The 144,179-nt window shown below is 42.5% G+C and overlaps 2 protein-coding genes, 1 long non-coding RNA gene and 1 pseudogene across 7 annotated transcripts; 1 reads left to right on the forward strand and 3 right to left on the reverse strand.

Annotated features, from left to right (window-relative positions):
• Positions 1-54,572: 54,572 nt before the first annotated feature.
• On the reverse strand, positions 54,573-73,176 carry LOC131895257 (uncharacterized). Its single transcript, XR_009375134.1, has 2 exons — positions 70,642-73,176; positions 54,573-54,762 (listed from the first exon to the last, which is right to left on the reverse strand). It is a non-coding gene; the product is annotated as an uncharacterized LOC131895257 (long non-coding RNA).
• Positions 70,798-90,088, forward strand: LOC131895254 (disks large homolog 5-like). 5 transcript variants are annotated; one of them, XM_059245686.1, is made up of 8 exons: positions 70,798-70,900; positions 72,981-73,057; positions 74,096-74,169; positions 81,207-81,366; positions 82,486-82,617; positions 83,264-83,447; positions 87,885-88,000; positions 89,196-90,088. In XM_059245686.1, exons 4-8 carry the CDS (start codon positions 81,260-81,262, stop codon positions 89,203-89,205), a joined length of 549 nt encoding a protein of 182 aa, XP_059101669.1. In that variant the 5' UTR covers positions 70,798-70,900; positions 72,981-73,057; positions 74,096-74,169; positions 81,207-81,259; the 3' UTR covers positions 89,206-90,088. The 5 variants fall into 5 exon arrangements, with proteins under 5 accessions (XP_059101669.1, XP_059101670.1, XP_059101667.1 ...); XM_059245687.1 differs by lacking the exon at positions 70,798-70,900 and having other exon boundaries at positions 72,849-73,057; XM_059245684.1 differs by lacking the exons at positions 70,798-70,900; positions 72,981-73,057; positions 74,096-74,169 and adding an exon at positions 79,019-79,236.
• Positions 90,089-92,937: 2,849 nt separating this feature from the next.
• On the reverse strand, positions 92,938-93,931 carry LOC131895149 (SIN3-HDAC complex-associated factor-like; annotated as a pseudogene).
• Positions 93,932-98,802: 4,871 nt separating this feature from the next.
• LOC131895023 (serine/threonine-protein kinase PLK1-like) lies at positions 98,803-108,853 on the reverse strand. Its single transcript, XM_059245405.1, has 11 exons — positions 108,449-108,853; positions 107,950-108,118; positions 106,933-107,071; positions 106,120-106,213; positions 104,506-104,725; positions 100,705-100,860; positions 99,866-99,943; positions 99,504-99,658; positions 99,356-99,406; positions 99,152-99,283; positions 98,803-99,014 (listed from the first exon to the last, which is right to left on the reverse strand). Exons 1-11 carry the CDS (start codon positions 108,851-108,853, stop codon positions 98,808-98,810), a joined length of 1,806 nt encoding a protein of 601 aa, XP_059101388.1. The 3' UTR covers positions 98,803-98,807.
• Positions 108,854-144,179: the final 35,326 nt, after the last annotated feature.

The raw sequence follows: 144,179 nt of genomic DNA on the forward strand, positions 1-144,179 counted from the left end.
GGACTTTGCCATCATAGCCAGCCAGTGATAAATTAGCTGGACCAAAGCCTCTAAGTCATTCTGAAAAATAGCCTTCTGTGTATATAGAAATGCATTCTATAAGTTGTTACCCCACAGAATCTTGACCAATACACCAGACATGTATAGAACTTTTAGAGTAGTTTGGGCCTCACAACAGCCTTATCTCAGTTATAAATTGCACAGAATCACTCTGCATCAGAGACATGTGGCCCCTGAATAAGCCTCCATCCACTCCACCTAGTCATAATCTCCTCCCAACATTGCTTATATGGACCATCAAGAGGGATTCCTCTTCCTACCTCCACCCCCAGGAGGGTCTTCTCAATTCTGCATTTCATCAGACAGGCTTAATAAGTGTTGTCAACCTAGAATAGATCTAGGAAATCTGTTCCATTCTGACAGTCAGTGAGACTGGGGCAGGATCCTGAACCTATGAGAGAGCCATGACTGGATGTGAGGCAGCCTAAGACAATTAGCATGCCTGTCCCTACAGTTTTCAAGAAACTTCAGTCTTTGGTGGGGAGTGATCCAATTCACCTAATACAGCACACAGGGATGGGAGGACAAGGTTCAATTGCAGGGACTGGAGAGATGTCTCATCCATTAAGAGCATTTATTGCTATCTCAGAAGACCCACAGGACAGCTAACAAACCTCTTTAAATTAAATTCTTGGTGGAATCTGCCCTCACCTGGCCTCTGTGGGAATTGCATGTACGCGGTGGCAAAACACCCATAGGTATAAAGAAAAGCATCACAAAAAAAAAGTCCCAACATGTTATGCAGGAAATGATCTCTGCTGTTCAGTTGCCACTCATGTTATATTTCAAGAAAACCAGAGGCAGAATGATTTTCATTTCCTGATTTTGTTTATACAATTTTAATGAATGTTCTCATTTCCAGAAAAGCCTGGAGCAAAATATTTTTGTTTCCCTTAATTTGGTCTACATGATGATTTCTTGAACATGTGTGTACAGTGTACCACAGTTTACTGGTAGCTAAATATACGACCTCAAATATACAATATATCTAGTTTTTCTATTATGTAGTGGGTGTCCATGGAGTAGGCTATGTCATCCACATCCAAGGGGCAATCCCCCTGTGTAGCCCTGAGACCCATGAATGGAAAATCCTTTTGCAGCCCGAGCTTCCTGGAACTTACTGAGATAAGTACAAGCCTGTGAGTTCTGGGTTTACAGGACTGTGAAACCTCATCTGACTAAAGAAGAGTCTTAGAGTGAAAAGTTTGAAATTGAATTTTATTCATAAAAATACATTCATTTTATTCAAAGTGGGCTTTCAAAACAGCATCAATATATACAGTGTATAGCCTTAGCAAACTATTAAAACAATGACAAGAATAAAAGAAATAACAAAAATTAACACAACCTTAAACAAAATGAAGAAAACACAAAACCAAAGCATAAATATCCCAAGAAATAAAACAAAAAAAAAAAAACAAATTTTAGTTTCCTTTGGAATTTCACTATGGAAGAGCAAATGAGGTGAGGAACTGGCTTATTCTCTGTAGTAAATTATCTTCAGCAACACTTGCCCATCACATATGGACTCAGGGTTCTTAGTAATTTGTGTTGTGTTCTCTGGATATTATACTTATTTCTGACACAAACTTTTCTCCAAGGATAGTGAGCCAACAGACGTGGATCATATTATGGCCGGATCACCTGATGGTAGACTGATATTTGCCTCACTATTGAGTTCAAAGCTGAAAAGAGGTGGCATTTTCTGAGGAGGCCTTGAACCTGGAGTGTAGAATGTCATGCCTTCAAGGTGTTTCTGGCTTCCTCCAGCCTTCTCAGTACTCTTAACAGGTGCTGTAGGGAAAATCAGTAAAAAAAAAAAAAATATGATTCAGAAACAGTTTTGCTGTGCCACTGGCAAGAAAATCAGGGCCTATTAATCTCTAGTAAACAAAAGTTAAGGAAGGAAACACACCCCATGAATACCCTGCTGTTGGGGATGGAGCTCAATGGTGGCTGACTTGCCTGGGACATAGTGTTTCTGCTTCAGCAGCTCCAACTGCTGGAGTCTCTCATCCTGGACTGTGGTCTGCTCCAGTTTCTGCCGGAGGTTTTCCAACCTAGGGAAGGAAGGCAGCTGAGAGACAAGCCTGGTCACGGTGGGGGGAACCTCCATGTCAGCTTTTAGCCTCCATCTGCTCTACTCATCTAGACAATCAGCATTACCTTCCAGCTGAGTTCATTCCCTGCTTCACCAATGGAAAAGGGTCAGAGAACACCTGGGCAGGATTTTTTTCCTCAACTTTTAAAAACTGCTAGAAGTTGAACTGGAAAATACACAATGTGCTGGATTAGAAAAGACAGCATGTTTCTTCAACAGTCTAAAGACATCATTTTGGAGAAATATCAGTGTGACAAGGTCTGAGGCACAGGTCAGGAAAGATGTAGCTGGCCTTGGTTAGATACCAGATGAATGTGAACCTCCTAGAAAACTCTATGCCTGCCCTCTAGTGGAGCCTACACAGCAATGCAGAGAAGGCTCTGATGATTCCTACAGCCCAGATCCCTGCATGGGATTAGCTTGTCAACTCCTACTCTGTTTATGACCAGAGTAAATCTTCTCATGAGAAACTGATAAACAGTGAAGAGAGCCTGCAATCAGCAGTAGGCTGCTGTATGCAAATCTGCCAAAGTGTAAACACTTATCTCTAAACTTGATGTTCCTGATGGAAAATAAATTTGCAGGAGGACACACTTTCCTTCATGATTGATGACCCTCTCTAGGTTTCTGGATACCATGTGAATATTTGTGAGGAGTTCTAATCTAAGAGATGAGATACTCAGAGGATACTATAGGTCTCAAAAGGGAAGAAGGGGACACAATCCCCATAAGACCAAGGAGAAACCATATTGCTTACTGGACATAAGTTCCTGTTGACTGAGCCAGTAACAACAAGGTGTTCTTTCCTTGGCTGTGGCTGTGAGCATTGCCAATCAAACAGAAACTCAAAGAGGACAGAGATCCAGGTACAGTGGACCCACTTGGATCTACCTGCTTCTGGAAGCCTAGGCTCCTACCTCATCTGGTACACAGTGAAGTGATGCTGCAGTTTTACTGCCAAGTCCATTTGCCGGGTGAGCAGCTCCTTCTGCTTCATCAGGGACTGAAGATTTTCCTCAAGTCTTTGATGTTCCTGTTCATTAGAAGATTGTGTTTTTAGGAGAGGGTTTCCTGTACCCCTGAACATACACACACATGCACATACACAAACAAACACCACACACGCACAATTGAGCACACACATGTATGTGGATGCATACATATAGGCATACTACATTACATCTATGTTTAGTTTCCCAGATAACACTAAGGTAAGAAGAGACAACCTGGTACACTATGGAGAAGTTAACTTTCCTTAACCCACACTCCCTCTACCCATATTCCAGCCGAGAGTCAGGAAAACAGAGGATGCTCTGAGCACAGGGATGTGGAGAAGATTGTGTACTTTTACTCTGTTTTGATAATTTTTCATTTCATTTTTACTTTAAATGTGGAGGTGTTCTACCTGCCTGTGTGTCTGTATAACACATGCATGCCTGGTGATCTGGAAGAACTCAGTGTGCAGATCAGTCAATGTAGTGCTTGCCTTATAAACCTGTACACAGACAGGTGAACCCCAGGGTTCCTTGACCAGTAATTCAAGCTCTCCTAGCAAGTTCCCCGTCTGTGCATTGAAGGCTTAGTTCCTCAGCACAGGACCACTGGATGGCGGTGGACCAGCCCCTTGCTCTCTCTCAGTGCTACCCAGTGCCTCCAAGGAGGGCAGCTTTCTCCTATGAAAGTTCTCTATACCACAGGTTACCTCAATTTAGGCCCAAAGCAACATGCTCAGAAAACTAGAAAACCTCTAAAATCAGGAGTCTATGTTAACATTTCTTCCAAGTAAGATGATTGTGTCAGGGATTTCTTTATGTAACAGAAGGTTGACTAACTCAGCCAAATGATTGCATGTATTATTCCATGCTTAACTATATTCCATGGACCACATTGCATGTTTTCACTCATCAACGATGGGCATCGGAATAGTTTCTAGTTGGGAGTGCCGTGATGAGTCCTTCTGTAACCCTATTGTCCGCTATTCTCTGTGGACACCTACTTTCCATTCTGGAATCAATGGACCACTGGAGTCTGCATTCAACATTCTGAATAATTATATATAGCTTCTCACAGGGCTGCACCATCTTACACTACTAGCAATGTCTGAGAGTTCTCATTTCTCTCAACCCTCCATCAGGCCGATTTTAACTCAGTATGAAGAAGATTGGAATAAAAGCAGTTTCTGAGTGCTGCAGACACAACATGGAGTGGGTGCTTTAGAGTATGAGGAGCCTAAGGGGTGCACTGAGACAGCCTCTCCTCACACCTCAGCATAGCTGTGGGACATCTGCTGGGCTGAGATGCAGCCACAAGCACCTCTGCAGTGCAGAATTTCTCAGAGAGTAAAGTCCAGGCCAAGCTCCATGGTCAAGATTAGCTGAACCAAGGTTAGGCAATGGTGAAAGGAAAATGGTGGCAGGTGATGAGGAGAAGAACAAAACAGGATGCAGGGAAGTCATCAGTGGTCAGCCACCATTCACCCAGAGCAGAGAAGGACACAAACCCTCAGGCAGCCTTTCCTGCCTCTCAGTAGCCTCTTTCTCACCTTCATGTAGCCCATTACTTTGTTTTTCTCCAGAGGATTTCTTTGCAGATAAATAATTCTGCCTCTACAAAGACCTGAAAAACTTTTACCTTGCATCAATTTTCTGTCTTTTGTTGTTGTTAGCTTTATGGGTATGCCAAATGATGAGCTGCTCCGTCAGTTCTTTGACTGAGGCAAAGTAGTACTAAACAAGTTAGGCACAGTGCTGTCACATTGATGTCTGTCTCCATCATTCTTAAAGATGTTCCATTGTTCCATGAGTGAGTGAACATACACATAGAGGCTCAAACACATATTCCCATACCCACATAGATACACATAAAGACAACACACAGACACACACACACACACACACACACACACACACACACACACACACCCCTTTCTTGAACCCAGAAGAGCAAGGCAGAAGACTAGAATGTTACAGCACCTTTTCTACTCTAGGGGGTGGTAGTGGGTCCTCCCTGCTATCTACAAGACTCAGACCCATCCAGGCTCTTCTGCCCTGGCCTGAACTTATTTCCCCTCCTAGGGAAGTTTTTATCACCAGACTCACTGATTGTACAGAAAAGTAACAACCTCTGCACAACTGAGTTTGACCACACAAAACCAAATGCCCATGGATGATGGCTGCACAGGAAGCCTTCGGACAGATCCAAGTTGACCCATCATAGACTCCTCACTAAACCTACCCAGACTCCTCCACAGAAGACAGTGATAGACCAGAGAATGGAAGTCACCCATTATCATTACCCAATAACTTTTAACCAGATTACAGTGCATATTATATGAAAACAGTCCCAAGGAAGTCACTAGGAGGCTACTTAGGTCACCTACAGCACTTTTCTGAAATGCGCACTCTATACAACTATGAGGAGGAGTTTCTCCTAAGACACAGTCATATACATGATAGAGTGAGCATCAAAATATCAGGTTCCATATTGTGTAGCCAGTAAGACAAACTAGAAATGACCTGGGATGTTACCTCTATGCTGTGAAAGAAAAATCTCTGTTGATTTTTCAAATAGCTCCATTGTTTGATTTTTGCTATTTATTACAAAATGCATTAATTTCAAAGTAATAAAAATGTATAAAAATGAAGAGAAACCAACAAGTCAGTTCTTTTTCTGACCAAATGAATCATTTAGCAATGAGATGAGACAGAAAAAGACATGAAGCTTCAGTGTGAGGAGACAGGAGACTCAAAGATCTGTGGCTATCCAGCTTAGGCAGAAGAGAAAATTTCAGGTTCAGTGAGAGACCCAGGCTAAAGGGAATAAGAGAGAAAGCAACAGAGGTCACTTGATGTGGCCTTCCAACAAACTCACTAATGTGTGCACCCTCAAGCATGCATACAACACACACACACACACACACACACACACACACACACACACACACCTCAAATCATAAGTGAACAGAACACAATGAGGAGGACATCCACTGAATGAGGATGACATTACCAGTTGAATAGGACTCCTCACACTAGCTGTTTCAAGTGAGACCCACAGTTCTGCATTCCATCATTTTGAGACTAAACATGCCTGGGGAAGCATGCTGTGCTTCTGCATGCTATGTTGGTGCAGTTGGAAAAATAATTTTCTTAAAATCTCAAATCTGCCACCTTGACGCCCATCCGTCATAAGCCCTTGCCACATCCCTGGTCATCCAGTGAGCTTCTGAGTGTAAGATCCAGGATGGGAGAATTGGCCAATGCTAGTCACAGGAAACAGTATTGAGAAACTGTTACTTAAGTTTCTGTCAGTGTGAACCAAGAGGTTGACCAGGTAAAGAAAATACCATGGCAGTCTGGGAACCAGAGGGTAAAATGCCATATGACACCCAAAAAGATGTCATTTGGATGTTGTAGGGGACGTTCCTCCTTCCATACTGTTTCTGCCTCTGATCTCATATGACCTGTGCAAAGCAAGTGAGAACAAGACCCTTGACCTCACTCACTCAGATCTCTGTGCTACTCCCTGAGTGGCTCCCATCATAGCACCGCTCCTTCCATACTAACATATTGGTGAGTGACATGTGATTTACCCATCTCCCTTGATGGACTGCAGCTTCTAGCAGAGCAGTGGGGTTTTCTTGCCAGTGATGCAGTGCCTTCCAAGAGGCTAACTCCCCAGAAAGACTTGTGAATGATCACAGAAATGAACAATTAGATGGGATGGGTCATCTGGATAAGTGAGTAGATGGTTGCATGGGTGTGTGTGTATGTGTGTGTATGGTTAGACAAGTGGGGGCTTGGCCCTGCTGCTTCAACCTACCTGCTGCTGCTTTGTCCAGAGATCATAGATCTTCCCATGGGCCTCCTCACAGAGCCTCCTCGCCTCCTTGCAGGACTCTTGTAGTAAAATCTGTTCCCCCTGCAGCTTTCTGTTTTCCTCTTTCAACATGCTCACTTTTTCCTCAAGCTGAGTCCATTCCCTCAGGAGCTGACTGTAGAGGGTGCTGACATATCACCACAAATGATGAGCTCTACCTCCATCTGCCACTCCTGCCTCCTAATACCATCCTTCCTGCAAGGTCCCATGTCCCCATCCCCATGAACCCTGGGTAGGAACCCACATTAGCCATGCCAGCATCACTCAGGTGCAGGCCAAAGCCAGAGAATAGCCAAATTACAGAAAGATTCAAACTACTTCTGAATACCCTGACAGCAAATGGATTCATGTAACTCTGAAAACTGGATCCCCTACCTCTCCACTGCACACCCTGGTGCTTACCTGTTCACAGTATTGGGGAAACATGAGCAGGTAGAGGGAAACCATGCTCTGAGGGGGACAGAAGACCCAATGGGAATACATTTCATGTTTCCCATAGAAACCAGCTCTGTAAGCTCCTGCCAGAGCCACAGAAAACATTCATGGTGCAAACCATGTTTTCTCTCTAGAAGCTCCAGAAGCTGACAGGAAAATGTTGGGAGGGGCTCTCAGACTCTTCACTCTTAGGAGAACTCAGTTTCAGAGGCACAAGTCCAAGAGCTATCAGACAGGCTGCTTGCTAAGAGGTAAACAGGCTAAAACTACAGCCCAACTTTGTTCAAAGGTGAAGAAGGGGAGAAGCTGCTGTGGAATGTCTTTCTGTATGCTGTGAATATGTATTGCTCCCATTGGTTAATATATAAGCTGCTTTGGCCTATGGCAAAGCAGGATGGAGCCAGGCAGAAAAATCCAGGAGAGTCAGAGAAGAAAGTCAGATGTGGAGGGGATGCCAGCTGCCACCCAGGAAAGGCTGAGTGTCAAAAGGGAAGGAGACAGGGCTACATGAGCTCCCTCAGTACACCTAGAGGGGCAGACTAGCTGGCTAAGAGGATCTGAGGAGTCTGTGCCACAGATTGGGGTCTATCTGAAATCTGCAATGACATTCCCACTGTCTTGAGAACAGAGATTCTTTCTACTTACAAGATACCCAGAACTCATAATCAGTATTTCTATGGAGGAGGCACTACATGAGGATGGCTTTATAAACACCCAAGGGGATTCCAATGAGGGACCAGGATGAGCACAAAGGCTGAGAGCAGTGATGCTCAATGTGGGACTCCCTGGCCTCAGCACCTACATCACCTGAAATCTTGAGACATGTGAATATTCAGGCCTACTATCAAGCTCTGTCTCTCAGGATCAGGAAGGACACACACACACACACACACACACACACACACACACACACTGTAAGTGAGCCTCTCAGAGACAGTACAGAACACACTCAGACACACAATCCTCAGCACAAGGAGATTTATTAACCCAGCAGGGCAAGCATAGTTTGGGAGCCTGTCTCTTGATCAGGCGAAGGAAACAGCAAGCAGCAGGCTTTTTTAACAGTGGGGTTTTAAGTAGAAAAGGTTAAGTCTGTGCTGGGTAAATTGTTGAGCTCTGAAGGGACAGGTCAGCCAGTGTAACCAGGTAATGAATTTCAATTGTTGGACTTTGGTGTTTAGCTTCAAGAATGAGTCAGAGTCCACAAAAGGAAATGGACTTTGGGTACTAAATTTGGAATGTAATCTAATGGTTTATCAAGGGAGAGGGAAGTGAAAAGGGTAAAACCTGCCACTGCCATGTTTGCAACGTTTGGGCCCCTTAGAGAGCAGTTCACAAACATAATTCCACACACAGTTAGGATGTCAGAGAAATGCAGGTAGGGGGCATTGTCTCATAGTAAAAGGAACAAGACTAGAAAGGAGCAGGGATGAAATCCAGGCCTTCCAGACACATCGATGGACCGAGTAGGACCACAAGGCCTTTCAGGCTGTTCCCAGAGCAAAAAGCAATAAAGTAAAAAATAAAAAATAAAAATAAAAATAAAAAAATAAATACTCAAATATAAACACTCAACCCAGAGTACCAAGCATCTCCTAAAAGCCAATGTCTGTCAAGGCCTCTTGAAATGCATGTTGTGATCTTACACCCTACTGCCCCTCTGTAGATTGTGATTCAGGCCACAAGCTCTGGTTTTCATTTGGAGGAATCAGAACTTTGTCCTATCTCACTCCTAGAGGCTTCAGTTCTGCCTCTCAGATGCACTCAGGACACAGTAGGGCCAATACAGTCACCAGAGAACAGGGTGAGATGAATACCTGTTGTTCAACTCATTGTTGTTATAAAGAGCCAGGAATTCAAGCAGTTCAATCCTCTCATTGGTCATCATCTGTAGCTGAAGGGTCAGTTTATCCTCCTGGTTCAGCTGTTGCTGATTGGTGAACTCTATACGCAGTTAATGAATGCCTCAAGGGCAGTTGGCATGGCCACAACACTGGTGATTTCACAAAAGATGCCAAGGACTCTCCAGGATACAACAGAATTTCCAGAGAAGGGACTGTTAGGGTCACTGCCAACAGCCTTCACCTATCTTATAACAAGCTCTTCCCCAATTCACCAAAAGCCAAGCTGCCCTTTCCAGGAGCCTTCCCTGAGACACAGGGGAAGGCCTTCAGCACCTCCTCCTTCCAATCCAGAGATCTCTCTGATTCATTAGAATCTAGTATATTCTAATTCAATAGTTCATCATGTATGGAGGGCAAGACTCATTTTCCAAACTGTGCCAGGAATGGCTGTTCTCATCATGATGATCTCTAACTAACAAGATGAGAAAAAAGGATGCTAAGAACTTAACTCAGTATAATATGGAAGCACAACGGATGTGCTTGCTATCAGTTCCATGAGGTGAATAAGCACATCAGAGAAGATCCACAGGGTAGTTACAATATGAGGATAGTGGAGGATTATGTGGTTCCTGTCAGAATAATGATAAGTAAAATAGGTAAAGATGAAACTTTTACCAAAAGCTTAAGAAGAATACATTCCATCCATCATGATGTTAGCAAAGTTGTTATCAACCATTGAAAGTGTGACTGAAAATACCTATGAACTGGGCATCCACAGGTGAGCCCTCTGACACCAAGAACAAATACTTACAGGAAGAGTGATGTCCCAGTCCTGCACTCAAGGTAGAGGGAAGATGACTGGCGAGTGAGAGGCAGAAACTCAGAAACCTTAGGGATCACTGACATGCAGCAATACTTGGTGGCTCCTGCCCTGCTAGTGGGTTGTTATTTAAGTGTGAGAACCTCTAGCTCTGGCCAGGGGACTTTACTCTCCTTGTTATTAATGACACACACCAAAAGACATCCAGTGTGGGTGAAGTGCATGGCTGGTACTGAAACCTCTTTAGTCCCTCTGTGCTTCCTTCCCACTCAGAGGGAAAGCAGAGGGCCCTCAACAGAACAGCTGCAGCCTTGACCATCCCTGGCTCTCTGCCAAACTAACCTTGAAAAATCCTCAACTTTGTTCTGTTCTTGAAGAACTCAGAGGACTAGGATAGGCCCATGGCTTCTCAGAAACTCTCACCCCCTTAGCCCCACTCCTAGAAGGATCAGCTGAAGCCTTCCTCCTTCAGGAAGCTCCCCATCCCTTTCCCAGGACTCACTGCGCTTTCCCCAGAAACATTTATTTCTTGATGTGTGACATGGAGACTGAAGGGCATCTTCCTTCTGCCTCCCTTTGGTCTCCATGTGCTCGCCATCCTGTCTCCCAAGAATCCTGTTCAGTCTAGTCAGCATGTATGTAGATGGAACACGAGACACTGCACAAATGCCCCAATGACAGTTGGTGTTGCCACAACACTGGTGACATCACATGGAATACCAGGGGACAGCTCCAGTCTGGAGAGCGACGGGATAAATTTCTTTACAATCAAATCTCTGCCTCACTGTCAGTCTCAGGAGTCAGATCTATCCCAGAGGAGCTTCACAAGAGTAAATCAGTCATTTGGAGGAACTTTCTCAATATAATCTGAGATCTGCTGTGATAAAAGAGAAGCGTCAGCCACCTCTCACCTTTTTAGTTTTGCACAGAATCACTCTGTACCAGAGACATGTGGCCTCTGATGCAGTCTCTATCCACTCCACCTAGTCATGAGGTTCCTCCCATCATTGCTTATCAGGACCGTCATGAGGGATTCCTCATCCTACCTACACCACCAGGAGGGTCTTCTCTATTCTGCATTTTATTAGACGGGCTTAATAGGTTTTGTCAACCTAGAAGAGATCTAGCAAATCTGTTCCAATCTGACAGTCAGTGAGACTGCGGCAGGATCCTGAACCTATGAGAGCCCTAAATGGATGTGTGGCAGCCTAAGACAATTAGCATACCTGTCCCTACAGGTTCCAAGAAACTTCAGTCTTTGGTTGGGAGTGAACCAATCAAACTAAAACAGCACACATGGCTGGGAGGACCAAGGTCAATTGCAGGGACTGTGGAGATGGCTCATCCATTAAGAGCATTTATTGCTATCTCAGAAGAGCCACAGGACACCTAACAAACCTTTTTAACTTAAATTCCAGGTGGACTCTGCCCTCACCTGGCCCCTGTGGGAATTGCATGTACATGGTGGCAAAACACCAGAAGTATAAAGAAAAGCACCACAAAATATCCCAACATGCATTAAAGGAATTATCTCTGCTGTTCGGATATCACTCATGTTATAGTTCAAGAAAACCAGAGGCAGAATGATTTTCATTTATTTATTTCTTTTATACAATTTTAATGAATATTCTTATTTCCAGAAATGCCTGGATCAATATACTTGTGTTTCCCTTTAATTTGGTGTACATTATGATTTCATGAACATGTGTGTATAGTGTACCACATTTTACTGGTAGCTAAATATATGACCTCAAGCATTCAATACATCTAGTTTTTCTCTATTATGTAGTGGGTATACATGGAGTAGGCTATGCCATCCACATCCAGGTGCAATCCTTCTGTGTATCCCTGAGGCTCATGAATGGAAAATCCTTCTGCAGCCTGAGCTTCCTGGAACTTACTGAGATAAGTACAAGCCTGTGAGTTCTGGGTTTACAGGAGTGTGAAACCTCATCTGACTAAAGAAGAGTCTTAGAGTGAACAGTTTGAAATTTATTTTATTCATAAAATACATTCATTTTACTCAATGGGGGCTTTCAAAACAGAATCATTATATACAGTGTATAGCCTTAGCAAACTATTAAAACAATGACAAGATAAAAGCAATAACAAAAATTAACACAACCTTAAATGAAAATGAAGAAAACCAAAAACCAAAGCATAAATATCCCAAGATATAAAACAAAACAAATTGAGGAAATTGGAACTCTCTTTGGAATTTCATTATGGAAGAGCAAAAGCGGTGAGGAACTGGCTTATTCTCTGTAGAGAATTATCTTCAGCAACACTTGCCCATGACATGGTGTCAGCTTCAGCACTGCATTAGAGAGGATCTTATGCTTTTGGTGTGGTCTGTCTGGATGGCAATGTGACATTAACACAGTCTTTCTTGTCAGATTTCCCATCACATATGGACTCAGGGTTTTTAGTAATTTATTTTGTGTTCTCTGTATCTTAGACTTATTTCTGACACAAACTTTTCTCTGGGGATAGTGAGCCAACAGATGTGGATCAGATTATGGCTGGATCCCCTGATGGTAGGTTGATATTTGCATCACTAGTGAGTTCAAAGCTGAAAAGAGGTGGCATTTTCTGAGGAGGCCTTGAACCTGGAGTGTAGAATGTCATGCCTTCAAGGTGTCCTGGCTGCTTCTTGCCTTCTCATTCTTCTTAACAGGTGCTGTTATGGAAAATCATTAGAAAAATATGATTCAGAAACAGTTTTGCTGTGCCATTGGCATGAAAAATCATGGCCTATTCATCCCTAGTAAACAAAAGTTAAGGAAGTAAACACACCCCATGAACACCCTGCTGTTGGAGATGGGGCTCAATGGTGAATTACTTGCCTGGGACATAGTGTTTCTGCTTCAGCAGCTCCATGTGCAGGAGGCTATTATCCTGGACTGTAGTCTGCTCCGTTCCTGCTGGAGGTTTTCAAACCTAAGGGAAGAAGGCAGCAAGAGCAGAAGTCCATGGGGGCGGTGGGGAACTGCCATGTCAGCTTTTGAGCCCCAACTAGATCTACTAAGCTAGACAATCAAGCAGTACCTTTCAGCTGAGTTAATTCCCTGGTTCCCCAAGGGAAAAGGGTCAGAGAGGTCCTGGGCAAGATTTTTTTCTCAAATTTTAAAAACTGCTAGAAGTTGAACTGGAAAATACACACCGTGCTGGATTAGAAAAAACAGCATATTTCTCCAACAGTCAAAGACATCATTTTGGAGAAATATAAGTATGAGAAGGTCTGAGGCACAGGTCAGGAGAGATGCAGCTGGCCTTGATTTGATACCAGGTGAATGTGAACTTCCTGGAAAACTCTATGCCTGCCTTCTAGTGGAGCCTATACAGCAATGCAGAATAGCCTTTGATTATTCCTAAAGCTCAGACCCCTGCATGGGATTAAATTGTCAACTCCTACTCTGTTTATGACCAGTGTAAATCTTGTCATGAGAAACTGATAAACAGTGCAGAGAGCCTGCAATCAGCAGTAGGCTGCTGTGTGCTATCTACCAAAGGGTAGAAACATCTCTGAAGTGATGTTCCTGATGAAAAATAAAGTTGCAAGAGAATGCACTTCCCTTCATGATTGATGATCCCCTCTAGGTTTCTGACTACCATGGAAATATTTGTGAAGAGATCTAAATTAAGAGATGAGATACTCAGAGCATACTAGAGGTCTCAAAATGGAAGAAGGGGACACAATCCACATAAGACAAAGGAGAAAGCATATTGTTTCCAGGACATAAGTTCCTGTTGACTGAGCCAGTAACGACACTCTGAGGTGTTCTTTCCCTGACTGTGGCTGGAAGCTTTGCCAATGGAACAGAAACTCAAAGAGGACAGAGATCCAGGTACAGTGAACCCACTTGGATCCACCTGCTTCTGGAAGCCTAGGCTCCTACCTCATCTGGTACACAGTGAAGTGATGCTGCAGCTTTACTGCCAAGTCCCTTTGCCAGGTGAGCAGCTCCTTCTGCTTCAGCAGGGACTGAAGATTTTCCTCAAGTCTTTGATGTTCCTGCTCATTAGAAGATTGTGTTTTTAGGAGAGGGTTTCCTGCACCCATGAACATACAGAAGCATGAAGACACACACACACACACACACACACACACACACACACACACGAGAACACATATATGTACATAGATGCATACATACAAGCACACTACATTGCAACCTTTTTTAGTTTCCTAGATAACACTAATGTAATAGGACATCACCTGGGATACTATGGAGAAGAAAGTGACCTTTCATTGACCCACAGACTCTCTACTCATATTCCAGCCCATAGGCAGGAAAACACAGGAAACTCTGAGCACAGGGATGTGGAGAAGATGGTGTTCTTTTACTCTGTTTTGATAATTTTCATTTTATTTTTAATTTATATGTGTAGGTGTTTTGCCTGCCTGTGTGTCAGATTAGCACATGGGAGAAAAACTCAGTGGACTGATAAGTCAATGTAGTGCTTGCCTTATAAACCTGTACACCGACAGGTGAACCCCAGGGTTCCTTGACCAGTAATCTAAGCTCTCCTAGCAAGTTCCCAAGTCTGTACATTGAAGGCTTAGTTCCCCAGCAAAGGACCACTGGATGGCAGTGGACCAGCCCCTTGCTCTCACTCAATGCTTCTCAGTGTATCCAAGGGCGGCAGCTTCCTCCTAAAAAAGCTCTCTAAACCACGGGTTGCCTCAATTTAGGCCCAAAGGAATGAGCTCAGAAAACAAAACAAAACAAAAATGTCTAAAGTCAGAAGTCTATATTAACCTTTTCTCCAAGTAATATGATTATGTCAGGAATTTCTTTGAGTAACAGAAGGTTGATTAACTCACATCCAAAGGATTGCATGTATTATTCCATGCTTCACAATATTCCATGGACCACATTGTATGTTTTTCCTAATGAAGGATGGGCATCTGAATAGTTTCTAGCTGGAGGTGTTCTGATGAGTCCTGCTGTAACCCTGTTGACCCTATTCTCTGAGGACACCTATTTTCCATTCTGGAATCAATGGACCACTGGAGTCTGCATTCAACATTCTGAATAATTATATATAGCTTCACACAGGGCTGCACCATCTTACACTACTAGCAATGTCTGAGAGTTCTCATTTCTCTCAACCCTCCATCAGGCCGATTTTAACTCAGTATGAAAAAGTTTGGAATAAAAGCAGGTTGTGAGTGCTGCACACAACATGGAGTGGGTGCTTTAGAGTATGGTGAGCCTAAGAGGTGCACTGAGACAGCCTCTCCTCACATCTCAGCATAGCTGTGGGACATCTGCTGGGCTGAGATGCAGCCACAAGCACCTCTGCAGTGCAGCATTTCTCAGGGAATAAAGTCCAGGCCAAGCTCCATGGTCAAGATTAGCTGAACCAAGGTTAGGCAATGGTGAAAGGAAAATGGCAGCAGGCGATGAGGAGAAGAACAAAACAGGATGCAGGGAAGTCATCAGTGGTCAGCCACCATTCACCCAGAGCAGAGAAGGACACAAACCCTCAGGCACCTTTCCTGCCTCTCAGTAACCTCTTTCTCACCTTCATGTACCCTATTACTTTGTTTTCTCCAGAGGATTTCTTTGCAGATAAATAATTCTGCCTCTACAAAGACCTGAAAAAATTTTTAGCTTGCATCAATTTTGTGGCCTTTTATTGTTGTTAACTGTGTGGACATGCAGAATGATGGGCAGCTCCATCTGTTCTTTGACTGATGAAAAGTGGTACTAACCAGGTTAGGCACAGTACTTTCTCATTAAGTCTCTCTCCATCATTCTTAAAGATGTTCCATTGTTCCATGAGTGAGTGAACATACACATAGAGGCTCAAACACATATTCTCATACCCCATAGAAACACATAAGACAACACATAGGCACACACACACACACACACACACACACACACACACACACACCTTTCTTGAACCCAGAAAGGCAAGGGAGAATACACGAATCTTGGAACACCTTTTGTACTACAGGGAGAGGGAGTGTGTCCTCCCTGTTGTCTACAAGCCTCTTAGACACAGCCAGGCTTTTCTGCCCTGGCCTGAGCTTGTTTCCCCTCCTAGGGAAGTTTTTATCGCCAGACTCACTGATTGTACAAATAAATAACAAGCTCTGCACAACTGAGTTTGACCACACAAGACCAAGTGCCCATGGAAGATGGCTGGACAGGAAGCCTCCCGATAGATCCAAGTTGACCCATCATAGACTCCTCCCAAAACCTACCCAGACTCCTCCACAGAAGGCAGTGATAGACCAGAGAATGGAAGTCACCCATTGTCATTACCCAACAACTTTTGACCAGATTATAGTGCATGTTATATTAAAACAGCCCAGGTCAGACAGTAGGAGGCTACCTATGTCACCCACAGCACTTTCCTGAACTACAGCACTCTATAAAACTATGAGAAGGAATCTTTCCTAAGAACACAGCCATATACATGTTAGAGTGAGCATCAAAATGTCAGGTTCCATGTGTGAAGCTAGTAAGACAGCCCAGACATTTCCTGGGAAGTTACTTCTATGCCGTGAAAGAAGAGAAGTCTACTTATTAATTTTAAAATAGATCCATTGTTTGGCTTTTGTAGGGGACGTTCCTCCTTCCATACTAATTCTGCCTCTGATCTCATATGACCTGTGCAAAGCAAGTGAGACCCAGACCCTTGACCTCACTCACTCAGATCTCTGTGCTACTCCCTATGTGGCTCACATCATAGCACTGCTCTTTCCATACTAGCATATCAGTGAGTGAAATGTGATTTACCCGTCTCCCTCGATGGACTGCAGCTTCTAGCAGAGCAGTAGGGTTTCCTTGGCAGTCATGCAATGCCTTCCAAGAGGCTAACTCCCCAGAAAGACTTGTGAATGATCACAGAAACGAACTGTTGGATGGGATGGGTCAGGTGGATAAGTGAGTAGATGGTTACATGGGTGTGTGTATATGTATGTGTATGGTTAGACAGGTGGGCAACTTGGCCCTCCTGCTTCAACCTACCTGCTTCTGCTTTGTCCAGAGGTCATAGGTCTTCCCATAGGCCTCCACATTGAGCATCCTCGCCTCGTCACAGGATTCTTGTAGTAAAATATGCTCCCCCTGCAGCTTTCTGTTGTTCTTTTTCAACATGCTCACTTTTTCCTTTAGCTGAGTCCATTCCCTCAGGAGCTGACTGTAAATATCACCAAAGATGATGAGTTCCACCTGCTTCTGCACTCCTGGCTCTAATACCATTATTCCTGCAAGGCCCCACATCCCCATCCCCATGACCCTGGGCAGGAACCCACATTAGCCATGCCAGCATCACTCAGGTGCAGGCCAAAGCCAGAGAATAGCCAAATTCCAGATAGATTCAAACTGCTTCTGAATACCCTGACAGCAAAAGGGATCCATGTACCTATGAAAACTGGATCCTCCACCTCCCCCCCCACACTCTGGTGTTTAACTGTTCACAGTATTGGGGAAACATGAGCAGGTAGAGTCAAACCATGCTCTAAGGCGGACAGAGGACCCAATGGGAATACATTCCATCCGCGCTTCCCATAGAAACCAACTCTGTAAGCTCCTGCCAGAGCCACAGAAAACATTCATGGTGAAAACCATGTTTTCTCTCTAGAAGCTCCAGACTTTGACAGGAAAATGTTGGGAGGGGCTCTAAGACTCTTCACTCTTAGGAGAACTCAGTTTAGGAGGCACAAGTCCATGAGCTATGAGGCAGGCTGCTTGCTAAGAGGTCAGACTAGAACCACAGCCCACCTTTGTTCAAAGGTGTAGAAGGGGAGAAGCTGCTGTGGGATGTCTTCTGTATGCTGTGAATATTTGTTTCTCGCATTGGTTAATAAATAAGCTGCTTTGGCCTATGGCAAGGCAGGATGGAACCAGGCAGAAAAATCCAGGAGAGACAGAAAAGGAAGTCAGAGGTGGAGGAGATACCAGCTGCCACCCAAGGAGCAACATGCCAGCAGCCTGGCCATGCAGCAGCCATGTGGCAAACATAGATTAACAGAAATGGGTTAATTTAAGATGATAGAGCTAACTAGCAAGAAACTTAAGCCATTGGTCATACAGTTTGTAAGTAATATAAACCTCTGTTTGTTTATTTGGGACTATTTGACTTCAGGAGGTGAGTAGGACAGATTCCTCCTGACAGCTGGGTCAGGCAGAACTGGAGAAACTTCAGACTAACAGAAGCAGTCCCTACCAATTTTTGGAGTCCCATCTAAGTTAGACACTCACCGGTAGGAGTTGGTCTGCTCACTCAGCTCCTTGCACTTGTACGAGGCCTCACAGATCTCCTTGGGGAATTTCTTCACATCTGACATCTCCTTCTCATGCTGTGTTTTCAGCATCTCAAGCTCAGATATCAGCCTGTGGTAGGGCATGGCCCCAGGAGCAAAGAACCCCATGAACACGGGTGTCAGGGACCACATGAATTAAGGTTCTGTTTGTATTACCCTAGCCCACTGGATTTCACACCCTGAATTCTATGTACTGGACCTCCTGATGTGCATTAGACTTGCCTCACTGTCCCAGGGCCAGGAAAGGCTGGGTGTCAATAGGAAAGGAGACAGGACTACATGAGCTCCCTCAGTAGGCCTGGAGGGGTAGACTAGCCAGCTAAGAGGGTCTGAGGAGTCTATGGCACAGATCGGGGTCTATTTGAAATCTGCAATGACATTTCCACTGTCTTGAGAACAGAGATTCTTTCTCCTTACAAGGATATCCAGAACTCAAAATTAATAGTGCCATGAAGGAGGCACTACATGAGGATGGTTTATAAACTCCCAAGGGGATTCCAATGAGGGACCAGGGTGAGCACAAAGCTGAGAGCAGTGATGCTCAATGTGGGGCTCCCTGGCCTCAGCACTTACATCACCAGAAATCTTGAGACATGTGAATATTCAGGCCTACTATCAAGCTCTGACTCACAGGATCTGGAAGGACACACACACACACACACACACACACACACACACACACACTGTAAGTAAGCCTCTCAAAGACAGTACCGAACATGCTCAGACACACAATCCTCAGCACAAAGAGATTTATTACCCCACAGGACAAGCATGGCATTGGGAGCATGTCTCTTGATCAGGCAATGGCAGACAGCAAGCAGCAGGCTTTTTTCAGCAGTGGGTTTTTAAGAAGAAAAGGTTAATCTGTGCTAGGGTGAGTTGTTGAGATCTGATTGGATCAGTTAGCCAGTGTAGCCAAGTAATGAATTTTGATTATTAGACTTTGGTGTTTAGTTTCAAGAATGAGTCAGTGTCCACTAAAGGGAATGGACTTTGGGGACTAAATTTAGGAATGTAATCTAATGGTTTATCAAGGGAGAGGGAAGTGAAAAGAGAAAAACCTGCCCCTGCCATGTTAGGGCCCCTTAGAGAGCACTTCACACACATAAACCCACACACAGTTAGGATGTCAGAGAAACGCAGGTAAGTGGCATTGTCTCATAGTATAAGGAACAAGCTGAGAGGAGAGGAGATGAATTCCAGGCCTTCTGGTGATACACAGATGGACTGAGTAGGCCTACCAGGCCATTCAAGCTGCTGCCATAGCAAAAAGCAAAATAAATATCAATTCAGAGCACTGAGAATCTCCTAAAAGCCAATGCCTGTCAGGGCCTCTTGAAATGCGTGTTGTGATCTTACACCCTACTGCCCCTCTCTGTAGATTGTGATTCAGGCCACAAGCTCTGGTTTTCATTGGGAGGATTCAGAACAGACTATGTCCTATCTCAATCATACAGGCTTCAGTTCTGCCTCTCAGATGCACTCAGGACACAGTAGGTTCAAGACAGTCACCAGAGAAAAGGGCATGTTGAGTACCTGTTGTTCAACTCATTGTTGTTATAAAGGGCCAGGAGTTCCAGCAGTTCATTCCTCTCATTGGTCATCATCTGTAGCTGAAGGGTCAGTTTATCCACCTGGTTCAGCTGTTGCTCCTGCTCAGTGAGGAAGAAGGGTGTTGATGATGCCTTCCTAGTAGTCCCTGTAGGTACATAAACACAAGTGAATTAGTCCAGATGAATGGCATAGGGCCAAGAGAGATCATGTGGAGTCCCAAGAGGAGTCCTGAGGAAGAGGAAATGCATGGCACCCAGTGAAGCCCTCAAAAATCGGAGCAGATATTCTTAAACTGGGGACCATAAGCCATGTGTCTATCTCCAATCTCTAGGGATAGATATATGCCTCAGACCCTACTTCAGCCCCACTGTCCCTGAAAGGCATAAGCAAGGCCAGCCATGTTGGTTTGGAATTCGCACCAGATACCTAATGTGATGCAAGAAAGTTCTGGACTGCCTGGTGCTTCTCATCTCTCAGCCCTGATAATCTGTGTGCAGGACTAAAAGCAACTGAATGTCTCAGACCTGGGTACATGGATGGAAAGTTTCCCTTCCTGGTATTTATATCAGATATCCATGAAATCTACAGAAATCCACTGAGAATAAAGTGTAGCAACATGCTACCCTGATACCTCATTAGTGTTTCTGGGCCTCCTTTAGCATTATTTGCCAATCATAATGAACTGGAAAAGGTCCCAGCATAGCAGCTGCATCCCTGACATTTCCTGGCCCTCTGCCCTCAGAAATCCTCCACTTTGGATCTGCTCTTTAGCAACCCAGGTAAGCTGCATAGGGCCATTGCTTCAAATGTTCACAGCTACTGCACCCCATTAAGTACCAATTGTGGCATCAACTCCTGCTTAGAAAACTAGTGCTTTCTATGTGAATCAGTGTGCTCAGTTTTGCCAACATGTCAATTGGTGAACCCTGTGAGCTCTTAATAAATGCCTCAAGGGCAGTTGGCATTGCCACAACACTGGTGATTTCACAGAAGATGCCAATGACTCTCCAGGATACAATAGAATTTCCAGAGAAGGGACTGTTAGGGTCACTGCTAATGTCATCACCTATCTGAGAACAAACTCTTCCCCAATTCACCAAAAGCCAAGCTCCTCTTTCCAGCAGCCTTCCCTGAGACAGAGCAGGGCCTTCAGCACCTCGTCATTTCAATCCAGAGATCTCACTGATTCGTTAGAATCTAGTTCATTCTAATTCAATAGTTCATCATGTAAGGAGGGCAAGACTCAATTTCCTAACACTGCCCAGGAATGGCTCTTCTCATCCTGAAGAATGCTAACTAATAAGATGAGAAATAGAGGATACTAAGAAATTAGCTCAGGATAATGAGGAAGGAAGATCAGTTCCACAATGTGAACAAGCACATTAGAGAAGATCCACGGGGCTGTTACAATGTATGCGGGTGGTGAAGGATTATGTGGGTTCTGTCAGAACAATGATAATCATATAGGTAATGATGAAACTTTTGCCAAAAGCTTAAGGAGAATACATTCCATCCATCATGATGTTAGCAAAGGAGTTATCAATTATTGAAAGGTATGACTGAAAATACCTAAGGACTGGGCATCCACAGGTGAGCCCTCTGACACCAAGAACAAAAACTTACAGGAAGAGTGATGTCCCAGTTTGCACTCAAGGTAGAGGGAAGACGACTGGCGAGTGAGAGGAAAGGAACTCAGAAACCTTAGTGATCACTGACATGCAGCAATACTTGGTGGCTCTTGCCCTGATAGTGGGTTGTTATTTAAATGTGAGAACCTCTAGCTCTGGCCAGGGGACTTTACTCTCCTTGTTATTAGTGACACACACCAAAAGGCATCCAGTGTGGGTGAAGTGCAGGGCTGGTACTGAAACCTCTTTAGTCCCTCTGTGCATCCTTCCCACTCAAAGGGAAAGCAGAGGGCCCTCAACAGAGGAACTGCAGCCTTGACCATCCCTGGCTCTCTGCCAAACTAACCTTGAACATACTCAACTTTGTTCTGCTCTTGAAGAACTCAGAGGACTGAAATAGGCCCATTGCTTCTCAGAAATTCTCACCCCCTTAGCCCCACTCATAGAAGGATCAGCTGAAGCCTTCCTCCTTCAGGAAGCTCTCCATCCCTTTCCCAGGACTCACTGCGCTTTCCCCAGAACCATTTATTTCTTGATCTGTGACATGGAGACTGATGGCTGTCTTCCTTCTGCCTCCCTTTGGTCTCCCTGTGCTCATCATCCTGTCTCCCAAGAATCCTGTTCAGTCTAGTCAGCATGTCTGTAGGTGGAACACAGGACACTGCACAAATGCCCCAATGACAGTTGGTGTTGCCACAACACTGGTGACATCACATGGAATGCCAGGGCTCTCCAGGATACAGTAGAATGTCCATGTACTGATGTCGCATGGTATAGCTGTTACATCCCTGTCTCATACCTCACCCAAAAGTGACTTGAAACCAAGGTGCCATTTTCAGGAGCCTCTGGGGTCACAATGGAAGCCATTAGTTATAATCCTCCTTTCAAAGCCAGAAATCTAGGCCTCTGCTTCATTAGAAACTTTATCTAAATGAAATTGAAAGCTCACTTTGCATGTACTGTCCAGGGTTGGATTTTCCCTCCTTAAGATTCATAATCAATAATTTGAGAAAGAAAGGATGCTTAGAAATTAGGTCAGGACAATGAGGAGTAGTAGGGATGAGACCTCTGAAGTGAACAATCACCCAGGGAAGATCCTCAGACTTGTAGAGATTGGTGGGCTCAAAGAAAAGTCACATTGTTAGTTATGAAGATTTCACCAGAGTGTCAGTAGAGCTAACTCAAGCTAGGAGTTTATGAGTGAAGATGTGACTAGCTCTGGACAGGTCTGGTTGGAGCCATTAAAACCAGGTGAGCTCTCAGATACTGAAAGCAAGCAATTCATGGAAAGAGTAGGATGACGCAATCCTTGAAATCATTGACTGAGGAAAATGTAGTGGCAAGTCAGAGTTCAGTGTTGGCTATGGAGAGGCATCATGAGTGAGACAACACACACACACACACACACACACACACACACACACACACACACACACAAACCAGGCATACAATCATACAATCATGGAGTAGAACATGATGTAGATCATTGCTGTGGTGCTTCAACCTGTAAACAAAGTCAAACGCCTAGTTTTGACGCCACCTGTTCCAATCCACATGCTCTTGAAGAGGTGGCACTGCTAGCTTTGGGTACAAGATCCATTAGGAGGACATGAGAAGGTCAGGCAAGGGGAGAGAATCAAGAGTTGTTGCATCATACAGCTTTGTTATACCCAAACCTCACATTTCTTATCATGACATCGCTATAAAGAGAAGCCAGGTCATGGTCAGCATGGAGTGCATGTTCTCCAACCAAATCTCTGGATTTTGTCCACCAAAGCGTTATCCTTGCAGCCTAGGACTTATGAAACTTTTGGGTGATCTGTGTCATTTCAGATTTTGAAGCTTTAAGCAAATAAATGTGATTGTCAACTTTATTTCTAAATAAAGTCTTGTGAAGACCAAAAAGTTGAGTACATCCTGGAATTTGGGAGCAAAGCATGTCCTCTAAACTGATATAAAAACTATTTTAAGAACATAGATGACAGTATTGGGGGTAAAGAAATCTGAGTAGAGAGGTGGTATAGAGAGAGGGGTGAGATACTCAGAGAGTGTGATTGCTCACATGAATCCAGAGATGAGGCAATAGATCTAGATGGAAAAGTATAAAAGATTGCCTGCAAATCCCAGTAATTAGAAAGAAGCCTGGAGTCAGCTGTATAGTTGAGACCTCAGACAGCTTGGTCTTTCTAACAATCAATTGTGAAACATCACACTTCCATGAACAGATACCCTGCCCAGGATATATAGTTATTTACCCAGCAAAGACAGAAATCCCTTCTGCATGGTCCTGCTTCTTATCTCACTGATGTCCCATCCAGAGGAGGGTTCATGTTCTTCCAAATGCCCTGAGATCAAGCTGACAGGGGACGGCACCTGCCTTTTACAATGTTCATCTCAGTCCACTCTTGGTAGTTGGATCATGTTCAGGAAATGAACTGGGAGATAAGACTTTGCCTAGCCGCTTCTCAAAGTTCAGGCTTGAGACTCCCCCTCTGTGAATGTCAACTTTCCTGTCTTCTACAGGGAGAGGAGTGTCTCAGGTGTCTGCTGGTTTCTTCTCCTTTTCACATGCTTCAGGTGACCCAAGAGACAGCCTCCTCAACCTTACTCAGAGCTGCACAAGACAAAGCCTGGCTTCAGACTCCCCAAATCTGGCCTCAGCAGCCATAAGAATGGTGGCACAGTTCACATGACTTTTTTGAGACACAGGCTCCCCTGGAACTTGCACTGCAGTCAGTCTTCCATTCTCCTCCTCATTCCCCAATTGGTTGAGATCATGGCATGCATCACTATGCCCAGTTTCTTTTTTTCTATTTCTAAATGTTCGAATGTCCAGAAACAACCAGTGAGGTCAAGATCATGATGGGGAAACCCACAGAGATAGCCTACCCAAGCTGGAAACTCTTGGACTCTGGCGGGAACAAGCACAGGACCAAACTAGGTCCTCTGACTGTGGGTGACAGTCTGGGTGATCACCTGCAGCTTCAAGTGACCATGTTCAGGACTGACTGTGAACATACCTATCTGTCCTGAACCAGACAGCTGGAAGAGGCAGCCTGCTGGTGGAAGACACAGCCTACTAAGCCTTTGTCTCAGTACAGAAAATAAAAAGGAAGCCAGAAGTTGGCTTTTTGTATTACTTATCAGTTCCTCTTTATCTGTCTGCCTCTCAGGGAAGACTGTGTAATTCTTTTTCCCTCAAATTAATGAGTTTATTGAGGTTATTACAGGAGCATAGGTGTGGTATTACTTATAGGAATATGAATAACTCTAATGTGTGGCATCACAAAGGCTCACATTAGAATGGGTGACTCATGAAGACTAGAACTCTGAATGTGTCCGCATGACTTGTTTGCAGCTGAATGAGACAGAGGGTCTCATTTCCTCAGTTCTCCTTAGTTACACCTATTTAACCTTGGGAGCGTAAGAGCCTTGTTAATCCTGAAAGTTTCAGCTTTCCCAGCCATGGTTTAATTGCTGAGTATTATGAACCTCCTCTGTCTTTCCACAGAACTTTCTGAGACTTAAGGAAATAGTCCTACTCAGGGAAGAGCACACCAGTTGGATACTCAATATTAAATGATCAGTCCTGAAAACATATATGCTAGTTATACAGAATGATTGGTTTACATTTAGGAATATATAACTATATGGATACACACACACACACACACACACACACACACACACACATATATCTTCTTCATGCACATATATATGTATATGAACATAGCAACAATTAATGAATATAGAGGTCATAAGTTAGAAACAGAGCAAGGAGAAGTGTAGTGAGGGTTTGGAAGGATGAAAAAGAAGAGAAAATAATGTAATTATTATCTCAAAAATAATAGAAAAGTATTTTATTTTATACAATGGAAAATTGTTACACAACATTTCACCCATTCCTTAAAATGTTAGTTGTTTGTATAAGTTCACATTCTCCCATGGAGCTCTGCAAAGACAATAAAGGCAAACACAAGTCCTGAAGTCTCTGATGAATCAACCATTTTATGTTTGACCTCTTCTGTAAGCACAGCCCAGTGCTCTATCATGCCCAGTGAATTGGCCGCAAGCACTGCTTCTCTCATATATATTTTATCAGGAAAACCCCATCCTTCCTTCATCATCTTCCAGTGTGTGGGAGACCTCTGCTTGTGATAACCAAGCATCCCCAATGCTTCCTGTGAGCCAGTCCATCAGGAAATAATTTCTCTCGGATTTCATTAGATTACATAGCCTGTATTTCAAGGAGGTTTTTGTAAGTGCCTCACCTACTTTCCCACTTCTATAGCACTCAGATTGATTTCATCTGTTCACATAGCCTACAATCCCATGAGCCAAGCTTTGACAGGAGGTTTCATTGATCTTTTGAAAGTCTTTTGTATCAAGTAGTTGAGAGACAGAATACTCCCTGACTAAGACAGGCTCTTTTGGCGGGCCATTTTAAGGCTATCAAATGCAAGTTCTAGCATGGATTTTCCTTTTCTCTGTATAAAAGGTTGTAACTATTGTAACTAAGTGGCATCTTCTATGACTTTTTTTTTAATTTTTATTTTGCAATACAATTCAGTTCTACATATCAGCCACAGATTCCTTTGTTCTCCCCCCTCCCGCCCCCCTCACCTTCCCCCCAGCCCGCCCCCCATTCCAATCTCCTCCAGGGCAAAGCCTTCCCCAGACTGAGATCAACCTGGTGGACTCAGTCCAGGTAGGTCCAGTCCCCTCCTCCCAGGCCGAGCCAAGCGACCCTGCATAGGCCCCAGGTTTCAAACAGCCGACTCATGCAATGAGCACAGGACCCGGTGCCACTGCCTGGATGCCTCCCAAACAGATCAGGCCAATCAACTGTCTCACCCACTCAGAGGGCCTGATCCAGTTGGTGACCCCTCAGCCATTGGTTCATATTTCATGTGTTTCCATTCGTTTGGCTATTTGTCTCTGTGATTTATCCAACCTTGGTCTCAACAATTCTCGCTCATATAAACCCTCCTCATTCTCGCTAAGTGGACTCCCAGAGATCCACCCGGGGCCTAGTCATGGATCTCTGCATCCAGATCCCTCAGTAGTTGGATGAGGTTTCTAGCATGACAATTAGGGTGTTTGGCCATCCCATCACCAGAGTAGGTCAGTTCGGACTGTCTCTCGACCATTGCCAGCAGTCTGTTGTGGGGGTATCTTTGTGGATTTCTGTGGGCCTCTCTAGCACTTTGCTTCTTCCTATTCTCATGTGGTCTTCATTTACCATGGTCTCCTATTCCTTGTTCTCCCTCTCTGTTGTTGATCCAGCTGGGATCTCCCGCTCCCCCAAGCTCTCTTTCCCTCGACCCTCGCCCTTCACTACCCCCACTCATGTCCAGGCTGTTCATGTAGATCTCATTCCATTTCTCTGTCATTGGGCGATCCCTGTGTCTTTCTTGGGGTCCTGCTTTCCAGGTAGCCTCCCTGGTGATGGGAAAAGATCTTCACCAACCCCACATCTGACAGAGGACTGATATCCAGAATATATAAGGAACTCAAGAAATTAGACATCAAAATGCCCAACAGTCCAATTAAGAAATGGGCTATAGAGCTAAACAGAGAATTCTCAACAGAGGAAACTCAAATGGCTGAAAGACATTTAACGAATTGCTCAACATCCCTAATCATCAGGGAAATGCAAATCAAAACAACTCTGAGATACCACCTTACGCCTGTCAGAATGGCTAAGATCAAAAACACTGAAGACACCCTATGCTGGAGAGGATGTGGAGCTAGGGGAACTCTCCTCCACTGCTGGTGGGAATGCAAGCTTGTACAACCACTTTGCAAATCAATATGGCACTTTCTTAGAAAATTGGGAATCAATCTCCCCCAAGATCCAGCTATACCACTCTTGGGCATATACCCAAGGAATGCTCAACCACACCACAAGAGTACTTGTTCAGCTATGTTCATATCAGCATTGTTTGTAATAGCCAGAACATGGAAACAACCTAGATGCCCTTCAACTGAAGAATGGATAAACAAAATGTGGTACATATACACAATGGAATACTACTCAGCAGAGAAAAACAATGACATCATGAGGTTTGCAGACAAATGGATGGATCTAGAAAAAATCATCCTGAGTGAGGTATCCCAGACTTAGAAAGACAAACATGGTATGTACTCACTCATAGCAGGATTCTTTTCTTTTTGTTGCATTTCATTTTGTTACTTTTCTTTCTCCTTTGGCCTTGGCTGGTCCATGTAATGGACTGGCCCAGGGATACCTCTGTTTTTCCTCTGGGTCAGAGCTTATTCAGCTTCAGGTTTTGGTGCAGGCCTCTTTTAGGTCAGGGTTTGGCAATTTTATTCTTAGGGTTGGTCCCTGGCCTTTCTGGATGAAGGAAAGCCATTGCTAAGTTAGGCTTTATTCCTGGTCTTCATCAGGTTCATCCTCAGGCCTTGGAATACTTTTGTCTTGACATCTTGGTTTGATGGTTAATCCTGGTCTACTTTCACTTTAGGTACTTAGTTTTTCAGGGCTTTCTCAGGGACCATGTTGGCCTGGGCTAATTTCAGGGTATAGTGGTATCCAGGCAGTTTTTGTGTTAGAGTTAAGCCTGCTTACATTGATATTCTGGGACTGTCTGGTACCTGTTTCTCTTTAGCATTGAAGCAGTGGACACATTTGAGTCCAGGATTGTCTGAATTTTCTTTGTAATTTGTAATTAGCCTTGAATTATACTCAGCCTTTCTGAAAAAATAACATGTGGATATTGATAGAGGACCGTGTTTACAGCCCTTCTCCTACATCTCAAGTATATTCTGAGGAACATTGGCTCTTTCCAAATGAAGTTGGCACAGACACCAGCACACACAGCAGAGACTCCAGATGAAATGATCTACATATTACACAAACAGAAAGGTGAAGTAGGGAGGAGACAGTGGTGCTTGGGAGAGTCCTGGGAGTTGCATTGGTGACTATGGCCATGGTAAAGAGGCACCATGGGCTCATGTGAAAAATTGTTGCTTCTCAGTAAAGATACCAAAATAGAGTCCCGACAAGGTCTCTGCTACCTTTCCTTCCTTCTGTGGTCTGCTCCCATGTAGGCATATCACAGGCAGTTAATATAACAGCAGAGGCTGGTCCTCCAGTGATCTAAGGCTGCCTTGTTAGGCAAATGACGGTTGTGCAGACCTTCTTGTTGCCTCTTGTGCAGTGTGGGCATGATGTCCGCTCCTGTATGTCATTCATGGTATGAACTATGAGGGTGCTTCTTTGGTCCTTGCTATGGAAACACTTCTCAATATGTCATTTGACTTCTGCCTTGAAAACCCTTGGAACAATGAACCATGCCTTAGTGATCCCTTTCAAGAAAGCTCCTTGTCATGTCCATTCACTGACGTGCGATCAGGTCATCCCACAAAGAATGTCTGCATTGACTTAACAGAAATTGATTCCTGCTCACATTATTACTGTTGTGAATCACAGGCCACTTTAATAGAGTGAGCTGCCAACCTGTCAAGGGCACACATGTAACCATGAAAGTGATTCCTTATGGAAAGTCACAGAGGCCAGGCCTGACTGTGCTCAGGGGAGCACCAAGGTGGTCAAGCTATGCAGATGTTTTTGGACTGGTAATTAGGGAAGGTGCCCGAAGGCCACAGTTATCATCATTGCTTGGGGACAACTTCCCATCCAATCATCCTCTTCTACTACAGAAGTTCACTGCTGAGAAGAGGAAGGTCATTGGGGATGGGGCAGACTCAGGCCATATGTTCACAGTTCAAATACTGGTCTATCATTTCTGACACTCAGTTTATCATCAAGATTCGCTTATCATGAGGCTTGTATTGTGCCATCTGCAGTAACTGGGGCTTGGGGAACAGAGCTGTTTGAAATTTGCCCTCCAGCCTGTCCCTTCACCATCATTAAACACAACTTGAAGTGGGATTGACCAGAAAGCATAGAGCCATGAGGCTTTCCCTACCTCCTCTCATCATGGTAATTGATGACTTCTGAGGCTGTCACTCACTGGATAGCAGTGTATCAGTAGTTCATCCTGTCCCATTTTGGAAAGTGGAGTCCTGGGACAGGTGCTGACTCTGCCTCAGCTGTTGTCACCTTTTCTAACAAATGCTAGTGGAGATTAGTAGTACAAAATAATGGACATATCTCACTTTGAGCAAACCCCTTCCCAATCTCCCATTGTCCTTTGCCTTCATGCCTCTCTCCTTCCCTGAAAGTTTATCTCTCACAGCTAGTCTCAGATTTCCTGCAATACTTCTAGCTCAGACTCCTTAGTGTTGGGTTTCCTTTTTATTTATTTATTTATTTATTTATTTATTTATTTATTTATTTATTGCCATGGATGCTTTTTTCTTGCCCTAATATGACATTTAAGGATAGTGGGAAGGAGGCATCTTAGAGATCTGAGGAGTTAGTCAAGGTATCACAGTGTTCCATTCCTCTATCTTATGAGGATGGAAACATACACTTAAGAATTGTAGCATGCAAAAAGAAAGAAAATAAAACTGAATTAACATGTTTTTCTACTGGTCCTCAACCAATAAAATCTCAGTTATAGCCGGGCAGTGGTGGTTTACGCCTTTAATCCCAGCACTTGGGAGGTAGAGGCGGGCGGATCTTTGTGAGTTCGAGGCTAGCCTGGTCTAAAAAGTGAGTTCCAGGAAAGGCGCAAAACTACACAGAGAAACCCTGTCTCAAAAAACCAAAAAAAAAAAAAAATCTCGGTTATAAAAGAAAAACTCTTGGGAATTTCTTCCTGTTATCTCTAGATGCAGCGTATGCATTGTGCTATCCTCAAAGCCAAACAGGGTTTAGGGAGGGTGGCCCAAATAAAACCAGGTATCTAATCACAGACTTGAAATGATTTTCCTGTCTGCAGCAGCAGAATCTGGAAGAAGAGAAGTTATACAGTTGCCCAGCAGAGATGCCTCTTTGCTGTCTCAGCCTGGAGGCCTGTGGTAACAGTTACAGTAGGAACATCCCACCTAAAGTCTTCCAGTGGACATCATTGTATCCTGGGAACTCACAATTTCCTGGTCTTCACCAAGTTCTGGATAGCCAGTAAGTGTTTTTAGTTTTACTTGATGGTGATGATTTACTATAATCTGAAAGTGCATTAGAAGAGGAAGGAGAAACTGGAAACTTACATGTGCTTGGTGTCAAATGTTGTCTGAAGGGCTTAATATGTGACATGGATTGTAGATATCCATCTAAGAAAGATCCTGAAACATCTACACATTGTTAGCAACATCTTAGACGACATCAGTATTCTAGAAGCATGGAAATTCCATGCACAAAATGCAGCATAATAAAGCATGCCCCACCCAAAAGTAATCGTGCCACTAGCCCATCATAAAGGATGAGGGCACCATCATTGTTGTGCCACAATACACACATGCTTTTTCACACACTATACTCACATATATGTGCCCACATTCATACATTTAGAAACATGTATTTGTCTACACATTTGCATGCACACACACACACATACACATACACACACACACACACACACACACACACACACGCAGACACATAGAAATATACATAAAATTAATTAGATGTACAATAATTTGGCATAACAAAATATAAAAAGAAACAAACAACCTTTGTGGTATTGGTAAGCATGTGTATGGTATGCATGTTGTACGCAGAGCTATGGGTATATTTATGTGCATGTTTTTATAAGTACCTATATGGTATACATAATATGTACAACCATATCTAACTGCATATACATGTGCATATAAATATTAAGATAAACTGAAATCCCAACTCCCAGACACCCGCCAAGGAGGCAGCAGAACTTTCCGAGTGGCCACCTTGCTGTGTTAACTCTTTTCTACCTTCAACTCTGAGTACCTGTTATGTTTGTTTGAAAGGCATAACTTTTTAATTCACAACAGAGACACTGTTTTGCCTTATTAGAAAATATGTAAAATGTAACTTTCAAAAAATAGAAACATGAGAAATAATCTTTGCTTTCAGTATCTAGAAATGAATATCAAAACTTCCTTCAACACTTTTTTCTATAACTGTATATCATTTCAATACTTTAATATTAATCTCATTGTTTTAATTTTTTCTCCCCTGAATAATGCAGTCTTCAATATATATAAGTCATGAGGTATCATTGTCCGTGATGGTAGTGGCCACTACTGTCTCTATCTAAAACATCCTCTAGTTGCCTAGAAGTCGAGTTGTTAATTCCTGCATGGACTAGTTTATATTTCTGTGTAGACTTAGGAAACATTTATTACACTAGGCTTTGAAGATACAGAGGTAACTAGGGTGAGTAGCATGGGAAGGGGATGGCTTGGGTGGGCTGACTGCATGTGTTGGGAAAGTTCTAGTTAAATGGGTGAAAAGTCATGTCTGAATTAATAGGAGGCAAAAAGGCAGAACACAGGAGAAAGATATTTCTGACTCTGCATGCTGCTACTCAGTGTAGAACAACAGATCAGCTCTTACCCACTGCATGACACATGGCTGCCCCAGATTTCTACTTAGCATGGTGAAATGATTGTCCTTGGCTTGCTCTACAGTGGTGTCTATAACGATGATACAGGTCTAAAATCATTTGTAACAAATACACCTAAATGTACAACCCCTTACAAGGTATTCTGCATCAGAGCTGGTTTATACCAAAGTCCATGCTCAAAGGGTCGTCCAGAAGTAGAATTCTTTCTTGAGTCCAGTGTTCTCTGTGATTATGTTGGATACCTACTGTCTTAGTGTTTCATTGCTGTAAAGGGACACAATGACTACAGCAACAATTATAAAGGAAAACATTTAATCAGGTGGCTTATGGTTTGAGAGGTTTAGTTCATTATGATCATGGCAGGACATGGAGGCATGCAGACAGACATGGTGCTGGAGAAGGAGAAAAATGTGGAGATGAAGCTACATCTTGATCCACAGGCAGCAAAAAGTGCTCTGAGACACTAGGCATGGCATGAGCATAAGAGATCTCAATCCTCCCCCACTGTAACATAATCCTCCAATAAGGCCGCACTCTCTCCAACAAAGCCACACCCCCTAATAGTGCCAATCCCTATGAGATTATTGGGGCTTATTGCATTCAAATTAACAAACCTCCAAGATATCCTTAGAAGGCATAATAAAACAGATTATGGTGGGGCTAATAGAAGATGTTTTTGAGAGGAGAGTACTTTTTTTTTAAAAGAGGAGAGTCTTATCATTTATTTCTACCCATCTTAGGTTCCTTTTTGGGGACTCCACAACAAAACAGAGATTACCAAAAGAAAAGCATATTCACTTACCTAGTGCAAACTTTCATAGCACAAGTCTTCATAAGGTAGAAAAAAACCCACCAAAATTGCTTAGACATGGGATGATTTTTTCAAGATTGTTTTCATCCAGAATTGTCATTCCATAGAATATCCTGTGCTTAAGAAGTTACCATTAAATGTGCATATTTTCACATAATATTAAGTAAATATTCTCATTTACAATTGAAAGAGTCAGGTACTTTAAATGTACATTAATAGCAACATTTTGACTTCACTTAATCAGTATCAAATTAATTAAATATAAAAGCATATAGTATTGATGCTCAGCCATTGAGTGAACAAGGGAGTTGGGAGAAGACAAACACAGCATCATCAGCTGCCATCCATCCCCACCTCACTGTCATTTGCCCTGGGGTGCCTCTAACCCTGAATCCTGGATCCCCGTGCACCCAGCCAGGCACCATACTCATTTGGAGAAGTCCCTCTTAGACCCAACTTAATGAGCTTCCAGCTATCAGGAAAAGGATGGAAAGAGTTATCTCTCACTGAAACTGTTTGATACGTGTGAAAGTATAAGAGCAACTGCTACCACTGTACATGCCTGCACTGTTTTGAACAGGTCTCATTCCCTGGTCTATGCCACCCCTAGTCAGGCTACCAAGCATGAAAGACAAGAGCAAAGCCTTTGACACCAACATCTCACTTGTGCCTGAAGTCTCAACAGGAAGAGCAAGCAAACAGAATTAATCCATCCCCAGAAGTCCCCATGCCTCATCCAAATGGCAGCCACCACAAGCTTCACAGACTCCTGCCAAAAACTGTCCCAAGTGACAGTCAGCAGCCCCAGAACACTCCTTAGTTTAGAAGTGGGATAACATCCCAAGCCCAGGTCAGAGTGACCCATGGAGCACATGGAGATGGTGAAAGGGCATCAATCCTGCTGTGGAGATCATCTCAAGAGGAATTACTGACCCTGCAGGCAGCTAGAAACCAGAACAAGGCTACCAAAGAAAGGGAGTCTTCCAAACACTCATCTGGTCTCATATCAGGCCTGGGTCCCCACATTCTACAACATGTAGGGACAGAGGTGCACATGGCCCCAAAATTATGGGCCCTTACTCTAGATTTCATTATGGTCCTGATCCTTGGAGTGGGCTACAGCATCATGTTCACCAGAGTTCCTTCCCTACCACAAAATAATGCCCTTAAGTATCTTCCATGTTTCCTAATACCCTTACCCTTCTCACCTCGGGGACGTTTCCTGATCCTCAACTCCTGGTGGGCCCAGTCATTTCACCCATGCGGCATGACATTGAGCCGTGGACATGCACCATGGCTCAGGGCCAGCACTGTGCCTTTTAGAGCATGTAGTAGACCTGAGAGTTTATTCTAGAGTTGATGGAAAGTGGAATGTTATGAAACGTGTGTCAAAATGAAAGCAATAGGAGTCAAGCAGATGAATGGCAAATAGTGAGGGCTTTTGGATCATGTCCTCTCTGTGTGCCTTCATCAGTCTTCAGATATGAGGCTGCACGTTTCCTCCATGGAGAGACATGTGGTGCTTCTGACCTGCTTCAGGAAATTGTCAGGAAATCCTTTCTAGGTTTTATGAGCAGTTTCAGGGGAAGATCTGAGTCCTTCCTCACATTCATTCATCCACTCAAATACCTACCTATGTCAAGCCCCATGTTTTGATATAGCATATTCTGAATGCCAACAAATATGCAATAAAGCAAAAGTCTGGGTATAATTAATGACTGTGTTTATATTTGATCCTGAAGTGTAACTTTTATATAAATTTAAAGATGAATCTCAGTATATCATGTTCTGTGCATGTCATTTTGCATCAACTTTTCAGGGATTCTTGTTTTAAAAGTATCTAGAGATTGAAATGTACAAGGTACTTCATCTAAGTGGAATGTTTTCACTGAGTCTTTGAGACATTAGTATTCTAAAACATGTAGTAACCACAAAGGCTATTTAAGTTCTGGAGTACCTTGGAAATTTTGATCCTTGTAAGAATGTTATATTGGGATAAGTATGTGATGATTGCTGTAACTGGTTAAATACTGAAACCTGAACTGTCCACAGGGGTCTCAGAGCACTAATGACTAATAGCCTTAGACCTGACAAGTGCATGGGGCACATAGGACAGACTCTCAAAGGCACAATGCCAAGAAGGAACATGGCATTTCAATGACTCACCCTGGAACCTTCCTTGGTGCTTTTTCACTGGTTATTTCCAGTGAACTCACTGACCTGTATGGCAGAGTAACTTCACTTTTGCTTTTTCCCATGAATTACTCTGGACAAGCAGTTTCTTCAAGCTAGACACACAGCAACCCTCATCCCATCAAGAATTCTTACCCCGAGGGTGAGCTTTTATTGAGAGTATCAATCATTTGAAACAAAATTCTGCACAAATTTTCCAAAGCACTTTAATATTAAAATATTCTCTTAAGTTTCAGAAACACAAGAATATCCTCTAAGGCAGAGAGCCATGAGTTGATCATGAAAAGTACCAGGGAAGGGCCAATGAGATGCCTAGTTGGGTGGGAGGAAAAAGCTTACTCCTCCGAGTTTGTTCATTCACCTCCATCTAAACAGAATGTCAAATTGGCATGGTGTGTATTGTATGTTCATTCTCTCTCTATCATATGTATGTATGTATGTATGTATGTATGTATGTATGTATGTATGTATTTCCCCCTCTCAAAATAAGTAAATGGATATACGTTATTATTTTAAATTCCAATCAGTAGATTTCCATACCCTATTCATATGAAATAATTAATTTTTAAAATAATGAAAGAAATCGATGCAGCTCACAACTGTTTGTAACTCCAGTTCCAGAGGATTTGACACCCTCACACAGGCATACATGACGGCAAAACACCAATGCATGTAAATTAGTGAATAAACAATTAAATTTTTGTAGGTAATAGTGGGGTCACGGGCCCCACAAGCATGCCACAGAACTAAATAAACTAGGCTTATAGTGACTCAGAGCCTGAACCACCAACCAGGGAACATGCATGGGACTGACCTAGGCCCTCTGCATATATTTTTCAGTTGTATAACTTGGTCTTCTTGTGAGACTCCTAACAGTGGGAGCAGGGGGCTTGTCTCTATTGCCTGCTTTTGGGACCCATTCCTCCTACTGAGTTGCTATATCTAGCCTTAATAGAATAAGTCATGCCTAGTCCCACCACAACTTGATATGACATGGCAGGCAGATATCCATAGGAGGCCTGCACATTTCTGAAGAGAAGAAAGAGGAGGAGGAATGGATGTGGATCAGGAAGAGTGGAGGTGGGCGGAGGGTTGAGAGGAGAGGATGGAGGTGAAATTTTGGTTAGGATGTAAAAACAAAAATAAACAAATAAATAAAATCATTCATTCTAAAAGAAGGGAAAATAATGATGTTTATCATATTTAAATTTGAGATTTAATAAATGTTTAGTAAATGTCCCTCAAGGGACATTACCACTTATTCTAACTTTTTATTGTGTTTGTAGTTGTACAGGGATAGTTAAATCATGTGAGGCATAATTTTGAGCTGGTCTAATACATAATGTGTTTGCTTTGTACTTGGAATAATTATATCATGTTTAGGCATTATTATGACCTGGTTATTGTTTTACATTTAGAAATTAATCATGATATAAAAAGATATAATTGTGTGTCAAGTTGACATGGGTTGAAGTTGTGATAGAGATTTTTAGTTCTCAATTTTATTACATCTGGAATTAACTAAGACCCAAAAATGGAGGGGCACACCTGTGAGATATTTTTGCTTAACTTGAAGAGAGAAAATCCACATAGAATCCAGTTCTTTGTGGTTGGAAGACATTATCTGGATGTTAATGAGGAAAGAAACACCTTTAACTCAGACGTTTTGAGCCCCAAAACCTCATCTGTAATCTGAGCCAGGCCTTGTGCTGGAAGCCCATATACAGAAATGGAGAAAGGGAGCTTTTGCTCTTTAGCTGCTTGCTCTCACCTTGCTAGCAAGTCCATTCCTTCACTGGCATTGGAGCCATCTTCTTTGGGATTCCAGACTATACTACTGATGGGCTGAGACATGAAGCATTGTGGACTGAACAACTACTGGATTCTTGGACTTTGCCATTATAGCCAGCCAATGTTCAATTAGCTGGACCACAGCCTCTAAGTCATTCTAAAAAATAGGCTTTTGCATGTATAGAAATGCATTCTATAAGTTGTTACCCCATAGAACCCTGACCAACACCAGACAGGGATAAAACTTTTAGAGTAGTTTGGGCCTCACAACAGCATTATCTCAGTTATGAATTGCACAGAATCACTGGGCAAGAAAGTAAAATAACACAAGTCTGAAATTTCTCAAAAGGAACACACAGTAATCAAATTAAATGAGTAATTATATGAGATGGACAGATTCTAGCTTAAGTGAGGAAAGAAAAACCAGATGTCTTAGATTCTGTGGGCCAAGACCTGGCAACACACACACACACACACACACACACACACACACACACACACACACTAAGATCAGAAGACAGTAGGAACTTTTTGCTCTTGATAGTGATAGTTCTAGCCTGGAGGCACACGGAATTATTTCCTTTACAGATTAAGTCTCTGCCTCACTCTCAGTCTCAGAACTCAGATCTATCCCAGAGGAGCTTCACCAGAGTAAATCAGTCATCTTGAAGAACTTTCTCGATATAATCGAGATCTGTTGTGGTAGCAGAGCAGCTTCACCCACTTCTCTCCTTTTTTAGTTTTGCCCAGAATCACTCTACACCAGAGACATGTGGCCCTGACGAAAGCTCTATCCACTCCCTCTAGTCATAATTTCCTCCCAACATTGCTTATCTGGACCATCAAGAGGGATTCCTCATCCTACCTCCACCCCCAGCAGGGTCTTCTCAATTTTGCATTTCATCAGACAGACTTAATAGGTGTTGTCAACCTAGAAGAGATCTAGCAAATCTGTTCCATTCTGACAGTCAGTGAGACTGGGGCAGGATCCTGAACCTATGAGAGCCCTGAATGGATGTGTGGCAGCCTAAGACAATTAGCATGCCTGTCCCTACAGTTTTCAAGAAACTTCAGTCTTTGGTTGGGAGTGATCCACCTAATACAGCACACGTCGCTGGGAGGACAAAGGTCAATTGCAGGGACCGGGGAGATGGCTCATCCATTAAGAGCATTTATTTCTGTCTCAGAAGACCCACAGGATAGCTAACAAACCTCTTTAACTTAAAATGCAGGTGGACTATGCCCTCACCTGGCCTCTGTGGGCATTGCATGTATGTGGTGGTAAAACACCCCTAAGTATAAAGAAAACACCACAAAATATCCCAGCGTGTCTTGCAGGAAATTATCTCTACTGATCTGTTATCACTCATGATATATTTCAAGAAAACCAGAGGCATATTGCTTTACATATCCTGATTTCTTTTATACAATTTTAATGAACATTCTTATTTCCTGAGAAGCCTGGAGCAATATATTTTTGTTTCCCTTAATTTGGTCTACATGTTAATTTTGTGAACATGTGTATACAGTGTACCACATTTTACTGGTAGCTAAATATATGACCTCAAAGATACACTATGTCTAGTTTTTCTCTTATGTAGTTGTTATCCATGGAGTAGGCTATGCCATCCACATCCAAGGTGCCATCCCCCTGTGTAGTCCTGAGACTCATGAATGGGAAATCCTTGTGCAGCCCGAGCTTCCTAGAACTTGCTGAGATACATCCAAGCATGTGATTTCTGGGTTTACAGGAGTGTGAAACCTCACCTGACTAAAGAAGAGTCTCAGAGTGAAAAGTTTGAAATTGTATTTTATTCATAAAATACATTCATTTTATTCAATGTGGGCTTTCAAAATAGCATCATTATATACAGTGTATAGCCTTAGCAAACTATTAAAACAATGACAAGAATAAAAGTAATAACAAAAATTAATACAATCTTAAACCAAAATGAAGAAAACCAAAAACCAAAGAATAAATATCCCAAGATATAAACAAAAAAAATATTAAGGAAATTACAGTTTCCTTTGGAATTTCATTGCAAAAGAGGTGAGGAACTGGCTTATTCTCTGTAGTAAATTATCTTCAGCAACACTTGCCCATGACATGGCGTCAGCTTCTGCACTGCATTAGAGAGAATCTTATGCTTTTGGTGTGGTCTGTCTGGATGGCAGTGTGACATTAACACCGTCTTCCTTGCCAGATTTCCCATCACATATGGAGTCAGGGTTCTTAGTAATTTGTGTTGTGTTCTCTGAATCTCAGACTATTTTTCATATAATCTTTTGTTGGGAATAATGAGCCAGCAAATGTGGATCAGATATTGGCTGGATCGCCTGATGGTAGGTTGATATTTGCATCACTAGTGAGTTCAAAGCTGAAAAGAGGTGGCATTTTCTGAGGAGGTCTTGAACCTGGAGTATAGAATGTCATGCCATCAAGGTGTCTCTGGCTTCTTCCAGCCTTCTCAGTCTTCTTAACAGGTGCTGTTATGGAAAATAATTTAAAAAATATGATGCAGAAACCGTTTTGCTCTGCCACAGGCAAGAAAATCAAGGCCTATTCATCCCTAGTAAACAAAAGTTAATGAAGGAAACACACTCCATGAACACCCTGCTGTTGGGGATGGGGCTCAATGGTGGATTATTTGCCTGGGACACTGTTTCTGCTTCAGTAGCTCCATCTGCAGGAGGCTCTCATCCTGGGATGTGGTCTGCTCCATTTCCCGCCAGAGGTTTTCAGACCTAGGGGAAGAAGGCAGCTGGAGCAGAAGCCTGGTGGGGACCTGCCATGTCAGCTTTTGAGCCGCCACCAGATCTACTAAGCTAGACAATCAAGCAGTACCTTTCAGCTGAGTTCATTCCCTGCTTCCCCAGGGGAAAAGGGTCAGAGAGCACCTGGGCAGGATTTTTTTCTCAAATTTTAAAAACTGCTAGAAGTTGAACTGGAAAATACACACTCTGCTGGATTAGAAAAAACAGTATATTTCTCCAGCAGTCCAAAGACATCATTTTGGAGAAATATCAGTATGACAAGGTCTGAGGCACAGGTCAGGAGAGATGCAGCTGGCCTTGATTAGATACCAGGTGAATGTGAACTTCCTGGAAAACTCTATGCCTGCCCTCTAGTGGAGCCTATACAGCAATGCAGAATAGGCTTTGATTATTCCTACAGCCCAGACCCCTGCATGGGATTAACTTGTCAACTCCTACTCTGTTTATGACCAGTGTAAATCTTGTCATGAGAAACTGATAAACACTGCAGAGAGCCAGCAATCAGCAGTAGGCTGCTGTGTGCTATCTGCCAAAGGGTAGAAACTTATCTCTGAAGTGATGTTCCTGATGAAAAATAAAGTTGCAAGAGGATGCACTTCCCTTCATGATTGATGGTTCCCTCTAGATTTCTGGCTACCATGGAAATATTTGTGGGGAGATCTAACTTAAGAGATGAGATACTCAGAGCATACTAGAGGTCTCAAAATGGAAGAAGGGGACACAATCCTCATTAGACAAAGGAGAAAGCATGTTGTTTCCTGGACATAAGTTCCTGTTGACTGAGTAAGCAATGACACTCTGAGGTGTTCTTTCCCTGGCTGTGGCTGGGAGCTTTGCCAATTGAACAGAAACTCAAAATGGACAGAGATCCAGGTACAGTGGACCCACTTGGATTCACCTGCTTCTGGAAGCCTAGGCTCCTACCTCATCTGGGACACATTTAAGTGATGCTGCAGCTTTACTGCCAAGTCCCTTTGCCTGCTTCAGCAGGGACTGAAGATTTTCCTCAAGTCTTTGATGTTCCTGCTCATTAGAAGCTTGCGTTTTTAGGGGAGGGTGATCTGCACCCCTGTACATACATATGCTTGCAAGCACACACACACACACATACACACACACACACACACATACACATACACACACATATGTACATGTATGCACACATGCAAGCACACTACATTGCATCCGTTTTTAGTTTCCTAGATAACACTGATGTAATAGGAGATCACCTGGGATACTGTGGAGAAGAAAGTGACCTTTCATTAACTCACAGCCTCTCTACTCATATTCCAGCCCAGTGGCAGAAAACACAGGAAACTCTGAGCACAGGGATGTGGAGAAAATTGTGTACTTTTACTCTGTTTTGATAATTTTTATTTTATTTTTAATTTATATGTGCAGGTGTTTTGCCTGCCTATGTGTCAGATTAACACATGGGAGAAGAACTCAGTGGACAGATAAGTCAATGTAGTGCTTGCCTTATAAACCTGTACACAGATAGGTGAACCCCAGGGTTCCTTGACCAGTAATCTAAGCTCGCCTAGCAAGTTCCCAAGTGTGTACATTGAAGGCTTAGTTCCCCAGCAAAGGACCACTGGATGGCAGTGGACCAGCACCTTGCTTTCACTCAATGCTTCTCAGTGTCTCCAAGGGCGGCAGCTTCTTCCTAAAGAAGCTCTCTAAACCACAGGTTGCCTCAATTTAGGCCCAAAGAAATGAGCTCAGAAAACAAAACAAGACAAAATCTCTAAAGTCAGTCTATATTAACCTTTCCTCCAAGTAAGATGATTGTGTCAGGAATTTCTTTGAGTAACAGAAGGTTGAGTAACTCCCATCCAAATGATTGCATGTATTATTCCATGCTTCACAATATTCCATGGACCACATTGTATGTTTTCCCTAATCAAGGATGGGCATCTGAATAGTTTCTAGCTGGAGGTGTTCTGATGAGTCCTGCTGTAACCCTGTTGACCCTATTCTCTGAGGACACCTACTTTACATTCTGGAACCAATGGACCACTGGAGTCTGCATTCAACATTCTGAATAATTATATATAGCTTCTCACAGGGCTGCACCATCTTACACTACTAGCAATGTCTGAGAGTTTTCATTTCTGCCAACCCTCCATCAGGCAGATTTTAACTCAGTATGAAGAAGTTTGGAATAAAAGCAGGTTCTGAGTGCTTCAGACACAACATGGAGTGGGTGCTTTAGAGTATGAGGAGCCTAAGGGGTGCACTGAGACAGCTTCTCCTCACACCTCAGCATAGCTGTGGGACTTCTGCTGGGCTGAGATGCAGCCACAAGCACCTCTGCAGTGCAGAATTTCTCAAAGAATAAAGTCCATGCCAAGCTTCAAGGACAAGGTTAACTGAACCAAGGTTAGGCAAAGGTGAAAGGAAAATGGCGGCAGGCGATGAGGAGAAAAACAAAACAGGATGCAAGGAAGTCATCAGTGGTCAGCCACAATTCACCCAGAGCAGAGAAGGACACACACCCTCAGGCAGCCTTTCATACCTCTCAGTAGCCTCTTTCTCACCTTCATGGACCCCATTACTTTGTTTTCTCCAGAGGATTTATTTGCAGATAAATAATTCTGCCTCTAAAAAGACCTGAAAAACCTTTAGCCTGTATCAATTTTCTGTCATTTGTTGTAGTTAGCTGTGTGGACATGCAGAGTGATGGGCAGCTCCATCTGTTCTTTGACTGATGCAAAGTGGTACTAACTAGATTAGGCATAGTACTTTCTCACTGAAGTCTCTCTCCATCATTGTTAAAGATGTTCCATTGTTCAATGAGTGAGTGAACATACACATAGAGGCTCAAACTCATATTCTCATACCCCATAGAAACACAAGACAACACATAGACACACACACACACACACAACACACACACACACACACACACACACACACACACACACACCTTTCTTGAACCCAGAAAGGTAAGGGAGAATACGCGAATCTTGCAACACCTTTTGTCCTACAGGGAGAGGTAGTGTGTCCTCCCTGTTGTCTATAAGCCAGTTAGACTCAGCCAGGCTTTTCTGCCCTGTCCTGAACTTTTTTCCCCTCCTAGGGAAGTTTTTATCGCCAGACTCATTGATTGTACAGATAAGTAACAACCTCTGCACAACTGAGTTTGACCACATAAGACCAGGTGCTCATGGGAGATGGCTGGACAGGAAGCCTCCTGATAGGTCCAAGTTGACCCATCATAGTCTCCTCCCTAAACCTAACCAGACTCCTCCACAGAAGGCAGTGCTAGACCAGAGAATGGAAGTTACCCATTGTCATTACTCAACAACTTTTGACCAGATTATAGTGTATGTTATATTAAAACAGCCCAGGTCAGACAGTAGGATGCTACTTAGGTCACCCACAGCACTTTCTTGAAAGGCAGCACTGTATAAAACTATGAGGAGGAATCTTTCCTAAGAACACAGCCATATACATGTTAGAGTGAGCATCAAAATGTCAGGTTCCATGTGTGAAGCCAGTAAGACAAACCAGACATTTCCTGGGAAGTTACTTCTATGCCGAGAAAGAAAAGAAGTCTACTTATTAATTTTAAAATGGATCCATTGTTTGATTCTTGTAGAGGACGTTCCTCCTTCCATGCTGTTTCGGCTTCTGATCTCATATGACCCCTGCCAAGTAAATGAGACCCAGAGCCTTGACCCCACTCACTCAGACCTCTCTGCTACTCCCTAAGTGGCTCCCATCATAGCACCGCTCCTTCCATACTAACATATCGGTGAGTGACATTGATTTACTCGTCTCCATCAATGGACTGCAGCTTCTAGCAGAGCAGTAGGGTTTGCTTGCCCGTCATGCAGTGCCTTTCAAGAGGACAAATCCCCAGAAAGACTTGTGAATGATCACAGAAATGAACTGTTGGATGGGATGGGTCAGTTGGATAAATGAGTAGATGGTTACATGGGTGTGTGTATATGTGTGTGTATGGTTAGACAAGTGGGCAGTTTGGCCCTGCTGCTTAAACCTACCTTCTGTTGCCTTGTCCAGAGGTCGTAGATCTTCTCATGGGCCTCCTCACAGAGCCTCCTCGCCTCCTCGCAGGACTCTTGTAGTAAAATCTGCTCCCCATGCAGCTTTCTGTTGTTCTTTTTCAACATGCTCACTTTTTCCTTTAGCTGAGTCCATTCACTCAGGAGCTGACTGTAGAGGGTGCTGAAATATCACTAAAAATGATGAGCTCTACATCCATCTGCCACTCCTGCCTCCTAATACCATCCTTCCTGCAAGGTCCCATGTCCCCATCCCCATGAACCCTGGGTAGGAACCCACATTAGCCATGCCAGCATCACTCAGGTGGAGGCCAAAGCCAGAGAATAGCCAAATTACAGAAAGATTCAAACTACTTCTGAATACCCTGACAGCAAAAGGGATTCATGTACCTATGAAAACTGGATCCCCCACCTACCCCACACACACCCTGGTGTTTAACTGTTCACAGTATTGGGGAAACATGAGCAGGTAGAGTCAAACCATGCTCTAAGGGGGACAGAACACCCAATGGGAATACATTTCATGTTTCCCATAGAAACCAGCTCTGTAAGCTCCTGCCAGAGCCACAGAAAACATTCATGGTACAAACCATGTTTTCTCGCTAGAAGCTCCAGAAGTTGACAGGAAAATGTTGGGAGGGGCTCTCAGACTCTTCACTCTTAGGAGAACTCAGTTTCAGAGGCACAAGTCCAAGAGCTATCAGACAGGCTGCTTGCTAAGAGGTAAACAGGCTAAAACTACAGCCCAACTTTGTTCAAAGGTGAAGAAGGGGAGAAGCTGCTGTGGGATGTCTTTCTGTATGCTGTGAATATGTATTGTTCTTATTGGTTAATAAGTAAGCTGCTTTGGCCTATGGCAAGGCAGGATGGAACCAGGCAGAAAAATCCAGAAGAGACAGAGAAGGAAGTCAGAGGTGGAGGAGATAACAGCTGCCACCCAAGGAGCAACATGCCAGCAGCCTGGCCATGCAACAGCCATGTGGCAAACACAAATTAATAGAAATGGGTTAATTTAAGGTGATAGATCTAACTAGCAAGAAACTTAAGCCATTGGCCATACAGTTTGTAAGTAATATAAGCCTTTGTGTGTTTATTTGGGACCATTTGGCTTCAGGAGGTGAGTGGGACAGATTCCTCCTGACAGCTGGGTCAGGCAGGACTGGAAAAACTTCAGACTGCCAGAAGCAGTCCCTACCAATTTTTGGAGTCCCATCTAAATTAGGCACTCACCAGTAGGAGTTGGTCTGCTCACTCAGCTTCTTGCACTTGTACGAGGCCTCACAAATCTCCTTGGGGAATTTCTTTACATCCGACATCTCCTTCTTATGCTGTGTTTTCAGCATCTCAAGTTCAGAATTCAGCCTGTGGTAGGGCATGGCCCCAGGAGCAAAGAACCACATGAACACAGGCCTCAGGGACCACATGAATTAAGGTTCTGTTTTGTACTACCCTAGCCCCCTGGATGTCACACTCTGAATTCTATACTGGACCTCCTGATGTGCATTAGACTTGCCTCACTGTCCCAGGGCCAGGAAAGGCTGGGTGTCAATAGGGAAGGAGACAGGACTACATGATCTCCCTCAGTAGACCTATAGGGGCAGACTAGCCAGCTAAGAGGGTCTGAGGAGTCTGTGCCACAGATCGGGGTCTATTTGAAATCTGTGATGACATTCCCACTGTCTTGAGAACAGAGATTCTTTCTCCTTACAAGGATACCCAGAACTCATAATCAGTATTTCCATGGAGGAGGCACTACATGAGGATGGCTTTATAAACTCCCAAGAGGATTCCAATGAGGCACCAGGGTGAGCACAAAGCTGAGAGCAGTGATGCTCAATGTGGGGCTCCATGACCTCAGCACTTACATCACCTGAAATCTTTGAGACATGTGAATATTCAGGCCTGCTATCAATCTCTGACTCGGAGAATCAGGAAAGACACACACACACACACACACACACACACACACACACACACACACTGTAAGGGAGCTTCTCAGAGACAGTACATAACACACGCAGACACACAATCCTCAGCACAAAGAGATGTATTACCCCAGCAGGGCAAGCATAGTTTGGGAAACTGCCTCTGGATCAGGCAAAGGCAGACAGCAAGAAGCAAGCATTTTTTAGCAGTGGGTTTTTAAGTAGAAAAGGTTAATCTGTGCTAGGGTGAGTTGTTGAGATCTGATTGGATTGGTTAGCCAGTGTAGCCAAGTAATAAATTTTGATTATTAGACTTTGGTGTTGAGTCTCAAGAATGAGTCAGTGTCCACTAAAGGGAATGACTTTGGGGACTAAATTTAGGAATGTAATTTAATGGTTTATCAAGGGAGAGGGAAGTGAAAAGGGTAAAACTTGCCACTGCCATGTTTGCAACGTTTGGACCCCTTAGAGAGCACTTCACACACATAATTCCACACACAGTTAGGATGTCAGAGAAATGCAGGTAAGTGGCATTGTCTCATAGTATAAGGAACAAGCTGAGAGGAGCGGAGATGAATTCAGGCCTTCCGGTCACACACGGATGGACTGAGTAGGCCCACCAGGCCATTCAAGCTGCTGCCATAGCAAAAAGCAAAAATAAATATCAATTCAGAGCACTGAGCATCTCCTAAAAGCCAATGCGTGTCAGGGCCTCTTGAAATGCATGTTGTGATCTTACACACTACTGCCCCTCTCTGTAGATTGTGATTCAGGCCACAAGCTCTGGTTTTCATTTGGAGGAATCAGAACAGCCTGTGTCATATCTCACTCATACATCTCACTCCTCCAAGCTTCAGTTCTGCCTCTCAGATGCACTCAGGACACAGTAGGTTCAAGACAGTCACCAGAGAAAAGGGCATGATGAGTACCTGTTGTTCAACTCATTGTTGTTATAAAGGGCCAGGAGTTCCAGCAGTTCATTCCTCTCATTGGTCATCATCTGTAGCTGAAGGGTCAGTTTATCCACCTGGTTCAGCTGCTGATCCTGCTCAGTGAGGAAGAAGGGTGTGGATGATGCCTTCCTAGTAGTTCCTGTAGGTACATAAACACAAATGAATTTGTCCAGATGAATGGCATAGGGCCAAGAGAGATCACGTGGAGTCCCAAGAGGAGTCCTGAGGAAGAGGAAATGCATGACACCCAGTGAAGCCCTCAAAATTCCGAGCAGATATCCTTAAACTGGGGACCATAAGCCATGTGTCTATCTCCAATCTCTAGGGATAGATATATGCCTCAGGCGCTACTTCAGCCCCACTGTCCCTGAAAGGCATAAGTAAGGCCAGCCATGTTGGTTTGGAATTCTCAACAAATACCTGATGTGATACGAGAAAGTCCTGGACTGCCTGGTGCTTCGCACCTCTCAGCCCTGATATCCTGTGTGCAGGACTAAAACAACTGAATGTCTCAGACCTGGGTACATGGATGGAAAGTTTCCCTTCCTGGTATTTATATCAGATATCCATGAAATCTACAGAAATCCACTGAGAATAAAGTGCAGCAACATCCTACCCTGATACCTCATTAGTGGTTCTGGGCCTCCTTTAGCATTCTTTGCCAATCATAATGAACTGAAAAAGGTCCCAGCACAGCAGCTGCCTCCCTGACATTTCCTGGCCCTCTGCCCTCAGAAAATCCTCCACTTTGGATCTGCTCTTTAGCAACCCAGGTAAGCTGCATAGGCCCATTGCTTCAGATGTTCACAGCTACTGCACCCCATTAAGAGAAGGACCAATTGTGGCATCAACTCCTGCTTAGAAAACCATTGCTTTCTATGCCAATCAGTGTGCTTAGTTTTGCCAACATGTTGATTGGTGAACCCTGTGAGCTCTTAATAAATGCCTCAAGGGCAGTTGGCATTGCCACAACACTGGTGATTTCACAGAAGATGCCAAGGGCTCTCCAGGATACAATAGAATTTCCAGAGTAGGGACTGTTAGGGTCACTGCTAATGTTGTCACCTATCTGATAACAAACTCTTCCCCAATTCACCAAAAGCCAAGCTCCTCTTTCCAGCAGCCTTCCCTGAGACAGAGCAGGGCCTTCAGCACCTCGTCATTTCAATCCAGAGATCTCAATGATTCATTAGAATCTAGTTCATTCTAATTCAATATTTCATCATGTATGGAGGGCAAGACTCAATTTCCTAACACTGCCCAGGAATGGCTCTTCTCATCCTGAAGAATGCTAACTTAATAAGATGAGAAATAAAGGATACTAAGAAAATAGCTCAGGATAATGAGGAAGGAAGATCAGTTCCACAAGGTGAACAAGCACATTAGAGAAGATCCACGGGGCTGTTACAATGTATGGGGGTGGGGAAGGATTATGTGGGTCCTGTCAGAACAATGATAATCATATAGGTAATGATGAAACTTTTGCCAAAAGCTTCAGCAGAATACATTCTAACCATCATGATGTTAGCAAAGGAGTTATCAATTATTGAAAGGTATGACTGAAAATACCTAAGGACTGGGCATCCACAGGTGAGCCCTCTGACACCAAGAACAAAAACTTACAGGAAGAGTGATGTCCCAGTTTGCACTCAAGGTAGAGGGAAGAAGACTGGCGAGTGAGAGGAAAGGAACTCAGAAACCTTAGGGGTCACTGACATGCAGCAATACTTGGTGGCTCTTGCCCTGATAGTGGGTTGTTATTTAAAGAGTGAGAACCTCTAGCTCTGGCCAGAGGACTTTACTCTCCTTGTTATTAGTGATACACACCAAAAGACATCCAGTGTGGGTGAAGTGCAGGGCTGGTACTGAAACCTCTTTAGTCCCTCTGTGCTTCCTTCCCACTCAGAGGGAAAGCAGAGGGCCCTCAACAGAGCAGCTGCAGCCTTGACCATCCCTGGCTCTCTGCCAAACTAACCTTGAAAAATCCTCAACTTTGTTCTGCTCTTGAAGAACTCAGAGGACTAGGATAGGCCCATGGCTTCTCAGAAACTCTCACCCCCTTAGCCCCACTCCTAGAAGGATCAGCTGAGGCCTTCCTCCTTCAGTAAGCTCTCCATCCCTTTCCCAGGACTCACTGCACTTTCCCCAGAACCATTTATTTCTTGATGTGTGACATGAAGGCTGTCTTCCTTCTGCCTCCCTTTGGTCTCCCTGTGCTCATCATCCTGTCTCCCAAGAATCCTGTTCAGTCTAGTCAGCATGTCTGTAGGTGGAACACAAGACACTGCACAAATGCCCCAATGACAGTTGGTGTTGCCACAACACTGGTGACATCACATGGAACGCCAGGGCTCTCCAGGGTACAGTAGAATGTCCATGTACTGATGTCACATGGTATAGCTGTTACATCCCTGTCTCATACCTCACCCAAAAGTGACTTGAAACCAAGGTGCCATTTGCAGGAGCCTCTGGGGTCACAATGAAAGCCATTAGTTATAATCCTCCTTTCAAAGCCAGAAATCTAGGCCTCTGCTTCATTAGAAACTTTATCTAAGTGAAGTTGAAAGCTCACTTTGCATGTCCTGTCCAGGGTTGGATTTTTCCTCCTTAAGATTCATAATCAATAATTTGAGAAAGAAAGGATGCTTAGAAGTTAGGTCAAGACAATGAGGAGTAGTAGGGATGAGACCTCTGAAGTGAACAATCACCCAGGGAAGATCCTCAGACTTGTAGAGATTGGTGGGCTCAAAGAAAAGTCACATTGTTAGTTATGAAGATTTCACCAGAGTGTCAGTAGAGATAACTCAAGCCATGAGTTTATGAGTGAAGATGTGACTAGCTCTGGACAGGTCTGGTTGGAGCCACTAAGACCAGGTGAGCTCTCAGATATTGAAAGCAAGCCAATTCATGGAAAGAGTAGGATGACCCAATCCTTGAAATCATTGACTGAGGAAAATGTAGTGGCAAGTCAGAGTTCAGTGTTGGCTATGGAGAGGCAATATGAGTGAGACCACACACACACACACACACACACACACACACACACACACACACAAACCAGGCATACAATCATGGAGTAGAACATGATGTAGATCACTGCTGTGGTGCTTCAACCAGTAAACAAAGCCAAACGCCTAGTTTTGGCGCCACCTGTTCCAATCCACATGCTCTTGAAGAGGTGGCACTGCAGGCTTGGGTTCAAGATCCATTAGGAGGATATGAGAAGGGCAGGCAAGGGGAGAGAATCAAGAGTTGTTGCATCATACAGCTTTGTTATACCCAAACCTCACATTTCTTATCATGACATCGCTATAAAGAGAAGCCAGGTCATGGTCAGCATGGAGTGCATGTTCTCCAAACAAATCTCTGGATTTTGTCCACCAAAGCGTTATCCTTGCAGCCTAGGACTTATGAAACTTTTGGGTGATCTGTGTCATTTCAGATTTTGAAGCTTTAAGCAAATAAATGTGATTGTCAACTTTATTTCTAAATAGTCTTGTGAAGACCAAAAAGTGGAGTACATTCTGGAATTTGGGAGCAAGGCATGTCCTCTAAACTGATATAAAAACTATTTTAAGAACATAGATGACAGTATTGGGGGTAAAGAAATCTGAGTAGAGAGGTGGTATAGAGAGAGGGGTGAGATACTCAGAGAGTGTGATTGCTCACATGAATCCAGAGATGAGGCAGTAGATCTAGATGGAAAAGTATAAAGGATTGCCTGCAAATCCCAGTAATTAGAAAGAGGCCTGGAGTCAGCTGTATAGTTGAGACCTCAGACAGCTTGGTCTTTCTAAAAATCAATTGTGAAACATCACACTTCCATGAACAGATACCCTGCCCAGGATATATAGTCATTTACCCAGCAAAGACAGAAATCCCTTCTGCATGGTCCTGCTTCTTATCTCACTGATGTCCCATCCAGAGGAGGGTTCATGTTCTGCCAAATGCCCTGAGATCAAGCTGACAGAGGATGGCACCTGCCTTTTACAATGTTCATCTCAGCCCACTCTTGGTAGTTGGATCATGTTCAGGAAATGAACTGGGAGATAAGACTTTGCCTAGCCGCTTCTCAAAGTTCAGGCTTGAGACTCCCCCTCTGTGAATGTCAACTTTCCTGTCTTCTACAGGGAGAGGAGTGTCTCAGGTGTCTGCTGGTTTCTTCTCCTTTTCACATGCTTCAGGTTACCCAAGGGACAGCCTCCTCAACCTTACTCAGAGCTGCACAAGACAAAGCCTGGCTTCAGACTCCCCAAATCTGGCCTCAGCAGCCATAAGAATGGTGGCACAGTTCACATGACTTTTTTGAGACACAGGATCTCCTGGAACTTGCACTACAGTCAGTCTTCCGTTCTCCTCCTCATTTCCCAATTGGTTGAGATCATGGCATGCATCACTATGCCCAGTTTCTTTTTTTCTATTTCTAAATGTTCGAACATCCAGAAACAACCAGTGAGGTCAAGATCATGATGGGGAAAACAACAGAGATAGCCTACCCAAGCTGGAAACTCTTGGACTCTGGTGGGAACAATCACAGGACCAAACTAGGTCCTCTGACTGTGGGTGACAGTCTAGGTGATCACCTGCAGCTTCAAGTGACCATGTTCAGGACTGACTGTGAACATACCTATCTGTCCTGAACCAGACAGCTGGAAGAGGCAGCCTGCTGGTGGAAGACACAGCCTACTAAGCCTTTGTCTCAGTATAGAAAATAAAAAGGAAGCCAGAAGTTGGCTTTTTGTATTACTTATCAGTTCCTCTTTATCTGTCTGCCTCTCAGGGAAGACTGTGTAATTCTTTTTCCCTCAAATTAATGAGTTTATTGAGGTTATTACAGGAGTATAGGTGTGGTATTACTTATAGGAATATGAATAACTCTAATGTGTGGCATCACAAAGGCTCACATTAGAATGGGTGACTCATGAAGACTAGAACTCTGAATGTGTCTGCATGACTTGTTTGCAGCTGAATGAGACAGAGGGTCTCATTTCCTCAGTTCTCCTTAGTTACACCTATTTAACCTTGGGAGCGTAAGGGCCTTGTTAATCCTGTAAATTTCAGCTTTCCCAACCATGGTTTAATTGCTGAGTATTATGAACCTCCTCTCTCTTTCCACAGAACTTTCTGAGACTTAAGGAAATAGTCCTACTCAGGGACTAGCACACCAGTTGGATACTCAATATTAAATGATCAGTCCTGAAAACATATATGCTAGCTATACAGAATGATTGGTTTACATTTAGGAATATATAACTATATGGATACACACACACACACACACACACACAGAAACACACACACACACATATCTTCATGCACATATATATATGTATATGAACATAGCAACAATTAATGAATATAGAGGTCATAAATTAGAAACAGAGCAAGGAGAAGTGTAGTGAGGGTTTGGAAGGATGAAAAAGAAGAGAAAATAATGTAATTATTACCTCAAAAATAATAGAAAAGTATTTCATGTTATTCAAAGGAAAATTGTTACACAACCTTTCACCCATTCCTTAAAATGTTAGTTGTTTGTATAAGTTCACATTCTCCCATGGAGCTCTGCAAAGGCACTAAAGGCAAACACAAGTCCTGAAGTCCCTGGTGAATCAACCATTTTATGTTTGACCTCTTCTGTAAGCACAGCCCAGTGCTCTATCATGCCCAGTGAATTGGCCGCAAAGCACTGCTTCTCTCATATATATTTTATCAGGAAAACCCCATCCTTCCTTCATCATCTTCCAGTGTGTGGGAGACCTCTGCTTGTGGTAACCAAGCATCCCCAATGCTTCCTGTGAGCCTATCCATCAGGAAATAATTTCTCTCAGATTTCATTAGATTTCATAGCCTGTATTTCAAGGAGGTTTTTGTAAGTGGCTCACCTACTTTCCCACTTCTATTGCACTCAGATTGATCTCATCTGTTCACATAGCCTACAATCCCATGAGCCAAGCTTTGACAGGAGGTTTCACTGATCTTTTGAAAGTCTTTTGTATCAAGTAGTTGAGAGACAGAATACTCCCTGACTAAGTCAGGCTCTTTTTGCAGGCCATTTATGGCTATCAAATGCAAGTTCTAGCATGGATTTTCCTTTTCTCTGTATAAAAGGTTGAAACTAAGTGGCATCTTCTATCACTTTTATTTTAAACAGAGAATTACACTCTAATTGTATACAAGTGTAATGAATTTTGTCCTAAGGAATTTTAATAAATACAGCAGTTTCATATATGATCTTGATTTTTTTCTCTTCCATAAAATTTCTGACTTATGACTTTTCTGGGTTTGAGTACAACTTTCCATTTCCATTTAGAAAACTCTACAGATTTTACCTCTTGACAAGAATTTATTTAGTCATAAAATATTTTTGTAAACTTCATGGTAGAGAACTAATAAACACTGAATATTTCAACTCAATGAATTCATTGTATGTAAATTACATTTGTCATATAAAGAAACAAACTAAGATAATGTGTTTGCAAGTTATTAAAGTATCAAATTGTTGGATGTAGGTTTTGGGCTCGTTTTAAGCACAACTTGCATTTTTTAACAAGCACTCCTTTACACAATATTTTTAGTGTCACAGTGTCAGAGATCTAAAGAACCTCATATTTTAGCAAGTACCAGGAAAGATAGGGATTATAAAGATTTTGGGTGGAAAAATATGGAGAATAAAACCTACAGAGAAAAGTTTTTTTTAAATTTTTTATGATGTAATTAGCATTTTCTAAAGCCCTGTAAAAATTCAGGGAGGCAAATTGGTTATAATACCCGGGATGAATAAGGGAAGATCAAGAAGAAGGAGAAATAAAAGAGGAAGAGTAGTTGTAGGAGAAGATGGATGGATGGATGGATGGATGGATAGAGATAGGTGATGAAATAGATAGATAGATAGATAGATAGATAGATAGATAGATAGATAGATAGATAGATAGAGATAGGTGATGAAATAGATAAATAGATAGATAGATAGATAGATAGATAGATAGATAGATAGATAGATAGATAGGCAGAGAGACAGACAGAGAGAAACACAGAGAGACAGTTAGGAGTATATACAGTTTTCAGGCTATACACTATAGTGTTTATTGGGTTCACCAAAGGCAGGATGGACTCAGAACATTTGTCCTTCTTCCCCATATTGGTCAGAGAACTAGGTATGGTTGAAGAACTCAGAATTTTTCTTTTAGTATCTGTAGCCCTTTAATTCTGGACAATCCTAGGATTTGTGGTTCCCAAAAATAGCCCTCAAATTTAGTTCCATTCCAGTTGTCTCTCAGTGGTCCCACTTTTTCTCTGTGTTGATATGTGAGGTGAGGTGGGACAAATACTAGTTATCCAGGGGGCCCTGGCATTCTAGGCCCCCAAGAATCTTTTTAAATGAATGCTCCAGGGTTTGTATAGAACTCTAGAAAAGGAATAAGGAATCCTTGTTGCAGCAGATGATACAGAGAGGTTGAGACAAAACAGATTGGGTTCTAGCATGGATTATTACAATGGAGAGGCAAGAGTTTCTGGTCCAGAAATATTAACAGGCTAGATACTCTGAAGATTACATTTAGATCACTTTTTTCTCAGAGCTGAGGACCAAGCCCAAGGCCTTGTGCTTGCTAGGCAAGCACTCTACCACTGAGCTAAATCCCCATTGCCAAATTTTTAAGGACATATTTTAGAGAAAAGTCAGAAGGAAATGGAGGATTTAAGACTACCAATTTCTGATGCCATCTCACAGATTTTCCAGAATGTGATGGGCTGATCGTGTTTGCCTTTGGGGATGTTATTTTTATAAAGACAGCAAACTTAGTAGGGGGTTTCTAGCATTAAGCTCAGCAGCACAAGGACACCCCATTAAATAACTAGTCTGGAATCCTTTAAGTAAAGAGGAGATGCAGCAAATTGATGAAATGAAATGTAGAAGTGCCTGCAGTTGAAAGGTCGGGATGAGATGGGTCACTCCAGAATGTTAATCAAGAAAAGTCAGAATAAGGAATATTAAATATAGGAGGAAGTCTGACAGTGTGTGGGAAAAGTCTTTATTTGCTAATGCTTTGGTGATTGGTATTACACATCATCCTCGGAGTATAAAAATAATACAATGGGGATCCTTCTTTGAGAAAACATGTCCACATTTGATATGATATTGTATATTAAGTTCAAGTCTCTGAAATCTTGTAAGAAAAAATGGAACATCATGGACCATGTTTCTGGAAAAAGAAATAGAGAAGAATTACTGAAGCAGATTTTGGTTGGAAATATGTTAAACATATATATGTACCCATAAATGTATATACATACAAAATCACGAGAAACAAAATCAGTAAAACAATCCAGACAGGAGTCCAATGGGGTCTGAATATTGATAAACACAATTATCTTGATGCCTACACTATCCACTTAATTCAAAATTCAGGCTGTCGACAAGGACAATGCTGTTCTGATGAGGATGACATCAGGGCTCCCTTTCTAGCCTTATTCATTGGGCTGTAGATGGCAGCATTCAGCACTGGAGTGAACACACTGTTTACATCACCAAACCTACTGTAATTCTCCATGTTAATGTGTAAGAGAAGAACTGAGGTAAACTGACAGTCATGTCCTAAATATCAGGCAGACCAGCTTTCAAGCACCAAATGCAAATCATGGTTATCTGAAATATCAAGAGTATGAATATAGCCTCAGTGCAGTTTCCAGTGGTCTTTTGTCACCTTCAGCTTCTGACTCTGCATTTTAGAAGTTATGTAGACAGAAGAAATTACCTCAATAATTTTCACATATAAAAAGCAACAGTCAGATTCATGATACAGTACTGCCTTGATTCATTTAATTATAACTCACATGGGAATGTTATCAGTCAAATAAGAACACTAACATTTTCTTCAGAATTCCTCCTAACACATAATCATATTTTATATAAAACTTGATATCTCTGAAATGTTTGTAGCATATTACAACACTTGAAATAAAATAGAATCTTCTGGGCAGGACAGGACTACTGCACTCATGAACTCCAAGGTCAAGCCATGGACATTCTAGTATGGAAGAGAAAGGGGTTCACTGGCCCAAACCCCTAACTGAGAAGCTGGTGGCACTGGGTGGCTTTTGGAGGAGGAAGAGTCAGTTTACTTTAGGGTGCTGATGCCAGGTAGTTTGAGCAAACTCAGTGATGGCTCTAACACATGAGCACATGGGCATGCAGTGTTGCCATAGGTAGATGGTTTAAAACAAAACAAAAGGCATGGATTTAGTAATGTTGGGATTAGCAGAGTGGATCAGGGCCCATTTGTGAGGAATGAGTGGTAATATGATCAAAATACACTGTATGCATAGATGAAATTCTCAAAGAATTTTAAAACTGAATTATTTAAAAGTTTGCAGTTCAATAGCATTAAAATCTGATACAAATTTTATCTTTTTATGTTATAATTTAATTTAATTTTACATATCAGCTACGGATTCCCCTGTCCTCCCTCCCCCCCACCCTCCCTCCAATTCACCCCCCATTCCCATCTCCTCCAGGGCAAGGACTCCCCTGGGGCTTCAGCTCAGCCTGGTAGATTCAGTCAAGAAAGGTCCAGTTCTCTCCTCCCTTCACCCAGGCTAAGCAAAGTGTCCCATCATAGACCCCAGGCTCCAGAAAGCCAGCTCATGCACTAAGGACAGGTCCAGGTCCCACTGCCTGGATGCCTCCCAAACAGATCAAGCTAATCGACTGTCTCACTTATCCAAAGGGCCTGATCCAGTTGGGGTCTCCTCAGCTATTGGTTCATAGTGCACGTGTTTCCCCTAGTTTAGCTATTTGTCCCTGTGCTTTTTCCAACCATGGTCTCAACATCCCTCGCTCATACAATTCCTCCTCTTTCTTGCTAATTAGACTCCCAGAGCTCCACCTGGGGTTTGGCCGTGGATCTCTGCATCTGGTTCCATCAGTCATTGGATGAGAGATCTACCATGACAGTTAGGATGTTTGGCCATCCGATCACCAGAGTAGGTCAGTTCAGGCTTTCTCTTGACCATTGCCAGTAGTCTATTGTGGAGGTATCTTTGTGGATTTCTGGGGACCAATCTAGCACTTTGCTTCTTCCTATTCCCATGGGGTCTTCATTTGTCATGCTCTCTCTTTCCTTGTTCTGCCTCTCTGTTCTTGATCCAGCTGGTATCTCCCACTCCTCTACTCTCTTTCCCCGATCCTTGCCCTTCATTACCACCCCACGTCCACTTTGCTCATGTATATCATCCATTTCTCTGTCATTGAGCGATCGCTGTGTCTTTCTTATGGTCCTCCTTACTAGGTAGCCTCCCTGAAGTTGTGAGTAGCAGTCTAGTCATCCTTTGTTTTACATCTAGTATCTGCCTATAAGTTAGTGCATACCATGTTTGTCTTTCTAAGCCTGGATTACCTCACTCAGGATGATTTTTTTCTAGATCCATCCATTTGCCTGCAAACCACACAATGTGATTGTTTTTCTCTGCTGAGTAGTACTCCATTGTGTATATATACCACATTTTATTTATCCATTCTTCAGTTGAAGGTCATCTAGGTTGTTTCCAGGTTCTGACTACCACAAATAATGCTGCCGTGAACATAGCTGAGCATTTGCCCATGTGGTATGATTGAACATTCCTTGGGAATATGCCCAAGAGTAGTATAGTTGGGTCTTGGGGGAGATTGATTCCCAATTTTATAAGAAAGCTCCATATTGATTTCCAAAGTGGCTGTACAAGCTTGCACTCCAACCAACAGTGGAGGAGAGTTCCCCTTGCTCCACATCCTCTCCAACATAAGCTGTCTTTAGTGTTTTTGATCTTAGCCGTTCTGACACGTGTAAGGTGGTATCTCAGAGTTGTTTTGATTTGCATTTCCCTGATGATTAGGGATGTTGAGCAATTCCTTAAATGTCTTTCACCATTTGAGCTTCTTCTGTTGAGAATTCTCTGTTTCGCTCTATAGCCCATTTCTTAATTGAACTGTTGGCCATTTTGATGTCTAATTTCTTGAGTTCTTTATATACTCTAGATATCAGCCCTCTGTCAGATGTGGTGTTGGTAAAGACCTTTATCGATTCTGTAAGCTGTCACTTGTCTTGTTGACCATGTCCTTTGCTCTACAAAAACTTCTAAGTTTCAAGAGGTCCCATTGATTAATTGTTTCTCTCAGTGTCTGTGCTACTGGTGTTATATTTAGGAAGTGATCTCCTGTGCCAATGCATTCAAAACTACTTCCTACTTTCTCTTCTATCAGATTCAGAGTAACTGGATTTATGTTGAGGTGTTAATCCACTAGGACTTAAGTTTTGTGCACGGTGACAGATATGGATCTATTTGTAGCCTTCTACATGATGACATCCAGTTATGCCAGCACCAATTGGTGAAGATGCTTTCTTTTTTCCATGGTACAGTTTTCGTTTCTTTGTCAAAAATTATATGTTCATAGGTGTGCAGATTAATGTCAGGGTCTTCAATTCAATTTCATTGGTCCACATGTCAGTTTTTATGCCAGTACCAAGCTGTTTTTATTACTGTGGCTCTATAGTAGAGCTTTAATTCAGGGATCGTGATGCCCCCAGAGGTTGTTTTATTGTACAAGATTCTTTTGGCTATCATGGGTTTTTGTTTTTCCATATGAAGTTGAGTATTGTTCTTTCTAGGTCTGTGAAGAATTGTGTTGGTATTTTGATGGGTATTGCATTGAATCTGTATATTGCTTTTGGTAGATTGCCATTTTGCTATGTTAATCCTGCCTATCCATGAGCATGGGAGATCTTTCCATTTTCTGACATCTTCTTCAATTTCTTTTTTCAGGGACTTAAAGTTCTTGTCATACAGGTCCTTCACTTGGTCAGTTAGAGTTACCCCAAGGTATTTTATGTCATTTGTGGATATTGTAAAGGGTGATGTATCCAGTTTCTGACATCTTCTTAAATTTCTTTTTTCAGGGACTTAAAGTTTTTGTCATACAGGTTAGAGTTGCTCCAAGGTATTTTATATCATTTTTGGCTATTGTAAAGGGTGATGTATCTCTGATTTCCTTCCCAGCCTGTTTGTCACTTGCTCAGTTAGAGTTACTCCAAGGTATTTTATATCATTTTTGGCTATTGTAAAGGGTGATGTATCTCTGATTTCCTTCCCAGCCTGTTTGTCAATTTTATATAGGAGGGCTAATGATTTTTTTTAGTTAATCTTGTATCCTGCTATGTTGCTGAAGGTGTTTATAAGCTGTATGATTTCCTTGGTCAAATTTTTGGGGTCACTCATGTATACTATCATGTCATCTGCAAATAGGGAAATTTTGACTTCTTCCTTTCAAATTTGTATCCCCTTTGATCTCCTTATGTTGTCTTATTGCTCTGGCTAGAACTTCAAGTACTGTATTGAATAAGTATGGGGAGAGCGGACAGCCTTGCCTTGTTCCTGATTTTAGTGGAATCACTTTGAGTTTCTCTCCATTTACTTTGATGTTGGTTGTTGGCTTGCTGTAAATTGCCTTTATTATGTTTAGGTGTGTTCCCTGTATTCCAAGACCTTTATCATGAAGGGGTGTTGGATGTTGTCAAATGCCTTTTCTGCATCTAGTGAAATGATCATGTGTTTTTTTTCTTTGAGTTTGTTTACATTGACAGACTTTCATATGTTGAACCACCCTTGCATCCCTGGGATGAAGCCTACTTGATCATGGTGGAAAATTGTTTTGATGTGTTCTTGGAGACTGTTTGCCAGTATTTTATTGAGTATTTTTGCATCAATGTTCATGAGGGAGATTGGTCTATAGTTCTCTTTCTTTGTTGCATCTTTGTTTGGCTTGGGAATCAGGGTAATTGTAGCCTCATAGAAGGAGTTTGGTAATGTTCCTTCTGTTTCTATTATGGGAAACAATTTAAAGAGTATTGGTATTAACTCTATTTTGAAGATCTGGTAGAATTCTGCACCAAAACCATCTGATCCTGGGCTTTTTTTCGTTGGGAGACTTTTAATGACTGATTCTATTTCCTTAGGAGTTATTGGTCTTTTTAAATAGTTTATCTGGTCTTGATTTGACTTAGGTATGTGGCACCTATCCAGAAAATTATCCATTTCTTTTAGATTTTTCCAGTTTTGTGGAGTAGAGGTTTTTGAATTATGACCTGATGATTCTCTGGATTTCCTCAGTGTTAGTTGTTATGTCTCCCTTTTCATTTCTGACTTTGTTAATTTGGATGCTCTCTCTCTCTGCCTTTTTGTTAGTTTGGATAAGGGCTTGTCTATCTTCTTGATTTTCTCAAAGAACCAACTCTTTGTTTCATTAATTTTTTGTATTGTTGTCTTTGTTTCTATTTTATTGATTTCAGCTGTCAATTTGATTATTTCCTGGCGTCTGTTTTTCTTGGGTGACTTTGCTTCTTCTTGTTCTAGAGCTTTCAGGTGTGCTGTTAAGTCACTAGTGTGAGATTTCTCCAACTTCTTTATGTGGACATTTATTGCTATGAATTTCCCTCTTAGCACTGCTTTCATAGTGTCCCATAAGTTTGGGTATGTGGTATATTCATTTTCATTGATCTCTAGGAAGTCTTCAATTTCTTTCTTTATTTCTTTCTTAACCAATTGGTGATTCAATTGAGCATTATTTAGTTTCCATGAGATTATAGGCTTTCTGTAGTTTTTGTTGTTGTTGAAATCTAACTTTAAACTGTGGTGGTCTGATAGAACACAAGAGGTTATTCCAATTGTTTTGTATTTGTTGAAATTTGCTTTGTGGCCAAGTATGTGGTTGATTTTAGAGAAGGTTCCATGAGGTGCTGAGAAGAAGGTATATTCTTTTTTGTTAGGATGGAATATCTGTAGATATCGATTAAGTCCATTTGAATCATAACATCAATTAAGACCTTTATTTCTCTGTTAAGTTTAGATTTGGCAGGTCTGTACAGTGGTGTGAGTGAGGTGTTGAAGTCTCCCACTATTAATGTGTGGGGTTTTATATATGATTTAAGCTTTAGTAATGTTTCTTTTACATATGTGGGTATCCTTGTGTTTGGGGCATAAATGTTCAGTATTGAAACTTCATCTTGGTGGATCTTTCCTGTGATGAGTATATAATGCCCTTCTTGATCTCTTTTGATTGATTTTAGTTTGAAGTCTATTTTGCTGGATATTAGGATGGCTACACCTGCTTGCTCCTTAAGACCATTTGATTGGAAAGACTTTTCCCAACCTTTTATTCTTAGATAGTGTCTATCTGCTGTGGGATGGTCTGTATGTCAAATGTGTTGTTGATTGGTCAATAAATAAATCACTGATTGGCCAGTGGCCAGGCAGGAAGTATAGGCGGGACTAACAGAGACGAGAATTGAGAGAACAGGAAGCTGGGTGAGGGAGACACTGCCAGCTGCCACCATGACAAGCCGCATGTGAAGATGCCGGTAAGCCAAAAGCCATGTGGCAAGGTATAGATTAATAGAAATGGAATAATTTAAGCTGTAAGAATAGTTAGCAAGAAGCCTGCCACGGCCATACAGTTTGTAACCAATATAAGTCTCTGTGTTTACTTGGTTGGGTCTGAGTGACTGATGGACTGGCGGGTGAGAGAGATTTGCCCTGACCGTGGACCAGGCAGGAAAACTCCAGCTATATCTATCTTTGAATTTGAGGTGTGTTTCTTGTATGCAGCAGAAAGATGGGTCCTGCTTTCATATCCATTCTGTTAGCCTTTGTCTGTTTATAGGTGAATTAAGTCCATTGATGTTAAGGGATATTAATGACCAGTGATTGTTCATTCCTGTTATTTTTTGGTGGTAGTGTGTATGTACTTCTCTTCTTTGGGGTTTACTGCTGTGGTGTTTTTCTATTGCCTGTGTTTTTGTGGGTGTATCTGACTTCCTTAGGTTGGAATTTTCCTTCTAGTGCTTTCTGTAGGGCTGGGTTTATGGATAAGTATTGTTTAAATCTGGCTTTGTCTTGGAATGTCTTGTTCACTCCGTCTATGATGATTGAAAATTTTGCTGGGTATATTAGTCTAAGCTGGCATCCATGGTCTCTTAGTGTCTGCATTGTATCTGTCCAGGTCCTTCTGGTTTTCAAAGTCTCCATTGAGAAATTGGGTGTTATTCTGATGGGTTTGCCTTTATAAGTCACTTGGCCTTTTTCCTTTGTTGCTCTTAATATTTTTTTCTTTATTCTCTACGTTTAGTCATTGAATTATTATGTGGCGAGGGGACTTTTTTGAGCGGGTCTAGTCTGTTTGGTGTTCTATAGGCTTCTTGTATCTTCATAGGCATTTCCTTCTTTAAGTTGGGAAAATTTTCTTCTATGATCTTGTTGAATATATTTTCTGTGCCTTTGAGTTGGTATTCTTTTCCTTCCTCTATCCCTATTATTCATAGGTTTGGTCTTTTCATGGTGTCCCAGAGTTCTTGGACATTTTGTGTTATGATTTTTTTGGCATCGGTATTTTCTTTGACTGATGAATCCATTTCCTCTATTGTATCCTCTACACCAGAGATCCTCTCTTCCATCTCTTGTATTCTGTTGGTTATGCTTGCATCTGTGTTTCCTGTTCATTTACTCAGATTTTCTATTTCCAGCATTCCCTCTGTTTATGTCTTCTTCATTGTTTCTATTTCCCTTTTCAGATTTTGGATTGTTTCCCTCACCTGTTTCATTGCTTTCTCATGGCTTTCTTTAAAGGATTTATAGTTTTCTTCTGCTTTATTTGTCCTTTCCTCTAGTTTTTTATAGAGTTCTTCCCATTTTTTGTTTGACTTTTCATTTTCTTTATTGATTTCCTCCACTTTTTTGTTTATCTCTTTCTCAATATCATTTTTGATTTTTTCTTTAAAGGCCTCTAGCATCTTAATGATGCTATTCTTAAGGTTACTTTCTTCTCCTTCTTCTACTTTGTGATGTTCAGGTATTGCTGTTGGAGGAGGGCTAGATTCTGGTGTTGCTGTATTGCTCTTTATGTTGTTGTATGTACTTCTGCCTTGACATCTGCCCATCTCCTCGTGGATTCATTCTTGGTCTTATCAGGGCTCTTGGTCCAGTCAGAGCTGACAGATTTGGCATTTCAGGAAGCCTCTCTTGTGTAGATGTAACCATCTTTTTGAATAAGAAACACAGAGTGGATTCAGACATGAAAGCCAAGAGGTCAGAGCAATAGCTAAGAGCTGAGATTAAAAACCTTACCCTTCACTGCCGCTGCTGTCCTACCTCTCCTCAAGAGAGCTACTTCCTGTGTGTTTGTGCTTTTTATTGACTTTCTATTCTGCCTTCTCATTGGTTGTAAATCCAACCACATGACCTCCTCATCACTGCCCATCTGTACAGACCTCCAGGTCTTCTATGGTTGGTATTGAGATTACAGGCATGTGTCTCCATACTGACTGTATCCTTGAACGCGCAGACATCGGCCTAGCTTTGCCTCCCAAGAGCTAGGATTAAAGTCGTGCACCACCACTGCCCAGCTTCTGCCATGGCTTGCTATTAGCTCTGACCCCCAGGCAACTTTATTTATTAACATACAAATAAAATCACATTTCAGTACAATTAAAATATCACCATTGTGGGAGCCCGTTCTCGGGTTCCTCGTGGCTTTACCCAGCAGGTCCACATAGAGGATGATTAGACCACGGGCCTGAGTGCAGGTGTCTGAGATGGTCTGCACTTGCCTGTGCTGGGGGAGGAGGTCTTTTGCTCCACCCCTTGGTGTCTCTATAAAAACCCTGGGGCAGAGACAGTCGGGGCCCGTTGGAATAGGTTCCAGGCCCTCTCGAGGCTATCCTTTATTTTCTATCTGTTTATCTCCGCGATATTCTCCGCAATAAATCCTTCTATCTAATATTTCCTGCTGCTCGCACTCAAGAAAACTCTGGGGAACTGTGGGGGTGGTTGGGTAAACGCCCCACAGAATGGCGCCATGAACAGGGACTAAAGAAAAAAGAAAAAAAAAGGGACTAAAGAAAAAAGGGGGGACTAAAAAAGGGACTAAAGACAAATGAACAGGGACTAAAGACAAAGTAATAGGGACTAAAGATAAAGGAAAATAATAGTTTCATTACAGAGTTTTTGGCGAAAGTGCTGAGTTCAGCCCTGCCAGTGGATGAGGCATGCCAGTGTTATGGAAAATATATATTTTTTATATATATTGAGAGGCAGGGGTTTTATCCTCGAGAGAAAAGGAAAGCGGACTGGAAGGATGTCCGATGCTGCAGCGAAATTCTCTTCTGTCAAAATTTTCTATCTTCTATCCCTTTCTCAATTTCTATCTGTGAAAAATAAGTATAAGGCATAGGGTAGTAAAATAGTGTAGGAAAAACTTAGAAGTGTAAGATTGTGTAGGAAAAAATAAGGCAACTAGACAGAAAAACTCTTCAATTTTCTAACTTGGGGGCTCTGAATGCAAACTGGGGGAAAAAATCTTTCTTTGGGCTATTTGGGTAGTAAAAAAGCTCTTCTTCGAGCTTATGGGGAAGAATAAGTTTCCTATGGAAGCTTTTGACCTGGGGCAGCTGAAATGCTAAGTCCAAGCGGCAGGAGAAAGTGATTTCTCCCTGAGGCAAAAATGGGGATGTAAAAAGCCAAAAAGTTTAAAGTTGGGAAGTTTTGGGAAAAGTTGGTCTTTCTCTTGGGGGAAAAAAAACTCTTAAACTAAAAGCTTTTCTTGGAAAATTTTGGGGAAAAAAATCTCTAAAAAGCCTTAATCTTTCTCAAAAGCTCTTAAACTTAAAAACTAAAGCCTTTAACTTTCTCAAAAGGGCAAAAATTAGAATCACCTGAAGATTTTAGTATGGGGACCACCTGTGATTAGCTCAAAGGGAAAAACAACAAACCTGTTAAGATAGCAAAACCTCTCTAAGTTCTTTCAAGCTTTAAAAATCCTCCCTGCAATGCAGGAGGCAGGGACAAGTTCCTAAAAAACCTCTAAGCTCTGTCTCTTCAAGCCAGTAAAAGACAGTGGGTCAGAGTACCCTGAGGGAAACGCTTGGGAGAGTGTGGGTAAAGAGCTACAGAGAGCCCAAAAGGGCCAGAAACTTTACCTGAGAAAAGCAAAAAAAGCCAAGCTTTTCAGTTACAACCGAGCTGAGGCATCAAGGGTTTTGTTTCTGAGTTGAGCATTTCAGAATGAAAAGGTCTCCTAATCGTCCTAATGCAAAGATCCCCTGAAGCATGCAAACTGTTAGCATTGTATCCTTGCTTCTGACCAAAAACCCAGAGGCGACTGGCCAGCATCTCTGAGTTGGGGTGAATTTTGGGGATACTAGGGTTCCTGCAGTGATAAACTTCCTGGAGCACAGAGCTGAGGCAGGAAGGTGCAGGACCCAGGGGAAGATTGCTAATGAACAACCAAAACTAAAACCAGTGGGAACAGCACAGTTGTCCACTTTCCTACAAGTCCCGGGTTGGTAGGTCCATAGCTGCAAAAAGAAATCTGAGAAAAGCTTTCCTATCAGAATAAGGACCTTTCTGGGAAAACAGTAAAGCTGAACTGTGTCTGAAGCAGTTGTGCTGCTGAGTCAGAACGCTGTCTGGGGAAAGAGCCCAGCCAAGGCAGAACAGAACTATCCAGGAGTAAAGCTTTCTTTTCTGTCAGAAAGCACCTCTTAGAGAAAAGCTTTGTTTCGACTGACTCCCATGAGATGAGGGAGTGTAGCCCTGAGGGGTGATTGCCTCTGGAATAAGCTCTGTCCTTGAGCACCCAGACAAGCAAATGCAACCCACTGGGGGACTGGGCCAGGTGAAGGTCTGATGAAACAAAACGCCTGTCCTAATGGGAGTTTAGAAATGGCAAAAACCTCCCTTGTTAGATTTTCAGTCTGTACGCAAACCACACAGACCCTGAAAGAAACGGACAAAAAAAACCCTACCTTCAGTAGCAGGGAAAGCCGCCACTGTAGTGTCGGAAACTGTTTCTGGGGTAGAGGGGATAAACTGAGACCAAACTGGGAACTGTCTGGGAGAAAGACTCTGAAGAAACAGAAGGGACCGATTCCTCCCCAGAAAAAATAAGACCTGAAAAAGCTGCTAGAATTTGAGGCAGATTCGGGGGGGAGAAAAAAAAGCCCCTACTTCCAAGGGCAGCTAGCAGAGGAACAGAGCCGCAGATACTTGAAGCTCTGCATCTGGGGAAGGAAGGAACAAGCAAAATGAGATAGATCAGTGGGAGAAAATCTCTCTGAAAGAGCTATGAAAAAACTCTGTTGTGAATGTTTTTCACTGACTGGCTAAGACAAACACAAGCCCCGAGGAAAGTTGCTATCAGAAATTGCCCACCTCAATGCGCGCTAACGAGGCAGGTGCAGTTCTGATTTGGGGGCCAGTGTCAATTAAAGGAGAGACACCTGTTAAAGCCAGCTGAGGAGAGACCAGAAACCTCCCAATGTCCCATAATTGAAAATGTAAAATGCCTGTTCAAATCTCCCGTTGCAAAAGCAAAAAACTTTGTTCAAACCTCCCGGGCAAGAATTTGTAAGCAAGTCTGGTAAAAAAGAACTTAAAAGTTGACTCTCAGACCCAAAAAGAACTATGGGAAATGACTGATATAAGGGAAATGATATAAAGGACTGATTTAAGGGACTGATACTATTATGGACTGATATAAGGGAAATGCATTCTGGGAAAGGTAGTTTTTCTGCTAAAGATGGCGACATTGCCCTGAAACACTTTTGTCAGCTCGAAAATACGTTCATGGTAAACTTTAAAATACAGCTTTTAAAAGAATAAGGAGGAAAATCATCTAAGAGTTTGTGTCAGTTCCAATGAAACATTGAAAGGATATGGAACTAGGCACTTCGCGGTTTGGGGGTTGGTAAAATGACTTATTTACCCTAATAGCTGTGCAGTTTTAACGGTAGTTGGATGACAGAAAGCTACCTATAAGATCAAACAAGCCACTTTAAAATCCTTAAAGCAAGAGAGCAGTTTATACACTGAACGTTGTCTTAGATATGAAGGAAACTTATGCTATCTACAAAAGAAAGCTGCCATGCTTTGTGGGCCATATTAGAGCTCACGCCAATCTTCCTGGTCCTTTAGCTGAGGGTAATGAGAAATAGAAAGATCCCTGCTCGGGATTGTGGAAGGGTACTAGTCCTGTGTTAATATGGGGTCTAGGACATGTTTGTGTTTTTTCACAAGAGGAGAATGAAGCTCGGTGTTTACCGGAGCGTCTGGTAAGAAGCGTGGAACTAAGGAAAAGTCAGCTCCAATGACGTTCCTATAAAGGAACCAGAATGAAAGTGGCTCGATTAGTGTTTCTGAGGTTTTGTCACTGGTTGATGCAAACAGTGAGGAAATAGAGTTCGGAGCTGTGCCACTTTTGGCTTTACTAGCTCCTTTGGAAAAATACTTTATATCACCTAATAGCTGTGCGGTATTTGGCAAAGACCTTACAGCAGCTAAATATGGTAATTTCACCCTCAGTATGAAATGAAGTTTTTTCAGTAAAACAAACCAAGAGTACTGCTATAATAGAAATGTTTGTCTGAATTGAAGTACTTAGGGGAACTATTATGAGTTTGGGTGAAGGGACAGCCTCTAGTTAAAAACCGTCTACCGCTGACAGTGCATCTCTGCCGGTCCGGAACGGCTGAGAGAACTGGCAACTTTGGAGTGTGGCGTCATCCTGGGAAGGTTACAGTCCCCTAGCAACAACTATCACAATTCTATAACAACAACACTCACTAAATCCCAGTGCTTTATAACAAAGCTGACTATAAACTCTAAACTTTAGAAATGATGTACATACTTCCTGTCTAGTTAAGAGAATCTGTCTAATAGAGATAGTACTAATAATTAAGAGTAAGAAATAGAAAAAGATGAAGATATGTGAGTTTGTAAAAATTATCTTGTTAGATCTGTGTTAAAAAATCTTTAGGTGTTTGCTAAGTTAAATATATGCTAATGGTAGCCCTATATAAGTTTGTAAAATAGATCTATAGATCCTTTAAGAATATAAGCTTGCAAGAAGTATCTAAGGTAGTCTTAAGACATGTAGTGATAAGCTTGTAAGAAGTAAAGATGTTAGCTGTAAATGTAAGTTTAAATAAGAATAAGATGGAATGAATATAAGAAATATATAAGTAATAAGAAATATATTTGCTAAAGTAGTTCTATAGTTTCCTTAAGGAGTATAAATAAGTAGATGTTAATACGTTATGTGAGTTTGTAAAATGTAGATGTTGAATGTGAGTCTAAATGCTTTGCAAGGCAAAAGGTTATATGTGAGTTTGTGAAAAAGTGTAAATGCTAAGTGAGTCTATGCTTAATGTATATGATGAAAAAACCTGAGATACAGAGTTAGTGTCCTAGGAGACTGCAAAGCAGGCAGTCTGAGTGGTTTTTCAAAAGCTCCAGAAGCCACTAAGAAGCTAAGAACGGCGGACGCCAGAACTAGCACAAGGCATCCGCAGTTGAGATTCATGGAAAATCAACGCAACACAGAAAAACCTGAGCTAACATAAAAAACGGTGCAGTTTAGACTACTACTGTACCTAAAAAGGTCGGTCTGTGAGAACCAAAGTTGCAGAGACGCTTGTTTGAACTAAAATTGTTAACTGCAAAAAGTTTTGGTTGTAAAAAGTCTCTTCATATTTGGAAGTGAAAGCCTGATACTAGAATTTATTTCTTGTTTGAACTTTTTGAACTTAAAATGAGATAAAACTACAAAAAGATTTTGGTTATGGATTTCTTCATATTTGGAAGACTCGTACCAGAATTTATCATTTGAATTTTGGGACTTAAGAAATGAAATGAACAGTAGAGATTTCATTGCAATGGGACAATTTTGAGTTTACTTACAGTAATGACCTAGGAACTGTTTTCTGGAATTGGGTTAAAAATGGAACTGTTTAAATGAAGAAATTTATTTCTACCTAGAATCAAGATGCAGTTTTGTGTATGCATATATGCTTTATTAACTGGTGATTCATGAATTGTTTGGAACTGTTTATGTAAAATGGAATTACTTATGGAACTGGTTTGTGTTACAAACGGAACTGTTTAAACAGAAGTTTGGGTTTTCTAACTAGGCTTGAGATTTTGCTTAAATTATAAAGAAAAGGGGGAGAGTTAATATTCCTTAGTCTAATTTCAAAAGTTGTTTGAGTGGATTAATGTCATGTTTTTGTTAGTAAGAAATGCAAATGGGGTATATTAAGAGACTGCTTTTAAAGTGTAAAGAGTTTTATTAAGAAACTGCTTTTGGATGTTTTGCTAAGTTTTCAAAGTGTTAATGGTTAGATTGAGAAGATTGCTTTTCAATATGGGTTTGTAGGAATTGTATGAGTTTCTTCTAACTAGGTTTGAGGTTTTCTTTAAAAAATTATAAAGAAAAGGAGGAGCTATGAGATTGAATTATGTTTACAGAACCCTATTGATATTAATGCACCCTGGTTTTGTGGAGTTAAGGAAATATTTAAGTTTGATGTGAATACATCGAAGTTTTTCCTATGTTCTGTTAGCAAGAAAATTCAAATGATTGAGTTAAAGTTGTAAGGCGGAGAAAATTGTTAACTATATTTAGCACCATATATGCTAATTCAAATGGTTCTGTTAAGAGTTTGCTTTGTGTTATAAGATTGAGAGAATTGTGACTATGTATAGCAATATTTATGTTAACCTGTTAATGGTAATGATGAAGCTAAGGGATTCTTTAAGTTTGTAGTCGCCTTAAGAGTTTTTGGCTTAGAAAGGGTTTGAGGCAGCTAAGACTGCTGTAGTCACCTTGGACCTAATTCAAAAGAGAAATGCCATCTATATCATCCTCTACTCCCATACTGGGAGGTGTAACAGCTATGGAGATTGCTGTAAGCCATTATAGTTACTTTTTTTATATATTAAGAAAAGGGGACCTGTGGGAGCCCGTTCTCGGGTTCCTCGTGGCTTTACCCAGCAGGTCCACATAGAGGATGATTAGACCACGGGCCTGAGTGCAGGTGTCTGAGATGGTCTGCACTTGCCTGTGCTGGGGGAGGAGGTCTTTTGCTCCACCCCTTGGTGTCTCTATAAAAACCCTGGGGCAGAGACAGTCGGGGCCCGTTGGAATAGGTTCCAGGCCCTCTCGAGGCTATCCTTTATTTTCTATCTGTTTATCTCCGCGATATTCTCCGCAATAAATCCTTCTATCTAATATTTCCTGCTGCTCGCACTCAAGAAAACTCTGGGGAACTGTGGGGGTGGTTGGGTAAACGCCCCACAGACCATATTTCCCCTTTTCTATTTTAATAGTGCTGTGGGATGTTCTGTATGGCAAATATGTTAATAAATGAAACACTGATTGGCCAGTGGCCAGACAGGAAGTATAGGCGACACTAACAGAAAAGAGAATTAAGGGAACAGGAAAGGAAGGAGGACACTGCCAGCTGCCGCCAGCACAAGCAGCATGTGAAGATGCCGGTAAGCCACAAGCCACGTGGCAAGGTATAGATTTATAGAAATGGGTTAATTTAAGATATAAGAACAGTTAGCAAGAAGCCTGCCATGGCCATACAGTTTGTAAATAATGTAAGTGTCTGTGTGTTTATTTTATAAGTGGGCTGTCAGACTGCCAGGGCTTGGCAGAACCCAGAGAGAAAACTCCAGCTACAGTCTTGGTCCAATGAGAGGTGGTGGATTCTACTTCTCAGAAAGCCACTCTTGGTCTAATCAGGGCTGGCAGATTCCCTGTCTCCTGATGTTACTCTTAGTCCAATGACAACTCTTTGTCCAATGAGAGCTCTCTCTTCCTCTGGGCCAGATTGGAGCTCCCTGGGCTAGATGGGAGCTCTCTGGGCCCGATGAGAACTCTCTGGGCCAAATGGGAGCTCTCTGGGTCAGATGGGAGCTTTTTTGCCCAGACGGGAGCTCTCTGGGACAAATGGGAGCTCTGGGCCAGATGGGACCTGGGGGCTGGTCTCTAAGTCTCAGGAAGTGGTTAGGGTCTCTGGTAGATGGGTGTGGGGGCAGGGCATGTAGATTGCATGGTCCATTGGGGAGTCTTAGAGAAGGAGAACCTTCCCAGGGGAGCCCTGCCTGCTGGCCATCAACTAGGGCCCAGTTGGGCAGGTCTTCCCCCAGGAATGGCTGGGCCCAGGAATGGGACCTAGGGGCAGGCCTCCCTGGGTATGATCCCAGAGTCTCACCTCTGGTCCAGATGGGAGCTCTGGGCAGGATCCCTTTATATTTTCAAAGAAAAGTGTGAGACAGTCACTGTCACCACAATTCAGATTTTTGACTTTGGACTAGAAGATGTTTTTCTGCAGGCACGGATGGTCAGCCTGGCTCAGTTCATTCACTTATGCTTTTAACTATCTTCCTTTTACCTTCCTTAGGAAGAATTTCATAATGCCTGTGATTATTATTGAGCATTTCCACAAATGTTTACATCATATTCAGGAAAAGGTAATCTTAAGTGGCATTTCATTATCTTTCTTTGGTGAATAAATATTTGACTGTGAAGTACCCTGGAACCTAACTGAAACATGAACAATTAGGAAGTTGTGTGACTTCATTACTTAAGTTTTGTTTTGTTTTGTTTTGTTTTAAGACAAGATTTATTTGTATAACTTTGGAGTCTATCCTGGAACTCACTCTGTAGACCAGGCTGGCATTGAATCATTTAATTAATTTTAAGAAGAATCAATTACTGTTTATTTATTCCCTGTGGGCTCTGTAATTATTTTGGATACCTTCTGTCTTAATTAGGGTTTGTATTATTGTGATGAGACACCATAACCACAGCAACTTTTATAAAGGAAAACCTTTAATCAGCTGTGGCTTCCAGTTTCAGAGGTTTAGTCCATTGTCATCATGGCAGGACATGGAGGCATGCAGGACATGGCAGGACATGGAGAAGGAGCTGGGAGTGGAGAAGGAGCTACATCTGTACCCCACAGGCAACAAAAGTGCTCTGAAACACCAGGAGTGCCTTTAGCATAAGAGGCCTCAAAGCCCTCCCCCACAGTGACATACAACCTCCAACAAGGCCACACTTACTCCAACAAAGCCCCACCTCCTAATAATGCCACTCCATATGAGCTGATGAGGGCCTGTTCCATTCAAATTCCCATTCCTCCAAGGTATCCTTAGAAGGGAGAATAAAACAGTTTTATTTGTTGGCTCTAATAGAAGACGTTTTTTGAAGAAGAGAGAACTTTTTTTAAAAAATGAGAGTGTTATCATTTGGTTGACAAATAAGAGTTTTGGAAGAAAAATAGTGAATGCAGGAGGAAAAATACTTTTTCCTTCTACCCACATTTAGTCCCTTGTTGGGGACTCCATAACAAAGCAGAGACAGAGAGGAGAAAAGCATGGAGACTTACCTAGTACAAACTTTCACAACACCAGATCCTTCCCAAGGAAGGAAAGCCCTCAACAAGTGCTGAGACCTGAGATTTTATACTGGAGTTGATGGCAAGTGGAATGTTATAGAGTGTGTGACAAAATAAAACCATTATGAGCCAAGCAGGTGAATGGCAAATAGTGAGGGCTTTTGGCTCCTGTCCCCTGTGTGTGCCTTCATCAGTCTGTAGCTATGAGGCTGCTCCTTTCTTTCCTCCATGGAGGGACATGTGGTGCTTCTGACCTGTTTCAGGAAATGTCAGGAAGCCCTTTCTAGGTTTTATGAGCAGCTTCAGGGTAAAAGCAGAGTCCTTCCTCACATTCATTCTTCTGCTCAAACGCTTCCTATGACTAGTCACCATGTTTTGAGATAGCATATTCTGAGCACCATCAAATATGAAATGAAGCCAAACGTCTGGGTATAATTTCTGAGTGAGTAGTTGCATTCATATAGGTCCTGAAATACAACATTTAGAGCGATTATGAATTTAAACATTAACATTAGTATATCCTGTTCTGTGCACATTATTTTGCATCATCTTTTTAGTAATTGTTGTTTAAAAAGGATTGAGAGACTAAAATGTATACGTTAATACATCTAATTGGAATGTTTTTCATTAAGTCTTTGAGACTTTAGGATTTAGAAGGTTAACTTCTGAAGTACCTTAGAAATTTTATTTTGACACTTGTAATATTATATTTAGATGTGTGTGAACACTACTATAACTGATTAAATGCTAGAACCTGGACTGTCCACAGGGCCATACATAGCACTAGTAACCCATAGTTTTACAACAGAAAAATGCACGAGAGACACAAGATAGATTCTCAGAGGCACAATGCCAAGAAGGAACATGCCATTTCATTAACTCACCCTGGAATCTTGCTTGGTGATTTTTAGTATTCAGTGGTGGTTTTCATTATGAACTCACTCACCTGCATGGCAGAGTAACTTCACTTTTGCCTTTTCCTGTCTATTACTCTGGGCAAGCAGTTTCTTCCAGCTAGACAGATAACAGTCCTTCCATCAAGAATCTTACCCCCAGGGTTAGCTTTAATTAAGAGCATCCATCATTTGAAACAAATGTCTGCACAAATCATTCACAGTGCACTTTGATATACATTGTTCTCTAAATTTCAGAACCATAAAAATCCCTCTAAGACAAATCCTCAAGTTGATCATGAAAAGTACCAGGGAAGGGACACTGAGATGACAAGGTAGGTGAAAAGAGAGAATTTCCTCCTCCCAGTTTGTTCCTTTGTCTCCACATGATCAGAATGACAGAATAGTATGGCATGTATTGTTTGTCACCTGTCTGTCTATCTATCTATCTATCTATCTATCTATCTATCTATCTATCTATCTATCTATCTATCATCTTCCCCTTCTCTCTAAATAAATACATTGTTTTTAAAGTACCCATCAGTAGATTTCCATGTATTCATCATATGAATGTTTATTTTTAAAATGACTGAATAAACAAATACTGTTTAAAATCATGGGAAAATCACCTTTGCTAGGAGATAATAGTTTTTAACCATAGCCAAAACAGAATCTGCCCCTTAACTTTGTGGATATGAAACTCTCAATCCTTCCCTCATAAAAGGTGTGAATTTCTACTTTGTTTTAAAGGATCTATCATTTAATTTTCCCAGGTCCATCTGTTAGTTTGGTAGAACCATTGGCTTTGTGCCAGTGGTGGTTTGGATCCGCTGTGCCTGTGAGAAGAAGATGGCACTGTGGTGTGAGGCTAGTGTTTGTACTCATGTCATAAAGATGTTGACAATCTAACTTAGATGGAAAATCACTCCAGGCTCAAAATTGTTGTAAATAGAGAGGGAGGAGGGAACTAATGTGAGAAAAGTGGCAAATTTTCATATCCCTTTCTCCTAGTTTGTTTGTCTTCTGTTTCTGGAGAAATAAAAGAGGTGTTGTCTTATTGGGTAGGACGGTTTCCCAATGCTTACACCAATGCTATCAATCTTGGTAGGCACACCTGCAAACCCAGAGCTAAGAAGCAAGGGAAGAAGTATCTTGAGTTGATGGAACCCTTACCTGTCCCTCATTACTCCATTTTCTCAGCACAAGAGATGATTATATACACACGCTCATTGGTCAATGCCAAGACATGCTAAGCATGTGTCAGTTAATGGCATCAGCTAAAAGAAATGTTTTCATCACAGTGATTTAACTACTTAGTAAAGAAGTAGCATTCCCTCTTCATTATGCAATTTGTGTTTCCTATATCCTCACAGGTCTAAATTTGAAGTTTCCTATCTTGGATCATCCACATGATGAGTACTGCAATGATGAGTCTCTTTATTGGAAGGTAATGTACAGGATTCTAAAAAGTGGAGTAAATCATTGTTCTATGAACGTTCAGATGGCCAAGGACCCATTTTCTATAACAGACCAAAACCATAGGTAGACAAGGAGAAACTCTTCAAATGCTGTTCTTTGGCAACTTCTGCTGTTTTCCCTGTTGGGGAGCATCGGTAGGGACAGTGACTAGGCAAGGACAATGACAAGTGGTTTCTTCTAGTGTTATATTTCTCCTGAGGCCCAATGGATCAGGAATTTTATGGGATTTATCACACACGTGCCCATACCCAGTGTTACTGATTTCATCCTGGGTTATAAGACTCTTGTTCTAGGAGACATGATCATGCATTTGAACTCTTATGATACCCAGAGTTTTAGGTCCCCTTCTCTGGCTGCTCATAGACTTCTTTTTCTTTAGTCTTACCCCTGTTTTCTGTTCATTTCTTTCCATTTCTGATGGCTGTCACCTTCTTTTTGCCCTTGCTGTTCTTGAAAGATTCAAGGGTTTTTGCAGCTGAGATCCTCTCTCAACCCTATTACTGCCATTGGGAGTAATACCCAGAATGCTCTCCTCAGTCATTTTATTTCTGGTATCAGCTTGGGACATTCAGTACACCAGGAACAAAGTAGGCCTCTTGGAAGTATTTCACATGTGGGGAACCAAGTGCTTGTTTTCCAAACACTGCCCAGGAATGTCTCATTGCTTCATTAAAAGCCCCTTTTTATCATATTGAGAAATAAAATACTACTGGGAAATGACATAGTTTGAATGGGAAGGAGGAAGGATCACCTGGCTTAAATACAGGAGCATGGAAACACACCTGGGAAGATCCTGCAGGGCTGGTTACAATGTTGGAATTGGGTTGGGGGTACACTCAGAGAAGCCACATGCCTAGCTGTTGAAAACTTCCTCAGAGGTGCCTCAGCAGATAGACAATATACCTGTGAGGATGCTGTAATGAACTGCTGGCAGAGGTAACTTGAACAGTGCAACCCCCAGGAGAAAAATCCCTCAGGTTGAGTGTGGTTCCCCACATTCTGCACTTAAGAGACCAAAACGAGATAGATTGCATGCCTCTGTGAGATACACATTGAGATTAACTGTTGAAAAAAGAAAAAGCAGTCAGGCAGTGGTGGTGCATGCCATTAATCCCAGCATGTGGGAAGCAGAGGCAGGTGGATTTCTGTAAGTTCGAGGTTAGCTTGGTCTACAAAGCAAGTTCCAGAACAGCCATAGCTGTTACACAGAGAAACTCTGTCTCAAAAAAAATCAAAAAAAGAAAAAGAAAAAGAAAAGGCAAAGGGGGAAAAGACAATAGCTGTGGACATGACTCAGTTGGCAGAATGATTCCTACCATGTAGGAAGCTCGGGGTTCAATCACCACCCACACTCGGCAAGTTCCCACTTCTTTAGTCCACACAGGAGGGACTGGAGAGTCCAGAGTTTGTTCAGCCAGGATATTTCTTCTAATCATAGAGCAGTTTCTATGCCTAGAGAGGTGAGTAGGTTTGGGTGCATCCTCTGGTACACTGTGATTTTCATTAATTACTTGATGTCTCACAAAGCAAGTTTACATTTTTGTTGAGTTCCTGTCTCTGTCTATGAACAAGGAAGGATGTGGGGCTTTTCATTTCACCAGCATCCTGACAGTCTAGAGTTCAAGCCCAAGCTTTTGCTCCTCATTTGTTTTTGAATTCAATTCCTAAGTGTTTAAGGCTCTGTCATTTCAGTATTAGAGGAAGTTGAGGTTCCCAGCAGCAGCCATGCTCACAGAGTCCACACAGAAGTGTCTCTGTGAGAAACATGACCTCCTCCTGAACATCACTACTTCTTGAGTATACTGAACAAACTGCCTGATAGTGCTGAACACAATCAAATCAGAATAATATAAAATATACTTCTATTCCACCTGGTAAGATAGAAAACCAAGTCTGAACTTAGGTTAATGTACAGGAATCTCTGGGATACTTGTGGAAATGAGGGATTACTTCCCTGTCGCTGTGAGAGTCTGAATTGGGAACTGGAATCTACATAACAGTTCATATGAAAATAGAAGGTTTAACTACATTAAGTCCATAGTACTGAAATTCTTTCCTATGAATGTATTCTTTCTCCTCCATATATTAAAAACACATCAAAAATCATGCCATACATGCTAATTTGTGCCTTAAATTCCAGGACTCAGAAAGCATAGACAGGTAGACCTCTGTGAGTTCAAAGTCATCCTAGTCTACAGAGTGAAATTTAGGATAGTCTTGGCTGTAGAGTGAGATCCTGTCTCAAAAGACAAAACAAAAACAATAAAAAGAAGTTACCCAAAAAAGGTGGGGCATAGTGATGTACACTTGTAATCCCAACACAATGGATGCAGAGGCATTTGGATGTCTGTAGGCCAGCACAGGCTACATGATGAGTTTCAGGACTACATACAGAGACCCTGTCTCAAACATCATCAACAATAAGAATGTTACCAGAAACTGCATAACACATGAACCTACACATGAGAATAGTTTGTGAATGTTTCAGTAAGGATCTAAGATCCAGGACACTAAAAATCTCCCTTCATTTTCATTTTATGTGTATGGGTGTTTTGCCTGAATGTATGTCTCTGCAGCACATCATTGCAGTGCCCAAAGAGGTTGGAAGAGGGCAAAATGTCTTCTGGAACTGGAGTTAGAGAGGGCTGTGAACTACCTTTAGTGAGTGGACTGCAACCTGGGTACTCTACAAGAGCAATCATACAGTGAAATTTGTATTAATGCATCTGAGTGGTAGGTCCCCGTAATTCATACTTTGAATTACAACTTGCAGAATATTCCAAGGTCAGTATTTGTTGCTTTGTACATCAGCAGAGGTTACCATTTCTTTTTATTTATTTTTATTTTTTTTTGGTCTTTCGAGACAGGGTTTCTCTGTGTAGCTTTGTGCCTTTCCTGGATGAGGTTACCATTTCTAATGGGAGCAGTGCATTCAGTAACTACTTAATAAATTAACATGTACATTTTGTGCGCATGCACTTTCCAGGTATTTCTGGTTCCTACCTATGTGGAAAGATGCTGATGTCTATGTACCATCATTAATACAAGGCTAACATTTTTATTTTAAATATAGTGTTAATTTAGTTTTATATTCATATTTTTATTTTAAGTTCTTTGAGACAATTCTATTCCTGAAAGTGTGTCCTAAGTTCAGCCCAAGGCAAGGGCTGCAAGCATCAAGCATGAAGAATTTGCACAGACTTAATGGTAAATAGTCATAGATCCCTTAAGGACCCATCTGTTAGAATATCTGTAAGTAAGATCTCTGAAATATTTTTAGAATATAAATGTGAAGGTAACATAAAGGGCTGTAGTTGTTAGGGCACCTCACTCAATAATGTTAAAGCAAAGGGATGATGGCTGCATTAGCCCATTCTCTGATGATTTAGCCAAATTCCCGATGGTGTGTACTATACAAAGAAGGGAAATGTTAAGCAATAGAAGACACAAGTTGCATTTTACTAAAGAGTACACACTTAGAAAAAAACTCTGTTAGAGCCAGAGACATCAGAAGTCATCAGTTTTCTTTTCTAGGAAAATGTCTAAGCAGAGATAATACATTTACATACCTCACAATATTAAGGGCTTTAAGAGGCAGTGAACAAAAACAGAACCTGTGTCTTTCCTGCAAGCTTTGAGTGTCCTGGGATGATATTAGAGAAGATGGCTTGCTTAGTATGGTGGCTATGTGCTGTCCCTGCATCTCACTTCCAGCATCAGCAAGGTTCTAGAGTGATCAGGCAGATGACCTGGTCATCTCCATCCACATGAGTGTTTGTGAACTGTGCCAATTTTCTCTTGGCTTCTGAGGTCAGACTTGAGGGTTGTGAAACTAAGCTGTATCCTGTGCCACTCTAAATGAGCTTGAGGAGGCTGTCCCCTGGTTACCTGAAGGATGTAAAAGGAAGGAAAAAAGCTAGCTGACCAATGAGACTCTCTTTTCTGTAGAGTGATGGGTTAGGGTTGTCATCCAGGGACTGATAGTCTCAAGACTACATTTTGAGAATCTGCTAGGCAAAGTCTTATCTCCCTAAAAGCAAGGCAGGAATAGTATGTTCAAGACTTTCCTGGGTAAGCTCAGAAGAAGCAGCATTCCTGGGAGAAGGCATAAATGATTCATAAGGAATTTTCCATCAACCCAATATCCTCAAATTGTACAAATATTAAAAGTGCCCCAAGTATGTAACAGGTGGAGATGTAAACCAAAGGTGGCATGGCAGCCATGATGTGGCTCAGTTTTGCTGGATCTTTGTCAAGCAGCTGTGCTGGCTTTATAACTTCTGCCATTCCATTCAGATATTGTTGTGCCAGCTAATCACATCTTCACTCACAGCCTCATAGCTTGAGTGAGCTCTGTTTACTCTCAAGGGGAAATGTTTATTACTACCTATGTGACTTCTCTTTGTTTTGAACTCATGAATCTCTAAAAGTCTGAGGATCTTCCCCCATGCTGTTTACTTCAGAGGACTCATCGCTCCTACTCCCCATCATCCTGACCCAATTTCTTAGCATCATTTATTTCTCATCATACTGAGTATGGATCTGAAGCAGGGGAAGAGCCATTCCTGTACAGTGTTTTGAAAGTGAGCCTTCAACTCCCCATAGATAGTTTCTGATGAAGCAGAGAGCTAGATCTCTGACTTTGGAAGGAGGGTGTGCCACAGAAGTTTCTGTGTGACCTCCCAGGGAGGTTTCTGATCTGGCACCTTGGTTTCAGATTAGTTTGGAGTGCAGTAGTTATCAGGGAAATAAAGGCTGTACTATGGACATCAGCCGACTCCTCCCTGGACATTCTACTGTATCCTGGAGAGCCCTGGCATTCTATGTGATGTCACCAGTGTTGTGGTAACACCAACTGCCATTGGGGCATCTGTTCATTGCCTAAAGGTTTCACTTGCAGCCATGTTGGCAAGACTGAGCAGGCTCCTTGGGAGACGGAAGGGAGAACATAATGAGACTAGAGAGAGGCAGAAGGAAGCTGGCCTTCATTCTCAGTGCCATACATCAAGGAATAAATGGTTCCGGGGAAAGCACAGTGAGTCCTGAACCAAGGGATGGGGAGCTTCCTGAAGGAGGAAGGCTTCAACTGGGTTTTTCAGATGGGACTCAAGATCTTGGAGCATTTTGGAAGTAATGGACCTATTACGCTTCTCTGAGTTCCTAAAAAGCAGACCTGGAGTTGAGGATTTCTGGTGGATAGTTTGGCAGAGAGCCAGGAATGGTCAAGCCTGCAGCTGCTCTGCTCAGGGCCCTCTGCTTTCACTTTGAGTGGGAAGGAAGCATAGAAGGGAGAATGAGGCTTCAGTTACAGCACTGAACTTCACCCTCAGTGGACATTGTTTGGTTGAGTAATACTTATAACAGGCAGAGTAAAGTCCCTTGGCCAAAGTTGGAGGTTCTCACATTTTACCTCATAGCCACTTGCACCAAGCATTGTTGCATTTCAGTGACCCCTAAGGTTCCTGAGTTCCTGCCCACGCACTAGCCAGTCATCTTTTCTCTAACTTGGGTGCAGGATGGGCCATCACTCTTCCTGCAAGTGTTTGTTCTTGGTGTCTGAGTGCTCACCTGAGGATGTGCAGTCCTTAGGTATCTCCAGCCTGTCCTGTCACTAGGTGGTCACACCTTTGCTAACATCATGATGGATGGACTGTATTCTGCTGAAGTTTTGGAGAAATTTTCATCATTACCTATGTGACTTATTTTTGGTCTGACAAGACACTCATAATCTCCCACCACTCACCCACAGTGTAACATCCCTGTTCATCTTTCCTGATATATTCATTCACTTCATGGAACTTATCTTCCTCCCCCATCATCCTGGGCTGATTTCTTAGTATCCATTACTTCTCATCTTATGAATTAGAGATCTTAAGGAAGGGAAGAGCCCATTCCTGGAGAGTGTTTGGAAAGAGAGTCTTCACCTCCACAGGTTGAACTAGAGAAAAGTTTCTAATGAATCAGAGATCTTTTGATGCTGAAGGTGCTGAAGGCCTTCCCCTATGTCTCAAGGAAGGTTATTGGAAAGGGAAGCTTGGCTTTTTAGTGAATTGAGGAAGAGATAGTTATCAAACAAGTGATGACAGTTGGCAGTGACTCTAACAGTCCCTCCTCTGAACATTCTATTGTCTCCTGGAGAGCCCTTGACAAGATCTGTGAATTCACCATGGTTGTGATAACACCAACTGTCCTAGGGGCATACATTAAGTGCTTATAGGGTTCACCAGAAGACATGTTGGCAAGATTGAGCACACTGATTGACAGAGATGCCTTGCTTTCTAAGGAGGAGGTGAGTCTTGGGGTGGACCTTCCAAAAATAGGGTTCAGTAGCTGGGTTCTTAAAAAGAGATAAGTCTATGCTGCTTCTCTGGATTCCTGAAAGGGTAGACTCAGAGTCAAGGATTCCTGATGGTTAGTTGGCAGAGAGCCAGGAGTTGTCAAGGCTGCAGCTGCTGTTCTGGGAGTTCCTTAATTTCATTTTGAGTGGCAAAGAAGGCCAGCAGGAGTCACAGACTAAGGAGGTGTCAGGGTAGGGTGTTCCTACAGTTCATTGTCAGTGGATTCCTTTAGGTTCCATGGATATTTGATGTTACTACCAAGGAGGGAAACTCCCTATCCATGCACCAAGGTCTTAGACATTCAGTTACTTTTAGTCCTGGACACAGGTGAAAAGGGATTGGTGGTGCTAAGCACTAGGGACTTCAGGACTTTCCTGTCTCACATCAGATATGAGCTGATATTTCCAGAGCTGCATGGCTGGGTAACATATGCCTTCCAGGGACAGTGGAGCTGCAGTAGGGGCTGGTGCACATATCTAGCCATAGTCACTGGAGACAGAGACATGGCTTATGAGCCCCAACTTGAGGACAGCTGTCCTGCTCTTTGGGTCTTCACTGGGTTCCATGCATTCCCTCTTTCTCAGGCCTCTTCTTGGGACTCAACATGATCTCTCCTGGCCCTGTGCCATACAGCCGTACAAATTCACTTATGTTTATCTTTATACAGGGACTACTGGAAAGGCATCAACTCCAACCTTCCTCACTGAGCAAGAACAGCAGATGAACAAGGTGGATAAACTGACCCTTCAGCTACAGATGATGACCAATGAAAGGAATGAACTCTCTATAATGCTGGCCAATTTCACCAACAATGATTTGAACAACAGGTAGTCATTATGTCGAGTTCTATGGTGACTATCTTGATCCTACTGAGTCAACCCCAGCAATCCTCAGGTCATTGGAGGCTGTGCCTTCAGGGTATCCTCATGCCCAAGCTAATTTTTCTGAGTGCATCTGAGAGGCAGAACAGAAGCCTAGTTGGGAGTGAGATGGGGATACAGGCTGCACTGCTTCTTCCAAATGAAAAGCAGAGCTTGTGGCCTGAATCACAGTCTGGGGATAAGGGCAGTAGTGTGTGAGCTCTCACATGCATTTCAAGAGTCTTTGACAGGTGTTGGCTTATGGGAGACGCTATGTGCTGTGAGTTTATGGTGACTCTTTGTTCTGACCAGCAGGTGCTTGGGTGCTGGTGGCTTTTGGAAGCAGCAGGAGGGGCCAGGTGCTACTTGGTCCATCTCAGTGTGTGCTTGAAGGCTGAACTTCATCACTGCTCCTCTCTGGTCTTGATCCTTATACTCTGAGACAATGCTACCACCCTATATTTATTTGGCACCCTCAGTGTGTGTGTGTGTGTGTGTGTGTATGTGTGTGCGTGTGTACCCAGTCCTGGCAGTTGGAGGTCTCTGGCAAGGCATGTGGTTCTTCCTGTGTCAGGAAGTTTCCAGGCAATGTCAGTAACTCACTGTGAGCAACACTGTTCTTGGCCTGTGTGCTCATGTTGGCAGCCCATTGGAATCCACTGGAGACTTATAAATTTATCCTTAAGTTGGGTCTATTCCCTGAAAATACTGATTATGTGATCTGGGCATCCATGTAGCAATAGGAACCTGGGATCAAAAATCCCCATTCTGAAGACACGAACAACAATATCATAGATTTCTGGTGGGCCCAGACTTGTGACATAGACTCCTGAGGACTTCTTAGAGGAGCTAACCAATTCCTGCAGTCCCAGTGGTGGCACTCATGCAGCCCTGGCTCACTCTCTTAGCACCACCTGACTGCTGGTCTGAGGCCAGGACAGTGAGTTTAATAAACACCACATTGTATTACTTTATAGGTACCATAATGTGACATCAACTGTGCTGGGGTAGTTGAGGGCACTGCCTGAATTCATATGGGTCCTGTGTTCATGGGGTTCTTTGTTCCTGGGCCATGCCCTACCACAGGCTGAATTTTGAGCTGGAGATGCTGAATATGGAGCATAAAAAAGTGATGGTGGACCTGGAGAAATTCCCTAAAGAGATTAGTGAGGCCTTGAACAAGTGCAAGGAGTTGACCGAGGAAACTCTCTCCTGCAGGTGAGTAACTGACTTCACTGCAACCCCATTACTTGGGAGTGACTGCTTTTTACCATGTTTTTGTCTTTGAACCAAAGTCAGGCCTTTTGTTCTAGCCTGTGTGCCCCATAGCAACCAGTCTGCCTTGTACTCTTGACTTGGGCCTCTTGGACCAGTTTTGCTAAGAGTGAAGTGTCTGTGAGCCACTCCCATCATTGTCCTGCCAGCCTCAGAGGCCTCTAGATAGAAAAACTATTAGCACCATGATGGGGTATCAGGCATTTGTGTGTCTCTGGGGCTCTGGCAGGGGCTTACAGAGCTGGTTCCCATGGACCCATAGATGGAATATATTCCCATTGGATCTTCTGTCCACCATCAAGAATGTTTACCCTCTACCTGCTGTTGTTTTCCCAATACCATGAACAGTTAAGCGCATGTTGGGGGAGGCAAACCCTGCTCTCAGAAGTACATGGATCCCTTTCAGTTTCAGGGTTTTCAGAAACAGTCTGAGTCTTTCTGGAATTTGGCTCTTCTCTGGCTTTTCCCAGCTACTAGGTTATGCATGGCTACAGTGGACTCTAGTGTGGGCATGGGACCTTGCATGGGTGATGTGGGAGTGGCATATGGAGGCTGGATGGGGCTCACCTTGTTCTTTGTGGTGGTTCAGCATCCTTCACAGCCAGCTCCTGAGTGAGTGGACTCATCTGAAGGAAAAAGTGAGCATCTTGAGAGAGGAGAACCGAAAGCTGAGGGGGGAGCAGATTTCACTACAAGAGTCGTGTGAGGAGCTGAGGAGGCTCTGTGGGGAGGCCCATGAGAAGATCTATGACCTCTGGGCCAAGGAAAAGCAGGTAGGCTGAGGTATTGTGTGCAGGCTGCCCACCATCTTTAATCATACAGATGTGCATTCACACACACACACACACACACACACACACACACACACACACACACACACTCACTCATGGGACCATCCACCCATTTATGCATCAGATCACCAACATCTCATCCAATTGTTGGTTTCTGTGATCATTCCTAAGTCTTTCTGGAGAGTTAGCCTCTTGTGAGATCACAGGTTGGAAACAGCTTGAAGGAGCAGTGCCCTGTGAAAATGCCAAAGGAGTGGTTCTCATTGTCACCCTTTTTGTCTTCTCTCATATGTTACATCTCAACATCAGTTCCCCCTCCACCTCTCCTCCCACTCCTTCACCCCCAGATCCCTCCTACCCCAGGTCCACTCCTCCTTAATTTCCCTTCAAAAAGTAGCAGGCCTCCCATGCTTTTATTTAATTATTAAAATAATATTGAACCCCTGGCTTTGCAAATGCTTGTTACATATTCTAACAGTGAGCTATATCCCCAGTCTTTTAAAATCTTAATTAATGGTCACACCGAGTTGCACAGATTAACTTTGAACTCACAGCATAGTTCAGACTAGCCTTTAATATTCAGTTCTTCTGTCTCAGCCTCTGAGTAGCTAGGATGACAGGTGTGCATCACAAGCTCAAACCTAGTCTAAATACTTCAATTAAAACTAATACTTAAACCAAATGTCAAAGGTCAATGGATTACAAATATGTATTTTTAAGACATAGGTGCTAAATTATGAGTGATCTCAAAAACATCAGTGAAAATATAATTTAGATGTGTCATCATTAATAGACAGGTATCTTTAAAAAGAATAACATAATGGTTGCTTTTCAAGAATATTTCTTGGCAGTCACATAAATGCCAGGAAGTAAGATTTACCTGGAACAAACAGATAAGATGTCTGTCCTGAAGGAACTGAGGAAGTTATTACCTTTTATCCGTCTCGTGCATTACAGCTGCTTTTTGCTCTGGGCAACCAACCCTCCAGCTCTTCTTGTGTCTGAGACCTCCAATAGAAGAGGATTTTCCTGCAGGAGGCAGCATCCAAACCCTCCTATTGATTTGTCCCCGAAATTCAGTCTCCACAGGAAAGGCAATCTTACCTCCTGCCCATTATTCACAGCCTGCAACTCACTGCTATATATGAAAATGATTATATGCCATCAAATCATAGGAATTTCAGCACCTTGTTAATATTTTAGTGGAAGGAAATTTTAAGCTTTCCCTTGGGTAGATACTACATAGTTAATAACTATTTTAGAGTTTTATAACTATTAAACAATTTATTTTTATTTTTATTGAGTGAATATTTTATTTCTTTTTTACTGAAAATAGATCATTCTCTCATACAATAGTTCCCAACCATAGTTCCCCCTCCCTCCACTCCTCCCAGTGCCCACAAAACCTCCCCTCTTCCTCAGATCTGCTCCCCCTTGGCTTCTTTTCAGAAAAGAACAGGCCTCCAAGAGATAACAGCCAAACATGACAAAACAAGATAAGACAAAACAAAAATAAGACAAGACAAAAGCCATCATACAGACTGGACAAAGCAATCCAATAGGAGGAAAAATGTCAGAGAGGAGGCAAAAGTGTCAGAGACAAACCCACTCCTACTTTTAGGAGTCCCATCAAAACTCCAACATATACGCAGAGAAGCTGGTGCAGACACATGCACGCTCCATGTTTGCTGCATCAGTCTGTGTGAGTTCATGTGAGCTCTGCTTAGATGATTCACTGGGCCATGTGACCTGATAGAGAGTTTCAATTTAGACTCCCACTTCCACACAATGACTGGCTGTGGGTCTCTGCACTCATCTGCTGCTAGAAGAAGCCTCTCTAGCAGATGACAACTGGCAAGACACCAATCTATGAGTATAGCAGAATATCATTAAGAATATTAGCAATCACTTTATTGATTTTTTTCTAGTTACATTTGGTTCTACCCTAGGTCTGTGGGCTATTTGGTCTCCAGTTCCTGACCATGCTGGCAGTGTAGGGCATGGACTGCTTTTCCTTCCATGGGCCTCAAGTTAAACCAGGCATTGTATGGCCACTCTCTCAAGTTCTGTGCCAACACAGCCCCAGAACATCTTGCAGGGAGGACAGACTATATGTTGAGGTTTTTGTGGCTTGGTTGGTGTCCATGTTTCTCTTTCTGTAGCCTGCAGAGTACCTTTCCAGGCCAAACAGAATAGAAGACAGGGGTGAGAGCTCCATGAAGGCAACAGCTTGATCTCTCTATGTTCAATGAACTGTGTAGATGTTGCCCACAACAATGGTACCCCACTGTCAGTTTTCAGAGAGGAGCACTTTGTCCTAGCACCAATATGGGTTGTTTAGGGATCTCCACAAAATCCCCTTCCCAACAGTTCAACTGACTGCAATCCAGTCTCACCTGTAGCCTTGACTGGCTACAGAAGATGGTCAGTTCAGACTCTGTATGCTCCATTACTAGGAATACTCACTAGGATCACCCATGTAGGTTGCAGGAAGTTTTCTCTGCACTAGCTTTCCACAACACGCTCTAAAGGCCCCCAACTCCAGCTGTCTCTCCCCATACTCCCTCAATCTATCCCTTCCCCCTAATACATGATCCCTTCTAATCCTGCCCCCACTAACCCCAAGTCCCCCTGAAAAATATATTCAATTTTTTTTCCCCAGGGAGAACCATGTGTTTTCTCTAGAGACATCTCTTCATCTAACTACTTTGTATCTGTGGAATGTAGCTTGATTATCCTTTACCTAACAACTAATAATAGAATTACAAGTGAATACAAATTATACTTGTCTTTCTGGGTCTAGGTTATCTCCCATAGGATGTTTATTTCTAGTTCCACCCATTTGCTTGCAATGCCAGTTGGATGTCATTTTTTAAACACCTGGGTAATACTCCCTTGTGTAAATGTACTACATGTTCTTTATTCATTCGTCCATTGAGGGACATCTAGGTCGTTTCCAGTTTGAAGTTATTATGAATAAAGCCACAATGAACATATTTGAGCAAGTGTCCTTGTGGTAGGATAGAGCATCCTTTGGTTACATGTCCAAGAATGGTATACCTGGGTCTTGAGGTTGATCAAATCCCAATTTTCTGAGGAGCCACCATATTGATTCCACCGAGGCTGTACAAGTTTGTAGTCCCACCAGAAATGGAGGAGTGTTCCCCACTGAGAAAGCTTTATTCTCAGTCTCATTGCCTGCTACCATTTTCTTTCCACCTTGGCCTCACCATTGCTGAGTTGACCTTGGCCTTGAAGCTTGGCCTGAATTTTATTCCCTGAGAGATTCAGAATTGCAGGGGTGCTTGTGGTTGCATCTCAGCAGAGCAGAAGTCCCATAGCCATGCTGAGGTTTGAAAATAGGGCTGTCTCAGTGCACCCCACTTACGTTCATTATAGTCTAAAGCACTCACCTTCTGCTGTGTCTGCAGCATTCAATAACTGATTTTATTCCAAAGTTGTTAAGTCTGAGTTAAAATGGGCCTTATGGAGGTTTAGGAGAAATAAAGAGTCTCAGACATTGCTGGTGTTGTAAAATGGTGTAGCCCCGTGAGAAGCTATGTACAATTTTTCAGAAAGTTGAACTGCAGTCCCCAAGTAACCCAGTGATTCTGGAATGGGAAATAAGTTGTTCACAGAGAAACTAGCTGACACCAGGGTTGTAGCAGTCATCTTCAGAGCAGCCCTGAAGTCAAAACTATTCAGATACCCATCATCTGTGAGTGTAAAAGTACAATGTGGTCCGGGATTTCCATGGAATCTTGTTTAGTAAGAAATAATACATGCGATCATTTGTCTGTGACTTAGTCAACCTTCTCTTACTCAAACAAATCCCTGACACAATCACCTTACATGGAGGAAAGGATTATATTGGCACCTGGTTGAGGATTTTCTAGTTTCCTGGGCTCATTGCTTTGTGTCTGAAGTGAGGCAGCCTGTGGTTTAGAGAGCTCCTTTTGGAGGAAGCTGTTTACCTTGGAGACACTGGGAAGCACTGAGTGAAGCTATTGGCTGCTTCACCACCATCCTGTTGTCCTGTGCTGGGGATCCAAGCCTTTAGTGCACGGACTGGGGAACTTCATGAACAGGCATGGCTTATAGGCCAAGCACCCCACGAGCCCATTTGTTCGTGCACTGGGTTTACAAGGTTTGTGTACTTCATTGACTGATATGTCCATCTGTTCTGCCCACGGTGTTCTTCCATCTAAGGAATGTTCAGTTTCTTCTTAAATGTCCTGGGTGATCTTTTCTTATATTAGCATTATCTGGGAAACTAAACATGTGAATGCAATGAAGTATGCTTGTATGCATACACACTTGTATGTGTGTGTTCAAGAGTGTGTGTGTTCAGGAGAGTGTGTGTCTGTGTGCATATGAGTGTTCAACCCTGCACTAAGAACATAATCTTCTACTAAACAGAAACAGGAAAGATTGGACGAGAGACTGCAATACCTGCTGAAGCAGAGAGATCTGGTCACCAAGCACAAGGTCTTGGCAGAAAAGCTGCAGCATTACTTCACTGTCTCCCAGATGAGGTAGGACCCCAGGCCAGGAGGGAGTGGCACTCAATGGTTCCCCCCTACCTGAATCTCTGTCCTATTTGGATTTCTGCCCATCTACATGGCCTTTCAGTCACAGCCAGGGAAAGAACATCTGAGTGTATGAGCTGGTTCAGTCAACAGAAATGTCTGTCCAGGAAAAATATGTATTATCCTTAATCTTGCTAGAAATTGTGTCCCCTTCTTCATTTCTGAGCTCTCATATGTCCTGAGTTCATTGATCTTTATGTCTCCCCACACATGTTCCCATGGCAGCCCCAAACCTAACAGGGAGAGTGTTAGACAGTGTGTCCTCCTGCCTCTTCATTTTCCTTCAGGATGGCACCTTTAGAGGTAAGGTCCTACCCTTGTGCAGATTTGCATGGAGCCCCTTCTTACTGATTACAGGTTTTCTGCAGTGAGCATCTGTTTGCTGTGAGAAAGTTTCTCTGGAAATAAGCAGGTTTAGAGTTTGACAGGTTGAAGCCAAGGAAGTTTCTGTGCTGAAGGCATAAACAGAGCCTGCACACTGCAGTATTGTGTAGACACCACTAGAGGGCCTCATACAGTTCGGTTCCAAGGTTGCTGAGTTGCCTGCATCTGTTCAAGGCCATGCATATCTCTCCTGAACTGTGACTCTGACATTGCTATGCTGCTATTTTTTTTCTCAAAATAATGTATCTGAACTTTTGGAGAAATGTGCTGGGGTTTTTTTTTCTTTGTTTTTTGTTTTTGTTTTTAGTTTAGATTAGATTCAGTTTAGTTTAGATTCAGTTCACTCTAGCAATTTTTAAAGGCTGAGAAAAAAATCCAGGGCCAGCTGCTCTCTGGCCCTTCTCTCTTGAGGAAGAAAGAAATAAGCTCAGATGAAAGGTAATGTTGATAGTCAAATGCTGGCATGGCAGGTCCCCACCAGGCCTGTATTTCAGCTGCCTTCCTCTCATAGATCTAAAACACTCCAGCATGATCTAGAACAGGCCACAGCCCAGGGTCAGAGCCTGCTGCAGACAAACCTGCTTCAGCAGGGACACTAAGTGCACCAGGCAAAAGAGCCACCATTGACTCCTATCCCCTGAAACCATGGCATTCGTTGGGTGGTCTTTCTTCCTTCACATTGGTGTCCCGTGGTTTTGTCTAGGCCATTGCAGAGTTAGGATGCTTATAGGAATAATTGCCATTCTTTGTCTGACAGCACCACTTAAGAGAACTCCACTCTAGCATCAACACCTCCTCAACAAAAGACATCTTGTAGCTCTGAACTAACCAGTGAGGAAAATCCCAACCTACCAGCAACCTACCAAATAATGTTGGCGCATTATTCCAGGAGAAAATAAATCATCAGAAAGAAGCTTGAGCTACAGAGGACCTGCCAACATTATTCAGAACCCAGACATCTATTAACAAGTGTTCCTCAAACGGGGCACAGCAGCATGGGGAGGGTATGTTGGTGAGCCAGAGTTACTCTGTCCGTTTACTCTCCATGTCTTTAGTAAGCTGTCTGAGTCCTCCACATGTGGTGAGAAATCTGACAAGAAAGCCTGCATGGCTGTCATGCTGTTATCTATACATACAACATGGAGAAGAATAGGATTCCCTCCCCAGGGCAATGCTGAAGCCAACTCCATGTCACGTGAAAGTGTTGCTGAAGATGACGCACTGCAGATACTACAGCACTCCCTCACACCTATGTTAGTCAGTCATCGGATCTTCCATCAAGAAAATGACTAGGGATTCTCCAGTGTCACAGCCTGGACTGGCATGACTGGTTCTGAGAAAGAACTTATAGAGGAGGTCTGAGTCATCCTTGGTGCTTTGGAAAGCCAAATGTACTCCATTGATTCGTTGAGTCTAGAGTAGAAGAATATTTGTAGCTTAAGTTTTTGGAGGGGTCTTTTCTTTGCTGGGGTTTTGTTTTTTTGGTGTTTTTAGTTTACTTTAGTTAGAAATTTTGTTATGTTTTGTTAATTCTTTTATTCTTGTCAGTGTTTTAACAGTTGGCTAAATATATACACTGCCTTTAATGACTGCCTTTTAAATGTCCCCACTGAAGACTTTTTATGAATAAAAAAGCAATTTCCAACTCTTCATTTTTACAACTCTTCTTTATTTAGGCATTGTGTTACATTCCTGTAACTTCAGAACTCAGAGGCAGAGATGAATCTCTGCAAGTTCAAGGAGCCTTGCCTACAAAGTGAATTCCCATCTAACCAGGGCTATATAGGGGGTTGACACCTTGAGTGTGGATGGCATGGTCTACTCCAGTCTTCATGACCTAGCCTTTATGTTAACAGCCAGATTTAGAGAATGTAACAATGATGAGCTTGTGGAAAGAAAGGAATCTCCCTTCTGCACTACATTAGTCCTTTCCCCATGCTCTTTCACAATTGCCCTTTGTGGTTCTGGGATAGCAAAACAGTGAAAGTGGCCTTGAAATGCATGAACAAAGTTTACCACTACCCACAGCAGAGGGGAACTGCTGAGCTGCAAGTGTGAATACTGGAGATGCCTTCTGACCTCTCACTCCTTTAGCATGGCTGTTACATTGGGGAGATGTAGAGTAATGACCTGCTCTGGCACTGTCATCTGCTTCCATTAGGAATATTGTGAACAAAGCCTGAAGGATTCATTCCAATCTCTGAAATGGTGTTTCCCATTGGTTTATGACACAAAACATTTGATAAAATTCCATAAGGCTGTCTCAGATAGGTTACTCAGAACATCAATTCCGTCGGCTAAATTTAAGAAGTATGAGTTTGGGGCTTGGGGAGATGGTTCAGTAGTTAAGAGCACTTGGGTTTGGTTCCCAGCACACATAAGGGGGCTCATATCCATCTGAAATTCTAAGTCCAGAGGACCCAATGACTTCTGACCTCTGTACCAAGCATGCCTCTGGTACTCAGATATACATGCAAGCAAAACATTCACACACAAGTATACATAAAAGTAAAATAGGTGAGTATTACCAACTAACTTAATGCTACTTGGCAGATGAAAAGCTTCATCTACATTTTTTTTTCAAGACAAGGTATCTCAGAGTAGCTTTGAGCCTTTCCTGGAACTCACTTGGTAGCCCAGGCTGGCCTTGAACTCACAGAGATCTGCCTGGCTCTGCCTCCCGAAGTGCTGGGATTAAAGGCACGTGCCACCACCACCCGGCTACTTCATCTGCTTTTACTTTTAAATATTATCTCTAGATTTTTCTCAGGCTACATCAGAATTCAGTATCCTACTTTGGCATCAAATATCAAGTTTGTTTATTTTATTTTTTTCTAATAAAACTAAATTTATTCAATACCCTACAGTAATGGTTTTGATAATAACTATCCAAGAGTATAAAAAGTTTAAGACATGTAGATTCAGTATATTAATACAAAGTGCATGCCTAAATACAGTATGTTTACAGGCAGAGAGTTGAGTGGGAGAAGACTGCAGTTGAGGTCTAATAATAAATATATAAATGCAGAAATAGAGATGCTCAATCATTGGGCACTCTGTGCATATGGTGGCTTGTACTAGGTAGGTTTTTCTCAAAAGAAAGAAGCACACAAGGTAAAACTATAAAACTACAGGTTGTCATAAACTGTGGCTCTCCTTGTTGTGAAACACTAACAGACTTTAAAAATCCAGTTTTCAAAAATAATCACGAGTGACAGAATACTAAGGCAGCATGTACCCTTCCCTCTAAGAGATGTCTGACACGGCAGTATTGTATTTTCCTGAATTTTGAGAAGAAGCCATTGGACAGGTTCAGGAGCGTTCTATGGAGAAACCCTCTCTGAGATCTTAATGTGAGGCATTCCATTCAGCTACCTGGATGTTCAGAAGCCCAAATCCAAGAAACCAACTCAACTAACCAACTTAATCTCAATACACAACTCTTCTCTTTAGCCTACTTTAAATAGTGGGAGAAAAGCAACAAAAGCCCAAATCCTAATAAGGTCAAGACAAGGCAAAGGGCTACTCTATAGATAAAACCTCCACAAAGGTCAACTGAGGAAATCCAGAGCTAGAACTGAATCATATGGATTTCAGTGAGTCCCATACAGTCATGTAGCAGCAATGTCAGTTATTTATACACTGCAAGTTCTCTAAAAAATGTGCCTCAAGCAGCATCAGCTATGCCCAATGCATCCCCAGGACTTACACATTCTAATAAGTGTTTTCTAACCATGTGTTCTCTACTGTATGGTGATGTTTTGATACTATTCGTATAGGACCTTGCCCATCCTACAGGCTTACCTTCCCATGAGGGAGCTCTGGTTCTGTTTTAGAAGATTCACATAAAGTCTTCTTATCAAATATTAAGATGAAGGGAGGTGACACGATGCTACCTGTGTGTTCAGAAATTGCTTCCTCCTCCAAGCTATTTGGAGAAATGTCAGTCTCCCCTGCTTAATAGTCAGTACTAATGGTCTGAATCATCAGATGTTTGGTAATGCTGAAGCACTCCAAAATTTTTAACTGTCTCTAGAGGCAGGTCATGCTTCTGAATTATGACAAATTATCATGAGGAAAAATAAGTGTAGCCAGACATTGTAAAATGCCTCAACTACAACCTTTCCACAGAAAGACTAAACTACATGTGGTTTATCATAGAACAATCGCACCTCTGTGCCCTGAAATCCCCTAATTGTATTCATTTGGGGGTATTAAACAAGCAAAAAAAACTTAAAGAGTACTTTACAACAGCATTCCACTTTCCAATGAAATACTCAGCATCTTAAGTATCATGTACACTTTTTTTCTTGCAGTAAGCTAGACACTGGCTTCTGAGTTTGTTGGATGGGGAATGGGTAACACATTAAAACTGTTATATAAAATATCTTTTGGCAGAATAATAGGTATCCAAGTTAAAAATAGGAGGTCAGTTTGTTACTTTGTGGTCTTTTCAAAGTTTAAATCAATCTTTGTTCCCTTCTACTGAACCTCAGTCACTACTCCTGAGTGGAGATGGGCAGAGGTGCCAGCCCCTCCTCCTCAGGCTTCTCAGCAGCTGCTTGCTTTGTGCTGCAGCAAGGCTTGAAGAGATGGGTGTCAACGAGGACTTCGCCAAAACTGCCCTTAGAGATGATCCCACAATGTATTTTCTGTCTTTTCCAGTAGGTAATATCTAAAAAGGAAAAACTGGAGTCCTCTTAGAGCTGGAGGCCATCTCTGTATCTGAGCCTTGATCTGACTGGTTACTGAAGCAGAGACTGGGCTGGAGAGGCACTTGAGGTGCTATGAGCATCAGGATTGTGGTGTTTAAATTCCTTCCACAGTTTACTCATGTGATTGCTTTTCATCCTGTTTCCAGTTAGAGTTCTCGCTTTTTTTTGTTTTAAATGTTGTCTTTAGACTGGGTCCTGCCCTTGCATCTACCACATGATTCCAGTTTTGTTGGTTTTTTGTTGTTATTTTGTTTTTGTTTTTTGTTTTGCTTTGTTTTTCTGGATCAGCTGGCAACTTCTTCCATCTTTCCACAAACAACACACAGACACTGCAGATGTCATGTGCAACCCAAAATAGCTCTGAAAATCCTTTTTGTAATGTTTACTGTCCATGAACCAAGAGCTGGAAGACTTAGCTCTGCAGATACAGCAGTCCTCTGTTCTTCAGTGCACCTTTGGCTTGTGAAAACCAAACATATTTCCTTCTGGGAAATAGCTTCCACGTGCAGCAGCATTCACACAGGGCAGGCTGCACCGAGAAAACCCCTGCAAGCACTCACTGTGCCCACAGTGAATCCAGCAAGTTTGCTGATTTTATATGCTGCCTAAGTTAAAAAAATTCTAAAACCTACCCAAATGGTATAGCCTAGAGCAGTAATGAAACAAAAATGCTAAAGCCGATTAATGATAAAAAAAAATGTGAATGTGTATATACTTGTCAAAATTCTTAAAGTGGTAGTGTGGAGCTATTTTAATGGTTGTAGCAAAAGAAATGGAATCAAACCACAGGGGAAAAAATGAGTTTGATGGGATATACTTCATAGTTCTCATTCATTGTTTGCTCCTCATTACAAAAACAACCCTCCCCCATATTTATAACACTTTTATTATCTCCCTCTATTTTGTAGTCAGAAGGTCCTATGGTATATACCTATGGTTACTTTACCATGATATGGACCATGCGGAAAATAGAAACAATAAAGATGATTGAGGAACAAAGATATGAAAATATTTTCATCAGCTCCTGTTTAGACATCAAAAACAATCCATATCATGAGGTGTGGTGGTGCATGTCTTCAGTCCTAGCACTAGGGAGGCAGAGGCAGGACGCAGTGTTTGACACACACCCCAATTGTTAGTTCCTGCCACGCCGCAGCAGCCTGCATCTGCTGCTGCCACCACAGCAATTACGTCATCACTTGTCATCGGATTCTTTCCACCGTCAGCTCTGCCACACGTGCAGCCTTAAAAATGCCCACCAGGCACAGCTCACTCCCTTTCCATCTCTGCCTTTTTCACATCTCTTTGCTTCTCCTCTCTTGCCTCTTCTTTTCTCTCTTGTGTCTCTTCTTCCTCTTGTCATTCTGTCTCTCTCAAGTCCCCACTCCCACACAGCCCTTCACACTTCCACTCACCACTCCCCAATGAACCTCTTTGCACTAACTGTTGCTGGTGCTGTGTGTTGCTTAGTGGCATACCTTGGCAGGACCTGCTGAAAGGTACTCAGTATCACCTCGCTTTCTTTTTTATTTATCATTTCACCAATTACTTAATTTAGTTTATGTGTTTGGGGGTGTGGGATAGGGAGAGGTGTGCATGTGGAGTTAAGAGGACAGCTCTTTGGAAGTCTTTTGGGGAGGATGCCAGGGTTGCAGCCATCTTAGAGAAGGGTCAGACAGGGGACAACAGGCCCTTGGATAAATTGTTCTTAAAAAACCCACCAGATGATCTGCTGCCCCTTCACCCCTAGACAATTAGGAGCTGCACACCAGGCATTTCCTGCCATAACCTAAAGGATATGCTATAACATAACTGGCATAATAAACAAAGCACCAGATATGTCCTCTGAGATGTTTTCTGCTGTTATAGATTGTATACCATAGCTGTCATAGGGAATGAGTTTCCTGCAGATAAAAATGGGATGTCTAACTATCAGAGGAAATGGATCTGCTGGTCAAATGGATACAATAACATAGATTGCTAGAGGATAGGGCAATTTCCTTTGAGTTGCAACTCTCCAATCAGTTCAAACCAAGCATCTCTAACCTGACGTAAGCACCAGTCTTGAGCTTGTAATGATATAGAGTTGGAATTCCCCTAGATCTCCTACCCTAACCATTAGAAAAACCCTGCTTGAGTGCTACTCAGGGTCTCTCCTGCTCTGCTGCATCAGATGGATGGAGAGACCCAAGTTAACTGGCAGCAATAAAAAGACTCTTTGCTGGATTTTGGTCTCATGGGGGTCTTTGGGGTACTCAGGGTACAACATGTTCCATCCCGCTACCTTGTGGGATTTCAGGGTTGAACATAAATTCTCTGGTCTGCTTGGAAATGCCTCTCCCCAATGAGCATTGCTAGTCCTTGTAGCAGGAATCTTAGAGAGTCTTATTAATAAAATCAAACCCGAGGCCAGTTATTGGGGTGAATGCTGGTAGATCAGAGAGACAGAACAAGCCACAGCATTCTCACCTCGCCGGATCCTCAGCTGGTCTCTTCTCCACAGAATGGAGGCCTCTGTGTCCTCATCCCAATGGCTCTCAGCTGAACTGCTGCTAGAAGCCTGAATGCTTAACCAGCCAAATGCTCAACGAGGCAAATGCTTAAGCAGGCAAATGCTTCTAGTTTCTGGTCCTCATGGCTTATAACCCTTTCTGCTTTCTGCCACCACTCCCTGGGATTAAAGGCTGCTTTCTGGGATTAAAGGTGTGAGTCACCATGCCTGGCTGTTTCCAATGTGGTCTTGAACTCACAGAGATCCAGAGGGATTTCTGTCTCTGGAATGCTAGGATTAAAGGCGTGTGCTAACATTTTCTAGCCTCTGTATCTAGTGGCTGTCTGTCCTCTGACCCCAGATAAGTTTATTAAGGTACACAATATTTTGGGGAACACAATACCACCACAAGTCCTCAAACAGATTCTTGAAGAAAAGCTTTTATTTTTTTTTCTTTTGCAATTTTATTTAACTTCCAGCACAGCGTGATTGATGGCACAGAACTCAGAGCCTGGAGGCAAGGCAGGGTGTCCAGAGCCAGTTTTTCTGCCTTATTGTTGAATTTCAGACTTGATAGAGGAGCTGACAGTTTGGTTCAGCTGGTAAATTAGGCACTAGTCACCAAGCCTGATGACCTGAATTCAGTCCCTGGGACCCACATTTTTTGGGGGGCAGAGTACCAATCCCTTACATTGATTTCTGACCTCTATACATGTACTGCGGCATGCATGTCACACAAGTGCACAGAAATAATAGCAATAATAAATCTAATTTAAAATTGATGGAGAATATTGTTATGTCTATCTCACAGAATTTTAAGCTTTACTGGAGCTGTATGCCAATAAAAATTATGTTGATTTCTATATTTTATAAACTCAAAATCTGTGTTAACTTTGTGTTAAGATTAAAAAATAACAAATATGCTTCTAAATTTATTTAACTCAGTTGTGCTCTGTTATTAGTTGCCTATGTCTAAACATGAAAAAGAGCACCAGACTCTAGTTACAGAGATTATAATGCAGGACTAACACTTGCCTCTAAAACAAACGTTTTTGTCAGATGACTTGCAGGGTGCACAGTCAGAAACTGAGGCCAAACAAAAATCCAGCATCTTTCCAAAGAATCCATTAAGGCCCAGGAGCTAACTAGAGCAAGTATACAAAAATGCTTTGAACTCAAGGTGAGGTCAAGGTCACTGGGTCTTAATAAGGCAGCACAGCGTGATTGATGGCACAGAACTCAGAGCCTGGAGGCAAGGCAGGGTGTCCAAAGCCAGGGCTTTGCTAGCCTTGTTCTCAGGCATTCACTCAACCTCCCAGCTTTCATTTCAGATGGTGAGATGAGAATTGTTACAGTTGACCACCTTCCTTCTTTGTGATTGTGAAGAGCATTAAGAGTTCTAACAGCAAATGACCGCCATTGTTCATTGTTAATTACATGCTAATTGCAGGCTGAATGTCCCTTATATAAAATGCTTGGGATCAACAGTTTAAGATTTCATAGCATTTTTGTATTTCAGATGTTTTTAGATGTGAAATGCCCAATCAACCAGTGCAAGGTAAGCATGGGGTGCACTGGGTGGTGGTGGTGGTGGTGGTGGTGATGGTAAATTCAGTTATATATAGAGAGAGTGAATTGAATTATGTCAGTACTCACTTTTGACGAGATTTATTTAACAGGTTTCAGACACACTTCAGGTTATGGAATATTCTGTGCCAAGCACAGTAGCACACATAAAGAAATACTCAAGTTTGAAATCAGCCTGGGTAGCTAGACTTAGATAGATAGATAGATAGATAGATAGATAGATAGATAGATAGATAGATAGATAGATAAAATGAAAGATTAAAACCTTCTCATCTTGGCCACTTCTATTTCTGAAAATTATTTATCAGTGGGGTCCTTGCTGTTCTTTGGAGCTTATATTTCCAGATAATTCCAGTATTTGCCCTTTGGCAATGAAAATCTTGGAGAGTCCTAAGATCCATCCAATAGATTATTATGAAATCCTTAGGTTTTATAAGAGGCCCTTCCTGAGAAGAAGAACAACTCAAATGCCCAGAAGAAGCCAGGATCTTCTTATGACTACTTCCATTCCTGGTTCTTAACGACATTACTGTGTTGATGAACTTTAACTTATGTGTAACAACAGCTCTAGTTTTCCTGGAACTTGCTCTGTAGCCCAGGATGGCCTTGAACTCACAGAGATCTGTCTGTCCGCCCAAGTGTTGAGATTAGAGGCATGCTGTCCAACCACCTGACATTAAATTGTATTTCTTTTTTTTCCATTCACAGGCAGGTTTATTAGGTCACTGCTCAGGCTTGCATCACTGGCCGAGACAGCTCTGCCTGCAGCTTCACTCCTGAGCCTGCGAAGCCGGTACCGCCGCGCTGCAGCACGATGATATCACGTTCTGTCAGCGGATCCCCGTTCACCGGATCCACCATGTCCTTCCGGATCAGTTTCTCTACACACTCCAGGGTGACCACAGCCCCAGAGGGCCACAGCACTGCACATGGTGTGGCACCACTACAGGAAGCTCCCAACTGAAGTATACCAGGCTGTGGGCCAAGTCCCTGCTGGCTACACCCATTACTTCACACACCACTTCACGAGGCTGCTGCTACACACTCACCATGCCCTGAGAACCTGTGCTTCTGAGAGCTTCTTCCTGCCCTACTAGTCACCAACTTTGGATGCTGGGAGGTCCTGCCAGATGTCAAAGAGCTGAGACAACCAGGTGCCCTAAAGGTGGACCAAGGAGTTAAGCCTGTGGCTCAACCTTGTCTAGGGAGCATCAAAATATTGGACAGCAGTTTAGCAGCCTGAGGCTGTTGGAACAGAGAAATACACTGGGTTCAGGGTACTCACAAAAACACAGGATAAGAAAAGATATACACATATATTGAATAAATATAAAGCCAAGGAAAGAACAGTCTCAAATTCAATAGAAATCTATCTATACAAGTTATACAGTAGACTGAGGGCAGGGAAAGAGGTTATAAACTCAGATCCAAACATATACAAAAATAACTTACACAGCAACCCCTTCCCCACCCAGCCCCATGGACACGGGCACTGAACAGCAGTCCTAGAAGCCCAGCAATGCAGTACCAGGCAGAGCTTGAAAAGTGAAGGGGCACCAGCCCAAACGACAGAGACCTAGGAGTTGTCCTCGGGTCTGCTGCTGGGAGACTTTGAGCTCAGCAGCCTGTCTACCATGGTGTGGGCATAGCACAGCTGTCTACCCAGTTCCTCGCAGCAGCCATATTCCTCCAGAAGGCTCAGGCAGTATGTGTGAAAGTCCTGGTTCTTGCTGATGCAGGTCACAGCTGCCATCATGGGGCACAGAATAAGTTTGGTGTGGTCCTTGGAGGAAAGAAGGGAGTGAGTGAAAAACTCAGCTGGTGCCTGAGGTTGAGGCAAAGGGGAGGAAGGCCCCCCACCTGGTGAAAGGGACAGCACTTCCACCCACCCAGCCACCTCAAGTACAGGCCCCTGCACACCTGGAAGAAATTAATCTGTATAGTGCCGTTGCTGAGGTGCAAGACGATGGCGCGGCTTGTACGGAGCCATTTTTTCAGGTAGGGCAGCCGGGCCAGCTCATCACCTTCCCGGGGTGTGGTGTTGGCCCCCGCCTCCATGTTGGCCCCCGCCTCCATGCTGGCCCCCGCCTCCATGCTGGCCCCCGCCTCCATGCTGGCCCCCGCCTTCTGCAGGTGTTCATTCATGTAACTTCGGAAATGCTGGAGGAGAGTGATCTGGTTGGAAAGTTGGGGAAGGGATTCCAGAATGAGAGCCTGACCCTGAGGCAGACCCCATACCCTGCCACACCCTCTTACAGCAGCCAGTTCCCACCTTCTTCATCAAGGAGTCAGGGTGGGAGCTCATGGTGGGGTAAGACTCCATACCATCATGGTCTATGTACTGGAGGCTGTCACCATCATTGTAGAGGACGAGGCATGTTGAGTCATTAAAGAGTGCCCCTGTACTGTTGTCACAGAGCCGATACCCTGATGGCAGGGGGAGGGCTATCTTAGAAAGGCAGGAGGAGGTGGACAAAGGCTGGGAATAGCTCAGTAGTAGAGTGCTTGCATGCATTAGGCCCTAACAATTCTTGGTAACACAGCCACACAATTACGGACATCACTCACTTGTTCACTCAAAGGCTACTATGGCAACACCATCCCCTGCCCATCCCACATTCTGGAGACACCTACCAAGTCCATACTTCATTGATTGGTCTACCCACTGGCTGACCCAGAAGATGGGGATGCATGCAGGATCCTCAGCCTCCTCTGGGATAGAAACACAGCACTGGTTAGGCCAGTCCCTTCTTCTGTCTTCTCAGATAATCCTCCCCAGAGCTGGGGGGGGGACATCCCATGAAGCCTGTGGAGGGCTCTGACGGCACAAACCCAGACACCCAAATTGCAGCCCAGGATGCCAAGTCCCAATTCGTTAAGTGGGCCCCGTTACTGTGTCTCAGGAACTGTGGTAGGTGTGGATAGGAAAAGAAAACCCTAGGCTTCTAGAAGGACCCACATACCAACCAGAGGGATGAAGAGTAATCAAAGTCATTAACATCAGGGCTGGTGGAAAGCCTAGTGCCCCAGATTAAAGTGCTGAAGAAACTGAGCAGACCCAACAATTCCTGCAACACTAGAACCACCTCAGTGCACACGAGTCCCAACTGCAGATACATGGATGTGTTGGGAAGAGATGTTAAGGAGAATTACATCAGGTTAGGAAGTGCTGGCAGTGGGGGTCAGGGTGGTGACAGCGGGCACAAAAGCCCTGAGGCTGGGCTGACCTGAGTCTCTTGAGGACCAAGGGATTAATTCCCTGGGCAGAAAGGAGACAACAGACACAGCTGTGCAGAGGTGACCTATCAGTCACCTACAGAGTGAGATGGGGCAGAAACAGGCAGAAGGCACACCAGGAGGGCCTTAGGTGTCAGGCTAACTCACCTGGATTTTGATCTCCAGGAAATGGGGGCTCTGTTTGTTGACTGAGATACCCTGCCTTCTCCAGATGGGAAGCCCCCTACAGGACTCACCTTGCCGCACCAGCCTTCGCTCTGAGGGCTTGGAGGCATTGACCCTGGTCAGCTGCTGCAGCATGTCACTGAGGTGGCACTCGATGGCCTCACTTGTCCCCCAAACCACTGGCTCCTCCTTTTCCCAGGGACGGTCAGGCAAGGGTCTCTCTACACCTAAGAAGGTGACATGGTCATTAGCCAGGCAAAAAAACCACTGGAGGGAGCACAGGCCTGCCTGGCACAGCCAGCAATCTTCCCATAGTACCATCAGCTCTCACTGAGTCAGGACCGCGTTGGTGTGTCAGGTATATGGTGCTCACTGAGAGGCCACAAAGCTGCAGGTGCTCAGGCCTCTGCTCCAACAGCCTGCCCTTCCAGGACACCTGCTGTTGCTGTCACTCAGGGAGGGAGCCTGGAGGCACCAATTCAAGCAAAGAATGAAGGGCGCCTTGTGCATCCAGGAAAGTGGAAGGATGGGTGAAGCGCAGTGTAAGCCTTTTGCTCTGTGTGCTTACAGATAACTGAGTCTAATGAAATCCACACTGAAGCATTAAGTTGGCCTATGGTGATCGGGGCTGCGCTGGTCACTGTTGCTGTCTTTATTCTTGAACAATTCACTTCCCCAAACCAGCATGTGTCAGTTCTCCCGTGAAACAGGACATTCCCTAAATTTTCAGTTAAAAACAACAACAATCCCACCATGCCGTATTAAGAACTTAAGTGTGAAATAAAATATCTAAGCTCTGATTTTAAAACTAGTCAAAAGGGGGCTGGAGAGATGGCTCAGCCACTAAGAGTACCGGCTATTCTTGTCAAGAACCTGGCTTTGGTTCCCAGCATTCTCATGGAGGCTCACAACCACCTGTAACTCCAGTTCCAAGGGATCCAAGACCATCTTCTGGCCTCTGTGGTCACCAGACACTCATGTGCTACACATTCATATATGCATGTAAAACACCCATTCACAGGAAAAACAAAATGAGACTGTTTGCAGAATATGTAAAATCAAACTTGTCCAAATAAAACTATTGAAAATGGAGGACGACTACTCCAGGATCACATATCACATGATACAATTCTCTACCTTTGGATAATCTGGAAAATGTCTATAAAACATTTTCATTTATTGCTACTTTACTAAGAAAAAAAGAATCCTAAAGGAGCAGTATTTTAATACCTCCCCATAAGATAGGATCCACAAGTCAAGCACTACAGGAAAGGGGAACAGAAAAGGGAGCTCAGCAATAGCTCAATTAACAGAGTGCTTGTCTAGTGTGAAGCCCTGAATTAACATCCTCAGCTCCTTATAAACTGGCTGTGGTGGTGTCTCCTAGCACTCAGGAGACAGAGGCAGAAGGAATAGAAGCTCAAGGTCATCCTTGGCTACTGGGAATTCTAAGCAGACTGGGCCACATGAGACACTGTCTCAAAAATTTAAAGGGGGAAATAAAAATTACAGCAATAATTACTACACCAAGACCCACATGTGGGTGCCAAAATTGATGAGCAGCAGTTTTTCAAACAACTTCCTGCAAGATACTTATCAATGACCGAAAAAAACAGTATCTGTAGCAGAGACAGCCTTGTCTCCCCAACACACTGAAAAGAGCACAGCCCCTCTGCAGCATTCCTGCTCAGAATGTAGAATCTCCCCTAAATCACGAGGAAGCAACAAACCCAACAGGAAAGACACTCATCAGCACCCTCTGAAAGTGTCAAGGTCACAAGACACAAGGAAAAACCCAGAGACTGTCACAGGCTAGAGGAAACTAAGAAGCTGAGGCCTCTAAATGCCATGTGCGGTACTGACTTGCACCCTGGTACAGAACAAGGTGATGTTAATGGGGAATCTGTTTGATTGACATGAAGACTGGAGTTTGTTGACAAGATTATCTTGTGGTTAACGTTTTAGTTTTGGTAATTATTCTGTGGTAGAGAGATGCTGATAGTGGAGGAAGCTGGGGGGAAGGGCACATAGGAAGTCAGCTCTATTTTGTTTATAACACTTTGTATAGCGCTAAAATTCTTCCAAAAAATCCAAGTCATTGAGTCAGGGGTGAGGCACACATTGGTAATCCCAGCATTTGGCAGTTTAAGGCTAGTCTGAACAACATGAGACTCTGTCTCAAAGCACCAAAACCAAAACTAAATCATCGCAAGTCATTTGCCTAAAAATGTAAATCTAATTGAACAAACTGAGAACTTTATATTAAATTGGTGGCATAGCCACACAGAGAAACAAAGTCCTTCAAGTTCTCAAAGACTACAACGCTTAATGAAATATATGAAGGTCAAATAAAGCTGCAAGAAAAAAATAGTAATTCTAAATACAGTGGCACACTCCTATAAGCCCAGCATGTGGGGGGAGAAGGGGTAGTGAGGCCAGAGATTTCAAACCTGAGGCCAGTCTTGGCTTCATAGTCTGTTTCAATAAGTAAGTAAGTAAGTAAGTAAGTAAGTAAGTAAGTAAGTAAGTAAATAAATAAATAAATAAATAAATAAATAAATAAATAAATAAAAGGAAGGCGGGATGGAGGGAGGGAGTCAAAAAAAAGAATGCTACCAGGTAAGGTGGCTCACGCCTTTGATCCTAGCACTTGGAAGGCAGAAACATGTGGATCTCTGTGAGCTGGAGGCCAGCTTGAGCTACATAGTGAGATCTTGCCTGAAAAAAAAAAAAAGGAAGGAATGAAGGAAGGAAGGAAGGAAGGAAGGAAGGAAGGAAGGAAGGAAGAAAAAGAAAGAGAGAAAGGAAGGAAGGAAGGAAGGAAGGAAGGAAGGAAGGAAGAAAGAAAACAGAAAAGAAAAAGAAATCGTGAAGACAATACGGGGTTGGATTAATGCTCACAGTCCTGAAGGTTGTGCTGGTGTCCGTCATGTCTGTTTTCAAGAAGTATACACAGGAGCCTTAACAGAAGAAAGTTTGCTCTTGGGACAGGAGAGATGGCTCAGCGGTTAAGAGCACTGACTGCTCTTCCAGAGGTTCTGAGTTCAATTCCCAGCAACCACATGGTGGCTCATAGCCACCTGTAATGAGATCTGGTGCCCTCATAATAAATAAATAAATTTTAAAACAAAACAAAGTTTGCTCTCAATCAGTTAAGAGAAACACAGAGGATTGATGATGAAATCATCAAAAGAAATGGAAACAGACTGGGAAAAGAGTCAGATGCTTCCTGTTCATTCTTCTACCTATTTGATCCTTCGTTTTCTTTTTCAGACAGTTTCTCTAACAGCTCTGGCTGTCCTGGTACTCGCTCTATAGACCAGGCGGGCCTCGAACTCACAGATGTACTTTAAGTGTAAAATGGCAGACTGCTGGAGTTGGCTGTAGTGACATTTCAAAAGTGAGATGTGCTGACAAACTTGTAATCCAGAGCCCTAGGCAGGAGGACTGACTCCAGAGCAGCCTGGTGACCATGAGAGACCTGCTCCTGACAGACAAAACACAAGCACTCAAAGGGGTGAAAGGTGCAGAGTGAACCATGGCTGAGAATGAGGATGAGTGCCGTGTTATACTCCATGTCTATACCTGACAAGTTCTAGCATTCAACAAAATATGCAAAAGAGATGATAGAGACTTTTAAACAAAATCAAAAAGAATTTCCTGGGCTTGGTGTTCAGTCCATTTTTTCCTTATCAGATCAAATGGGTTGATTCAGTCTGTTCTTCCTGCCAAGCCCAAGGGTCAGAAGAACCCAGGGACCAGACCTCAAGGATAGGATCCACCTCTGGGGGCAGAGTAAGGTGCATGCACCCTGAAATGCACCCTGGAAATCTGGGCTCTCTGCAGTCTACCCTACCAAGACCAAGCTTCACCTTTCTCGAGGACCATGAGAGGCTTCCTGCTGCTGGGGTCCAGGCCGCTGGGAGCCACTGACAACCTTGGTGGGATGCTGAGGCAGGTGACGGGCAGACGGGCAGGGATACAGCCAGAAGTGAAGAACTCATCTTTGAGCAACTCCTCAATGGTGGGGCGGGCAGCGGGTTTTGCCTGGAGCATCTTCTGGATGAGGGAGGCAGCAACGGGATTGATGTGCTGGAGGGGAGAAGCAGAGCCTAAGTGAGATGAGACAGGGACCCCACCTGACATGTGGCTGCTCCTATCTCAAATAAACCATAGCTCAGTGGCCGTAAGCTCTACCAGGTCCTCCACCCCAGCTTTAGCAAGGACCAATGTCACCCTGCTGGTGAGAAGGATCATTTCCTGCCACTTGGCACTCAATATTAACTTGGGACGATTTCCCCAGCTTGCCCTTGCAAAACAAATTTAGTTATTTACCACCAGAGGGGCCTCCAGGTCTCCAGACCTGTGTTTAAATCCCAGTTCCGCCCCCATGATTCCAGCTCTGACAAATAGCCTGGGCTTTCTGGGCCCAACAAGGCATATCTGTAGAATAGAGGAGCGGTACCATACCCGGGACCCCACCACGTGGGACACCTGGTATATGGGATAAAACCTAGAACAGGCCTGTCAGTCAGAGCATTAACTCTAGGCTTCTTATGTATCAGGAATGCAGTCTTGTATATTAATTCATTTGGGCCTCACAAAAAATCCTAAAAGACTCCCTCCCCCCATATAGCTTGAGACAGGATCTCACTATGTAGCTCAGGCTAGCTTGGAACTTGAGATTCCCCTGCGTCAGCCTCACAAAAGTGAAGACTACTCACTCCACTACTATGCCTCACTTTAGATGAAGAAGCAGGCTCAGAATTGAGAAAGTGCCCCTGTCTGAGAATACACACAGCCTAGGTGATAAAGCCAGGACTTATACCACAGCAGTCCAGCTGGGTCAAGCCAGTCCATGCTGTCTGCAGTGAGCTGATTCTCTGTGACATAGCTACTCTACATACAAGTCAAGGACACCAATTTGAAAGTGGCCATATGTCCCAGGTAGACCTAGTCCCCAGAAATGGGTTATCCCTTCAAACAGACGTATGCCATTGGTTGTGAAAAAAAGATGTAATTTTGTCACTGGAAGCCCTTGGGGAAACTTTGTAGATGGGAAGCCTGGTTCACAAGAGTCAAGCCATCATTTGCTAAACACAGCTCAGCTAGGTGGAGATGGTCCATGTCCCAAGCTTAGGCACATCTGCCTCTTCTCCCCCATTTTCTCCCTGCACTTTACATCCATTCAGGAAGCTGGGCATGGGACTCAGTTGGCAGAGTGCTTGCCTATAAGCACAAAACCCAGTTCAGTTCCCAGTATACCCCCATAAAGCCAGCCTGGTGCTGCATGCCTATAATCTCAACACTTGGGAGGTAGAGGCAGGAGAATCTGACATTTAAACTCAACATACAACGAGTTCAAGGCCAGCCTTCACACATACATTCTCTGTGGCTATACTAGAGGCAAGGCTCTGTCCTCAGGATATAGCTGGGCTCAGTGAATAGCTTTTGGGTGAAACAAAATAAAATTGTGTTGCTGTCACCTTGGGAACACTGTATTCATTTGGTTTCATCCGGAGGTAGGTTTCTTTTTCGAATGAGGTCTCAAAAGGTGGCTTGCCCACTAGCAAGGTGTACCTGGAGGTACAAGGAAGAATTTTGCTCAAACTCCCAGGAAAGTCTAAATGCATAAGTCATTGTCTAGAGGAAGGGGGCTGTGCTGGATTCACTGACTAGGAAGAGATGGGGATGGTCTCCAAGTCTGCCTACTGCCACAGTAACCTTGGCTAGGACAAGCCCTCAGAAGAATGTAGCTGATAACACCTGGATACTAAGGGGCCAGGAATTCCCCAGCTCTGGGCTGTAGTAATAGAGGACTCCAAGGACCCCAGAGGTCACTGCTGTCCACCACAGGCCACCATCATGGGACTTCTGCCTACCATCAGCCTTTCTGATGATCTGATTCTCCCATCACAGTGCTCATCAGTGCTTCCAAAGCTTTCTTGAAAGTCAGCCAGGGACACAATTAAACCCAGGTTCAGAACTGAGATTCCATAGTCCTAACAAGCCCTCAGGTGTTGATGGTTTGAGTCTGTGCATGCTTTTAGTAAACAGCAAAGAGCTGGAGGAAGAACTGTAGAGACTTTCTCGTCCCTTCTCTGGACCATAAGTCCAAGCTACAGGAAATCCTACATCCTACACCAGATTGATAAGGAAATAGGGCTTCATGTGGGCAACCTGCTCCCTGAAATAGCCTTTCTATAAGGAAGAAGGATCCAGAGGGTAAGGTCAACTGGGTGAAGTGCCTCAGAAAGCCCCATTGAGACCCATAGCTCCTGAGTCCATTCCCAACTTACATGATGCACCCGATGGACCATACATCCTCCTCAAAACTTCCCAGTCTCACCGCTTCGGGAGCTATGAAGTTCTGGGGGCTACAAAAGGTCTTCATTTGTTCCTCTTCATACTCCACTTTGGTTGCCAGCCCGAAACCCCCTGGGACAGAGGAAAGAAGAGAGGGCGCTCAGCTGCTAGGTCTGGGTCACCTGTGGTTGCAGACAGCTGCCTCAGGTCTGACCGTTGAGAATCAGACTCCAAAGTCTCTGTTCCGGGAACCTTCCTACTTTGCTGGCTCTGGCAGGCCTCCCACTGCCCTTTACACTGCTCTTTTAGATAGCAGGGCTAGGGCGGTAAGATGGCTCTGTAGGTAAAGGTGCATGCTTCTAAGACAGATGGCTTGAGTTGACCCTGGGACCCACACAGTGCAAGGAGACAACTGACTCCTGAAAGTTACCTTCTATCCCACCCCTCACATAAATAAATGAAATTTAAACCACATGACAACAGAATGGGATGCACTAGGGAACCAAGTAAATACTCTTCGTGACTGCTGATGGACAGGGTAAGAAAGGTGATGTGGGAATAGGGACTGAGGCGAATCAGAGTCTCAAGGGAACAGGACTTTTCAGCTCAGTAAAGAGCCAGCTAAGGGAATGCTGCCAGCCTTGCTCCATGGCATACGTCTAGACCTCCAGTTTAAAAGGGAAACTGACTGAGGACACCTGGCTCAGTGCTATGAGACAGGGTAGTAATTGGGGGAGGCACCCCCAAGTAAATTATTAATTTCAGAACTACTGTATTGAGGTACACAAAACAGCAACAGCAAACACAAAAACAAAAAGAGCAAATGCATCTAAAGGCAAGACACTGGCGTGTGGGCCCCTCACCCTCCATTTCTAGACTAGAGGGCGTTCTGGAAGGCAGCACCTCCATGTCCCACCTGCCCTCCATTTCTCTGGCTCCCATTCTCCCACATTTCCTCTCCTTGCCTCCTCTTGTTCTGGCACCGGCCACCCGCAGGTCCAGCACCGCACCTATTTTCACCTCCAGATCCTCGTTCAGGAAGACGCTGCTCAACCTAAGGTTCCTGTGAATGACCTGATTGTGGTGCAGGTACTGGCAGCCCAGGATTATCTGCCTTAGGTAGTAGCGCGCCTCCAGCTGGGTCAGGGCTTTCCGCCTCTTGTGCAGCTCCAGGAGGGACTGAGGAAGAAGGAAGAAGTTACTGAAGCCCACCATAAAGGGTGGCCAGCTGGACGGGACCAGGACTAAGCTCTCAGGATTAAAGAAAAGTCTTGGCGGACTCCTGATGATTCTGCCCATACACTGGTCATTATCATTCACAGGACCCTCTCCTGTTAATGCGTGCCCTTACCCAGAGTCTTTTCTCAACCGCACTCAGCACTCTCACTAGAAGCCTTTCCATAATTGCTTCATACACAAGGACTCCTCTAGGCTACTCCAAGGCATCAGTGCCCCTTTGCCAGCAAATTCACGGTGTGGGCACCCCAGTCCCACAGCAGAAACACTCACCCTCTCCCGACAAAGCTCCAAAATCACAAACACAAATTCACTGTCTTCGAAAACGCTGTGGAAGCCTACGACGTGTCGATGTGAGAGGCTGCGGTGAATGGAAATCTCTTTGGACAGCTTCTCCTTCTGGGAGGGTGTGAGCAAAGACTTAGGTACCATCTTGGCTGCGAACACCTCCTTTGTGTCTGGGTCTGAGATCTCAAAGCATTTGACAAAGCCTGCTTTACTCAGAAAGCGTCCCCTTACATAAAGGCGCCTGCTGCCTTTGTCCACTAAGACCTCTGGAATCTTTTTCAACAGTGGGGCGGCCACTGGGGCACTGGGACCTGCATCTCCCTGGACCCTGGCTTTCAGGAGGTCGGCTGATGCTCGAGCCAGCTTTTCAGCATTGTCTGATGTCTTCATGCTCCTAAACTTGCTCTGCTCCCCCTCGAATTCAAACAAGGCACTGGGAATCTTTCAAAGGCCTGCACGTTGCTGATTGGCCATGGGGATTTAAAATGGAAGCCACCCAGCACTCTGCATCATGTGAGTGCTCTAATGGTGCAGCTCCTTTTAAAACCTGTATCTTGTGAGCAAGACACTTGATGGGCAAGGACTTGAGGATTGAATGCACGTGGGATAGCCAAGGAAACTAAGAACTAATCGGATACAGGTTAGTTGATTCTATGAGTCTTCTTGTGGTGTCCTTGACCCCTCTGGCTCCTACAATCCTTTCTCCTCCTGTTCTCTAGGATTCACTGAACTCCTTCTAGTATTTGGCTGTGAGTTTGCATCAGTTTCCATCCTTTGGTGAATGGTGCCTCTCTGTTAACTTTTTTAAAAAGATCATTTGCAGATTGCCCTGTGCCCTGTGGCCACTAGATCTATGGTCAAGTCCACAGTGGTCTTCAACCTCGGTATAGACAGCCACCCTTCAGCTGAGTCTTCCTCTAGCTATTTGCAAAGTTCCCAAGGTAGAAGAAAACTTTGCTGTTCTGAACATTTGAAAGGAAGTATTTGGTTACGAGTGTTTCTCCTTTCACTGAATTATTCCAGGATTCATGTCTGGGTGGTGACATTATGTGCCATAGTCATTCATATGAAGTCCATCCATGGGGTGAAATTTAAGTATGGGAATGTCATCCTGAACATTCAGGTCCTGGTATTTTGTCCATGGCAAATGATGAACCAAGACAAACAATTTCCAGTTTTCATCTGCACTGCAGAGACTCAGTGTATTCATGGCAAACACATGGTCCTTGGGAATGCTAAAGAAGGCACGAGCATTGTTGAAGCCATGAGCACTTTGGGTCCAAGAAGAGCAAGTTCAGCAAGAAGCTCACCACTGCCAACTATGGGACAGCTGTGACAGTTCTGACTGACATACACCTTAAACACCAGACCCTCCCATCTGCAGCTCTGAGGGCACCCATCCAACTGTGGCACCCATCCTTCTGCTATTAATATCTTATAGTCCTTGAGTCCTGCTGCTCTTCTTTGGGTTTGTAATTTCCTCATTCCCCTGAAGTTGAGCTGGATTGCATAGTTAAGATAATTATTATGAGTAGAAACTAAATAAGGGAAAGAAAGACACCATGTTATAACAAATCAATACCTTCAACCTAAAAAGTGTTTTATTTTGCCAAGTAGAGGGGAGGCTGGGGAGGAGCTGGTAGTTCAATCTTGGGGTAGGTAGCAAGCTGAAGAGCCAGACAAACACTAGAGCTGCTAATTTCCTTCCAATGCTCCTTTGATGCTAAAGCATCTGTATTCTGATTCCTAAATGCCTTCCTAAACACCTCCTGACAGCTTCCCCTGTAAACACATGCAAGTCCTCCAGACCTTGGCTGCTGCTTTGAAAGTCTGTTAGTGCTGCTAGGCAAGGGAACCTCTGAATGTTACTTTCTTTATAGAGACGCGAAGAGGCCTAACTTTAACATTAGGGGCAGCCATGACAGGCTGCAAACTAACAATATTAGAACTAGGTCTCACCATTACAATAACCAGGAAAAGCCACAAATGTACCCTGAAAGAGATCGATCAGAATTGAGACAAACAAGTACTAAGTGCTCTAGAACATTAAAGATAGCTTACTTACTTTGTTTATAGACTGCCAATTTCCTTGCAGCCAGTACCCAACCACTGTTTGACAAAACTTCTGTTACCTCACTCCTGCCCAATCAGGAGTTCAACCCCCATCTGAATCCAGCATTCCCCTAACCCCCATCCTTTACTCCTTAAAAACTCTGCCTCAACTGAGCTCGATGCTCTCCCTGATCCAACCACTGTGTTGGAATGGATGAAGAGCCCAAGCTGGATCTTGCATGAAAGGTTCTTTGCTTTTGCATATGAACTCGGACTCCTGGTGGTCTCTGAGGGGCTCATGATGTGGGCGTAACAGGAAGTAAGGTTGTGAAAGGAGAACTTGGCATCTGTTTGTTCGTTTCTGAAATTGTATCGTGGATTAAATGTGGTATGAAGAGATTGTGCTGGGAGTTAAGATCAAGATTGTCTGTGATTTTTTTTTCCATCTTAGCATCAGACTGCTTAGTTATAAAGTAGGTGTATTATTAGATCTGTTTACCATTATATTGTGAATTGACTCAGGTATCAGGAAGATAACCTCTAGCCTTAGCCTGTCATGACTAGTTGAAACTGGGAACTAAAATCTTTAGGAACTCCCTTTTCTCTCATAGTTTCAAGAGACAGTAAATTATTGTCTGTCATGTAAAGTACTAAGTGACCACAGTGAGGCAGACAGTGGAAGGATGTGATGAAGTGTGCCATCTAGGGGTTGCCTCGCTCGCTCGCTCTCTCTTTCTCTCTCTCTCTCTCTCTCTCTCTCTCTCTCTCTCTCTCTCTCTCTCTCTCACACACACACACACACACACACACACACATCTAGAAAGGTGACTATGAGACAGGATAGGGGACCTATACGGGAGGAGGGAGGCAAAGAGGATAATGGTGTATATGAGATGAACGCAGAAAGTCAGTCTGTTTGGGGTGGAGAGAGGGAAGGTCTAGTTGACGGAGTGGGGAAAGGTAGTGAGAGCATAAATGAAAACATAACATATGAAAAATGTCAGAGCAGCTCAGTTCTATGCTAAATATAAAAAACTCACAAAACAAAAATGAAGCCGAGGTGTGCATGGAACAGCACAGCACCAAGGGTCAAACATCGTCAGCTCCTGGAGGCAGTTTCTGGTTAAATGAAGGGTCTAGATTGGGTTCATAGGTCAGTGGGAAGTTGTTGCCACCTTTCCAGCAGTGGGCCCCATTCATCCACTTTTTTCTATACACAGAAGCATTTTCCATGAATGCTCACGGAGATGGATGTGCAGAGGAGCCATGCCAAGAATCTGCTCAAGAAACATATTTCATGTTGAGGTGCATACCCACAGTGTCATTTACTCAGGAGGCCCAGGCAGGTGTAACACTTGAACTCGGGGGCTTTAAGATCATCCTGGGCATCATAGTAAAGACCAGCCTCAAAAAATACACATGATAAACTTAGTGTTCACACAATTTTTTTCTTCCTATTGTATGTTTCTTCCCTAGTCTAGGGATGTAGGTCAATTGGTCCTAGGCTCCATCCTCAACACTCACACAAATAGGGCATGGTGCTGCCTGCCTGTAATTGAAGGTCATCCTTGCTACACAGGTGAGTAAAAGGCCAGCCAGGAGTACATGAGACCCTGCCTCATTAAGACAAATGTACTGTCTCTCACACAGGTATCCTTGCTTTGAAATTTTTCTTTTGTGTGTTTTTTGGAGCACAATTGTGGAAGCCAGGTAATTAGAGACAGGCCATTGGGGATGGATTCATGAGGGCAGGTGGGATTTAGTAAAATATAGGTAAAAAGTCAAGGTAGAGAGGGGGGATGCTCGGAATGGGAAGGTTCAAACATGGATGGGGAAGTGACGTACTGGAAAAGACTTAACTAGAATGAAGGGCATATGAAAAAGCTATAAGAAAACCTACATCTTGCAGCCAAAGTAAAAAATATAATCAGAAGGGATAGTAAACACAGGTTGCATGAAAGAATGGGGGAGAACACTCCAGGTAAAAGGCATAAGTGGGGCTGGCAGCAGGCTGGTAGGGGATAGTGGGGTGGGGAGGGTAAACTGTGCAAGGGTGAGTTAACAAAAACTAAAGATGTCGGAAGAAGCCTTTTGACCATCCAGTCTTTGTAAGCTAATTACAAATGAAACAAAGATAAAAGGATGTTGGTAAGGATACTGTCCCCATGTCATTTCCACGCCAGTGCAATGACAGGCTTAGCTGTGAATGAAGCAGACCCTGAAAGAGTCAATGAGGAGGTTTTGTAGGGCTGGTCCTTTAAAAGCTGGAGATCCAAAGATTAACAAAGCTACAATTTTCACTAGGTGCTGATGTCCATTTCTTAATCTGCAGAACCTGTGATTTCAGTGCCCATAATGGAACCGAATGAATGAATTGATTAACTGAATAAAGCATGCAAGCTGGGAGACACCATGAGCAGAAGAAAATGAGAGTGAATGGGTTTTCTCGGTTGCTGGTCATTAGGGACTTGCTGGGTGAATAATTACAGTGGAAGAAATGTCCATGTGTGACCTCGCTACAACTTAACAGCCAGGTGAATCGTGTATAAAACAAGTTACATACGCCAGAACAGCAGGAGTTACAGTTCCCTGGGTCTGATGCCTCACACCTGTTTATCAGGGTGTGGGAGACTGAGGTAGGAGATTACAGGCATGTAGAAGGTACCAAGTTTATGTGGGTGCTGAGGATTGAACCCAGGGCCTCATGCATGCTACACTTCTAGTCCCTGGGAGGAATATGAAATTTAGATAAAACCCTTTAAATTTTAATATGGATTTTTGTGCAAATTTGAGGTCAGCATGGGCCACATGGTGAGATTGTGTCTGAAGAGTAATGGTTCAACGACACCATGGAAACAGGTCAGAAAAGGACCAGAAAATATCCTTTGAATTCAGCAAAGGGTTTAGATACCGATTTTAGGTGACAGATTTGCTCATTACTTTGACATAGTTATGCTTACTTCTAACACTGTGCATAGCACAAGGTATTTCCTAAAGTACCTTATTTGATATTGTTCTTGTTTGGCAAAAGTCAATTTAACTTACATTTATATTTCAGTGGCAATAACAAGACCAATTTCAACATATTAATGTTACCTACTACATGCAGATTCTGGGAGGAAAGACAACAGAAAGAACTCACACTAACCATAGTCTATCTGGAATAAGGCAGTGGGTGAAGCTCAGGGCCACAGTACTTTGCTGGAATTCAAGAAGCAGTTCTCAACCTTTGGGCCTTGACCCCTTTATGAACCTCTAGTTCCAAAAATATTTACATTACAATTCAAAACAGTACCAAAATTACAGTTATGAAGTAGTAATGAAAATAATTTTATGGTCGGGGATCACCACAATATGAGGAACTCGGGCTGTTTAAGGAGGCACTGAAAATGCCTGATCTGGAAAGACATTGAATGACAGAGAGGCTAACACATGCGTCCAGGAGACAAATGTAAATCACGTGCGGACAGTAACTGGGAAAGATCATCATAGATTTGATCGTGAAGCTCAACTTAAATGACTTTAAAATGTTACATCATCTCTATAAACAAAACGTGATATCCTCTGTTAAAGGGAGATGTTTAACCAGCCATGGTGGATCATGTCTATAAGTCCAGTCCCCAAGAGGTTAAGTCAGGAGGATTGCCTCTAGTATTGAGGCCATGCCCCATCTGAGGGCACACCACAGATGCCTCCTGTGGTTGGTGCTTTCCCATTTCCCAGCTCCATAGAGCTGAGAGAGGCGGGGCGCTACGGTAGCCCTGCCCCCCCCCTTCCTGCTAGTATTTAGTGCTTACCTGCTCCTCTGAGAGAAGTCTCGAAGGCACGCCCCCTTACACCGCCCTTTGCTGGAAGATACCAAGTGCGAGCTTGGTGTTCACCCGGCATGTTGCCTGCAGAAACACCCTCCAGTTGTGACGATACACGGTCCTCTCTGCCTCCTAGAAGCTTGCGGAAAACTGGTGGGCTCCTCGGAGTGGGGCGTGGGGTGAGTTGCGGGTGCAGCAGGGCAGAATTTAGGGGCACCCCCAAGGGCTGGTTAAGGCTAGAGCCTGAGCCGACAGGCATCCGAGCCAGAGAACGGGGGTCCTTAGAGCAACTCCCTGAACCCCTCCCAGACTGGAGGCCCGGACTGTCTCTCAGGTCCTGTGTGCATGCTCCAGAGCTGAGGTCCCAATTTTCTACAGTACAGCACTGATGTGATTCATCCTTGCTAGGGAGCTTGGGAAGTATTGGAGCATTGATCCTTTCTTCTCAGAATTCGGGATTCCTTTTCTAAAGGAGTTTTGTACCACTGATAAGGGAAGAGTCGGGAAGTTAGGAAATAATTGCTTGAGAGTAATGTCTGGAAATTGATAAAAGTCTACACCTGGGTGGGCTGATGCTAATGGCCCCCACATGTACTCAGTGAGGGTCAAGATACCAGGTGTCGTGAAGCATGCCTGTCAGAGTTCAAGGACAGCCTGAGTTGAGTTACTTGAGATCCTGTCTCAAAGAAACCACTTTTTTTCTGTACATTATCTTTGAGACAGGGTCTCACTTTGTAGCCCTGGCTGTCACAGAACTCCCTATGGAGACCAGGCTAGCCTCTAGCTCACAGATCGCAGAGATCTGGATGAAAAATGAGGACATGGCTGCCCCAAGGAATGGTTGACAACAAGGTCTATTGTACATGTGAGGGAAAGTACAGCCAGTGGCATCTGGAAGAATCCAGACTGAACCTGACCAGCAGACTGAGCAGCAGGAGAGAGAGGGACAGAGGGAGAGGAAAAGAGAGAAGGAGCAAAGACAGCACCTGGAAACCAACAAACCAAGTAGGCAAAATGGCTGAGTTACCTAGAGAAGAGAAGCTGGGGGGAGGGGGGGAGGGAGGGAAGCTCGGGGGCTGGAGAGGTGGAGAGTAGGGGGTGGGGCGTGCCCACCAGAAGGACTCTGTTGTAACAGGTACTTGGGATGCTGAGAGATTTTTCGAGAACCTGGTGGCCTGAATCTACTTTGATAAGTTAAACAGGCACCTCAGACACTTTTCCCAGGGTTCTTTGAGACCTAACAAGATGCACCTGCCTCCGCCTCTGCAGATTATAGGCTTGCACCACCACACCCAGCCCGGGCCAACTTTCTGTACTAAGGCTCTGTCACTCCTGGACAGACTTCTAGAACACCTCACAATTCCAGCAGAGGCTGGATTCTAACCTTTAGGTCTTACATGAGAGAGAGGGGGAGACGGGGAGAGAGGGGGAGAGGGAGACGGAGAGGGGGGGAGAGAGGGGGAGAGACGGGGGGAGAGACGGGGGGGAGGGGGAGAGGGGGAGAGATGGGGAGAGATGGGGAGGGGGAGAGACGAGGGGGGGAAGAGGGGGAGAGATGAGGGGGGGAAGAGGGGGAGAGACGGGGGGGAGAGGGGGAGAGACGGGGGGGAGAGGGGGAGAGACGGGGGGGGAGGGGAAGAGACGGGGGGGGGGGAGACGGAGAGGGAGGCGGGGAGACGGAGAGGGAGACGGAGAGGGAGGCGGGGAGGGAGGGAGAGATGGCGAGGGGGGAAGAGGGAGGGAGGGAGAGATGGGGAGGGGGGAGGGGGGAAGAGGGAGGGAGGGAGAGATGGGGAGGGGGGAGGAGGGAGGGAGGGAGAGAGATGGGGAGGGAGGAGGGAGGGAGGGAGGGAGGGAGAGAGACAGAGAGACAGAGAGAGAGAGAGAGAGAGAGAGAGAGAGAGAGAGAGAGAGAATATGTATGAAGAAAACTAATAAAGACCAAGCTTAGCCTGGTGATCACCCTGGCACAGATAGTGCCAGACCCACAGCAGAACTCACCAAGGCAGATCAGGCCAGAAACAATCACCTTGTCTTAAGTGAGGACCCAAGGGCCTCCATTTTATTTTATTTTATTTATGGCAAATTATGATGGAACCCAGCACCTAAAGTGGGTAAGGCAGGTACAAATACCCTGAGACATGAACAGCACAGGGGTGGGAGTGTGTGATTCTAGGCAGAGGCTCCACCCCTGAGCCACACCTCCAGCCTCTCAGTAGGGAATTCTAGGCAGGGCCTCCACTCCTGAGCCATACCCCCAGCCTCTTCAGTGGGGGATGCTAGGGCGGGGTTCCAACTCTAAGCCAAGCCCCCAGCCTCTCCTTGGGGGATTCTAGGCAGGAGCTTTACCATTTAGCCATGCCCAAATCTCTCTCTGGGGGATCCTAGGCAGGTGCTCCAACCCTGAGCCATGCCCTAACCCTGAAAAGAATTGGTTTTAATAACACACTTACTTCTGAAGGCTATAAGAACGAAGAATGGATTGATGCTGCTAATAGCCTGTCTGGTATCTTGCAGAAAGAGACAAAAATGCGGTATGAGTCAAGTGCATGAGATCACTGTGCCCCAACTGAAGACAAATGAGGCCTTTGCTGCAGGCCAGCAGGAGAACCAGCCAGCAGCTGGTCTGCAACACCCCCCCCCCAAAAAAAAAGAAACACAGTAGGAGTGTCTCTTCCAGAGCTGACAAGCATTCTACAAAAGGTATGGGAACCTAAAAGAGGGGCTCTGAAGGATTAAGAGGAGTTTGTTCATTAGACTGGCCAGTAGAAGGAGGGTGTGGTAGTCTTCACTGCTTGCTTTTATAAATAAAGTTTTATATCAAGGCAGAAATACTGCATGTGGCCACTTCTGCTACAATACTAAAAATGAACGGTCACAAGAGAGACCGAGGGCTGACAAGGCTGCAATATTTACCTCTTGATCACTTCCAGATACTTGCTGGCCTCTGACTTTGCAGAAATGTGACTCAGCACCACAAGCGTACAAGTCCAGCAAGGATGACACCTGCTCTGGGATCCTGAGCCCTAAAATTGCAGAAGGAACAAGGCTTGAAGTAGCTCCCCATGAGGAGGGGACAGCAACAGTTCCCACAAGCACCATGGAAATGCTCAAGACAGACAAGACCCAAGCTTCAGTTTTCAGATCTTCCCACACATTACAAGGAGCCATCATTTGGTAGAATATGGATCATTCGAGGCTGAGGTGCAGCTCAGTAGTGGGGAACTTGCCTGGCATGTTTGAGGTCCTGGGTTCTATCCCCAGGTCCCCCAAATAAAATACTTTGTTCAGTACATACAGGCACCCCTGCTAGCAGTACACAACGTCACCCTAGCTACTGGGGAAACTAAGGCAGGAGGATGTGAATTAAAGGCCAGTCTGGTCTATATAGTGAGTTGCAGGACAGTCAGTGCTACACAGAGAAACTGTGTCTTTTATTTTTCGGGATTTAACTGTCTTTATTTTATGCTTAAAATATACATATAAAAGAGGAGTTGGGGGAGATTAGGAGAAAAATAATTAGACTGTGCCAAAACAAACACTTGAAGTTCTAGCCAGAGCTAAGACCAATAGTAAATGACCAACTGATGTTGGAAGGAGGGAACTTAAAGAAGTCTGATTCAAGCTTATATGAGTGGTGTCTCATTAGTTTCAAAACTGTATAATATCTTGAATAACACTGGCATTCATAGTTGTCAGGTCCACTGCTACACATGGGTGGGTGAGTGTGAGGAATGGCTCTCTCCATGCCTGGGGTGATGTAGAGAGCTCCTATTGGAATCGGGTGAAGAACTGAGGAGACACGGGCACAGTCACCGGCAGCTCACTTGACTTCACCTCCACAGCTGAGTACTAGCGGATTGGATTCGCCTTGTGGGTCAGCTCTTTCCATAGCCTGGCTAGCTCCTCCTCTTCCTGTGCCCCTTCCTGTTGCCTGACTTCCTCCAACTGCTGCACTTTCAAGGGTTTCTTTTCAGCCATTCTCTTTTCCATCTCCTGCCGCTGCTTGGCTCTCTTCTTGGTGGCCGGTTGAAAGGGTTCCTGAACTAGAGAACCAGAGAGGTTCTCTGCAACTGATTTCTTCTCTTTCCTGGGAACAAAGCGCTCCTGGAAGATGATGGTGTTTGGACGAGCCTTGAGGCAAGCGGCTTCCTTCTGCTGCTTCAGTTCTTCCTCCAGCTGCATCTCAGCCTTGTAGGCCCCTCCCTTGTCTGTCTCCAGGGAGAAAGGCTCAGCTTGAGTCACATTCTTTACCTTTTTCTCTGATAAGTTAATGGTGTCAAAATGGGGCATAGGAAGGGCCTTGAACTTGGGCACCTCCCCTTTCTGCATTTCTTTTATTTTCTTCTCCTCCTGTAACTGGCCCTCTTTGTCCCCGGTACCAAAGGAGAAAGGGCACACCTCCATGTTTCTTGCCTCTGGGAGGTGGGGCTTATAAGGCCCTCATAATATGGCACAGGTTGAGCTCTTTTCTATCCTATACCTCAAAGTGGATCTTTTAACCATGTGTGATTTTTCTATTGCTATATTTTGTTCTTTTATAAGGTATTTGTAAACAAGTTTCATCATACAATAAATACTAGAAAGACTCCTTGTATTAATGTTACCATCTTCCTTAGAAATGTAGTTAAGTACAAGAAACTGCTAAAATTCCAGTGAGATGGTTTTCTAAAATTGTTAATATTTTATATTTAATATTATTTTATATTTAATATTTTATTTATTTACTCATTTATTTTTGAATCATGGTTTTATTATGTAGCCCTGGCTGGCCAGGAACATGTTATATAAAACATCCTGGACTCAAACTCTGGCTTGGGCTAATATATCAGATTGCCTTTTAAATCCACCTATGTGAAAATTCGATTCAGTGTACATGTCAACAGTGGCATGCCTCTGCTCTCTACTCTTAGAACTGGTTCCTGTTGACAGAGTACTGAGGAGGAGTTGGTATTTAAAGAAAACAATAAACAAATGACTGGACAGTTGTTAAATTAAAATTTTTATTAAAAATTGATATTTTGGTAAATGAAACCCATCCAGGGTTGGTGGCACATGCCTTTACTTTAATCCCAGCCCTCAGGAGACAGAGACAGGAGGATCTCTAAGTTTGAGTCCAGTGTGTTTTATATAACGTGTTCCTGGCCAGCCAGGACTACATAATAAAATTATGACTCAAAAATAAATGGGTAAATAAATACTTGTTCCCAGTAGAGACCACAGGACAAGTTAGATCCCAAAATGGAGGAGGACTGAACCCATAGCAATTATTTTCACCTTCAAGTTAAATTACAAACCATTGTCAACAGCAAACAATAAGCTAACCAGAAATGGACCTATACAAATAAGGATCCATGGTAACCTTTCTTAAACAATAAGCCACCTTCTGTTTCCAACAGAAAATACAATAATAACAAATTGCTTCCCTATGGTGAACTTGTCATAAAAATTAATATTTTAGTGATTTCATTCTGAACCTACTTAGAAAGTTAAAACTGCTAATCATTGTGTGAAAACTTTATATTTAACTATAACATATATATATACACTCACAGAAATTTCATATTAAAGTTAGTTTTTACCACATCAGTAGTAAAATGTAAAATATCACAAGAATAATTTTGGTTACAATCAGGTAAGTTATACTTATACACACATATGTATATATATACACACATATATACACATATATGTATACACCTATACGTGTACATGTGCATGCACACACACAAACACATTTACTTACACTTTCTCCTGGAGTTTTGTTTCCATAAGTTTTTCTATATAATTACCCTGGCCAGCAGGGCTTCAATGGGAACTCAACCACCCTAAGGACGAAATGATAAGGACAGGAGACACAAAGGAAGACACCAAGACAGGATTCTGACTGAGATGCAACTTTATTTTTCTCCAAGAGGGTTTATACAGCTCTTGCAGGGTAGGGGGAGCAGGAAGGTGTTATCTGTGTGGAGCAAGCTAACGCAGCTGCAGGATGTTGACAGGGTGAAAAGGCCAAGGGTTCTGACTCAATGTCCTGTCACTAGGCAACCTGATCGCAAGATGTTCTAGTTCCCTGTCTTATTGGGGATCTATATTTTTCCATTAGTTAGAGGTTCTTTCCTTGTTCCTGACATATAATAGTCTTTCTCTATGTAATAGTTATAATGTAGTAAAAACAGATGCCATAGAAAGAATTTTCTTTCACCACACCACTAATTACTGTTAATTTCTCAGAATGCTCATGGCTTTTTTTTTTATTACTTCATGCAAGCAATGGAGTCTTATAACTTGTTATACTCAGACTGGTTTTCTTCAAATGTAATTATAAATTTGAAAAAATTATTTAAAAAAAACCCTCCTGGTTATTTTTCTCACAGTTCTCATGTCATCCATCTGCTTCTTCCTTCTATTCTCTTGCTCAACCGATCTGACTTCACTTATCTTCCTCATGGGGGTGGGGGGGGTAAGAAAGATGTGATTGTAAAAGTAAAATCTATGTACGTTTGACTTTTCTGGGTCTTCTTTTAAAACAGTAAAATAACTTGCAGTAAAAGAAAATGAGGAGCAAAGTAACAAACACCTTCTTTCCTAGATGTCTTCAATCTGTCCTTTTTTTCACAGCTTATGCGATTATGTAAACCAAACAGAAAATGTTCATTTTTAAACCAGAAATCATCACAATATGATGACAGTGCAAACTCACCAGGACTAAAGTATTCACAATGTAATACCCATGACAACAGCTAAGGCATGTCTGGGCCATCCATCTTACTGAAGCTCCTTCTCGTCCTTCACTCTAACTCCAGTTCCGCTCAACTACCCAGCCTTCCAAGGGTCTGACCCCTGTCAGGTCACGTTACTATGACCTCACATTCTCAGCCCTGTTTACTGTTGAGGTTTTGGTAATGCTTTTACACCCCCAATAAAAACAGGACCCAGAACACAGGGGCCTCTGTGTATGAAGAGAAAACAAAGCAGCCCTACCTGGTTCATACTTAATAAAGCAGACTGGATGAACCTTCAATGGAGATAACACCCCATTCTTTCCCTTATATACACAAAACCGTGTCCTGTTGTCTGTTGAATGGTAGATGTTTTCAGTGATAAGATGTCTCCCTTTTGTGTATTTCAGTCTCATAAAAGTAAGATCTCTATCAATTAAGTGTCCCCACCCATGTATTCTAGGAAATGCTCAAGTGGAGCTTTTATTTCCCACAGCCAAGTAACTAACCATGGCAACTCTCAACAATCGAAATCAGATCATGGAGTCTGATCACTATGCCTTCCCAGAACCTTTTATTCTTAGCAAGTTGCTAGATTTTTCCAAATAAAAGTAATAAAATGCCCAGGTGTCTAATTTTCAGGCAAGTACAAAATAGTGCTTTGTTTAAACATCTTTACCAAATATTGCAAGAAAGTATTTATAATCTTTTTTTAATCACTTTTTATCTTAAACTTGAGATTAACTAGGCATTCTATATTTTGTCTGGCAACCTTATTTTCAAAAAATTTTTGTTCAAAACTTAAAGAGCTATAACAGTGGGTTCACAATGATACCCTCTGAGTATGTTTTGACTTGCTTCTGTGACTTACTTCATATTTCTGCTAGTTTTCTGTTATTTGCTCAGGACTTTCAGTTGCCGGTAGTGAACTGAGTCTCCTCTAATGCCCTCTCTATACAAGTGGAAAACCTTTCCCATGTGTTTTCGTTGTTATCTCCTAGCCATCCTACCACCACTAAAAATGTAATAATATGCCCACTTTACAAAACTTTTACTCAAGACAAAAATTCTTACCCCAGAGCATGATATATAAGGCCCAATACAAGCAGACAATAACTTCTCCTTTAGAGTCATATTCTACCTTTTCTGGGAACTTTGAATCTATGGAGAACCCCCTCAAGCCTCTTGTTTATTCTTTAGTTGTGTTTTGTTTACTGAAATATTCCAAGTCTCTGATCCATTACTGGCCCATCATCAGGAACCTGATAAGCATTTGTGAGGACATTCATATTAGAAGATGGCTAATAGTAGAAACTGATTAGCATATAGATGAAGAACTGGGTCCTAGAGTCCCATTGCCTATACCCAGCCCCTCCCCGAAGCTCTCCTATATGTAAGAGGTTCCCTTCTGCCTATTTTCTAAGACTCTTGGATGAACAGTCACACACTGAGTGCTGATCCAGTGTAAGATGGTAACAGGTGAATAGTATTAGTAGAGGTGAGTGTTACTATTAGAGGTCCACGGCAGTTCTGAGTGTTTTGTTGTTTATATTTCTGTGCACACTATGTTCTGTACTGTCTCTGCACACCTAGGAAACAACTGCCATAAACAACCATGGCCAACAGGATATCATTTTCTTTCTCACAGGCAGCTTATGGTTCATGATTTTGCATGTACTTCACAATGCCCTTAACATTCATGCTCACTGACTTTCCTTCCTACCAAGAATATAGCTTTTGATAGGAAACAAGGAGGACCCTAAGAGGGATGTACAAATCACCTTGGGATGGGAAAACAGAGGACATCTCCATGAGTAAACTGGGGATGGGGTGCAATAGAAGGGAGGGTATTGGCTATAGGAACATGAGGGAACAGGATGTTTGAGCTGGGGAAGGGACAGAGTGGGAGAGCAATGAAAGAAATATCTTGATAGAGGGAGAAACTATGGTGTAAGGGAGAAACCTGGTGCTAGGGAAATTCCCAGGAATCCACAAAAATGCCCCCAGATTAGACTACTAGCAATAATGGTGAGGGTGCCTGAACTGGCCTACCTTGGTAATGAGATTGATGAATACCCTAGCTATCATCATAGAGCCTTCTCCAGTAACTGATGGAAGCAGATACAGAGATCCACAACCAAGCACCAGGCCAAGCTCTGGGAGTCCAGTTGAAGAGAGGGAAGAGGATTATATGAGCAAGGGGTTGGGGTTGGGGGTCAAGATCATGATGGGGGAATCAACATAGACGACTGAACTAAGCTCATAGGAACTCATGAATTTTAGACTGACAGCTGTGGAACCTGCATGAGACTGACCCTTTGCATTAAGGAGACAGTTGTGTATCTGGATCTGTCTGAGTGTGATCAGGATCTATTATCCCTGGTGAATGAGCTGGCTTTCTGGATCCTGTTACCTGTAGTTGGACACCTTGCTCACCCTGAGGCAGGGGTGGGGTGGAGGGAGGAGCTGGGTACTGTCTCAACTGAATGTACCAGGCTTTGCTGTTCCCCCATGGGAGAACTTACCCTTTTCAGAGGAGGGGATGAGGGGTAGGTGGGTGTGGGGAGAGCAGGAGGAGATATAAGAGGAGGATCTGTGGTTGGTATGTAAAATGAATTTAAAAAAATTAAAAAATGAGTATAGCTTATGAGTCTTAGTTTCAAGGTTCTGTGTCTATCTAGTCTATGGACCTGAAGATGTCAAAGGGGTCCCATGCTGAAGTCATTGCTAGCCACTGTTAGACTTCTTTTCTGACTTGCCTTTTCTAGACACTATATCTAAGGTAATGTGTCTGTCACCTCCTGCTGATGTCATTTTTCAGTTAGTCATAATAAATTAGGAAGTGTAAGCCATGTGTCATTGTTGGTAACAAACTTTAGGAGATAACAGGAAACTAATAAGATGGATTGTGCCCTTGTGAGTCACGTCAGCCTAGTCTTGTGAATACAAAGTGGAGTTGGCAGCAGTAGCAAGTGAGAGTCGGAAGTTACAGAAGGCAGTGTTACCAAAGAGGCATATCCAAAGTAGTCTAAGGATGGAGCAAGTGGAAATACAACAGCATGCTTCTTAGAAAGCTTTGACTTCCCCAGGGCTCTGTAGAATCAGAGTTTGCAGAGCTTGGCATGGGGCTGTGGGCATAAAGAGAGGGCAAAGGGAACAATGTAGAAAGGGGTTTTGTGTGTGGTGCCAGGAATATTTCAGTAAAGAAAACACAGCTATAGAGTAAACACGAACAAATCATATATACGTAAAGGCAATATTTGCTATAGTAATACAAGAACCGAAAGAGAACAGGAATCCCAATTCGTGTTATAAACAGATATATTCATATAGAAAATGGTCACTGGAGGCCTATTTGAATGGGCAGCATTTGAGCTTTACCAGAAATGAAAAGTGTTCTAGACAAAGAAAGCAATCAATTTAAAGCCTAGATTCTGGAACACATGTGAGAACAAGCTAGATTAGTGTAGCTTCATCAGAATGAATGAATGAGAAGGTAAAGAAACCAGCAAGGTTCAAGGGAGTACTCCATAGATTCCAAGTTTTCAGTTCACAAAACCTTAATGTATAACTTTTTTGTTATACTCTAAGCTCAAAAGAAAAAAAAAACCTTAACAGTTTTTTTTTCAGAATAATAGTGTACTAACATTCAGTGGATTTAATTTATAGCTATTTGAAAAGTACATTTATGTTGAAATATATCTATTACTAATTGTTTATAACTGTTGACTATACAATGTCTCAAAACTTGGGTCAAGAAGAATATTTTTAGGTGTTTTTCAGCATTGAGGTTTTATCACAGCAGCTGGAGAAAACACAGTTCATAAAGTTATGCACAATCTGCTGCAGAGATCAGGGGCTGGAGCTCTTCTGTTCAATAATAATAATTGACACAATAACACTTGAGAGATGCTTGAGACCTCTTAGATGATGGTATATTGCATATGGCTAGGTGTGTAGTGAGCTATACCACCTTGGTTAAAGCAAGGACATGCCATGGTGTTCATACAATGGAATCTCCTAACAGTGCATTCTTAGAATGCATCCCTTTAGGGCATGCATGGCTAGGCTTTTAACTAACAGCAGTTAACATAATGTTTTGGGTAATATCATTAAAAAGTCTACCTTAAGGACTGTTTCTCTTTCAATGTTGATAACCTGCAAAAGCTTTCTGTGTTCACAGAAAAGTCCTACCATATCTTCAGGGATAAAGTTGTGAGCATATGCCAATGCTGGAGAAGTGGATACAGGTAGATCCCTGGGGCTCACTGGTCAGCCTAATTAATGACCCCAAGGCCAGAGGGAGTCCTGTCTCAAAAAGAAGGTGTCCTTTGGCCTCCACACATGCACACCTATGCACATATACATGAACATACAAAAGACAGACCAGAACATTAAGTTTCAATTTGTATTTTTTTTTGTTTGTTTTTTGAGACAGGGTTTCTCTATGTAGCTTTGGTACCTGTCCTAAATCTCACTGTATAGACCAGGTTGACCTCAAACTCACAGAGATCCGCCTGCCTCTGCCTCCAGAGTGCTGGGATTAAAGGCGTGCGCCACCACCGCCCGGCTCAATTTGTATTTTTAAAGGGTGACCTTTTCATTGTTTTTGGAACAATAAAGTATAAGAGACCAAGTGAGAGACCATAAATATTCCTGGGAAGATACTGCTGCAGTGGTAACAATGGCCATAGTTCCAGGTAGAGCTGATAGAATGATTTGCTAACAAGTCTTGCTTTGAGGTGTGAGAGTAAAAGAGTTGACCTTCAGGCCAGCACAACTTGAAGGACAGAGCTGTCACTAGCCCAGATCCAAACACCAGGAAGAAAAGCCTTTCTGGCAGAGAGAAGAGATATTCTGTCTAAAATAAATTAGCCTTGAGATGTCCAAGGAAGCATGTGGATACCGGATATGTGAAACGTTTAGGAAAGATAAGGGCCAGGGTATCACTCCAGGAAGTTCTCAGCTGTCTACTGGCCTTAGGGAAAGCCTTGGCATTTCCCTTTTAAGGCCCCAAATGATTCTGAGATGATTCTTGGTCACCACTCAGACCCACCTGACACCATACTGATCTAGCTTGTTTTCACCTTTCAGTGTGCTCCAGCTTCAGGATCTTTTCACTGGTTGTTCTCTGCTCACAATGCTTTTCCTGTCTTTAAAAAGCATAACTGACTTCCCTTTCAAGTTTTGCTTAAATGCTACCTTTTCAATGAGGCTTGCTCTGACTACTTTTATATGTTATCTACCCACAACCCCATAATGGTATTCCAGATCCCTCTTGGTTCTTTAATTACAGAGCAAAGATTGCCTTCAAGGAGTTAGAGAGATTTCTCAGAAGTTAAGAGCATTTGGGAATCTTGCAGAGGACATGGGTTTAATTCCTAGTATTCACATGGTGGCTCACAACGGCCTACAGTCAGTTTGGAGGGATCCAATTCCCTCCTCTGTGCTCCTGTACAATTGTGGTGCACATACATACATTGAGGCACACACACATACACATAAATTAAATAAATGAATATTTTTAAAAATTGCCTTCAAGCACATATATTCTATTTTTGCAGTTTTGGTAGGACACTTTTAACTTGTAACATGAAGAAAAAAACTAAAGGCCAGGGAACCAGATAGAAGGTCAACAGATTAAAACCTGAACTGAGAGTTTGCACAAATATGAGGAAAAATCCTGCTCTGAAACATTCAGAAGGTATGAGGATCTGCTGAGAGGGGGAAAAAGGCCAATTTTTACTCGGAAGCTCATGGAAATATGAGGCTACTAACAAAACCAGTGAGTTCACAAGAGGAATTAGAGGATCCATGTTTTAAAGTCCATGCCTATAAAGAGATAAGACAGAAAGTGGAGAGACTATGAATTTGGTTCAAAGGATCGGATAACCATCCACACCTGTTGAAAATCAGCAGCATTCCAGCAGCCAGTATTGGAGGACACAATTATCTGGAGAAAGCTGTAGCATTCAACATAACTTAGGATGTCTGAAATGTGCCAACACAGTACATCTAGCAATGTTGCCATTTGAATGAAGTTCTATTACAGCAGAGGGACCACCTCCCACTTCCTTCCCTTCATTTCTTAAGAAAAATTAATGAACAGTTGGCCAGAAAAGTAACAATTACTAATCCAGAAGGTGCTTTTGAAAACAAATACCTACCAAAGAACAGTTATATAGTGAAAATTCCAACACTGGTTTCACTGACAATCAGGTTGGGATCGTGGGTAATGATGTCCATTATCTCATGCTGTCCCATTATAAAATGGAAATAACAACTTCACGTGGTGTTATACTGATTCAGTAAAAGATCCGTGCAGCACAGTGTCTGGTCAGCTCCCATCATCAGATCTATTTTCATCACCACTCCCTATTGTACGACTTCCAACACCATGGTCACCATGTGTTTATTTTGATGACAGTGTAATACATTGGACACCAGGGAAAACATCAGTTGGCATTCAGGAGGAACTGGAAATTAACTTTATAAAGACAATTGTCCCAAAATGACATTTTTTATATCAATACAGTATATATTTTCCTAAAAGAAACTTCATGATTTAAAACATGAGAGGAAAAAGCTAATTATTGAAGGTCCTGACAGATACTTTTCTGTTCAGCATAGAAGAAAAAAGGCTGTCTTTACCATGATGATTTCAATTACCGTATCCCCTCTCCAAGAGACCCTTTAAACCTTATTTTACTTGGTCCTACATTCAGCATTCCACTACAGGGCACCACTGTGTACAAGAGTGGGCCTCACACTGCTAGACTCCATCAAATGAGCACTTTTGCCTCTAAAGCACTGATTTCTAATAAATGAAATTGTTTACCCTAATAGGCATTGATACTCCTTTATGAAAAAAACTCCCAAAGATTCAGGTTTTACTTTTTTTGCATTTGGATTTTTGAGTTTGTTATTGCTGATTGTTTTGAGACAGAGTTCTTGAACTCTTGATCCTGTCTCTTTCTCCCAAGCACTGAGAGTAAGTACCAGCATGAATCACTAGGCCAGGCTCCTTGTTCTCCTAAGTTGCAGCTCTTTTGTGCCAACTCTCAAATGAGAATGTAGTATTTGTAATGTTACCACTTTAATGAAAACCATACCACAGTAATTTGAAATGAATAATTTTAAAGGAATCATTACCATATGTCTCATAATCAAGTACAAAAACATTGTATGGTCATTATTTGCTCAGGAGTTTCTCTGTAAAAGTTGAGATTAGCAAATCCTAAATCTAGTGGGCAAGCAAAGAAGCATAACTCATGTGGAGTAGGACTCATCCTTCCAGAATAATCATGGGATTTCATTAGACAGCCTTCTCCGTCCATGCTTAAGTTCAACTGAATAGGTCAGCATTATACACTGGTCTCAGGGGCTATACAGCAGAAGGGATAAAGGGGCTGCTTGAAGGGATCTAAAACTGACCAGTGAAGAAGCATAAGAACTTTGCTACAAAAATGGCAGTGGATACTTCTAAAACTAGGCAATCTTACTGGGGTAATGGCTACAATTTTAAAGTTATACATTGCTTATTAAACAACGTTCCTATCACTGAGTTGGTTTGTCTATGTCCATCCTTCCTATTTTCTGTTTGCCAACAACTAAAAGCTGCACCATGTCTATCAGGACCACCGTCCTCTTGAATTGCAAACAGGAATCACAGTGTGAGATTCCATTCCAGTCGAGGTTTTTGGTTTTTTATATTTGTGTGTATATACGTATGTGTGGGTACATGCTCATGTGCATGCATTTGGAACTCAGAGGACAAGCCCCAATGTCATTCATTCCTCAGGCACTGTCTACCCTTATTTTAGATAGGGTCTCTCACTGGCCTACAATTCCTCAAGTAGACTAGGCAAGCCTCAAGGACCCACCTGTCTTTACCTCTCCACCACTGAGATCGTAAGAGCACCTGTATCAACAGACCTTTAAAATCACACACAAATGAAGAACAATAACATTTCTGGCTTTCTCAAGGCAAGCTTTTTACATATTAGCATCTCATTTTACAATGAGATCCTGGTCCAACTTCTTCATGTGAATTAAACAATGTTCTTTGATACAAATGTTAGAAAGAAGCCCCTGGCAGGTCTCAGGGCTGAACAAGCAGAACTCTGAGCATGTACCTACCTCTTACATTGGAGACCCTGAGTCAGTCTAGGGAAATCCTCTTGTAATTAGGAGTTATCTGCCCTTGGTTTTACAGCTTGAAAAAAGCAACCTGCAGAACTTGAGCATGGGTCATCTGACAGCAGCATCACATGAAAACAATGCAGAAATAGGACTAGACACTACAATTCTGTCCTTATCTACCTATTGTAGCACTATCCAAAGCAGAAGTGACAAGGTTGAAAGTTAATGACAAAATCAGCCTTCCCAAGAGATTAGGAGCACTCTCAAAAAACTCATCAGCATGTTATTTTTCAAGCAACTTAAAAAGGACATGGAAAATCTGTCCAGGATAGAAGGGAGAAAATTCAAAAGCCCAGGAAAGTAATAAAGACGTGTTACAAGCTGTGCAAACCAGTTTGTACCCCAGTGTATCCCCCAGAACCAGATCTCAAGATTTCTGGTAAAGGGAGGAGAGAGACCAGGAGAACCAGAGATGCTACCAAATGCAAAAGAAATAAACAAAAACAAAAAAACCTCCCCTGACTTTTCTCCTATCCAGCCTTGGAGAGAATTTAGGCAAAAGTAGTTATGGCTTTCAGCAAAACTATGCACATACAAATTCCCATCAATTCCTGTAGATAATCTGTCTTATCACATCTCAGTCTTTGACTTTGAAATGGTTTCTCATGCAGCACAAAACCTGTCAGACAAGTGATCAACAGATGTGTATTCCTGTGTCAAACAAAATTACACTGTTGGTTTTTCTTGATTTAATTGATATTTATAATGTCTTTAAAAAAGATTATGCTAAGAGTTGGTAATAAGACAAAAGTCTTATATATTCAAAAAGCATCAAAAACAAATAATTAAAATAATGCTTATTTGGATGTAAAAATACCTCAAGCTAAGAATTATTGATAGAATTTTTAAAATCTCACAAAGCACTTTACCATAGTTAGCTAGTAACATATTTCTATCTATTGGAATTGATTTATCTCCCAGTCAGTGCAAAAGCATTATATATTTTTAGAATGCTCTGTCTATTTTTTTTACTAATATATAGTGTCCTTAAAATTCTCTACCATCTAATTTTTAAGAAGCTGCATTCTGTTCCTTTATTTACTGATAAGTCATGATAATCAAATAATGTTCTTTGCTGTCAATTCTATTTGGGACAGCATATGTTATTTTGGTAATCTCATTTTCTGTATTTGATTGTAGAGGTTTGTATAAGTATCAAACTTCATCATTAAAAAATGTTAGAATAATTCACCCAAATCGTTCTGAAAGAAAGAAGAACTTTCTAAATTTAGACAGGGGCCTGGTGAGCAATATAAAAATTTTGTTTCTTGCCTTTTACAGGTGGTCAGTTGCCTGATGGTTGATGGAAAGGCAGGAATGGTTCCTATTGAGCAACTGGCACACGAGAATGCTAGTGCTACATGCCATCCATCCCTTTCAGAAGAAAGGGATGTTAATGATTGCATCGGCCTTTGTGCCTTCATATACTCAAGGGTCACTCTGGGTGAGGCCCTCCAAGGGCAAATAGTGCCTCAATTATTGGCAATCATCCAACAAGGAAAAAAATTTAAAAATGACAAATAACTTTACATCAAAAATTTGTTGCTACTGTTTTAAGGAGTGCTAAAAGAAATAGTTTCCTCTTGCTTTTATTAAAATTATATGGATGATATTTTGAGTTCTGCTAAAATAATAAAATAGTAGAAGAATAAAATTGGATGTTTAGAAGAAAAAATCCTTTAAATTTATTCCTCATGATAAAAAATTTAAATATGTTCATATCATTGTAGACACTTATTCATTGCTCATTTTTGCTATTCTGCTATCAGGAGAAAGAGTTAAGGATGTTAATTACCTTTTTACACAAAGATTTTGCTATTTTAGGCCCCCATAAAATAATCAAAAGCAACAATTCTCCTGCATACACAGCCAAGCCTTTTCAGGAGTTTTCCAATAGTTTGATATAACCCACACCACAGGCATTCCATATAACCCTCCCAGTCAATCTTTTGTGAAAAAAAAAACACTAATGGACAATTTAAATGTTATTTAGTAATAAAGGAGAGAGAGTAGGGTAGTATTGCTACTCCTCACATTATTTTATCTTCTTTTTTATATACTTTAATTTTTTTAAATTTGGGCAAAGATGACTTGAGTGCTGCAGAATGGGTTTGGGGTCCTCCAAAACAATCAAGGGTCACGGTCCTTTGGAGAGATGGTGCATCAGGTCAACAGAATGGTCCAGATTCAATAATTCATGGGAACTGAGGCTATGTTCGTGTTTTTCCTCAGGTTGCTGAACAGACAGTGTAGACACCTGAAAGACTGACTAGACCTGTGAGAGATGGACGAGGAGCTTCTAAAGCATCTGCAAAGGCTACCCATAAAGCAAAGGAAGAAAATGGGGTGATGGAGCCATCAAACCAAGAACAGAGTCCTCCTACCAAGAATGACTCAGACAAAGAAACTGGTGACTGAGGGAAAAGAGTAGTGACATCTCAGGGGAGGGTGTGACTACAGAATTGCTGTTCCTAGCCATGGAGTCTCTGTTGAATGCATCTGTTACTGTTGAGACATACTGGGCTTTGTACCTGATCCTTCTGTACTTAGCTTTGTTAACTGGGAAGAGAATAACGTTGTTGTGGGATAATCTTTTTGTACGTGTAAAGATGTGTCTCTGCCTAAGGCTCCTTCTGATTGGTTTAATAATGAGCTGAATGACCAATAGCTAGGCAGGAGAGAATATGTGGAACTTTCAAGGAGAGAGAGGAATCTGGGAAGAAGAGAGGCAGAGCTGCCAGCGAGACACTGAGGAAGTTGTACACACAGAATGGAAGATAGTTAAAAAATCATGTGGTGGAATGTAGATTAATAGAAACTGGCTAACTTAAGTTATAAGAGCTAGTTGGGAACAAGCCTAAGCTAAAGGCCAAGCTTTCATAATTAATAATAAGTCTCCGTGCCATTACTGGGGAGCTGGCATTCCCCAGAGAAAGTCTAACAAGAAAGAGTAATTTATAAGATTCCTGTTTATGGTCATTGCCAGTGTTCTTGCTTGGCCACCATAAGTACATGGTGTTGCTGAAGACACCAAACACTTTGGTTGCAAGGTAGAGAGAGAGCAATCTTGAACTTACCAGGAAGTTCTCCCAACTGGGTACCTTTCATAGAACTGTAAGGTCATGTGAGGGCTGCTGGCAAAGCAAATATGTTACTAGTCTTACAGGTCTTAAGACACTGCATCTTACAATAACAACCTACTGACCAAAATGTGTGCACTGGCACACCACTGGCACATCTGCTCATTGTCATAATGATTTGAGTCCTGCTCCATAAAGAGGAATTCATGCCATGGTCACAAACCAAGACTTCGGAGTTACAGGTCCATGGACAGAACCTATTGATGTTTTATTAGTGGTGATATTGTTAACGTTTCATCTAAATATGTTTATAATTAAAAATTTTCATCCTCTCCAAAAAAAAAAAGATTCCTGTTTATGTCAATGACTATGAGTTCTTGGGTGCATTCACTGCTAATCATATTGTTCCCTGGGCTCAGATGGCCAACTTCACAGAGTGGGTTGTGGGAAGACCTGTTTGTTTTACATTATTTGAGGAATTCCACTATGTTTGTGTACAGGGCCCCAATTCCATAGAACAGATACTCATCACAATCAATTTGCAAGCATGGCTAGATTGATTAAAAGGAAGACATACCTTTGGTACATAAAACTTTCATAAAAAGTAAAGTTCTTGTTAAAGCACCAATGTATAAACAATGATCTTACACATTCTCCTAAACACACCCCTTCCCCCAGAGTCATGTGTTTTTCCTAGGGCAGTGTATCATGAGATACCCTGGCCTCATGATGCCATTTTAGACTGGTCCATTCCTGACCCAGGATTGTCACATGAAGGAGACAAAATATACACTCATGTAGGATTTACTGCAGGAGTTTTGTCTGACCTTGATGGACATTTATAGGTGGAATTATGGAAATCAATTGCTACTACTGACCACATTTTAGTTATTTATGGAACCTATCCAGTCAGTTGCCTTTCATCAGGCTATGATAAAATTTCAGTAAAAGCCGGGCGGTGGTGGCGCACGCCTTTAATCCCAGCACTCGGGAGGCAGAGCCAGGCGGATCTCTGTGAGTTCGAGGCCAGCCTGGGCTACCAAGTGAGTTCCAGGAAAAGGCACAAAGCTACACAGAGAAACCCTGTCTCGAAAAACCAAAAAAAAAAAAAAAAATTTCAGTGAAGTATATGAGAGCCTGTGTAGCATCTCCTTACTTACTGCTTATTTGGAAAAGCTAATCAGTTTGAGGTTTCTGGGCACTATACTCAGAGGGATGTGCAGATTACTTGTCAGGAATGTTATTTGAGTAATTACCTCGAAAAAGCTCACCCACGTAAAGTTGTGTTTCTAGTTAAACAGCTCTCCCATGTTATGTTACCCATCGAGTACTTGAGTGTTGGTAAGATGATTTGGGTGTTCAGATTTTAAAATAATTTTCTGAATTAATGCACCCAAAAAGAACGATGAGATTGATTCTATTGGGTCTTATTGCTATTGTTACACTCATAATACACTCATAGCCTTTGCTATTATCAGTGCAGTGGCTTTAGCTCAAGAGGTACATACAGCTAAATATGTTAATGATCTGTTTAAGATCTTTCATATGCTGCAGACACAATTAAAAATAGATCAGGAAATTGAAACTCACATGAATGCATTAGAACAATTTGATTACTATTGGCAATGGGCTACAAAACTTGAGAATGAATAATTTCTTGAGGTGTCACGCTAATTCTCCTTGGATTTGTGTTACTAATGCCCCCTTACAATGATTCTCAACTTAAATGAAGTCAGATTTGTAATCACCTTACAGGAGTATGGTCACATGATAATTTAAGTATTGATGTTCAAGCCTTGCATGGCGTAATATTAATTATCTAACATTCAAAGTAGATAAATTAACCTCCTCCACTGCTGCAGAAAACCTGGCAAAGACTTTTGGTCATCATTTTTTTCTGCCTCTAATTAGACTTCTAAACTGTAGTCAATAGAAACGTCTCTGTGAAGTTTTTTGTTGGTTATATTGGGAAGTATTATAGTCTTGAGATTTATTTGTGACTTGATGTCTACCTTGAATATTAACTTGCACACCCTAAAAATAAAAAATAAAAAAGGGGGAGCTGCAGGGAATCATGAAGTTGGCCTAGTCTAGCTGCCTTGAGAGGTACACATCATAGGTTTCTCAGGTTAGTGTCTGTGGCTCCTGGTGCACTGTGTGCCTTTTAGTTTCTGAGAAACCAAGGCACTCCTTCAGGCAGTGAAATCCTCAGGCTGCCTTGTGTTTCTCTATGTTCCCTGGAAGTCAATAAGGCATATAGAAGCTTGACTTGACAGTTGGTCTTAGACATTAATCTCATGTACAAGATATACAGGACTTTGTCTAAAGCAGGTACCAAATGGCCTGGATACTTTCCATGTAGGTATTCAAATTCCTCAATTGTTTCCAATGTGAATACAGGATATCCAAGATTTCTTCACATATGGTTGCATGATATTGAGGACTGCTTCTAATGTGGGTATATGTCAATCAGAACTTCATTTTTGTAGGTTTATGATATCAAGATCTTCTTTCCATGTGAGTAAAAGACATGCAGGAATTCTTCCCTTGAAGGTACGTGTTATCCAGGACTTCTTTACATGGGGATACAGGATACCCAAGTATTATTCCAATAGAGGAAAGTGATATTCAGACCTGCTTCACATGCGGATATATGCTATGCAGGACTTCTCCCCATATGTATGCATGATCTTCAGTCTTCTTCACATGAAGCTCTATGATATGTAAGGATTCTTCCCATGTGGGTACATGATATCTGGTACTACTTGCTATGCATGCTCATGATATTAAGAACTGTTTCCCATGTATGCACTTAATCTTCAGAACTTCAACCCAAACAGATACAAGATATCTAGGACTTCACTGATGTGGGTACTGATAGAAAGGACTGTTTCCCTTTGAGTATTAATATTCTCAATTGCTACATGTGATGGTATATGAAATGTAAAACTTCTTCATATTGAGGTACATGATATATACTATTTCTTTCCATGCATGTACCAATATCCAGAAGTGGTTCAGACCAGGCTCTGTGGTTCCTGCAAGGGTATAAGTCATGAATATCATGAATACACATGGGTAAAACTGATGATTAACATGTTCCTAAATTGTAAGAAGACCTATACCATATAACCATATTACCCCATGGGAATAACTCGTGGTTATCACATATCTATATGGGAATCAGTCCTTCTTTAGAAGACACACTACATGTTTTAGAAGATGCTTCCTGTATGAAAAGCAGTCCTGAATATTGTTACTAGCACAAGAGGAATTATTGTATATAATGTGGAAAGAAATACTTCGTGTAAGCTTACCTGATAAAGTCATGTAAAAACACATAGAAGCTGAGATACCTTATACCTATATGATACAGAGTCACAGATGTCATGTATTGGAATTGGAAACAGTCCTGTACCTACATGAGAAGTAGGCCTGGATATGTTGAATCCCCATGGAAAGAGGTCCTGGATATTATGGTGTTGCCAAAGAAACAGTCCTAGATATCATGTACCTGCATAGGAGTAGTCCTAGATATTGGGTACTTTATTGGTACTTGCATAGGAGTAAGTAGAGATATCATAAAACAACAGGAAAACAGTCTTGTCTATGAGCTACCCACGCTGGATGAAGTACTGGACATCTTGTTTACCCATGGGTAGACATCCTGTAAAACATGTGCTGGCATGGTATGAAGTCTTAGTTGTCATGTTTCCATATTTATACCACTCCTGGATATTATGTACCCACAAGGGAATTTTCCAGAATATGATGTACACACATGGGTATTAGCCATAGAAACCATTTACCCCTGTGGGAAGAAGTCTTGAATATTACATATGCTATTGGAAGAAAGTCTAAATATCATGTACCTGTATGTGAAGCAGTTATGGATATTGCTACCTACACAAGAGGAAGTGCTGGATAACATGTACCTGTATGGGAATGGGTTCTCCATAGCATGTATCAGTCTGGAAAGCAATTTTGGATTATCTTGTATCCAAATGGTTAGCATTCATGAAATGTACATGCTGAGAAGCAGTTATTCATAACTCAAACCCAAATGAGAAGAAGTCCAGGATATCATGTACCTCTACAATCAAAAGTCTCTTATATTGGTACTCACATGGGAAGAAATACTGGATGTTGTAAACCTTGCTCTTGTAAAAGTATTTCTGTTTATAATTTTTTTTTTAACAAACCTGCTTTACCTAGGAACTTATGCAGCTCTTCTGAAGCAAGCATTTTTTGAGAAGAAGAAACCAGTCTGCTCCCCCCTAAATGGGATCTGGTCTTCTCTGCAGCAGAAGTACTAGAGATTTTGCAATTATCCCACTGTGAATTGTTCTTTCACATGTTAATGTTTTCTATAGATAACATTCTGTGCTGCTACAATAACAAATTCTCATGCTGGAATTTCCTGCTCCTTTCATGGTCTTACCCTAACACTAACACTAACCCTAGCCCTATGTCCTCGTGCTATGTTCCAATATAAATTCATGTTCTCTACTTTTTTGGAAACCAGTATTCATTTTATTGTATAGGAACTGCCTTTCACTGTGTTTTAACGAACCTGCTTTATCTAGAAAATTATGCACAGCTGTTCTAATTCAAGCAACTTCAGAGTTGCAGGAGAAAAACAGTCCACTTCACTCTAAATGGGATTCAGTATTCTCTGCAGTAGAAGTACTATGATTTTTACAAATATACCACTGTGAGTTGTTTTTATTCACTTGTGAGTATGTTTCATAAAAATGACTATTTGTGTTGTTAAAGTAATAGATTCTTGTATTAGATTCTCCTTTTCCTCTCATGTTCTTCTAACTCTAACCCTAACCCTAACCAAGACCAGAACCCTGATATCTACAAGCAAAACAGTCCACTTCACTCTAAATGGGATTTAGGATTCTCTGCAGTAGAAATACAATGGTTTTTTACAAAGATGCCCCATAACCTGTCTTCTTTATTCATGCATGTGTTTCTAAAGATGACATTGTGTCCTCCTAAAATTATAGATTCTTGTGCCCAGAGCTCCTATTGCTTTCGTGTTTTTCTAACCCTAACTGTAACGCTAACACTAACCCTAATCCTAATATTCTTGTGCTGTGTTAGAGTACAAACTACTGTTTGCTGCTTTGTTGGAAAACAATGTTCTTGCTGTTTTAAAACTACTGCCATTTTCACTTTGTTTGTAACAAACCTGATTTACCAGGAATGTATCCACAACTATTCTGATGCAAGCAAGTTCAGAGTTGTAGAAGGAAGAGTCTACTTCCCGCTCAAACGATTATGTGTATTTTGTAGTAGAAGTACAATAGCTTTTGCAAACATGCCACTCTGCATTGTTCTCTTCACTTGTGTGTGTTTTCTAAAGATGACACCCTGTCCTGGTAAAGTTACAGATTCTTATGCACAGATCTCCTATTCCTTTCAGGTTCTTCTAAGTCTAAGCCTTAGCCTAACCCTCACCTTAATCCAGTCTTCTTAAGTTGTGCTCCAAAAATAAACTCAAGTTCCCTGTTTCTTAGAAAACAAAGTTCTTGCTCTAATAGCATTGCTACAACTTTCACTGAATTTTAATAAACCTGCTTTGCCAGGCAACGTACATATATTTGGTCTAATGCACGCCACTTCAGAATTGTAGGAGGGAAACAGTCCATTTCTTTATAAATCCAATTACATGTTCTTTATTTTTAATATCTCTGTGTGCTATATGTCACTTTGTGCTATGAAAGTTGCAGGTGTTTATGAATATCACTCCTAATCATTTAATGTTCTTTTAACCCTAAACCTAATGCTAACCATAACCACTGACCCTAACTGTAACCAAACCCTAACCCTAATCCTAACCTGAACCCTAATAGTAACCCAGAACCCTCCTGTGAAGCAGTCCAGGAAATGTTGTACAGGCATGAGAAGTAGTCTTGAATATTGTGTATCTGTACGGTAAACAGTCCTGAATATCATGTATTGCTTGGGTGGATACCTTAATAGTATGTACCAGCATGCTACAAAGCCCTGCATGTCATGTATCTGCATTAGAAATAGACCTGGATATCATGTACCTACATGAAAAAGTCCTGTATATCATGTACCCACATGAGAAGCAGTCCTGTATATAATGCATCCTAAGGGGTAACAGTCCTGGGTATTATATACTTGAGAAGGTAGACTTCCTCCATATCATACATCCTCATGTAACGAGGTCCTGGATATAATTTAATCAATGTGAAACAGTTGAGTAGATCATGTAACTGGATGGCAAGCAGTCCAGTATATCATATACCTGCAAGATGAGAAGTCCTGATTTGCATTTCTCGGATGATTAAGGATGTTGAGCATTTCTTTAAATGTCTTTCAGCTATTTGTAGTTCTTCTTTTGAGAATTCTGTGTTTAGCTCTTCAGCCCATTTTTTAATTGGATTGTTCAGTATTTTGATGTCTAGTTTCTTGAGTTCTTTATATACTTTGGAGATCAGTCCTCTGTCAGATGTGGGATTGGTAAAGGTCTTTTCCCATTCTGTAGGCTGACTTTTTGTCGTATTGACCGTGTCTTTTGCCCTACAAAAGCTTCTCAGTTTCAAGAGGTCCCATTTATTAATTGTTGCTCTCAGTGTCTGTGCTGTTGGTGTTATATTTAGGAAGTGATCTCCTGTGCCAAGGCATTCAAGTGTACTTCTTACTTTCTCTTCTATTAAGTTTAGTGTAACTGGATTTATGTTGAGGTCATTGATCCACTTGGACTTGAGTTTCGTGCATGGTGACAGATATGGATCTATTTGTAATCTTTTACATATTGACATCCAGTTATGCCAGCACCATTTGTTGAAGATACTTTCTTTTTTCCATTGTATAGTTTTGGCTTCTTTGTCAAAAATCAGGTGTTCATATGTGAGTGGATTAATGTCAGGGTCTTCAATTCGATTCCATTGGTCTGTATGTCAGTTTTTATACCAGTACCAAGCTGTTTTATTACTATAGCTCTATAGTAGAGCTTGATGTTAGGGATGGTGATGCCTCTAGAGGTTGCTTTATTATACAAGATTCTTTTAGCTATCCTGGGTCTTTTGTTTTTCCGTATGAAGTTGAGTATTTATCTTTCCAGGTCTGTGAAGAATTGTCTTGGGATTTTGATGGGGATTGCATTGAATCTGTAGATTGCTTTTGGTAAGATTGCCATTTTTACTATGTTAATCTTACCTATCCATGAGCATGGGAGATCCTTCCATTTTCTGATATCTTCTTCAATTTCTTTCTTTAGAGATTTAAAGTTCTTACTAAAAAGGTCCTTCACTTGTTTAGTTAGTGTTATCCCAAAGTATTTTATATTATTTGTGGCTATTGTAAAGGGTGATGTTTCTCTGATTTCTTTCTCAGCCCTTTTATCATTTGTGTATAGGAGGGCTACTGATTTTTTTTGGTTGATCTTGTATCCTGCCCTTTAATGAAGGAGTTTATCAGCTGTAGGAGTTCCCTGGTAGAATTTTTGGGGTCAGTTATGTATACTATCATGTCATCTACAAATAATGAAAGTTTGACTTCTTCTTTTCCAATTTGTATCCCTTTGATCTCCTTTTGTTATCTTATTGTTCTAGCTAGAACTTCAAGTACTATATTGAATAAATATGGGGAGAGTGGACAGCCTTGTCTTGTTCCTGATTTTAGTGGAATTGCTTTGAGTTTCTCTCCATTTATTGATGGTGGCTGTTGGCTTGCTGTAAACTGCCTTTATTATGTTTAGGATTGTTCCTTGTATTCCTGGTCTCTCTGAGACCTTTATCATGAAGGGATGTTGGATTTTGTCAAAGGCTTTTTCAGCATCAAATAAGATGATCATGTGGTTTTTTTCTTTCAGATTGTTTATATGGTGTATTACATTGACAGATTTTCATATGTTGAACCATCCTTGCATCCCTGGGATGAAACCTACTTGGTCATGTTGGATAATTATTTTGATGTATTCTTGGATTCGGTTTGCCAATATTTTGTTGAGTATTTTTGCATCAATGTTCATGAGGAAGATTGGTCTGTAATTATCTTTCTTTGTTGCATCTTTGTGTGGTTTGGGTATCAGGGCAATTGTAGGCTGATAAAACGAGTTTAGTAATGTTCCTTCTGTTTCTATTGTGTGGAACAATTTGAAGAGTATTGGAATTAGTTCTTCTTTGAAAGTCTGGTAGAATTCTGCATTGAAACTATCTGGTCCTGGGCTTTTTTTGGTTGGAAGACTTTTGATGACTGTTTTTATTTCTTTAGGGGTAATTGGTCTATTTAGATAGTTTATCTGGTCTTGATTTAACTTTGGTATGTGGTATCTATCCAGAAAATTGTCCATTTCTTCCAGATTTTCCAATTTTGTGGAGTACAGGATTTTGAAGTATGACCTGATGATTCTCTGGATTTCCTCGTTGTCTGTTGTTATGTCTCTCTTTTCATTTCTGATTTTGTTAGTTTGTGTGCTCTTTCTTTGCCTTTTGGTTAATTTGGCTAGGAGTTTGTCTATCTTGTTGAGTTTTTCAAAGAACCAACTCGTTGTTTCATTGATTTTTTTGTATTGTTCTCTTGGTTTCTATTTTGTTGATTTCAGCCCTCAATTTGATTATTTCCTGGCATCTATTTCTCCTGGGTGAGTTTGTTTCTTTTTGTTCTAGAGCTTTCAGTTGTGCTGTTAATTCATTGGTATGAGATTTTTCCATCTTCTATATGTGTGCATTTAGAGGCATGAATTTCCCTCTTTGCACTGCTTTCATAGTGTCTCATAAATTTGGGTATGTTGTACTTTCATTTTCATTTAATTCTAGGAAATCTTTAATTTCCTTCTTTATTTCTTCCTTGACTCACTGATGTTTCAGGTGGGCATTATTTAGTTTCCATGAGATTGTAGGCTTTCTATAGTTTTTGTTACTGTTGAAGTCTAACTTTAAGGCATGGTGGCCTGAGAAAATACAGGAGGTTATTCCAGTTTTTTTGTATCTGTTGAGATGTGTTTTGTGACCAAGCATGTGGTCAATTTTTGAGAAGGTTCCATGGGGTGCTTAGAAGAAGGTATATTCTTTTGTGTTAGCATGGAATGTTCTATAGATATCTATTAAGTCCATTTGAGTCATAACATCTGTTAGGTCCTTTATTTCTTTGTTAAGTTTCAGTCTGGTAGATCTGTCTTTTGGTGAGAGTGGTGTGTTGAAATCTCCCACTACTAATGTGTGGTGTTTGATGTGTGTTTTAAGCTTTAGTAATGTTTCTTTTATGAATGTGGGTGCCTTTGTTTTGGGGGCATAAATGTTCAGAATCGAGACGTCATCTTGGTGGATTTTTCCTGTGATAAATATGTAATGTCCATCCTGAGCTCTTTCGATTGATTTTAGTTTGAAGTCTATTTTATTAGATATTAGGATAGCTACACCAGCTTGCTTCTTAGGTCCATTTGCTTGGAAAGCCTTTTTCCAGCCCTTTACTCTGAGGTAGTGTCTGTCTTTGAAGTTAAGGTGTGTTTCTTGTATGCAGCAGAAGGATGGATCCTGTTTTCTTATCCATTCTGTCAGTCTGTGTCTTTTTATAGGTGAGTTAAGACCATTGATATTGATGGATATTAATGACCAGTGATTGTTAATTCCTGTTATTTTTTGTGGCTGTGTTGCATTTTCCTTCTTTGTTGTTTGTTGGTATGGGATTATCTATTGCCTGAATTTTCATGGGTGTGTTTAACTTCTTTAGGCTGGATTTTTCCTTCTAGTGCTTTCTGTAGGGCTGGATTTATGGACAGGTATTGTTTAAATCTGGTTTTATCGTGGAATATTTTGTTTACTCCATCTATGGTGATTGAGAGTTTTGCTGGGTATAAAATAGCCTGGGTTGATATCTGTGATCTCTTAGTGTCTGCATAACATTTGACCAGGACCTTCTAGCTTTCATAGTCTCTATTGAGAAGTCTGGTGTTATTCTGATGAGTCTGCCTTTATATGTTACTTGGTCTTTTTCCTTTGCAGTTCTTAATATTTTTCTTTGTTCTGTACATTTAGTGTTTTGATTATTATGTATCAAGGGAACTTTTTTTTTGGATCCAGCCTATTCAGTGTTCTGTAAGCTTCTTATATCTTCATAGGTATTTCTTTCCTTAAGTTAGGAAAGTTTTCTTCTATGATTTTGTTGAATATATTTTCTGTGCCTTTGAGTTGGTATTCTTCTCCTTCATCTATCCCTATTATTCTTAGGTTTGGTCTTTTCATGGTGTCCCAAATTTCTTGAACATTTTTTGTTACGACTTTTTTGTCTTTAGTGTTTTCTTTGACTGATGAATCTATTTTGTCTATTGTGTCTTCAGTGTCAGAGATTCTCTGTTCCATCTCTTGCATTCGGTTGGTTATGCTTGCTTCTGTAGTTCTTGTTTGTTTAGTCAGGATTTCTATTTCCAGCATTCCCTCAGTTTGTGTTTTCTTTATTGTCTCAATTTCAATTTTTGAATCTTGAATTGTTTTTTTCATCTGTTTAATTACTTTTTCTTGGCTTTCTTTGATTTCTTCCAATTTTTTGTTTTTTGTTTTCCATTTCTTTAAGGGAATTTTTTATTTCCGCTTTAATGGAGTTTTTTATTTCCTCTTTAAGGGTCTCTATCATCTTCTTAAAGTCATTTTTAGCACTGGTTTCTTCTGCTTCTTATTCCTTGGTATGTTCAGGTCTTGCAGGTGTAGAATCACTAGGTTCTGATGTTGTCAGATAGCTCTTTTTGCTGTTGCCTGTATTTTTGCATTGGCGTCTATTCATCTCTTCTTCTGCTCGGTGTAGGCGGTGTCTGTGTCTGAAGGTGCCTCTCTTGTTTTAATTGTTAATCTTGGTCACTAGGAGTTCTTGGTTAAATTTGTGCTGTTGGGCTATGTTTCTTTGGGAGCAGCTTAGTCCAATCAGTGTTAGTGGGTTCTGTCTCAGGGAGCAGTTGTTCCCAGTTGGTGCAGGGTGTGCTTATGGTTTCAGTGGTTATTAGGTTCATAGGAGTTGTTTTTTTGTTTTTTATTTTTTGGTGGGGGAGCAGGGAAAGGTAGCTGTCTGGTCCCTGGGACCCCGATGGGTAGGGCCTAGGGGCTAGAGACCTGATCTGCCAGTCTGGAGATGGAGGCTTACCTGTTCCCAGTCGGTGTAGTAGGCTCATGATTCTAGTGATCTGGTTTGATGGCTGGGCGATGCCTTCTTTTGTGTTCTCAGGTCACATTTTGCTCATTTGTCAACTCCTCAGCTGATTTTGTTTCCTCAGACTGTAGACTGTAGGATTCTAAATCCTCTCCCGAATGGATCTCAGCTGAGCAGATTATTTAGTAGGGTAATCTCACCAACACTTCCAAGTTGTTGGGTTTCACAGGATCGGCAGCTGGGCCCTGAGTTAGCCTCAGAGTGTTTGTATCCTTTCTGGTTGTGTCCCACGGAGATGGCTCCTTCCCCGGGTGCTGGGGTTAAAGGCATCCCTATTCCAGGTTCTTATTCTCCTTGTTTTCACTCCTCAGCGTGTAATAGCTCAGTTTCTGGTCTTTATTACGACCGCATCTCTGCCACCGCTCAGCCTGCCTCTGCCGCAGCTCTCTCTACCGCTGCTACCACTCAGAAATAAATTTTAAATAAAGAGGGACTAGATAGATGGCTCAGCAACTAAGAGCACTGAGTCTTTTACAGAGGACACATGTTCCATTCCCAGGATCCACATGGTAGCTAACCCTTGCTGTAACTCTAGTCACAGACATCTCCTGACTTCTTCTGGCCTCTGTAGGTACTGTCCACAGACACATACAGGCAAAACACTGTATAACTAAATTTTTTTTTAAAAAGTTAGAAAAATGAAAGAATGGAATTCTCTACAGTGATGCCA

This window comes from Peromyscus eremicus, chromosome 18, assembly GCF_949786415.1.
Source record: "Peromyscus eremicus chromosome 18, PerEre_H2_v1, whole genome shotgun sequence".
Taxonomy (NCBI): domain Eukaryota; kingdom Metazoa; phylum Chordata; class Mammalia; order Rodentia; family Cricetidae; genus Peromyscus; species Peromyscus eremicus.

Excerpts from the sequence above, each read along its gene's own strand:
- LOC131895254 (XM_059245684.1), top strand. The coding sequence starts at position 79,104 with ATGTTGGCAAGACTGAGCAGGCTCCTTGGGAGACGGAAGGGAGAACAT. Across the intron at positions 81,367-82,485 it reads AACAATGATTTGAACAACAG|GCTGAATTTTGAGCTGGAGA; the intron begins GTAGTCATTATG and ends GCCCTACCACAG. Across the intron at positions 82,618-83,263 it reads GAGGAAACTCTCTCCTGCAG|CATCCTTCACAGCCAGCTCC; the intron begins GTGAGTAACTGA and ends GTGGTGGTTCAG.
- LOC131895023 (XM_059245405.1), bottom strand. The coding sequence starts at position 108,853 with ATGAAGACATCAGACAATGCTGAAAAGCTGGCTCGAGCATCAGCCGAC. Across the intron at positions 108,119-108,448 it reads TGGAGCTTTGTCGGGAGAGG|TCCCTCCTGGAGCTGCACAA; the intron begins GTGAGTGTTTCT and ends CTTCTTCCTCAG. Across the intron at positions 99,407-99,503 it reads CTGACTCCTTGATGAAGAAG|ATCACTCTCCTCCAGCATTT; the intron begins GTGGGAACTGGC and ends CTTTCCAACCAG.